Source organism: Furipterus horrens, unplaced genomic scaffold (genome assembly GCF_987537825.1).
Source record: "Furipterus horrens unplaced genomic scaffold, mFurHor1.1.pri manual_scaffold_17, whole genome shotgun sequence".
Lineage (NCBI taxonomy): Eukaryota > Metazoa > Chordata > Mammalia > Chiroptera > Furipteridae > Furipterus > Furipterus horrens.
In genome coordinates this window covers 82,957,430-83,082,662 of record NW_028327187.1, presented here as the reverse complement: position 1 = coordinate 83,082,662, position 125,233 = coordinate 82,957,430, and the positions used below count along the sequence as shown (strand labels likewise).

General features: G+C 39.9%; 2 protein-coding genes, 1 non-coding gene and 3 pseudogenes across 3 annotated transcripts; 3 read left to right on the top strand and 3 right to left on the bottom strand.

Annotated features, from left to right (window-relative positions):
• Nucleotides 1-18,256: 18,256 nt before the first annotated feature.
• LOC149991471 (CXXC-type zinc finger protein 1-like) lies at nt 18,257-46,182 on the top strand. Its single transcript, XM_090264101.1, has 13 exons — nt 18,257-18,391; nt 18,619-18,717; nt 18,825-18,988; nt 19,318-19,529; nt 19,650-19,735; nt 20,055-20,104; nt 20,317-20,413; nt 21,328-21,480; nt 21,557-21,691; nt 36,555-36,724; nt 36,809-36,944; nt 37,369-37,483; nt 45,938-46,182. The coding sequence occupies exons 1-13, from the start codon at nt 18,257-18,259 to the stop codon at nt 46,180-46,182; spliced, it is 1,797 nt and encodes a 598-aa protein (XP_090120227.1).
• A 281-nt stretch (nt 46,183-46,463) lies between these two features.
• Nucleotides 46,464-46,857, top strand: LOC149991470 (torsin-1A-interacting protein 2 pseudogene; annotated as a pseudogene).
• Nucleotides 46,858-51,291: 4,434 nt separating this feature from the next.
• ZNF81 (zinc finger protein 81) lies at nt 51,292-106,351 on the top strand. The gene is made up of 5 exons (XM_090263876.1): nt 51,292-51,352; nt 56,482-56,726; nt 91,823-91,949; nt 98,179-98,274; nt 103,523-106,351. Exons 2-5 carry the CDS (start codon nt 56,655-56,657, stop codon nt 105,217-105,219), a joined length of 1,992 nt encoding a protein of 663 aa, XP_090120002.1. The 5' UTR covers nt 51,292-51,352; nt 56,482-56,654; the 3' UTR covers nt 105,220-106,351.
• Nucleotides 74,367-74,510, bottom strand: LOC149991469 (small nucleolar RNA SNORA48; annotated as a pseudogene).
• On the bottom strand, nt 75,096-75,230 carry LOC149991468 (small nucleolar RNA SNORA48). Its single transcript, XR_016508819.1, has one exon. It is a non-coding gene; the product is annotated as a small nucleolar RNA SNORA48 (small nucleolar RNA).
• On the bottom strand, nt 76,931-77,305 carry LOC149991467 (microtubule-associated protein 1 light chain 3 beta pseudogene; annotated as a pseudogene).
• Nucleotides 106,352-125,233: the final 18,882 nt, after the last annotated feature.

The following is a 125,233-nucleotide window of genomic DNA, read 5'->3' as shown; positions in this document are numbered from 1 at the left end:
CTCATAAGTGCATTCTTTTATAATTTAGGGTCTGTACTTTGAATTTGGAAGAAATCTCTATTGGCCATACTGACTTATTTTTGTACCTTACATCCCTGATTTATTTTATAACTGGAAGCTTGTACCTTTTGACACTCATAATGACTTTTTAAATCTTTATTCTCGTATTTTTTTCTCCACATTTTAAATACCTATCAAGTTTTTTTCCATATGAGGAGTTTACTTAAACACCCATGGTCAACCTCTCAGCAGGACATATTTGGGGAACAGCTATGCAATTACCTGTGCATGGTAAAACTCACAGGGATGATTCTTTGTCATTTACATTGAAAAATATTGGAAAAGCCCTGAATTAGAAAAGCCATGGGTGGCAGGATGAATAATGGTCCCAACAATATCCAGGTTGTAATTTCTGGAGTCTGTGAATGTTCACTTACATGGCAAAAAGGAATTTTGCAGATGTGATTAAGTTAAGGATCTTGAGATGGGGACATTATGCTGGATTATCCACGTGGGGCCTAAATGTATTCACAAGTGTCCTTCTAAGAGGGGATCTGAGGGAGATTTGTTTACAAAAGTGGAGACAGTGATGTGATGACAGAAGCAGCTTTGAAGATGGAGGAAGGGCACATAGCCAATGAATACAGGCCTCTATTACAAACTGAAAAAGGTAAGGAAACAGATTCTCCCCTCAGAGCTTCCAGAAAGAACCAGCCCTGCCAACACCTTGACTTCAGCCCAGTGAAACTTATTTCAGACTTATGACCTCTAGAACTGTAAGATAAAAAAAATGTCTGTTGTTTTAAGCCACTAAGTTTGCGGTAACTTGTTAAAGAGGCAACAGGAAACTAATATACCATCTAAGAACTGGGAAAGTAATTTAGGTAAGTGGAATTTACTTAGGAGAAAGCAGTGTCTCTGTAAAGATACTATGAATATTATAATAGCTCAAAAACATGTTTTCTACTGGGGATTTATATATAAGTATTTCCATTAATTTGAATCAGATATTAAGTGTTTATAAAACAATTCAGCCTTAAAAATTACCAGAAAATCTCTGTATGAAAATAATGAGCATAATAGAGCCTTATTGAAGAAGAGTTACCCTTTCAACCTGAAAAAAACTTAAGGCAGGAACCATATGCATGCACAGGAAAAAAAATAAACAATATAATGTCTATCAGATATATAACAGAAGGGTAATGAATAGAAAATTTTGTCCAGTCATCACTCATCTCTTCATCAACAGGGGAGACTTTATTCTGGAGAGAAACCCAATGAATATAATATTTCTTTTGAAGTTTTCAACATGAGGGCTAACCTTACTCAGCACAAGAGAAGACACAAACAAGGTGAAGGCCTATGAATGTAATGACTTTTGGAAAGCCTTGGGGGATATCCTTTCTCTTAGGAATCACATGAAAACTCATACTGGAGAAAAATCCTTAGGGTGTGTGTATTCAATGTGTAAAGACCCTTAGTGTAAGCATATTCATAGGCATACATGAGAATTCACAATACAACAACATCTTATGAATGAAATTAATGTGAAAAAGCCTCCAGCAAAAACGTTTACCTTGAAAACCAGAAGAGAATATGTAATGGGGAGAAACTCTATACATTTTAGGCTGAAAATGCCTCTAGTTTTCCTACATCCCTCAGGAGTTGCATGAAGATGTACACTGGAAAAAAACCTCGTGAATATAAACAATGTGGAAAAGGACTCCAGTCTGAGGGTTCACGATAATACATACTGGGGGTGGGGGAAAACACTATCAATGTAAGATTTGTGAGAAAGCCTTTGGTGATTCCTTTTCCCTTAGGAAACATGGGAGAATTCATGCTGGAGGGAAACTATGGATGCTTTCGCTTACTGTGCACAAGGTAAGTTAAAGTGGCAGTGAGACCTTATAAATGTTATAAATACAGAATTACTTTTGTTGGTGTTTCATCGTCAAAGTGGATCCCTGACAGTATTTTCTGATAGGTTGGATATAACATATTAGAAAATAGGCCCTGGCTGCTGTGGCTCAGTGGATTGAGCATCGGCCTGTGAGCCAAGTGTTGCTGGTTCGATTCCCAGTCACAGCACATGCCGGGGTTGCAGGCCAGGTCCCCAGTTGGGGGCACGTGAGAGGCAGCCACACAGTGATGTTTCTCTCCCTCTCTTTCTCCCTCCCTTCCCCTCACTCTGAAAGTAAATAAATAAAATCTAAAAAATAATAATAATAAAAACTAACAATAGAAAATGTATTTTAAAAAAAGAAAAGAAAAGAAAAGCCGTCAAGAGTGGCACAAAAGAAGGAGCCAAGTGTTTCTGACATGAGTAAATCTGAATATCTTTTTCCCATTCTTTTTATTGTGGTAAAATATGTATAATATTAAATTTACCATTTTTACCATATTTAATTTTTCCGTTCTTTTATTTTCAATCTTTCTGGGAACTTAGGTCTTTGTTGTGCTTTTTGTAATGGTTGGATTTATTTTATTATATGGGCTATAATCCAATACTATCATTGTTTATTTTGTTGTCAAAATTTCCAAGAGGAACTCCTCTATCTTGACTATTGTAATCCTTTCTATCTTCCCCTGCCTCATATTCAGCCAGCCAGTCACTTACTTTCTGTCTTATGGATTAGTTTGCACTTTTAGAGATGTCTATAAATGGAATCACACAATATGTAGTCTTTTAAGTCTAACTTCTTGCACTTAGCATAATTATTTTAAGGTTCATCAATGTTGTTGTTATATTAATAATCCATTCTTTTTTATCACTGAATAGTATTTGATTGTGTAGATATACTACAGCTTATTTATCTGTTCACTTGTTGGGCATTTGAGTTGTTTCCGGTTTTTAGCTATTCCAACTAAAGCTGCTCTGAATATTTGTGTACATTTCTTTGTATGGATATATTTCCTTTCATCAAGAGTAAATACCAAGGAGTAGAATGGCTAGATGATGTGGTAGGTATATCTTAAATATTTTAAGAAATTGCCAAACTGTTTTCCAAAGTGTTTGTACCATTTCACATTCCGATTAGCAGTTCCAGATCCTCTACAACTTTGTCAACATTTAGTATAGTTCATCTTTTAAAGTTTAGCTATTTGAATAGGTGTGTAGTATTATCGCATTGTGGTTTTAAAAATTTTTTTAAATTTATTTTTAGAGGCAGGGTAAGGGAAAGAGAAAGAGTGGGAGAGAAACATTCATGTGAGAAAGAAACATCAATCAGTTGCCTCTCACATGCCCCCAGCTGGGGACCAGGCCTGCAACCCAGGCATGTGCCTTGACTGGAAATTGAACTGGTGACCTTTGGTTTTGAGAGGCAACCTCAACTAACTGAGCCATGCTGGCCAGGGTTCACTGTGGTTTTAATTTGCATTCTTCTAATGACTAATGTTGAACATCTTTTCATGTGCTTATTTGCCATCTGTATATTTTCTTTGGTGAAATATGTATTCAAATATTTTCCCCATATTTTAAATTGGCGTCACTTCCTGTGAGTTGCTGCTTCTATTCCCAGCTCATCTCACCATATATAGGTGTCACACCTCTTAACCTAGCTATCTCACTCCCTCTACCAGAAGAGGGAAAAGATCATGATCATTTAACTTTAACCAAAGAATTTTCTATGCTTCACTCTGATCTCCTTGACACTACTCTATAAGACCCAGACTTAGAATTTTTTTGTAGATGGGTCATATCTAAGATGGCACAAGAATATTTTCAAGCTGAGTAAGCTGTCACTACTTCTGAAGATATTATCTAATCTAATTCCTTTCCTGAAGTCAAGTCAGTAGAACTAATTAAACTTATAGGCAATGACTTAAGCCTGGCAGCTAGCAAGGGATAAAAGAATTAACATGTACACAGACTGCAGATATTACTTTGGTGTGGTTCATGATTTCCACATGGTATCAAAACAACAGAATTTCTTAACTACTGCTGGTATATTAAGTACAGTGAGCAAATTTGAGCTTTACTAGGTGTCTTGCTCCTTCTCATGGAATTGCTCTCACCCAAATACAGTTAGTTCAACAAATTAAAGATGATCTAGTCATGCCAGATCACTTCTGTGAAAACTTGTACAAACTGACATCACAAGCACCAAATTCTGAACATGTGGGAGAAAGCTGGGTATGCTCTCCAGTCAGATGGGTTGTGGGAACACCTAAATAGTTGCTTGATTTCTCCAGACTGTCTGAAATGAAATTATGTGGGAAAAGGTTCACACTATGACTTATCACGGCAAAAAAAAAAAAAAAACAAAAAAAAAAACCTTTAATTTTTCTGAGACAACATAGGTGAAGAATTTTAATCAGATAGTAGAGAAAGTTTCCAGTGAACATTCTACCTGCTAAACTCAGAGTTCTGGAAAAATTATGAAGATGGGACACAGCCAGGAACTAATCTCAGGGACCCTCAGAACATTTACAAATGGACTTCAAATAACATTACAGGGATTTGAATATGTAATTATTGTTTTCCACCTTTTCTTTGAGTGGTCAAAAGCATGCTCTTATTGAAAAGCAGAGGCTCTTATTGTGGCCTAAAACAGTAGATTTTTATCTTTGCTACTTGGGAAATCCCTACTGACAGAGGTACTCAACTTACTGGGACCATAATTAAGGAACTTGGTGAGGTGTTGCCTGTTAGCCAAAAATTACACTGTCCTCATCATCCTCAGTCCTCAGGGGAAAAAAACAGAAAGAAGTACTTAAAAATTAATTAAAACTTGCTAACTTATCTAAAGACTTACAATTATCTGGGTCTAAGTTACTCCAATTGGCCCTGATGTCCATCTGGTCTCTTTTGGCAAACATGGATTTCCATCTAGTGAACTTGTTACATCCCAGCAGGGCATGGCATCTCTTATTTTAGATTCCACTTTGTTACAAGATGTGGCTCAGTAGTGTAAAGCAGAGATTCTCAACCTTTTCTGTCTCATGGCACACATAAGCTAATTACTAAAATTCCGCAGCACAACAGAAATATTTTTTTTACTGAGCTGACAAAAAGTAGGTATGATTTTGATTGATTCACACTGGATGACCATTGTGTTGGCTGTTGTCATTTTAGAAAATTTGACAATCTAAGGGAAAAGAGATAGAGCCCCTGACTAGTCAGGTACTGCACGTTTTAAAAATTCTTGTGGCACACCAGTTGAAAACGTCTGCTGTAAAAGACTGATGGCATACACTAGGACTCATTACCAACAGATTCAAGTTGCTGTTTCAAAGGAATCGCCTTCTAATCTTCTACATGATTTACAAGAAAGAGACTTAATCTACTGGAAGAGACACCAATGAAAAACCACTCTGGAGTCCTAGTGGAAGTGCCTCTATCAGGTCTTCCTTTCTTTTTCTCCCAATAGAAGTATTCTTAATCAAATGCATTCTTTCATGTCTAATTAAGACCAGCAGTACTGTCCTGTACAAACGGATGATCCAAGCATGATTAAGGAACAAATTCAAACAACATACTACCCCTTCAACTCATTATGGGAGCCTTCTTTTTAAAAACTTTTTAATTTTTATGTTTCACAGTTGTTCCAATTATTTCCTCCTTCACCCCCTCCTCCCAACCTGTCCCTCACTTTCATAGTCAATCCCCCCCATTGTCCATGTTCATGGGTACTTCATATATGTTCATTGACTAATCCCTTCACCTGCTTTCAAACTGTCCCCCTCCCTTCCTTCTCCCCTCTTACCGCTGTCAGTCTATTCCGTGATTCTATGTCTCTGGTTCTATTTTGCTCATTAATTTATTTTGTTCATTAGAGTCCTCTTATAAGTGAGATCATACAGTATTTGTTTTTTACTACCTGGTTTATTTCACTTAGCATGATAGTCTCCAGTTCCAGCCATGCTCTCACAAAAGGTAGGAGTTCCTGCTTTTTTCTCTGCTGCGTAGTATTCCATAGTGTAAATGTATGACAATTTTTTTATTCCACTCATCAACTGATGGGCACTTAGGCTGTTTCCTACACTTCACTATTGTAAATAGCGCTGCTATGAACATAGGGGTGCATAAGTTCTTTCGAATTGGTGTTTCAGGCTTCTTAGGGTATATTCCCAGCAGTGGAATTGCTGGACCAAAAGGCAGTCCCACTTTTAGTTTTTTGAGGAAATTCCATACTGTTTTCCACAGTGGCTGCACCAGCCTGCATTCCCACCAACAGTGCACTGGGGTTCCCTTTTGTCCATATCCTCACCAGTACTTGTTTATTGATTTGTTAACAATGGCCATTCTGACCAGTGTGAGGAGATATCTCATTGTAGCTTTAATTTGCATCTCTCTGATAGCTAGTGATGTTGAATATCCTTTCATATACCTATGGGCCCTCTGCATGCCCTCCTTGGAGAAGTGTCTATTCAGGTCTTTTGCCCATTTTTAATTGAATTTTTTGTCTTCCTGGTGTTGAGTCATATAAGTTCTTTATATATTTTAGAGCTCAAACACTTGTTCGACATATGACTGGCAAATATGTTTTCCTGTTCAGTTGATTCCCTTTTCACTTTGCTGATGTTTTCTTTCACTGAGCAGAAACTTTTTAGTTTGATGTAGTCCCATTTGTTTGTTCTCTCCTTTATTTCCCTTGTGCTAGAAGATATATCTGTGAAAATATTGCTACGTGGGATATCTGAAATTTTACTGCCTGTATTTTCCCCTAGGACTTTTATGGTGTCACAGCTTACATTTAAGTCTTTTATCCATCTTAAGTTGATTCTGGTGTATGATGTAAGTTGGTGGTCTAGTTTCATTTTTTTGCATGTACCAGTCCAGTTCTCGTAACACCATTTATTGAAGAGACTGTCTTTACTCCATTGTATGTTCATGCCCCTTTTGTCAAATATTAATTAACCAAATAGATCTGGGTTTATTTCTGGGCTCTCTATTCTGTTCCATTGATCTATGTATCTGTTCTTATGCCAGTACCAGAGTGTTTTGATTACAGTGGCCTTGTAGTATAGTTTGATATCAAGTATTGTGATCCCTCCAATTTTGTTCTTCTTTCTCAAGATTGCTGTGGCTATTTGTGATATTTTTTTGGTTCCGTTAAATTTTTGGAGTATTTGTTCTAGATCTGTGAAGTATGCCATTGGTATTTTAATATAAATTGCGTTGAATCTGTAGATTGATTTGGGTAGAATGGACATTTTAATAATGTTAATTCTTCCAATCCATGAACATGGTATATGCTTCCATTTATTTGTATCTTCCTCAATTTCTTCTTTCAGTTTTCTGTAGTTTTCTAAGTACAGGTCTTTTACCTCCTTGGTTTAATTTATTCCTAGGTACTTTATTTATTTATTTTGTTGTTGTTGTTGCTATGGTAAATGGGATTTTTTCTTACTTTTTCTTTCTGATAATTCATTGTTGATGTACAAAAATGCCCTCTATTTCTGATATTGACTTTATATCTCACTACTTTGCTGAATTCACTCATTAGGTCGAGTAGTGTTTTGGTGGAGCCTATAGGGTTTTCTATGTATACTATCATGTCATCTGCAAATTATGACAGTTTTACTTCCTCCTTTCCAATCCGGATGCCTTTTATTCTTCTTCTTTCTGATTTCTGTGGCTAGGACTTTCAGTACTATATTGACAGTAGGTTTTTCATATATGGCCTTTATTATGTTGAGATATGCGCCCTCTATTTCCACTTTGCTGATCTTTTTTTTTTTAATCATAAATGTGTGCTGGGTTTAATCAAATGCTTTCTCAGCATCTATTGATATGATCATGTGATTTTTGTCTTTCATTTTGTTTATGCAATGTTTTATGTTTATTAATTTGAGAATATTGTACCATCCTTGCATGCCTATAATAAATTCCACTTGTTCGTGGTGTAAGATATTTTTAATGCATTGCTGGATCTGGTTTGCCAATATTTTGTTGAGGATTTTAGCATCTGTGTTCATCACAGATATTAGCCTGTAATTTTCTTTTTTTGTTATGTCTTTACCTGATTTTGGGATTAGGATAATACTGGCCTTGTAAAAAATTTGGGAGTCTTCTCTCTTGAATTTTTTGGGATAGTTTAAGAAGGATAGGTGTTAGTTCTTCTTTGAATGTTTGGTAAAATTCACCTGTGAAGCCATGTGGTCCAGGGCTTTTGTGTGTCAGTAGTTTTTTAATTACTGCTTAAACTTCACTAGTTGTTATCAGTCTATTGGTTTTCTGCTCCTTCCTGATTCAGTTTTGGAAGATTGCGTGTTTGTAGAGATTTATCCATTTTACCCATGTTGTCCAATTTCTTGGCATATAGTTGTTCATAGTAATTTCTTACAATCCTTTGTATTTCTGTGGTATCAGTTGTTACTTCTCTTTCATTTATGATTTTATTAATTTGAGTCCTCTTTCTTTTTTTCTTGATGAGTCTGGCTAAAGGTTTGTCAATTTTGTCTATCTTCTCAAAGACCCAGCTCCCAGATTCATTGATTTTTTTGAACTGTTTTCTTAGTCTCCATGTCATTTAATTCTGTTCTAATCTTGATTATTTCCTTCCTTCTATTTGTTCTGGGTTTTGTGTGCTGTTGTTCCTCTAGTTATTTTAGATGTAGGGTAAAGTTGTTTATTTGAGCTTTTTCTGTCTTCTTTAGATAGGCCTGTATTGCTATGAACTTCCCTCTCAGGACTGCCTGCACTGTATTCCATAGGTTTTGAGTTGCTGTGTTCATTTTCATTTGTTCCCAGGTATTTTGCTTTCTTCCTTTATCTCATTGTTAACCCACTCATTATTTAATAACATGTTATGCAGCCTCCATGTATTTGAATGTTTTTGAGTTTTTTTCTTGAAGTTGATTTCTAGTTTAAGCCGTTGTGATCCAAGAAGATGCTTGATGTGATTTTAAATTTCTTGAATTTGTTAAGGCTTGTTTTATGTCCTGTCATGTGTTCTGTCTTTGCAAATGATCCATGTGCATTTGAAAAGAATGTATACAAGGTCTGTCCAGAAGGTACCCAGTCATGTAATATGAAAAATAAAGACATTTATTGGGGAAGATACAAGTTAGAAGAAACATTGTACATAGGACAATGACACCTCAGTCCCCTTCAAAGTAGGCACCTTGGGACCTCACAGTTCTCCCAATCGCCATTAACTGCCCCATTTTATTTTCCCGAATCTCATGGATGGTCTGAAATCTCTTCCCTTTCAAGGGTGATTTTAGTTTTGGGAAAAGCCAGAAATTGCAGGTGCCCAATCTGGGCTGTAGGGGATGGGGCTGAGTCACCTGGGAAATTTGATTTTCACCAAAAAATTCGTCATAAGATGTGATGTATGAGTGAGCGTGTTGTTATGCTGAAGCTGCCAATCAGCAGTCCCCCATAACTGCAGCCTTCTGAATCAACTGAGTAGTTTCTGTGGAGGAGTGCTCAAGCTTCATGCAAAATCTGATGCAGATCTGTTGCTCTACTTGCTCAGTAATTTTGAATGCAATGGCCACACAGTATACATACTCACTCAAAAGCATCTACGACCCCCACTGACCAGTAAGTGAAGTCATCATTGTTCACACATGCACCTTCCAGTCCACTCTCCTTGGCTTCCAGGTAACATTGATGTCATGAAAACTGTTCTTGTTATTAACAATGGGTGGACTTTTTCTGGACAGACCTCATATTTTGTTTCCTTGGGGTGAAATATTCTGGAAACTTATTCATCCTGTACTTTTGCTTTCTTTCCCAATAGATTTGGCCAGTGAAGAAAGGAGTACAACTTAGCCAAGAGAACGAGCTCTAAAAGAATTAAAACAGACTTGTTTTTCTTGTTTAAATCTTTGCATTCTTTCCTTTTTCTTTTTCTTCCTCTACCACAATCTCTTTATCTCCAGAACCTTGAAAAACCTTAAGGATTACAAAAAAAAAAAAAAAAATAGCTCTCAAAGAACTGTCCTGAAAGCTGTAGTCATGAGATTGCACCAATGATCCTAAGAAAAAGGCATGAAAAAGTGAAACAGTCTCTCAACAGTTCCAAATTTTTAACAACCACAGATAAGGAAAACTGCAACCTGGCACAGACCACAGTCACATATTCCTTTTCTTGCCCCATTTAAACTAATTCTGTTTCAGCTCAGGGAGCTTATTGTTCTTAAGTTTCTAACTGATACACATCAGTTGAATAAAATCTTTAAACAGTATTTGAGTCACATTTTTTTTTCTTTTGACAAGTCATCCTATAATATTAAAGGGGTTTATTTATTAGAAGGGTATAATAATCCTAATGTTTAGGGACCTAATAGCATAGTTTCATAATATGTCAAGAAAAATTTGATAGAACTGCAAGGAAAAACAGACAAATCCATAATTACAGTAGAATATTTCAACACCCCTCTCTCAATCATCACTAGAATAAGTAGACAGAAAATAAGTAAGAATATAGAAGACTTGGGTAACACTATCAAACATCTTGCCCCCATTGACATTTATAGAACACTCCAATCATTGTAATTGAAATGCAGGTTCAGTAGCTTGCTCCAGTGAAAGCCAAATTCATGAGACAGATGCTGGTGCCAAAGGGCAGAGGTTTATTCAGGTGCCGTGACCTAGGAGAATGGTGGACTTCCGTCTCAAAGACCATGCCCCCTTCCTGCTCAAGCCCAGGGTTCTTATAGAAATAGGGAGGGGAGGGCTTTTTTTCCATCCAATTATCTTGCCAACTTTTGGCATCCTTGGGTCCTATCCATTCATCTTTCTAGCTTTTGGCATGCTCAGTGTAAGAACCTCTCTCTGTGCTATCTTGGCCAATAGGGGAGAATCCCCATTGTTCCCTGACTGTTTGTGGTAACACTATCAGCAGTATATACATTTTTTACAAGTATTAAAAAAGAATGTTCTGTGACTACAGTTAAATTAAATCAGACATCAATAACAGAAAGATGTCTGGAAAATCTCCAAATGTTTTAAAACTAAATTACATATGTCTAAATAATCTATAGATCATTAAGAAATAGATCTATATAGATCAAGTAAGAAATAAAAATTGTAATCAGAAGGTATTATGACCTAAATAAAAATGAAAGCACAACATATAAAAATTTGGGAAACAGTTAAAGAAGTACTTAAAGGTAAATTTATAGTACTAAAAACACTTATTTTAGAAAATCAGAATGCCCTTAAAACAATGATTTCAGTTTCCTTTTTAAGAAACTAGTGCCATAAGAGAAAATTAAACCTAAAATAATCACAAGAAAGAAACTAATAAAGATCAGAGCAGAAATTAATGAAATAGAAACCAATAGAGGAAATCAGTGAAACCAGAAGCTGGTTCTTTGAGATTAATAAAAGTGTGAAACCTCTAGCCAGAATGATCAGAAAAAAAAAAAAAAAGACACTAGTCACTAATATTAAATATGAAAGAGGAGAAATCACTGCAGATACTAAAGATGTTTAAAAGGATAAAAAGAGTGATATCAACAAAACTGGAGGAGTAAAGACCTCTGAAAGTTTGCCCCTTCATAAAAGTAATTTTAAAAACTTGGCAAATATTGTCAAAATCAACTTTTTTCACAGCTATGGATGTTAGCCAGAGGTTTGCAGCTACCTGGGAAACAGTTAATCAATAAAATCTCTGAAATTCAGTGAGAATAGTGAGCTGTGTGGCACTTTAACTTACCCTACTCTTACCCTCTGCTTCCCAGTTCAGTGGCAGACTTGAAAAGGCCACACTCCTGGTACTAGAAGAAGCAGAACAAAGTTATAGCTCTTTCAAAGAGCTACTGTGAACATGGGAATACAAATATCTCTTTGAGACCCTGCTTTCAATTCTTATGAGCATATATTCAAAAGTAGAATTGCTAGATATATATAGAATTGCTTGTTAATTTTATTTTTAATTTTTTGAGAAACTGCTATATTGTTTTCCATAGTGGGTGTACGTTTTACATTCCCATCAATGGTGCACAAGGGTTCCAATTTTTTCACATCATTGCCAATACTAGTTATTTATTATTTTTAAAATATTGTATTTACTTATTTTAGAGAGAAGGAAAATGAAGGAGAAAGAGAGGGAGAGAAACATCAATGTGAAAGAGAAACATTGATGCTGCCTCTCATACGCACCCCAACTGGGGACCAAGCCCCAACCCAGGCATATGCTCTGATGGGGAATCCAACTGGCAACCTTTTGCTTTGCAGGACAACACCCAGCCAACTGAGCCACACCTGTCAGGGCTATTGGTTTTCCTTTTTGATAGTAGCCATCCTAATGTGTATGAGGTGGTATTTCGTAGTAGTTTTGATTTGCATTTCTTTAGTGATTAGTGATGTTGAGCATATTGTCATGTGTTTATTAGCCATTTGTGTATCTTCTCCAGAAAAACATCTATTCAAGTCTTTTGTCTAGTTTTGAATCAAGTTTGTTTTGTTTTGTTTTGTTTTGCTGTTGTTGAGTTTTAGGAGTCCTCTATATATTCAGGATATTAATCCCTTATCAGATATTGGAACTTGCAAATATTTTCTCCAATTATGTGAATTGTCCTTTTTTTACTCTATTGATAGGGTTTTTTGATGCAAAAAAATTTTTTTCATTAAGTTTAATTTGTTAATTTTTTTTTTGCTTTTGTTTTTGGTATCATACCCAAGAAATCATCGATAATCCAACATTGTGAAGCATTTGCCCTGTGTTTTCTTCTTAAAGTTTTAGATCTTACATTTATGTGATGGATCCACTCTGAGTTAATTTATGTATATGTTGTTAGGTATATATCCAACTTTATTCCCTTTTTTAAATGGCTCCCATTTTTATTTTTAAATTACAGTTCATGTACAATATTATATATTAATTTTAGGTGTACAGCAGTGTGATTGGACATTTATATAACTTATGAAGTGATCACTGATAAACCTAGTACCCATCTGACACTATATATAGTTATTACAATATTATTGGTTGTATTCCTTGTAATGCAGTTTACATCCCTGTGACTACTCTGTAACTACTAATTTGTACTTCTAAATCTCTTCCCCTTTTTCATCCATCCCCAGCCCCTTTCCCATCTGACAACCATCACAATGTTCTTTGTTATCTATGAACCTGTTTCTGTTCTGCTTGTTTGTTTAGAATTCCACATATATTATAAAGGAAATTATCTGGCATTTGTGTTTTTCTGACTTATTTAGCTTGGCATAATAGCCTCTACATCCATCCATGTTGTTGCAGATGGCAAGATTTCATATTTTTATGGCTGAATCATATTTCATTGTTTATATGCACCACTTCTTTAGTCATTCTTCTACTTATGGACACTTAGGTTGCTTCCATATCTTAACTATTATAAATAATGCTGCAATAAACATGGATGTATAGATGCCTTTTTGATTTAGTGTTTTGGGTTTCTTCAAATTAATACCCAGAAGTAGAGTTTCAGGGTCCTTTTTTAATCTCTTGTTATAACCTTTGTCTTAAAGTCTATTTTTGTCTGGTGTAAGTATTGCTACTCCAGCTTTTTTGTTTTGTTTTGTTTTGTTTCCATTTTCATGAAATATCATTTCCATCTCTTTACTTTCAGTCTGTGTGTGTCTTTTGATCTGAAGTTTCTTGTAAACAACATATGTAAGGGTCTTGTTTTGTTATCCATTTAGTCATTGTATGACTTTTGATTGGAGCATTCAATGTGTTTGTATTTAAAGTAATTGTTGATAGATATATATTTATTACCATTTTACCCCTCATATCTTTTATCTTCTTTCATTTTTCTTCTTAAAGAAGACCCTTTAATATTTCTTACAATACAGATTTGGTGGTGATGAACTCCTTTAAATTTTTCTTATCTTTGAGGATCTGTACCTGTCCTTCAATTCTAAACAACAGCTTTGCTGTGTAGAGTAGTCTTGATTGTAGGTTCTCACTTTTCATCACTTTGTATATTTCATGTCAATTCCTTCTGGCCTGCAAAGTTTCTGTTGAGAAATCAGCTGACACTCTTAAGGGAGCTTCCTTGTAGGTAACTGTCTTTCTCTTGGTGCTTTTAAAGTTGTCTTTGACTTAACCTTTGGCATTTTGATTATGATGTGCCCTGATGCAGGCCTCTTTGGGTTCATCTTGTTTGGGACTCTCGTTCCTTCCTGGATTTGTGTGTCAATTTCCTTCATCAAGTTAGGAACCAACTTCATTCTTTTGCTTGTGGATATTTAGGTTTCCCAGAACACAAAAAAGACCGTTTGTGCCCCATTGAATGGTCTCTGCCACCTTCTCAAAAATCATTTGACCATATATACAAATTTATTTCTGGACTCTATTCTATTCAGTGGTATGTCCCCACTTTCATTTATGATCTTAATAATTTTTCTTCCATTTTTTTTTTTTTTTTAGTCCATCTAGCTAATGGTTTGTCAATTTTGTTGAAGCATTAGCTTGGTCAACACAAGTAGTACTTATAAACTTTCATGGCCGTAGAGAAGTAAAGCTTTCTTTAGAGCAACATAGACTGCTTCTGAGTTGAGCTTGGATTTCTCACCACCTGCCTCAATCCCAAAGCTGGGTTTGACATAAGCTGTGAAGTTTTATCTAGGAACACTGTCATTAGGTGTCAGGTTTGAATCAGGTAAAATAGTTTCCTAGCAGAAAGATCTTAACATTTTTTAACTTCGCTTTCCTCATCAATTATTAGTTAAATGTAATTCTAGTGTAAATTATAGCATATATTTACTTTTATTTTCAAGGAATAATATGGACTAATAAAGATTACTGTAAAAATTGCCATTTTGCAACAGCACCAGAGAGACAGGGTCCCTGATATATTCCTTTGCTCACTGATGTCTACTGGACACCCCTGTGTGCTGGGCAGTGAACTGGGCACTGGCAACTTCCAGTGACCAAGACCAGCATTGTCCCTGACCTAATTTCTAGTGAGTAAGACAGACACAAAACAGGTGTGATTTGTTCAGGCAATGTTCCCATTTCCTTCTAATTTCAAGATTAAAATTTTAAAAAATTCTTGCTATTGTAACTATGTTCATAAGTTTATTCAGAAGAGAGGCTAGTCATCCAGGTAGAAAGGAAGCAAAGAGGGCTTCCCAGATGATTGCAAAGCTGAGTCTTGAAGGGTGAGTGGGATTTAAAAGAGTAGTATGATTGTAATCTTCTATAATGAGAATGTTTTTTTTTAATTTTAGTTTTGTTCTAATATATTTTTCTTTATATTTATTTTATACAAGTTTATTGTGTAAGAATGAAATATTTACATATTCATGTTGAATCAAATCATTATGGAATGGCCCTTTCAATCTCAATTAATACTCTTTGTCTTAATATTTTAGTTTGATATTAATGTAACTCATCTTGCTTATTTTTATTAGCATGTGCCCAGCAAATTCTCTTCAATTCTTTTATTTTAAGTATTTCTGTATTTTTATGATTTGCTAGGTTTGGCATAAGCAGTATATGGCTAGATTTGCTAATTTTCATACAAAATGACTATCTTTGACTTTAACTGCAGAGTTTACTTCATTAACAATTTTTTATTACTAAGTAATACAATATGAACTTCAAGTATGAACTTATTTGTACCTTCTTACATTTTGCTTCCTATTTTTCCCGCCCTTTCTGTAATTTTTCTACTTTTTTGACTTTTAAAAATGGATTTATGTAGGGCTTTTTTCCTTGTTTTTCTCATTGCCTACCTCATGACTAAAATTGTAGCAGATAGTAAAATAGTAATAATATGAAATTACAGTATTCCCTCACTTATCATGGGTATTACATTCTAGACCCCCACCCATGATAGGTTAAAATCCATGAAGTAGGAACGTTACATTTATTTTAGTATTTATATATATTTTAAGGCTTTATAAACCTTTCCCACGCTTTTATAAACCATTCCCAGTCCCTTATTAACCTTTCCGACTCCCTTATTAACTTTTTCCACACTTTTATAAACACTACTTATGTTCTTAAACCTATTCTACACTCTTAAACCTACAGAACTTTAACAACATATGTATACAGTGCTGCAAAATCCTACGCTATAGTGAAAAATCTGTGATAACTGAACTGCGGTATAGCGAGGGACTACTGTATTCAGAATAATTGGAAATAAGGGGATCAATATTTCTGCCATTTACAATAATGCAATGATAGATCATTCCAATATGTAAAACAGTGAGGTGCTGGCATCAAAATAGACAAATATATCCATGTAGACCTGTGGTGTGGTGGAATGACCCATATTTGACCTCTGTGCTTTCTTTGTTGCCTCTATTTGGACTTTGGGAAGAATCTCAGCTTTGTGGAGGTTTTGAGCCTGCGCAAACGCAAGGCATTCATAAAGGGGCGGGGCTAAGGTTGCTGCCTGAGCGGGGAAGCAGCCTTCCTGAGGCGCCTGCCGCGAAGCTCTCCACGGTTTAGCGCCCGCTGAGGTAATTTGTAAGGGCTTTGACCAGGAATTTTTGATTTTGTGATGGGAGGGGTGGGTGAAGGGGATTTAGGGGTTGATAATGGGGGTTTTTGAAGTCAGGACAGGGACTTTTTCTAATTTGGCTGAATGTTCAGGTCAGTAATTTCCATCTTTCGTTTTTCCTCATATTCTCATCTTAAAGTCCCGTCTAAGACCACCGTTGGGTATACATTGTTTTCATTCTTGTTAAGTTATGTGTTTTTAAAATTTCAGTTATTTTTCTCTTTATCAAAAGTTATTTAGAAGTGCCTTTACAATTTTTAAAAGTTAAGTGTTTTATTAATTTCTAATGTAACTTATCTGTGCCCTGTGTAATACTTATTAACTGTCTTATGTTTAGACTTCCTTTAAGGCTACCAGGGGCGCATTTTATTAATATTATATCTCTAGCTCGAAAATAGTATCAGTCCACCAATTGATAATTGTCTTATTGAAAATGTGTGTATTCTTCCGATGTGTGTGCTTGCTCTAGTAATCACTGAGAGTAGAGATTTTTTTACCTGTGCGTGCATATACACACAAACTTTTTTAAAAATGTGTATATTTATATATTTTACTTGGTGTTAGTGGGTACAGATAGGCATACGTTTCAGAATAAATCTCGTCAAATTCTGTGTGAGTCAGGGCAGGCACAGTGTGGCAAGCATATGCAGGTGGGGAGGAGGCGGGGCTTGTCAGGGCTCAATATTCAGAAGTTAAGACAGAACCCAGTATGTTCAGGAATGGGGAGAGGCATATGAATTTGAGAGAATCTAGGAAGAGAGCAGCGCCTGGTATGGGCGGGGCTGAGTATGTCTTGGTGCAGTGTATTGGTCCCACAGGGCTGGAAGCCTCAGGCAAGCCAGAGTATGTCCAAGAGGGCGGGGCTAGGCAGTCAGGGCCTGGGGAGACTAGGTGGACTGGGCAGGAAATGTCCATATATGGAGTGTGTCTGAGGGGTGGGCCACGTGTGTTTGGGCAGGCTGGGCAGAGTAGCAGGTGTGTTCTGGATGATGGGGCAGGGCACACTGAGCTGAGCAAGTAAATGTAAGGAGGTGGAGTCTAGTTTTTCTGAACAGGTAGGCAGGGCCTTATACATTCAGATGCACAAGGTCTGGCCAGATGGGTTAGCCAGGTATGTCTAGATAAGGTGGGCAGGCTTGGCCAGGTAGTTCCAGTCATTCCCAGGCAGGCAAGACCTAGTGTATCCAGGCAGGTGCATTAGGCCCCCTCCTTCATTTTGGCCAGAAGGTAAGGCCAGGGGTGTTAGGGCAGGGAGAACCTGTCTCCAACTTCTTAGTGCTGACCCAGAGCCTTCCTCCTGTCAACAACGGAGCCCTATTTGTAATCCATGGTCTCTGGCGAGTCCAGGACACAGAGTGAATGGGGGAGTGGAGCTTGTGTGAGTGTCTACCCCTCAGCTCCTGCTTATAATACCCTCAGAGACCTTGCCATGGTCCTAATGGCAACTACTCACTCAACTGTAACTGCCTCAACTGCAGAAATACAGGCTATCCCAGAAGTACCAGATGGTGGCAGTGCCATGGGAAGTAAAAGAGGCATCTCAGACAACAGCTACACCCCAGCTGTTGACTGAAAAGGATCTGCCTCAGGACTGAAAACTATACCAGGACTTTTTCATAGAGGACTTTTGACAATCAAAATCTGATGAGTGTATGGCAGAGCTGCTGGGTAGGAGGATGGAAACAATGAAGGCAGAGAGGTTGAGCAATAAAGAGAGAGGAGGCAGGGAATCCAAAGATTGTTTAAGAAAGAAGTTGGGGAGATCTGTCAGCATTTTCCTGGCCTATAACCCTGGATTAGTGACATGTCCAATAGGGTGCTAGCAAACATGATGCATGCAAAAGCTTAAACTATGCTTAAACATTGGGGCTTCTGCTTCTTTGGGTCTTTTGGAACCCAGTCACCATGTGAAAAACACAGGCTAGCCTGCCAGTTGATAGAGATTCATGGCTCCATCACTTCTATTGACCCACCAACCTTCAAACATGTGAGCGAGGCCATCTAGGACCAAACAGCCACTAGCTGACTACAACTATAAGGAGAAACCCAGGCAAAACCAGGAGAACTGCCCAGCTGAGACTATCCCAGCTGTCAACCTACAGAATCTTGGATTAATAAATGACCGTTTCATCCATTGATTTAAAGGATGGGTTGTTGTACAGCAAAGTAATTGTATTTTGTTGTTGTTGATTGTTTGGTTGTTTGTTGTTTGAGGATTTCCCATTTCTAGATCCTGAACTGCAGAAGCAGGAAGTGAATATGAAGAAAATGGAGAAATTTAAGAAAAAGGTGGAGTGGAAGATGACAGAAATGGTGGAGTGGGGAGGGGCATGGAAGTAGAGGTTGGAAGTGGAATACAGGGTAGGGGTACAGGATTAGGGGACTCCCCTATTCCTGCCCTGACCACAGCCATCTCACAGAAGGAAAAGGAGCAGAAACTCATGGAAAAGTGTAATCATGCAGAGGAGATGGATGCCAACAACCTAGCCCCACTGCGGCAGTGCCTGGGACCTGGCTGTGTGAATCCCACCCGGCCAAATTCCAAGTACTGCTCAGATAACTGTGGCATGAAGCTGGCAGCTGAGTGAGTACACCTGGAGATTAAGCAACAGGGATTGGGGTAAGGCATGACCTATGCCACCTGTAAATCTATCTACCCCCTACCCATTCAGCCACCCACCCACTGAATGCCCATCTACATTCCATCCACCAACCCACTCATCCACCTTTACAGTTATTTACCCACCCAGACATGTACCCATCCACCCATTCATTCACCATTTACTCACCCATTCACCAATGTTCACTCATCTATTTATTATCCTATATATTCATCATTTGGTCACTCATCCACTTCCTCTTCTTTTATTGCCCCCACCTACCCATTCCATTTCTTGCTGTCTCCCCTTCTAGACGTATCTATGAGATCCTGCCGCAGCGCATCCAGCAGTGGAAAAACAGCCCTTGCGTTGCTGAGGAGCATAGCAAGAGAATGCTTGAGAGCATCCTCCGTGAGCAGCAGGACACTTGCGCTTACTTAAAGAGCATGGAGCATCAGTTCCATGAACTTGAGGCCCTCATTATGCGTGGCAAGCAGCAGACCGTGTGCAATGATGAGGAGGTGAGTAGGAATAGGTAGAATATAGCGGAAATGTACCTGATATCTTGCCCTGCCCATCCCCACTCTGCATTGCTTTACTGCCTCCTCCATTGTGCTGTGCAGATCATCAAACATATGAACAAAGCCCACCAGCAGATCTACTGTGTCATCTGTGGGAACTCTATCAGTATGCATGTCGCCCTGCGCCACATGGAGCACTGCTTTGCCAAGGTTGGGGCATTGGCTGGGGGCTCATGGGGCAAGGGTATTTTTAGCTGGGTGGGTTTCATGGGGAGGGGTACAGGTTTGGTGACTGGGTGTTTGCTGCAGAAGGGACTACAACATACATCCATGGTTCTATTCATTTGTGTTTTTCTTCCATCCCCAATATAAAGACAAATATGGGATCATCAGCCAGTGGAGAGGAGGGCTATTGGCTGGGCAGATAGGAGCATAGGGTGCACAGGGGACAAATGTATTATTTGGTGCTTTGTCATGGGAGGGCATGCAATGTACAAGAGTTCCTCCCATTTGTAATCTTTCTTCTCAGTATGAGTGCAAATCGTCCTTCGGGTCCTTGTACCCCACTTGCGTTGAAGGGTGAGTGTGGGTGCTGTTTGGGGTCAAAGATATATGGACAGGGTCAGGAACAGGGTGGGCAAGGTCACGGGCAAGATGTGGGGGGGCTCAGAGGCAGAGGTGGGTGGGTTCGGCATAGGGTATGGATGAGGTTGGGGACAAAGTGTGGACAGGGTTCAAGATGGGACCTCCCTCCTTCTGCCTTTAGTACCTCACTTTCAACCTCCCCCTAGGGCCACAAGGCTCTTCTGTGATGTTTACGACCCAAAGAGTAAGAGGTACTGTAAGCGGCTCCAGGTGCTATGCCCTGAGCACTCAAAGGACCCCAAGGTGAGACTTTCTTACCCTCCATTGAATGCATCCTCCCTGCCTGACCACCCTATTCATCCCTTTTTCTCTGCTTGATTGCCTCCTATTTCCTTCTTCCTTTTGCCTGACTGCCTTCATACCTCCTGACCAACCCCTATGTCCCCTCTTCTTCCTGACTACCCCACATTCCCCCCTCCTCACTGCCCAGTCACCTTCTATTCTTACTTTTCTCTCTGCCTAACTGCTGTTTATTCATACCCTCCTTGCCCAACGGTCACCCACATTTCTCTCTCTCTCTGCCTGGCCACCCTGTATTCCTCTGCTCTTCACTGCATAAGCATTCCCCATTCTCTTTTCCTTGCTTGACCGTCCTCCATTCCTTTCCCACCCCCTGTCTGACCGCCCCCCTTCCTTCCTTCCTCTCTGCATGGCTGCCCTCAATTCCTCTCTCACTTTCTGACTTCCCTCCATTCTAATGTTCCCTGCCTCACTGCCCCCAATCACCTTTTACCTGTCTGTCATCTCCTAAATCCTTTCTTTCCGCCTGTTTATCCAGCCTCCATTCCCACCTCCTCTGCCTCATTCCTCACCTCCTCCATCTACTCACCTTATTCATCTACTTCTTGTCAGATCTTCCTCCACTCTTCTTTCTGTTTTGTCTCTCTGTTTTTCTGTCCTTCCCGTCCGATCACCTCCATTCTTAAATCCATGCTTGTTAACTTCTTCTCCTATCCTCCATGCTTGATCATCCCCCCTTTCCCCCTCTTCTCTACCTGACCGCAGAATTCCTCTCTTCCCTTCTGGTGTGTCACTCCTCATTTCTCTCCTTTCTGCCCAACTGCCCTCCATTCCCCTATTCCTCTCATCATGCCTGCCTGATCACCCTCCATCGCTGCCCTCCCCCATACCTTATAATTCTTCATTCTTCTCCACAGGTATCAGATGATGAGGTGTGTGGTTGCCCACTAGTGCACAATGTCTTTGAACCCACTGGTAAATTCTGTCGCCTCCCCAAACGCCTGTGCAGCCACCACTACTCCTGGGAAAAGCTGAGGCGTGCCCAGGTGGACCTAGAGCGTGTGCGAGCGGTAAGCTACAATGCTGAGTGGAGCAGAGGGGTGGGATCGAATCCTGGAATCCCCCTCTCATGCCAACCTCCCACAGTTACACAAGCTGGAAATGCTGAATGAGCAGGAGCACAAGGTACGCACAGCTATGAAGAACCGGTCAGGTCTGCTGTCCTTGATGCTTCACCAGACAATCCAGCATGACCCACTTACCACTGACCTGCGCTCCAAAGTAGACAATTGAGCCCTGTTCAGCTGAGATCCTGTACCTAACATACTGTGCAAGGAAGACACTCCATGAATTCCTCACACACCTGTTTCTTTAACCACTTCTTTCTCAGGGTATCTCAGAATGTCTCTGTGTTTCTGTTTATCATTTGGTATCCTGTTTTTGTCTACCCATTTTTGGGAGAGGGTTCTCAAAATCCTCCCCTATTTCTGTTCATTCTTCCATCCCTGAATCTGGAATGGGCCAGGGGAATCTTCTCTGCTTTCATTTCCCACTGTCCAGAGTTTTGTTAATAAACTTCAGAAGAACAAAGGTTTTTCATACCTCTGTTGGCCCCTAATCCCAGTTCTGAAACTGATAGCAGTAATAGTGCAACTTATTTAGGAACAGGCTGCATTACCCATGCAGGGATAGCTATGAAGTGATGCCTACACAGTGTTCAATGGATCCTATTCTGTCAGGGTAGCTGGGACTTTATGAAGGATCCCTGATCCTTGTTTTCTGCCTCTTCCTACCTTGTCTATCCCTGACCATTACATGAGGTCCCAGCACTTTCTGCCAGCTTTGGCCCCTGCCAGTCCAGTTATGGTCTCTCCATCTCCCCCCAGCCCTGCTCATCACATCCTGCCCCCCAATACCCTGCTCTGTCTCTACCCTTTCCAGCCTGCCCTATCCATTGAGTCCCTGTCCAGTCATGCCCATTTCAAACCTATAGGGTTGCCAGAAGAGGGCTGGGACCTCTGCCACATTTCTCCTTGTTTTCTTTTCTTTATTATTTAATTATTTATTCATTCATTCATTCATTTGGGGGGGCGCTCTGTAACAATCCCCCCTCTCAGACTTAAAACCCTTCATAACCTTATAAAAGACAATGGGCGAAGGTCTCGTGCTCCTCTAGCTGCTTCAAGCTGGGCATGGTCGTCGTCCTACCTACCCTTGGGTCCAGGAATCCCTAATAAGTGTGGAGATGTGGAGGGGAGGGTGGCCTTCCCACACAGGGAAGGATCTTTCAGACTCCAGGTCAGTTGGCTGTCCCTGGGCAACGGCGTGCTCAGTTTAACAAGCTGGTTGCTACATCTGTCTTTACCAGCCCCCCCCCAAGCTTCCTGTGCCAGTGGAGGTATGTCTGGTAACGCTGCCTGTGAGCACTGGTCCCTTATTAATTTTTCAGTTTATTTTCACAATTAAATTTTCCCCAGGGACTCACATATTTCACCTAAATGTTTAAGTATGTTGCTTTAGACTTATACCTCACATTTCACTATAGCTAGTTCATATTACTAACGATCTGGTGCAATATCTCCTTTTTAATGAATATTGTACTTTTTCTTTTCAACTTGATCATATTTGTTAGGAACTGGTTTATATAATTAATTATTTGAAAGGACCCAGTTTTCTTTTATTTATACTCCTTATTTACACTCCTTAAGTTTATATTAGGAGAAGGTAAGATGGCGGAGGAGTGAGGAGAGGTTGCGGTTTTAGGCTCCGGAGACCCGTCTGCAGTTTGGGCTAATTGCAGACAGAACATCTCAGTGAGCAGCTGGACATTGGTGGGAGTTGAGCCAAGGCACTGCTGGATTAGAGAAAATCCATCTGGGAACAACCTGTTTAGTGAGGATAGCGGAGAAAAAGGGGACGAAACGGGATTCCTGACTGGGGCGGCTGCCCGAGCTGCGGCGGGAAGCACACAAAGGATTTTTGGCGACCACGGGCTGCCCGGAGAGGAGGCAGGCGGAAAGCGGATCTCTGCCCGCTGGCAGAGACGGGACTCGACCAAGTGGCATTGGCGCTGAAGGACAGGAGACAGCGTGCTGCCGGGCAAGTGAGAACATAATTCTCCTTTATATTTTTCTCTAGTGGACGGTGGAGAGGGGAGGAAAGTTTGGGGGTGGTAGGCCGTTCTGGAGGAGGCCAGGCGCAGAGGCGCGCTCATCCACTCCCCAACCCTACCCTTGGGTCGCAGGGCGCGCATAGGGAAGTGCTCTCACTCACTGGCCCAGGTGCGTGGGGCCGTGAGTCCAGGCGTCCCTCGGACACTCCCCAACGGACATAAGATCAGTGCCCCTACGGGCACAGGGAGGGCCCACTGAACAGGCAGAGAACTGTGCACAGACACCCCTAGACAGCTCCCGTGGGCGCAGGGCCCCAGGCCGGAAAGCAGACCACTAGCACAGGCTCTGTTTGTGCCCGCCCAGACGGGTGAGGGAAGGTGGGCGGCTGCAGCACGGGAACAGCGGGAGGAGGCGACCCACGGACGCTCGCTTCCACTGAGCACAAGTGTCCCCGGCCCTGCCCTAAGAGGCCAGAGACCAACTCCCAGTGCTCGACTCAGCCGGACTGAGGGCACGGGGCGGCGCGCGAGCGCGAAATCACCTCAGCCCGGGGTCAGGGGGCGCCAATCCCGGGGAAAGCTCTCGGGCCCCTCGCGAGTGCAGGGACGCGCGCAGGGATTCCTCGGCGCGAACGCGGAACTGCCGCAGCCCAGCAACAGCAGGAGCCAATCCCGGTGAAAGCTCTCGGGCCGCCAGCGAGTGCAGGGACGCGCGCAGGGATTCCTCAGTGCGAACGCGGAACTGCCGCAGCCCAGTGACAGCAGGAGCCAATCCCGGGGAAAGCGCTCGGGCCGCCCGCGCGGGCAGGGTCGCGCGCAGGGACACCTCGGCGAGAACGGAGAACCACCGCGGCCCGGCAGCAGTGGGCTCCAACCGCGGGGCAAACTCTTGGGCTGCCTGAGCGCGCAGGGGCTCGCACGCAAGGGCTCGAGCGCAAGGGCACCTCAACTGGCTCCAGCGGGCAGCAAGGGAGCGCGCCGTGCCGGCAACCGTGGGCGCGCACCATAGAGGCAACCGGGGGCGCACACCAGTCCTGCAAAAAACAAGAACCTCTGACCTGCCACACTAGACCAGATGCGGACCCAGAAAAAGAAGGCAACACACCAAGGCTAAAACGGAGTAAAAACATCGCTTTCTAAAAAAATTTTTTTTTCCAAATTTTTTCTCCCTTGTTCTTTCTTTCTTCTTAATCATTTCTTTTCTTTCCTTCTTTCTTTATTCTTTTCCTGGGGTTTTTTGGGGGGGGGTTTGGGGGGTATATATATATTTTTTTCAATATTTTTTTTCTCTCTCTTTTTTCTTTCTTTCTTTCTTCTTTATTCTTTCTTTTCTATCTTTCTTTGTTCCTTTCTTACCTTTTGGGGTTTTTTGGGGAAGTTTGTGGTAAATTTTTTATTTTCTTCTCTTTCTCTCTTTCTTCTTTTCTTCTATTTTCTTGGGGATTTTTTGGGGGGGTGTTTTTCCTTCACCTCTTCCAATAATAACAAACTTTATCTCTAACGTGTTGCATATAACCTCTCCTTCTCATCCTTTCTCTTTAATCGTTGTTTATTTGTTTGTGTGTCTAGCTTAGCCCCCCTATCACTCTAAATAATATAATATAATTACTATATAAACCCAAATACAATACAATCCCACTTTCTTACTATATTATGTATTTTTCTATCCTTTTCTTCTATTTTTATTAACATACAATGTAAATATTACTAACTGGCTTGCACAGTCTCAAATATTACTAATCTATCACCCCCTCTATCAAAAATTATATTTTTCCTCCCCAAAAACAACTCTTATCTATTCTTCTTATAGTATAAAAGCTCAAATCTCTTTACATTTATATTAATACGGGCTAGTTGGCTAACGATAGCAGGATAGAGTGGGGGATACTTTTTGAGGGTGTGGGTCTCCTGCCTGGGCTGTGTGTTTATGTCTTTAACAGCATATCCACAAAAGAACTCAAGACAAAGCGGATAGAGTGATTCTCAACCAACTAGCCAGAAGGAAGATCCTATAAAAGAACATCTGAAATATAACCAAACAGCATAAACAAACGACATAAAGGGTAACTCAAGAACATCAGGCTCAGGATATCAAAGAGACTGCACCACTGAAACTCCCAGACCTTCGATAAAGAATATTACACCACAAAGGAGGGAAGTCAAAGCAGACTACCCCCCCCCAAAAAAAATTAATAAATAAATAAAAACAAAAAGAATCCAACATGGTAAGACGCAAAAATAACCCCTCAATGAAAAGAAAAGAGGAATCCTCAGAAAGAGAGATAGATGAAATAGACATAGCCCAAATGTCAGACATGGAATTCAAAACAATGGTGGTAAAGAAGCTCAATATATTCGACATCCTTAAAATCAACTATGACAACCTTCAAGGAAGTTACCAACAGCTCCAAGAAAATTACAGGGAACTTGCAGAGAACTACACCAGCATAAAAAAAGACATAGAAATTGTTAACAAGAACCAGGAAGAACTTAAGAATACAATCTCTGAACTGAAAAACACAGTAGAATAAGTCAAAAGCAGACTAAATGAAGCAGAGGATTGGATTAGTGAGTTAGAAGATAATGTAGAGAAAAACTCCCAGACAATACAGCAAAATGAAAAACGATTGAAAAAATATGAACAAGATGTAAGGGAATTACAGGATAGCATTAGGAAAAATAACTTAAGGATCATCGGAATACAAGAAGAAGAAGAAAAGGAACATGGAATTGAAAATCTGATAGGAGAAATAGTGACAGAAAATTTTCCGAACCTGATGAGAGAAAAAGCTATGCAAGTCCAAGAAGCAATGAGAGTTCCAATCAAGAGGAACCCCCCAAAACCCACTCCAAGGCACATCATAGTTAAAATGGCAACATTCCAAGACAAAGAGAGAATCCTAAAAGCAGCAAGAGAAAAGCAGCAAATAACATACAAGGGAGCTCCGATAAGGCTATCAACTGATTTCTCAACAGAAACATTACAAGCCAGAAGGGAATGGTCAAAAATATTTCAAGCAATGAAAAACAAAGGCCAACAACCAAGAATACTCTACCCAGCAAGACTCTCATTCAAAATAGAAGGTGAAATAAGGAGTTTCTCAGACAAAGGAAGACTGAAAGAATACATCTCCACCAAACCAGCATTGCAAGAGATGCTATAGGGAGTGTTCTAAGAAAAAAGAAGGAAAAAACAAGAGAGGAGAGGAACAGAGGTACAAAGGGAAATGAATAAATACACGTCAATAATAACCTTAAATGTAAATGGATTAAATGCTCCAATTAAAAGACATAGGGTAACGGAATGGATAAGAAAACAGGATCCACATATTTGCTGTCTACAAGAAACACACCTGAAAACAAAAGATTTACACAGACTGAAAGTAAAGGGATATAAAAAAATATTCCAAGCAAACGGACCGGAAAAAAAAGCTGGGGTAGCAGTTCTCATATCAGACAAAATGGATTTCAAAGCAAGGACAATAAAAAGAGACAAAGAAGGACATTTCATAATACTTAAGGGAACAATCCATCAAGAAGATATGACTTTGATAAACATATATGCACCCAACATAGGAGCACCCAAATACATAAAGCAAATACTAGAAGACCACAAAAAGGATATCAACAACAACACACTCATAGTAGGGGACTTCAACACTCCATTATCAACAATAGACAGATCATCAAAGCAAAGAAATACCAAGGATATACAGGCATTGAACAACACACTAAACCACATGGATCTAACTGACATATATAGAACTTTTCACCCCAAAGAAGCAAAATATACATTCTTTTCAAGTGCACATGGGACATTTTCAAAGATAGACCACATGATAGGTCACAAAACAAGCCTCAACAAATTCAAGAAAATTGAAATCATATCAAGCATCTTTTCAGATCACAATGCCTTGAAACTAGAAATCAACCTCAGAAAAAAAAATCAAAGACACCCAAACTCATGGAGATTGAGTAACATGCTATTAAATAATGAATGGGTTAACAATGACATCAAAGAAGAAATCAAGAAATTTCTAGAAACTAATGATAATGAGCACACAACAACCCAAAACCTGTGGGACACAGCAAAAGCAGTCCTGAGAGGGAAGTTTATAGCAATACAGGCATATCTGAAAAGGCTAGAAGAATCTCAAATAAAAAACCTAACCACAATGCTACAAGAACTAGAACAACAACAACAAACAAAGCCTAGGGCAAGAAGAAGGAATGGAATCATCAAGATCAGAGCAGAACTAAATGACATAGAGACTAAACAAACAATCCAAAAGATCAACAAAACTAGGAGCTGGTTCTTCGAAAAAATCAACAAAATCGACAAGCCTCTAGCCAGTCTAATCAAGAAAAAAAGAGAGAAGACACAAATAAACAAAATCAGAAATGAAAGAGGAGAAATCACGACTGATACCTCAGAAATACAAATGATAGTTAGAAATTACTTCAGACAACTGTATGACAAGAAATTTGACAATCTAGAAGAAATGGACAAATTTCTAGAAACATACAACCTTCCAAAACTGAATCAAGAAGAAGTGGAAAGTCTCAACAGACCAATAACAAAGAAGGAAATTGAAACAGTAATCCAAAATCTCCCGGCACACAAAAGCCCTGGACCGGATGGCTTCACAGGCGAATTCTACAAAACATTCAGGGAAGAACTAACTCCTATCCTCCTCAAACTGTTCCAAAAAATCCAAGAAGAGGGGAAAATCCCAAACTCTTTCTATGAAGCCAGTATTATCCTAATCCCCAAACAAGGTCAAGACACAACAAAGAAAGAAAACTACAGGCCAATATCACTGATGAACATCGATGCTAAAATCCTCAATAAAATATTGGCAAACAGGATCCAGCAACACATCAAAAAGATCATACATCATGATCAAGTGGGCTTCATTCCAGGGCTGCAAGGATGGTTTAATATTCGCAAATCAATAAATATAATAGATCACCTAAACAGAATGAAAGACAAAAATCACATGATCATTTCAATAGATGCAGAAAAAGCATTTGATAAAGTACAACACCCATTTATGATGAAAACACTCAACAAAATGGGAATAAAGGGAGCATATCTTAACATAATTAAGGCTATATATGAGAAGCCTGAGGCCAACATCATACTCAATGGACAAAAACTGAAAGCATTCCCCCTGAACTCAGGAACTAGACAAGGTTGTCCACTCTCTCCACTCCTTTTCAACATAGTGTTGGAAGTCCTAGCCACAGCAATCAGACAAGAAAAAGAAATAAAAGGCATCCAAATTGGGAAAGAGGAAGTAAAACTTTCATTATATGCAGATGACATGATAGTATACCTAGAAAATCCTATAAACTCCACTAAAAGACTACTCGATATAATAAGTGAATTTGGCAAAATCGCAGGGTACAAAATAAATATACAGAAATCTAAGGCATTTCTGTACACCAACAATAAAATAGCAGAGACAGAGACAAAAAAGAAAATACCATTTACTATAGCAACAAGAAAAATAAAGTACCTAGGAGTAAACTTAACCAAAGAGATAAAAGACCTGTATTCTGAAAATTACATAACATTGAAGAAAGAAATTAAGGAAGAAACAAATAAATGGAAGCAAATACCATGTTCTTGGATGGGAAGAATCAACATCATCAAAATGGCCATACTACCCAAAGCAATTTACAGATTCAATGCAATCCCTATTAAAATACCAATGACATATTTCACAGACCTAGAACAAATACTCCATAAATTCATATGGAACCAAAAAAGACCCCGGATAGCAAAAGCAATCTTGAGACAGAAGAACACAGCAGGAGGAATCACAACACCAGATATCAAACAATACTACAAAGCCACTGTAATCAAAACAGTATGGTACTGGCATAAGAACAGACATATAGATCAGTGGAACAGAATAGAGAGTCCAGAAATAAACCCAGGCCTCTATGGTCAACTTATCTTTGATAAAGGAGGAAGGAACATAAAATGGAGTGAGAAGAGCCTTTTTAACAAATGGTGCTGGGAGAACTGGATAGGAACCTGCAAAAAAAATGAAACTAGACCACCAACTTACACCACACACAAGAATAAACTCAAGATGGATCAAAGACTTAAATGTAAGCCGTGACACCATAAAAGTCCTAGAGGAAAACATAGGCAAGAAAATATCAGATATCTCACGTAACAATCTCTTCACGGATACATCTCCTAAAGCAAGAGAAATAAAGGAAAAAATAAATAAATGGGATTACATCAAACTGAAGAGTTTCTGCTCAGCAAAAGAAAACATCAGCAAGATGAAAAGGAAACCAACCATATGGGAAAACATATTTGCCAATGACATCACAGACAGGGGACTGATTTCCAAAATATATAAAGAGCTGATACGACTAAACATCAAGAAAACAAACAACCCAATTAAAAAATGGGCAAGGGACCTGAACAAACACTTCTTCGAAGAGGACATACAGAAGGTCCATAGACACATGAAAAAATGCTCAACATCATTAGCCATCAGGGAGATGCAAATAAAAACCACAATGAGATACCATTTTACACCAGTCAGAATGGCCATCATCAACAAATCAACAAGCAACAAGTGCTGGCGAGGATGTGGAGAAACGGGAACCCTACTGCACTGTTGGTGGGAATGCAGACTGGTGCAGCCACTATGGAGAACAGTATGGAATTACCTCAAAAGATTAAAAATGGAACTGCCTTTTGAACCAGCGACTCCACTACTAGGATTATACCCGAAGAATCTTGAAACACCAGTTCAAAAGAACTTATGCACTCCTATGTTCATTGCAGCACTGTTTACAATAGCTAAGTGCTGGAAACAACCTAAGTGCCCATCTGTAGATGAGTGGATCAAAAAACTGTGGTACATTTACACAATGGAATACTATGCAGCAGAAAGAAAGAAGGAACTCCTGCCATTTGCAACAACATGGATGGAACTAGAGAGAATTGTGCTTAGTGAAATAAGCCAGGCAAAGAAAGAAAAATACCATATGATATCACCTAATACAGGAAACTAAAGAACAACACAAACAAAGGAACTAAATAGAACAAAGAGCAGAATAGCAGTCAATAGGGGGGAGGGGAGAGGGAGAGAAGGGGGATAAGTAAGGGAAGGGATTAGTCAAAGAACCCATATAAAAGACTCATGGACATGGACAACGGGGAGGGATATGATTGCGGGAGAGGGGGTGGGTTGGGTGGGGGAGAGAAATTAGGGGAAAAGGGGACAACTGTAATTGAAAAACCAAAATAAAAAACAAAAAAATTAAAAAAAAATAAATTATGTTTATAATCACTTAAAATGTTTTTTAATATGTCAAACTACTCAAAAGTAGAGGAAATAGTCAAATGAACACCCATGGACTAATACCCATATTCAATAGCTAACAAGATTTTGTTCATTTCTTTATTGATCTCTTTCTTTTCTGGAGTATTTTAAAAAATCAGACATCACTTTCTTTTACTCCTATGTACTTCCATGTGCATCTCAAAAAATTCGGTCATTTTCATATATAACCACAATGTCATTATTTCATCTGTATTGAAGTGCTATTCCTTGGTATCATATACTATCCAGTTTGTAATAAAATTCCCCAGATGATTTGAAACATGAAAAAAAAAAAGTTTATATTATTTATTTAAGCTTTAATTTTTGTGAATTGCCACTTCTTGAGTTTTTATTTTGTGTTTTATTTTTCACATTTTTGTGTAAGTTTGTTCTCTTTCTAATTTACTTTTCATTTTTGTTACATTTATTTGGGTAACATTGGTTAATAAATTATATAAGTTTAAGGTGTACAACATTATAATATGCCTGTATACTCTACTTGTATGCTCACCACCCAAAGTCTAGTCTACTTCTATCACCATATATTTGACCCTGTTTAGTCTCTTCATCCTCCCCAAACCCCCTTCCCCTCTGGTAGCCACCATATTGTTATCTGTGTTTATGAGTTTTCATTTGTTCAATTGTTGCTTTTTGTTTTATATCCCACATATGAAAGAAATCCAAATTCCTAATTCGATTACTCTTGGTTTTCCAGTTGTTTTTTTTTTTTATACTAATAAATTTGAGTCTACACACTTTCCTCTGAATATAGTTGTATCTCATAAACTCTGGAATCAAAAGTGCAATTTCAGAACTGATCTATCATTTTTACCCTTGCTATTGAGAAAAGTGTCTTACTTTTTAACTGATTAAGGTGGTTTTTCCTTTCTTTTTCTTTCTCTTTCTTTCTTTTCTTTTTGATAATATGGTTTTCCTGTGATGAGAGAATGTAGCCATTGAGTATGAATTTGTAAGCATTATTCAAGGTTTTCTTTGTGGCGTGGATACTCAACTGAATTTTGTAAAACTCATGGATGTAAAAGAAGAAACTATATTCTCTGTTAGGTACGAATTACTCATTACAATTTTTCTATCTAGTTTGATGACGAAAGATTCTTTATCCTGATATTTTTGCTTTTTGTCTACTTCAGCTGTTATATTATCAAAACAGAGAATAAAATTTATAATATTTTCAAACAAATTTCTTCTTGTTGTTCTGTGGGAATTTTTGAGAGGGGAGAGGAGAAAGGGAATGCTCAAGTGTATATCAGGTCGTTTTACACAATGCCATTAATGTAGTTTTCTTATTTTGCCTTAGTGTTTTTGACGTTAAATTTTACTTCGATAAGTAACTGTTGCTTTTTTAAAAAAAAATTTATTTATTCATTTTTAGGAAGAGGGGAAGGAGGTGGGCAGGGCATGGGAGAGCAATGGGGGGAAAATGGAACAACTGTAATATAACAACAATTTTTTAAAATGGAAAAAAAATAAAGAATGAGGGGAAGGAAGGGAGTGTAGGGGATAGATGGCACTGTCTCTGAAGATTGTGACCCCTGCACTATGCCCTGAAAACAGAGGCAGTAAAATCCAGGCTGAAGGCAGCCCCCAGAAGCTATAATCTTCTGAGTGAAAGCAGGCTAGCAGTAATAAAAGGAGATAGTAATTGTCTGGCGCCAGGCTGACCTTCACACCGGTTATTCTAAAGTCTGTACATGATTTACCCTCATCCTGTTTGACTTAGTAGATACATTACGTTTGTCAAAATTCCTGCACATATGCTACTAAATAAAACTGGACATGAGGAAAAGATCGAGCAGCATTCTGCCCTCAAAGAGTTGCTCACTCCCTTTTCTCCCCAGAACAGGAACAGTTTCTGGGTCATTTTCATCTGCGCTGTGAGTCCTGCTGGTCAAGGAACTCCTCAAAGGAGAAAGAGGGAGAGAAACATCAAAGTGTGAGAGAAATAATCGGTTGCCTCTCGCATGCCCCCAACCGGGGACCTGGCCTGCAACCCAGGCATGTGCCCTGGCTGGGAATGGAACCAGTGACCTTTCAGTTTGCAGGCTGACACTCGATCCACTAAGACACACCAGTCAGGACACAACTGCTGCTTTCATTTTGATGCCATTTACCTGGTGAATCGTTGGCTAAAACTTTGGTTTTTTTCTCTTTAAGATAGACTTCTTGTAACCATATATATGTACATTTTTGCCCTAATTCCACATTTGTGTCTTGAGATGCAGTCCATTTAAATTCATGTAATTATGATAATCTTCTATTTTGTATTGGATTATGCTTATTACCAATTTTACTATTTCCTAAGTAGAACTTTTATCCTTTTCTTTTTCCTAGTTTTTTTTAAATGTGTTTTATTGATTATAATGTTACAGATGTCCCAATTTCCCTTCCCTCTGCTCCCCTCCACCCAGTGACGCCCCTCCCTCCAATTGTCCCCACCTTTTAGACCATGTCCATTAGTTGTGCATATAGTTCTTCTCAACCTCTCTCTGTCTATTCCATTCCCTCCTACCATGATCCTTAATTCCTATATCATCTCCCTCCCTCTCCCCGTTCCCCCTCCCTGCTGACCTCCCCCCAATATGCTCCCCGTACCTATAGTTCTTTTTCCACTCTCGTTGCCTGTTTAGTTTGCCTTTGTTTCAATTCCCTAGCTTCTGTTGTTACTTGTGATGCAGTTTTCATTTTAGATTTCATAGTTTTGAATCTCCTTTTTCTAAATCAGTCCCTTTAACATCTCATATAACAGTGGTTTGGATCTAATGAACTCTTTCAGTTTTGTTTTGTCCTGTAAACACTTTCTCTGCCCTTCTATTCTGAATGACAATTTTGCTGGATAGAGTATTCGTGGTTGTAGGTTTTTGCTTTTCATTACTTTGAATATTTCTTGCCAGTCCCTTCTTGCCTGCAGGGTCTCCCTTGAGAAGTCAGCTGATAGTCTAATTGGGACCCCTTTGTACATGATTCTTTTCTTCTCTCTTGCTGCTTTTAAGATTCTCTCTTTATCTTTAACTTTTGACATTTTGATTATAATGTGTCTTGGAGTGGTTCTCCCTGGGTCCAGTTTTTTTGGAACTCTCTGTGCTTCCTGGACCTGTAAGTCTATTTCCTTCCCCAAGTTTGGGAAGTTCTGCTTTATTATATTTTCACTTATTTTTTCAATTTCTAGTTCATCTTCTTCACCTTCTGGCAAACCAATGATTCTTATGTTGGGCCTTTTATAGCTGTCCCAGAGGTTTCTGATCCTCTCATCCTTGCTTCCCATTTCCTCTCTCTGCACTGGTTGACTGTTTGCTCCTTCTCTATGTTCCGGTTTGTTGATTTGAACTCTGGATTTTTTTTTCCTCACCATCTGTCTCGTATGTGGTTTTGTTCCTTTCATTATTAGTGTTTTTCGATTCTTTCTCACCTTTTTCCAGATCTTTTGTTAATTCTGTAAGCCACCTGATAACAATGGCCCTGAACTGAGCCTCTGACAGGTTTCTTATATGTTCATCTGTCAGATTCCTCATCTGTTGCCTGGTGAGCTGCGCCACCGGGATTTCTATAGTTGTTTGCCTCATTTTGACAGATGTGTTTTGTTTTCTTGGGCCGGCTATAGGGGGGGGCAGTGCCTGTGTACTCGTCACAACCCAGTGACCCGGCGCCCTTCTGCAACCTTTTTCGCCGTGCTGTGGTGCTTTGTCGTCACAACCCAGCGACCAGCGCCTATCCGCAACCTATTTCGCAGTGCTGTGGCGCTTTGTGTGGGGGCGGGGGTCCAAGATGGATTCCCGCAGTTATTCCGCTAGGAGACCGGGATCCGTCCTCCCGCCCTCTGGGCCTCACTGTTCAAGGCGATGTGGTGGCTGCTTTCCCCAGCATTGGGGTTGCAAGCTGCCGGGGTTTGACTGCAGCCGGGATTGTCCTCCCTGCCGCTGGGATTGTTCTCCCCGCCGCTGTCCCTGGTGCGACCGCAAACAGCACCGCCCCCTTTCGCTCTTCCTACCTGCCCAAAGGGCGCCGCTGGTTTATAACTCCATACGTTGGGCTTCCGTGTAGTTTTATTTTCTGGAATTTCTAGTTATCTTTTGTTTTGAAGTAGTTGTATTCCTCTCTAGTTGTAGAGGGAGGCCGAGCATGTCCGTCTAAGCCTCCATCTTGGCCGGAAGTCCTTTTTCCTAGTAGTTTAATGAGGTTTCTGTTCATTTTTATCCCTCCCCTTTACCTCATTAGTTTGGAAATTTTTATTTTTATTAACTATCCAATTATATATTTTTCATTTCTTTTTCAATAAGTTTTATTCTTTTAAAAAATGAAAATATTTTAATTACAGTTTACATTCAATACTATTTTGTATTAGTTTCAGGTGTACAGCATGGTGGTTAGACAATCATATACTTCACGATGTGCTCCCCCTGGTACATACATAGTTATTACAATATTATTGACTATTTCCTATGCTGTACTTTATATCCCTGTGACTATTTTATAACTACCAATTTGTATTTCTTAACCCCTTCACCCAGCCCCCACTGCCCACAGCCATCAGTCTGTTCTCTGTGTCTTTGAGCCTGTCTCTATTTTCTTTGTTCATTTTTCTTTAGATTCGACATATAAGTGAAGACATATGGTATTTGTCTTTCTCTGACTGCCTTATTTCACTTAGCATAATACTCCCTGGGTCTATCAGTGCTGTTGCAAATGGTAAGATTTCACTTTTTAAAAAATTTACTTTTACAGAGAAGGGAAGGGAGGGAGAAAGAGAGGGAGAGAAATATCCATGTACAAGGAAAGATAGATAAGTTGCCTCTCACATGCCCCCAACTGGGAACCTGGCCCATAACCCAGGCATGAGCCCGGAATGGGAATTGAACCAGCGAATTTCAGCACTCAATCCACTGAGTCACACCAGCCAAAGCAGATATTCCTTTTTAAAAAAAAATTATTTATTTTTTTGGGAGGGGATCCCTGCTCTGTAACAATTTCTCCCTCTCAGACTTAAGACCCTTTATAATCTTCTAAAGGACAATGGGTGAAGGTCTCATGCTCCTCTAGCTGCTTTAATCTGTACATGGTCGTCATCCTGCCTACCCAGATTTTCCTTTTTTTTTTTTTTTTTTTTTACTTGTCTGAAGGTTACTGGCAGCAATGACTAAGATAAGTCATGCTGCTAATTTATTTCCACATGTTTGTTTAGCACATCAGAACAGATTTTCCTTTTTTAATGGCCAAGTAATATTCCATTGCATCTAGGTACCACTTCTTTTTTTAGCCACTGGTCTATTGATGGGCATTTGGGTTAAAGCAACAAACTTTTCAGCCTTAGAAACCCAGAAATAATCTCTACTTGAGAGACTCCCCATTGCCCTCATTTTGGTGAGCACCAGATTTCTGCATTAAAACACCCTACATTCTCAGCCAGGATAATGCCGGGTCCAGTAGTCTCAGAAGTTCCATCTCTCTTTACACTAATAATTTCCAAATTACCTAGAATTAGCCCCAAATCCTTTCATAGTAGGATTCCTCATCCCCACATCCCTTTGCCTCAATACCCAAACCATATGATCTCTGAGACTTACCTCCCCTGGCCTTTTTGACACAAAACACCCCCTCAGTAACACAGCACCCACACTTCACTGCTTCTCCAACAAGGGCCTTTCTATCTTCCCTTCAGGATAAGCCACACTCCAGGAAAACTACTAACAACAGTGGTCAAACCCCCTCGAAGACTCAAAGCTCCTTTGGTTATGCCCACAGAAAACCTGTCCCCCTATCTATCCTTCTCCTAGAGACCTTCGACCTCTGTTCTAAGCTGGACTCCCCCGGGTACTTTCTCGTTGACAAGTGAGCCAAGGATGGAGGAAAGTAAAACCTTATTCCTGGTGACAGTCTGAGGATGGCTTTCCCTCAGTGCTTTCTCCTCCTCAGGACATTTGGCCTTGCGACTGGAGAGACTCAGGCTGTGTCCCTTAGAGATCAGAGTGTTTCCAGCACCATGAACACAGACAGCTTCTTTGCAAAGAGCCCCAGGGAAGATTCCCAGAATTCAGAGAGTAAATGCAAGGTGAGGTGATCCAGAAGGGGAAGAGTGGTGGCCTGGGGACACAGTAGGGTGACTAGATTTCTGAGAACGTAAGGTCAGAGGCAATGAGGACAGGGAACAGGGCATCACCCTCACTCAGAACTTGCCCAGCATCCCTGGAGACAACAAGGCCTGTGACCTTGCACTGCACATGGTGACTCAGTCCATTCTGGAAGGTGAGGGCAGAGCCCACCACCCACATGAAGCACCTGCATCATGCCAGGGAGAGGCTAAGGACTGTTACCCTTGTTCTCTCAGTGAGCGGTGACATCAACTAGGAGGAGTTATTAGCCCCAGGTTACAGGTCCAACACTGAGGTCCTGCAGTGGAGGAAGAGGCCAGGCTAAATGTCAGATATTTTTACCTGAAATGCTGCTGCTGGGATTTATTTTTCTTTCCTTTTTAGGTCTTCGTGAATATTTGCAAATACTTCTCTGAGGAAGAGTGGGCAAAGCTGGGAAACTCAGAGAAAACCACCTATCTGTGCATGAAGAGAGACAACGACACTATGACTCGTCTAGGTAACAGGAAGTTTTGGGTTCAGACAGGCCTGGGAACACAAAACTGTCCCTCTTTCCCTCTACATACTATGGTTTTGTCTTAGGCTGCAACAAGTGTCCCCCTCTTTCTTATTGTGTGGGGATAAATCCCAGGGAAACTCCAGAATGTTCTGCTGTATTGTATCCTGAACAGGACTCAGGGCCAGGAGTGGCCACAGAGAAACTCAGAACTGGGTCACCCATGCTTCACTTGCACTGGTCCTTGTTCAGATTCCCCCAAGTGATGACCTTTACTGTCCCTGCTGCACCCCCAGCATCTGCACTCCTCTCAGACTGTCTCTTAAGGACAAATATTTTCTTCTCTTAGGTCTCAGGACCAACCTCCACATTTCATGCATCCTAAGAAACAGAGCACAAAATCTCCTGAGCATGATTCTGATGAAGATCGAAACCCCAGGAATCAGGGTGACAGGAAGGGCCTGGAAAGTGTCTCCTAAAGCCCAACTGTTTTGGGGTTCAGCTTCTCAGGAAAGATTCTCAGGGGGTTCTTTCCTGAAAGGATCACTGCTGAGTGAAGAAAGTTAGATGCAAAAAGTTAAGTACAGTCACAGGCCATCAATACAAAATCCTAAAACATGCAAAATAACAATAATGTTTTTATAGATAATGAATTAAAAGTAAACGTATAAAGACCTCAATGAGAATAAAATACATCAAATTCAGGAGTTGAGAAGTGTGGGAGAAGGGATGACAGGGATCGGTGAGGGCTGAGCGGGTTGTGTCAGCTGTGACTTGTTCGGAGCGCTTTGATCTATTTTGAATAAAGGAGCTCAGAGAGACCTGAAGCAGTTGTGCAATAATGTTGAGATCTGACTAGACCCCTGGCAGATATGCACATGTTTCTCATATTATCCTTCATATTTTTCTGGAGTTTGAAACATTTCTTTATTTAAAGGAGTCATTGTTCTTGCTGAACACCCTCATGAACCACATGAAAATTAAGAAAAAATTGATTAAAGTGTAAATCCTCCAAAAACACCCAGAGTCAACTTTAGAATAGCAAATAGGTAGCTTAAGATAAATATTGTAAAAGACAAAATGATTAAGGTATTTTGTAATGACTTTCACCTGTTTTCCTGGGTTGTACCAACCTGGATGTTCTTCTCACTCTTAACTGAACCTGACTCTATTGATACATATCGACTTTGGGAGAGGGTTCAAGAGAGCAATGCCACACATACACTGAGCTTTCCTACTTGTCAGTGAGCAGAGGCCATGTGGGTGAAAGAAGCCACATATTCAAGAAGTCTCTGCATGGGAGCAGTGTGTTTACTCATTATAAAGGGGACAGAGTGTTCACTTGCTATTCTGCTCTGACAGCACAGCTGCAAGAAGACAGGGTCAGAATACTCAAACTGTCTCTGGTAGACCTGACTCCCAGCTCAACAGGACCTATTCTATAAGCTCCCAAAATCAATGTCAGGGGGCTGAAAATCCAGTGCAAAGTTTTTGAGATTTGATGAGTGCCTTTACATTGGAAACCTTCCAGGACTGATGGACCAAATCATCCCTGTATCAACATATAGTTAACAACTTCATTTATCCACTTGTTTACTGATTGACACTTGAGTTGCTTCCAAACCTTGGCTACTGTAAATAATGCTGCAATGAACATTGGGGTGCATATATTCTTTTGAATTAGTGTTTTGGTTTTCTTCACATATGGTACTCAGAAATGGAATTGCTGGGTCATAAGGTGGTTCTATTCAAAATTTTCCTGTAACCAATACATTGCCATTATGCTGTTTTATATGCTGGAAAGAGATATGGTCTGATTTTTAAAAACAGCTTTATTAAGTTACAATTGACATAATAAACTGAACATATTTGAAATATACAATTTGATAAATTTTGACACGTGTATACAACCACAAAATCATAATAATGAACATATCCATTACCTCTCAAGATTTCCTCTGACCGTTTGCAATCCCCTGTCCTATCCAACCTGCTCCCCACCCCAAGGCAGCCACTGATCTTTCTGTCATTATAGATTAGTTTGCATTTTAAAAGAATTTTAATAAATGGAATCATAAAGTATATAATTTGGGGGTTTTGTTTCTTTCACTTAGCATAATTATTTTGAGTTTGAGTCATATGCTGTATATCAAGAGTTCATTCCTTTTTTATTGCTGAGAGTATGCCATTTTCCATCGAATGATATAATTTACTAACTCCGTGTTGATTGATATTTGGGTTGTTTCCAGTTTTTAGCTATTCCAAATAAAGCTGCTATGAATATTCATATATAAGTAGTTATGAGAACATATACTACCATTTCTCTTAGAAATATACCTGAGAGTGTAATGATTGGGTAATATGGTTAGTATATGTTTAACGTAAGAAACTGCCAAAAATGGTTGTGTATTTTATATTCCCACTAGCAATGTATGAGTTTTCTAGTTTACCCTGCAACATTGTCAACACCTGGTATGGTTGATCTTTTTTTTCCCCTTTTTTAAAACAGTTGATTTTACATACAGAGAAAGAAGGGAGAGAGAAACATTGATTTATTGTTCCATTTATTTATGCATTTATTGGTTAATTCTTGTATGTGCCCTGACCAGGGATCGAACCTGCAACCTTGGCATAGCAGGATGATGCGCTAACCAACTGAGCTACCTGGCCAGGTGGTTGATCTTTTTAACTTTACATATTTGAATAAATATTGGGTGGTATTCCATTGTGTTTTTAAGATTTTTCCTAATGACTAATGATGTTGAGCATTTTTTTCATGCATTTATTTGCTATCTATAGATATTCTTTGGTAAAGTTTCTGTGCATACATTTTAAAAATTGAGTTCTTAATTTTCTTGTTTATTGAGTTTTGAGAGTTTTTCATATACAAGTCCTTCATAACAAAAGCAATTTGCAAATAGCTTCTCCCAGTCTGTGGTTTGTCTTCCGAAGAACAAAAGTTGTTAATTTTGATGAAGCAGAATCTATCAATTTGTTCTTTTATGGACCATACATTTTTGGGGTATCATATCTAACAAATCTTTGCTTGACTCAGGTCGCAAGTAATTTCCCTTATGTTTGCCTGTATAAGTTTTATAATTTTAGGTTTTACACTTAGATCCATGATCCATTTTGAACTAATTTTAGTACGAAGTACAGATCCAAGTTCATATATACTTTTTGCACATGCATGTCCAATTTTTGGAAAGAATTAATTTTTCTACAAAAATAGTATAAAATGTACAAAAAATATAACAAATACACTTTTGTATCTTTGTCAAAAATTCACACATATATGTGGGGCTATGTTAAAGAGTGATGACAAGTACATGAGATGATACTTGTAAAGGTAAGCACTGAATAAATATTAGCAATTACTGTTATTAAAAGACACATAGGCACCTCATTTAATTTTTGCAGCTCTAACAATTAGTTGTTACCATTACTATCCTACCCATTTTACAAATGAGAAAATAGAGGCTTAAAGATTTTAGGTCCTGTGCACTAAGGTTACAAAGCTAGCAAATGGCAAGACAGAATTAACCCAGATCTATTGGTTCAAAACTTCATTCTCTCAGGCACCATGTCTATTACATGTAGTGCCATCATGACATTTCTACCCTTTCCTCCAGTGGTATCTCCCGAACGTGATTGACTGAGAGGAACACCTCACCAATGTAGATTTCTTCCCTAAGCTGTTTGACATGGATCTATTAATGAGACAGCAATAAGAGATGCACAGCCAACTACAACACAATTGGCATAAGCTCTTCAAAAATATCAAGGTCATGAACACAAAACTGGCCAGGGAAAATACTTTTATAGACTAAAGGGAAATTAGAGACTTAGGCATGATGGCTGATGCAATGCATGAAACCTGTTTGGATTTGGGACATTTTTTTTTTTAAGTTAAAAAATATTTGGGAATAGGGACTTCCGGTCAAGATGGAGGCCTAGACTGACATGCTCTGTCTCCCTCCACAACTAAGAATGAATACAATTACCGCAAAACCAGAAATAACCAGAAGTTCCAGAAAATAAAGCTAAATGGAAGTCCAACATATGAAGTTATAAACAAGTGGTGCTCGTCTGGATGGGTAGAAGGGGTGAAGCCAGGGCAGAGAGGTCAAGCTGTGCTGGTGGCGGCAGCTGTGGCGATGGCGGCGGGACAGCGGTAGGCACAGACACCCGTATTTAAGGGGAGGCGAGAAGCACCTGGGGAGCACCCCAGCTGCAGACCAAACCCGTCAGCTTGCGATTCCAATGCTGGGGAAAGGAGACCCCCGTTGCCTTGGACTGTGAGGGCCGGAGGGTGTGGGGATGCAGGAGGAGGGTCCCAGTCTCTCAATGGAGAGTGAATGGCAGGAATCCATCTTGGACCCCCACCCCCACACAAAGCGCCACAGTGTGGTGAGAAGGGTTGCCCGGTGGTGACGAGTGCACGGGGCTCCGTCCCTTATAGCATAGGAGGTGTGACAGCCCCGCCCAGGAAGCAAAGGTAAACACAAAACTGTCAGGATGGCAGAGATCATGATAGAGATCCTGGTGACACAGCTGACCAGCCAGAAAATATCTAATCTAATGGCTCAGCAGATAGGAAATCTTTCTGAGGCACAGTTCAGAGCTTTGGTTATATGAATGTTTACAGGCATGACAGCAGATCTTAAACAAGACAGGGAAGGAATGAAGGCTAGTCATGCTGAAATGAATGAAAACACATACGAAACTAGTGGTGAGGGAAATAAAACCAGGGATCAAATCAACAAATTGGAACATAAGGAAGGAACAAACAGTCAACCAGTGCAGAAAGAGGAAACAAAAAGTGAGGAAAATGAGGAGAGGCTCAGAAACCTATGGCACAGCTATAAGCAGGCCAACATCTGAATTGTAGGGTTGCCAGAAGGTGAAGAAGAACTAGAAATGGAAAAATTATGTGAAAAAATAATGAAGCAGAACTTCCCTAACTTGGGAAAGGAAATAGACTTATAGGTCCAGGAAGCACAGGGAGTTCCAAAAAAACTGGACCCAGGGAGAACCACACCAAGACACATTATAATCAAAATGTCAAGAATTAAGAATAAAGAGAGAATCTTAAAAGCAGCAAGAGAGAATAAGGGAGTTACATACAAAGGTGTCCCAATAAGACTATCAACTGATTTCTCGAAAGAAACTCTGCAGGCAAGAAAGGACTGGCAAGAAATAATCAAAGTAATGAAAGCAAAAACCTACAACCACGATAACTATCCAGCGAAGCTGTCATTCAGAATAGAAGGGCAGAGAAAGTGCTTCCAGGACAAAGTAAAACTGAAGGAGTTCATCAGATCCAAACCACTGTTATATGAAATGTTGGAGGGACTTGTTTAGGAGAAGGAGGATCAAAACTACGAACATTAAAATGAAAACTGTATCACAACAACCAACAACAGAAGCTAGGGAATCAAAACAAAGGCAGACTAGGTAGGCAACGAGAGTGGGAAAAGAATTATAGGTATGGGGAACATTGTGGGGGGAGGTCAGCAAGGAGGGGGAAGGGGGGAAAGGGAGGGAGATGGTACAGGAATTAAGAAGCATAGTAGGAGGGAGTGGAGTAGACAGGAAGATGTTGAGAAGAACTATATGCACAAACAATGGGCATGGACTAAGGGGGTGGTGAACAACTGGAGGGAGGGGGGCCTGTGGGTGGAGAGGAACAAAGGGAAAAGAAATTGGGACAACTGTAGCACCATAATCAGTAAAGCATATTTTAAAAAAGAATTCAAAAAATATTTGGGGATAATTAGAAAAATTTGAATTTGAACTGCATATTATTTTGTATGTTAAATTTCTCAGGTGTGAGGAGAACTGATTTTTGTGGGAGAGGTGATGGAACTGTTCTATATCCTTATGGTGGATATACAAATCTATATATATATTTAAATTAACAGAACTGTACACCAAAAAGTTAATATTACTATATGATAATTTTAAAATAAAATTTAAAATCATAACTCAAATTCTTACATCTGAGAATGGGCTTCTGGCTGTGCAAGAAAATGTCATTGCTCTTCGGAGTATAGCAATATATGAGGGATGACCTCCAAAAAACCGGAATTATCTTCTGAAGGGCAGGCTCCTTGTAGTACAGGCTCCCCCAGCTAGGTGAGTGTCCTAGGAATCCGTCTGTATCAGTGTAGCTGCTGGTATTGTTGTGAGAGGCTGCATTCAGCTTCAGTGAATTTTTTTTGAAGACTCTTTCAACATGTTTGCCCATTTCATGATGGGTGATTTACAAGCACACCTGCCCACACCACGCTGAGTGCTCAGCACTGTCTGACCAAAAATGAAATGACTCCCATGCCCCACCCTCCCTATTCACCTGATCTCACCCCAAGACTTTTTGTTGTTGTTTCCCCAGATGCAAAAAGTCCTCAAAGGGAAACATTTTGTTATTTTGCTGATGTGAAAGACTTGAAACAAAAAACTGGCAGAAGCACTAAATGGCATCCAAATCGATGAGTTCAAAAACTGTTTTGATAGGTGTATTGCATCAAATGGAGAGTGCTTTGAAGGTGACTGAGGTTTAAACATGTAAGAATACACAATTTTTAATAAATAAATTCCATTATTTTGCTCCCACCCCACCAATACAAAGATGACCCAAACTGGGACAGAGACTACTTAAGAGATTTTTACAGCAATGGTGTCAGCTACTATTGCTTGTGTTTAGCAGAGATTCAAAGGTAGGTGGGGGATGGGGGTGGGAAAGCTTTATAGTGAAAAATAGGAAGGCTTCAGGTGTGCTCTGATTGGAGGCTGCTGGGAGGGGGAAGCTGGAGGTGGGCTAAATAGAAACGGGGCAATCTATGTGATTGGTTAAGGGAAGAGATTTGGCTTTTTTTTCCAGTGGGAACTGAATTGGATGTGGGGAGTAGGGACAAAAAGTGAGGAGGCTGGCTGTCATTGACCAAGTCCTGACTATTAAGACCAATTGCTGTCAGAAATTGAAGGCATTTCTTTACACCAACAATAAAACATCAGAAATAGAAACTAGAAAAAAAACCCATTTACCATAGCAACAAGAAAAATAAAGTACCTAGGAATAAACTTAACCAAAGAGATAAAAGACCTGTACTCAGAAAACTACAGAACACTGAAGAAAGAAATTAAGGAAGATACAAGAAAAAAAAAAAAAAAAAAAAAAAAAGGAAGCATATACCATGTTCATGGATGGGAAGAATCAACATCATTAAAATGTCCATACTACCCAAAGCAATTTATAGATTCAGTGCAATCCCTATTAAAATACCAGTGACATAGTTCACAGACCTAGAACAAATACTTCAAAAATTTATATGGAACCAAAAAAGAGCTCGAATAGCCACAGCAATCTTGAGGAAGAAGAACATAGTAGGAGGAATCACAATACCTGATATCAAACAATACTACAAAGCCACTGTGATCAAAACAGTCTGGTACTGGCATAAGAACAGACATATAGATCAATGGAACAGAATAGAGAGCCCAGAAATAAACCCAGGTCTATATGGTCAACTAATATTTGACAAAGGGGGGAGGAACATAAAATGGAGTGAAAAAAAAAAAAAAGACCAATTGCTGTAGAGGCTTATAAAACAATTCTTGGAAAATACTGTACTGATGGTATGAGGCTCCCATCCAGCGAGAGGCACAAAAATAGGATTGACCCCCACCTCAACTATGAGTTTCCCTTAAAGCATAAAAAAACTGTTACCTAAGCCAAAACTGCAAGGACATATACTCAACTGTCCCCTATAAAAACTCTAACCCAGGATCAGTTGGGGAGTTACTTGATGCACACCAACTGAATAAAGCCTTTAAGTGCTATTGTAGTCACTTAAATAATTTTCTCTAGACATTATTACTCCTTACATCTACTGTATGATGCAGAGGTGTTCTCCATTCTGTCCTTACCTACAAATATAAAAATATTCTGATTTTGCATTCTTCCTTGTTTTTAACTGGATACCAAAACAAATGTGAAGATTTGAGACTGGTTTGCTCCGGGATACAGGAATTCAGTGGTAGAGTTTAAAAGGAAACTCAGATCCTCTTTAAAAATAATTTATCTATTTATTTTTAGAGAGAGGGGAAGGGAGGGAGAAAGAGAGGGAGAGAAAGGTCAATGTGTGGTCGCCTGTTGCATGCCCCCAGCTGGGTACTTGGCCTGCAACCCAGGCATGTGCCCTGACCAGGAATAGAACCGGTGATTCCCTGGTCCACAGACCAGCACTCAATCCATTGAGCCACACCAACCAGGGCTGATCCTCCTTTTTAAAGTGGCAGTCCCGGAGGGGGTGCAGCCTGATGTTGTGGACCAGATCGCTGGAAGTGCTCTCCTGACGTTGACCGTAGAGGATTTAAAACTCCGCTGGGATTTGTATGTGAAGCATTCCCAACCAACTTAGCATTAGCTACTTCTCTGATGGGGTCCTGATAAAGGTCCTCCCAAGAAAGACTTCGCTGGACCCACGTTCAAGAAGATTCTCCCAGGTTTTCCTGACCCCCCTACATCGCTGTACAGTGCCAAGACCTTAAGATTTGGGTACGTGTATCACAGCTGCAGGAGTGCCAGCACCTACAAAGATCCATTGGACCTGTCAGTTCCTCTCTTTGACCAAGCAGGCACAACAGCTAACTGGCAAAGCAGAGTAAGCTGCGTGCCTCTGTGTGAGATTGTCAACTGATTAACACACAAGAAAAAATAACTAATTTAGCTGGGATTAGAAGGAGCTCTTCTGAGATCTGTGCTCCTAGCAAGTGAGTTGCAATTGAGTGAAAAATAGATAATGAAATCTTGAAGAATTGCACGGATGTGCAAGCCAAATTTAACTCTCTCCAAGTCGTATAGGTCGGACTGAGAAATTGCGAGCCATGCCTGTGATAGACCTGGTTATTTGCGTGTCTCTCTCTGTCACTGTTTTCTATTACTGTTGTATTACTTTCTGTGTTACAACTGGAGGCCCAGATGGTCTCAGATAATTCACACTGTCCCGACTGGGAAGCAATGGTTCCCTAGTTTAGAGCTAGGCCATTGGTTGTACCAAACTGAACTTATTGAAAATGAATGTTACCAGGTATTCTTGGATCATATTAACAGGGCTGATTATTGCCCTGAGTGTTATCCCAATAATCCTGCTAATAGAAGCCTTGTTCTTCCTTGGTCTTTCCCACTTGAGTGGGCTCCCCAAAATCTTACCAGGTGGACCTTTGAAAAAGCTTGCCTCCTGTTCCTTCTGGGTCTTCCACTGGTTAGAAAAAGGATACATGACTCGAGACTAGCTGGTTTTCACCCTGCATTACAGTTAATCTTGACCAGAACAGACACAGCCTTAAACAAGAAACTTGGCCAAAGCAAGTAACTTCTTAAACGATCAAAATCATGGCAAGTCTAGAGGGTTTTGTACTAGTAACCCAAGGAAGATGGAGAAATGATTCCTTTTGTATCTGATCCAGACTGTCATTACTTTGGGGAACTGTTGAAATTGTTGGCTCTGCTACCATGCTCTATACCTATTTTGTTTAGCATGAATTTAATCAGTATTGCAGCCACACTGTTCATCTAGAACCAGATTATTTCATGTTCCCTGTGTTTTGGAACTAGCTTACCCCTCCTAGAGAGCTCCACAGCCTAGTTATTGACATATGACCATATGACCAGGTAGTGCTGGAGGATGTGACCCATACTATGTACACCATAGTGACATTTCCAGTGATAACTTCTGTGGCAAAGCATCTTCATTGTAGCTGGATTCCAGATTATTTTGGTAAAAGAACTAAACATTTTAATAGACACTACATTATTCTAAACCCCACCTCTTATACATTAATCAGTTATATATATTAATATAATATATATTATATAAATATATATATATATATATATATAAATGTATTCATATATAATCATTTATTCATCATTGGCTCTATTTGGCCTCAGCGTGGCTTTGACATTATCGATAACTGGTCACTCAGAGAAGTCACATTCTATCAGGCAATACCTACACAGGATACACAAGAACATGCAAAAATGCCACTGTCTACACTTACTTGGCTCTACATAAACAAAGACTATCCTGTCTTTGTGGTGAGTGAACTCAGAACGTCCTACCCAGGAAACAGAAAAGTACCTGTATGAGATAGGTAACAAAAGGAGTTACCAAGCGTGACTCCATATACATTATGAACAGTCTAAGGGAAGCATCTTTCTTAAAACTGAGATCTTGCTGGACATTAGCCACATTCTGGCCTTCACTTATTTGTGAGAACCATGGAACCAGAGTTTGGGTTAAGAAACTTAGCAAAAACTGTTGAAAACATTTCAGAGGCCACCGAACAAGTTTAGAATTCCATTGAAGATGCTAGATAATGCAGTACTTGTGTAGCAACTCAACAATGTTCTCAAGGTCCCAGGCCCTTTCTGTTTTCCCCTTTGGTATTCTTATCTCATTGCCTATCAGGTGTCTTCAGTGATTACAGTGCGGCTTGTTGCTGCTTCAGGCATTTCAGTTCCAAAGTCTGAAAGTAGGAAGCACAAAGCTTTCTCCTTTCAAGGCTCAGTCTTATTTGGTAAGAAAACCTTTCTCAAAAGTCCCTCACCGATTTCTTCTTACATCTCATTGGAAGGTACTTGTTCACAACGGAGCCTGGGAAGACAGGCAAAGGGGATCGGGGCTGCCACTGCCTCCCTTAATAAAATGAGGGCTGCCTTAGGAAGGATGAGGTGAGGAATAAATGGCTGTTTTTGTGTAATAAATCATGCCTGCCACCTGTTGTGAAATCTGAAGTTATTTGTTAGTTTGTATAAAGAATGCACCCCAGAGATCTACCCTGTTTCTGTCTTATGTCTATCCTGGTGGAAGTTCTCTCCTGTTATATTGCTGAATAAACTGTGTGGACTCCTGAAAAAAAAAAGTGGCAGTCCCCCAAAATTTCCAACTCTGCCCTATCCACCCCCCTTTAGCAGTTATTGCCTTTTAATAAACAATGTTTATTAGCTCTCTTCCCCACTAGGATGCCAGGTCCATGAAGCTAGGGATTTGGGGACTCTTCTGTTTTACCAAACATCAAATAGTAAGGGCAGTGACTGGTGATAAATAAATATTTGATGAACAAAGAGACTCATATACTTATTAGTTCTCCATCTCTTTATTATTTCCTGCATTACTCATACAAAATCAATTTTATAATTAGTCATGTCATCCAGAGATGCCTGCAGTCTTTTAGATGGAACAATTAACCTTTTAAGAAAATTAATCCAGTGCGTGTGTGTGTTTTGCTGCTCTCTGCATGTGTGGTCAAGATACCAAAAATAAGTAGTTGATTATTCCACATATGTGAAAAGTAGAACTCATCACAGTATCAGCATGGACAAATAAATGGGCAAACAGTAAATGAGTAAGATACTTTCTGATAAAAAGGAAGCTATGAAGAAAACTAAAGCATTGCAAGGAGCTATAGAGTGGTGGGGTAGATCAGGGAAGAAAGACATCTGAAGAAAAGACATTTGAACAGACACGAGTCGCGTGATGGGGTGACCCATGGAGCCAGAGCATATATGGCAGGGGCCTCAGTAAGTGTCAAAGGTGTGGAACTCCTGCCTCCTTGCTCATCCTACCACTGGGTGGCATCTCTTGTCTGGGGACAAAGATTTTCTTGCCCCATTCAAGGAAGGGGCAGCACTTTTCTCCATGCAGACTTTCTCTTCTTACATGTAGATATTGACCAAACAATTAAAATTTCCCAATTAATTGAAATATTTAGTTTTAATAATACAATTAGCATTTATGCACCTGCCACCTAAAAAAAAAAGTAAGGCTTGACAATAACCTCCATCTATTCATGTGTCATCCCAAGTCATTGCCTCCAACTGAGGTAAACATCATCCTGAATCCCAAGTTCATCAATTTTTTATTTCCTTTTTAAATAATTTATTACAACTACACAAAATCCCAAATAGTTCATGTTCTTTATATTAGGAACTTTTAGTTTTATAAAAGTATGTTATGCTTTATACAATCTTTTGGGAATTATAGGATTTTTTCACTTAATATTCATCCATATTGTTGGGTACTATTCTAATTCATTCATTTTGACTCCTGTTGATGAGCATCCATTTTTTTTTGTTTCTAGGTTTTTGCTGTTGTGAACTGGATGCCATGTATATCCTAGGTTTTATGTGCAAGTGTTTCTCCTGGATATATCCCTAAGGACTGTCTGGATTGTGAGGTATATAAGTCTTCACTGTAGGAGGGAATGTCAACTATTTTCTAAATTGGTTTCACTTATTTACATTCCTTCAACAGGGCAGAAAGATCCTGTGGGGGCACATCCTCTCCAACACTTGGTATTGTCAGACAATTATTAACAAATTGAATTAATGTAAAATGTCATCTCAGCATGCCTTGATTTGTATTTCCCTGAACATTAATGACTTTGAACATCTCTTCATATGTTTATTGGCTCTATCTTTCCTTCTTCTCTGAAATGGTCTAACAGACCTATTTTTTAACATAACCTAATACTATTATGACACTCAAGAATATTAACAATGATTCCTGGCACACTATTAGAAGTGTATGCATGCCAAATGGGCTTCTACTGATTCCATTTCTTCTTCCATTTATTTATTCAACAAACACCTAGACCAGGGACATAGGGGTGCCCCTCAAAACATTTTCCTCACCTGAGGATTCAGGAAGGCCTTCAGCAGGGCACAGAGCCTTCTACCTCTGTCCGGATGATTCCCTGGAGAAGGTATTTGAACTTGGTTTTCAAGTGTAAGTAGGCAGTCCCAGATGAAGGGCAGCAGGACTTCTTCCCCTTTTGCCGCAGTGACATCTCCCAGAAGGGCAGGGCATCTCCAGAATTTCCTTATTGGAGATGATAAGGGCAAACTGTTTGAAAGGCAGAATCAGCCTTTTCTTAAAGCTACACTTGCCAAGTAAGGGTATAATCACTACGTAGGTTTTATTTTATGAAGAAATAACATAATAGTTTCCTAAAGATGTTTTTATCGACCTATTGCATTAGTTAAGGAAAAATTTAAAAAAAAATTATTGGTACATGCTTTTATTTTAGCTTGGGTAGATGGAGTGAAAGATAATGTAGATTATGGGAAAATTCAAATCCCACAGTCAACCTTTACAAGCACAGCAGAGGGGAAGATAACACTGACTTCTCTTTTTCTCCAGGGCTGTATCCTAGGGAGAGCCTGCACATCCCTGATTTCTTTCCCTTCTCCCCTCGTGGTCTGTTCCGGGACAGCCTGTAACCAGTCTGACTTCTCCCCACTTCTCATCATTTGGTATCTGCCAGGAGATGGCAGCCACTGGCACTTCTGCGTCTTTCCAGAAGCCCCTCGGCTTCTTTGAATATTGTTACACAGATACATAGAGTACAGATCCAAAGATCCCCTCCTTCAGAAAGCCCGCTCAGAGAAATGTCCCTAACCCTTCTCCTCACCACCTGTGATTTCCATCGCTCGGCTCTCTTGACTTTAGAGACTTCTTCTTCCTCAGTACGGAATAAGCACTCCTTCAATATAGTGTACCCTACAAAGAAGGGCGGACTGGGTGCGGCCATGTTCCCCACTGCTGCCGAGGGACACCGAATGCCCCAAAGTACCGACTGCGTAACCTCTCCACGTCGACTCTCGGCTGACAACAGCTTCAGGTGTGGTTTTGCGCATGTGCAGAATCTCTCCCTTCCTGCGGAGCCCAAATCCCGAGAAGGGGCGGTGCTAGGGGTGGTGAACGGAAGCCGCTGGGGTTCTCGGCCTTGGTTCAACGGTTGTTGTTGGGCGGATCTCAATCCTCTCTGCCTGAGGCGTTACGTGGTGATGCGGCCCTGGGGCGGGTGAGTGTCCGGGACTTTTGGGTGGTGAGTGATGTACGCGATTGTCTAACTGTAAATGGATGGTTAGTTCATTGTTTTGCAGTATTTTCTCTTCTCAAATCGATGTTAAGGTCTTAAAGTTCAATCTAAAACCCACAAGGTTTGGTGCATTATGTTGTAATTATTTTCTAAGAGGTGATAATGTTTCTTTTGCCCCTGAGTTATTTACAAGTGCATTTTCAGTTTCCAAAGTTTATCAGTTTAATAGTTTTCTAACCTTAGAAAAATGCGGTCTAAAAAATGCCTACCTGGAGCTCATTCCTTGAAATAAGAGGGGATGCATGGCCTAGTACGTGGTGAATTTTTATAAATGTTCCATATGTAACTCGACAATAATATTTAATTATTTAGTTCGCAGTTGTGTTGTACTACATTTGTACACTTTTTTGTCTGCTCCTTTTATCCTGGGAGAGCAGAGAGAAATTTTCTACTGTGATGCTGATTTGTCCATTTTTCCTTCCTGTTGTCCATGATCCATTTGAGTTAAGTTTTGTATGAAGTGAGACTTAGATTGAAGTTCATTTATTTGAATGTCCGATTACGCAAGCACCATTTATCGAAGACTCTCCTTCCTCTGTTTACGTTTTGCACCTTTGTCAAAAATAAATTTGCCGTACTTGTGTGGGGCTATTTCAAAGTTCTCTATCATGAATAGGTGTGTTGAATTTTGTCTTACTGTATGAATTTATATGATCTCGTGATTTTTATCTTTAGTCTGTTAATATGGGGGAATATACTGATTGATTTTTTATTATTGAACCAGCCTTACATTCCTGGAATAAACCTCACCTGATTGTGGTGTATAATTCTTTTTATGTATTACAAGAATTGATTAGCTGACACTTTTTTGAGGATTTTTGCATCTAAGTTCATGAGAAATGTTGGTCTACAATTTTCCTTTTTTATACTGTCTTTGTCTGGTTTTAGTATTAGGGTATCAGAGAATGAATTGGGAAGTGTTCTATTTTCTGGAAGAGATTGTGTAGCATTATGCTAATTTTTCTTTAAATGTTTGGTAGAATTCTTTAGTGAAACCATCTGGGCCTGGAAGTTTTCTTTTGGAAGCTTTTTGATTATATCTTCAATTTCTGTAGGAGTTATATTACTATTCAGATTACCTGGTTAATATCTTTTCAGAATAACTATTTAATTGTTTGTGAGTTGTAGGAGTTTGTGTTTTGTGAGGAATTGGACCATTTCATCCAAGTTGTTGAATTAATGTGCATAAAATTTTTATGGCTGCAGGATCTGTAGTTATACCCCCTTTCATTTATGATACTGGTTAATTTGTGTCTTCTTTTTATCTTTGTCAATCTTGCTAGAGGATTACCAATTTTCTCAACATTTTCAAAGAACCAGTTTTTGCTTTCATTGATTTTCTCTATTTTTCTTTTTTCAATTTGATTATTTTTGCTCTTATGTTTATTACTTCCTTCCTTCTGCTTGTTTTGAATTTACTTTGATCTTTTTCTAGTTTCTTGAGGTGGGAGCTTAGATTATTGATTTAAAAGCTTAATTATTTTCTAATATAAACATTTAAATTTATAAATTTCTCTTTCAACACTGCTTTACATACACCCCACAAATTTTATTTGTATTTTCATTTTCATTCATTACTTTTTTATTTCCTTTGGAACTTCCTCTTTGATCCATGGATTATATAGAAATGTATTGTTTAATTCCCAAGTGTTTGGAGACTTTCCTGTTATGTTTTTGTTATTGATTTCTAGTTCAATGCTATTATAATCAAAGGACATATGCTTTATGACTTCAATTTGTTGAGGTTTGTTTTATGACTCTGGATATGCTGTCTTGGAGATTGTTGCATGGGTGCTTGAAGAGAGTGTGTATTCTATTAGTGTTTAGCCGGAGTGGGATGGGTATGTTTAATTAGTCCACACTTTTCTTGGTCTTTTGATTAAGGGGAGTAGGCTTTTCTTACAACTATTTTTTCTCTGTGCCTGTTGACAGTTTTGAGTTATAGGCTTCTCCAGTGCCTTATTTGTGATATATAAGTGGGGAAATGATACACAGGGAACTCACCACTGTGCTGTTCTCCAAGCCCTCAGGTCTGTGGGCTGACTCTCTGCCTTTCCTTTCTACCTTCAAGCCTTTGTATTTGTTGTATTGTCATTTTTGTTCTGGTCTCTTCTACATTCATTGTTGTCTTCCGTGTTTTTTCTCTATTAACTTCATTAATTTATATTTTGCTAGGGAAGCACTTATTTCACATCAATATTAGAGTATGTTGCTGTACATTTTTTCCTAGTATCCCAGAATAACTACTTTGAACCACTGCCCTATCTGGGAAAGATTTTCCCTCTCTCATTGTATCTATGTAATATTTAAACTTTTCTCCTTTGTCTGGTTTGTTAGAGGGTTATCCCCTGATGTTGAATCTCAAAGATCCAACTCTTTGTTTGATTTAAACTTCCTATTGTTCTATTTATTTGGTTTACTTAAGATTTTATTTTTAAGTACTACTTTCTTTTTTTGCGAGGTTTGCTTAAAATTTTTTTTCTACTTCTAATGTTTTCTACTTCTAACATAGCTCCTTTGGTTATATTTATTTTAAAAATAAAGCCATTTAAAGATATAAATTTCACTCTGTATATAACTTTAGTGTGTTCCATGACTTCTGGTAAAGATTGTGTAGCTTCTGTATTGATTTCTCAGTTTGGGCCTGGGTTATTTAGGAAAGTGTTTCTTTTCTTTTAAAAAATACTTTTTCAGCCCTGGCTGGGTAGCTCAGTTGATTGAAGCAACCAAAAAAGTTGCGGGTTCGATCCCTGGTCAGGGCACCACACCCAGGTCACATGTTTGATCCCCGATTGGGGTGCATATAGGAGGCAACTGATCAATGTTTTTCTCTCACATCGATGTTTCTCTCTCTCCCACCACCCCTTCTTCTCTCTCTAAAAATCAATAAACATAGCCTTGGGCGAGGATTTTAAAAAACAGACTTATTTGGATATATAAAACAGATATATTTAGGTATATTCCAATACCATAAAATTCACCCATTTAAAGTATACAATTCAGTGGTTTTAACTACATTCACAGAATTATGCAGCCATCAGCACAATCTAATTTTAGAATATTTTCAACCTTGTACACATTAGCAGATAGTCACCATTCATGCCACCCCCAACCCCACCTCAGCCTTAGGAAATCTCTAATCAATTTTCTGTCTTTATGAATTTGCCCATTTTAGACATTTCACAAAAATAGAATCATAAAATATGTGGTTCTGTGACTAGCATTTTTCACATAAGATAGTGATTTTGAGGCTCATTTAAGTTGTAGCATGTATCAGTACTTTTTATTGTCAAATAATATTGTATTGTATAGATATACCACACTTGTTTTTCCATTCAACGGTTGATGTGATATTTAAGTGGTTTCCTTCTTTGGCTACTATAAATGATACTGTTGTAAATATTTGTGTACAAGTTTTGGAGTAGACATGTGTTTTCATTTTTCTTGGGTAGCTGGGAGTGGAACTGCTGGATCATATGGTGACTCTGTGGGTAACATTTTGCCGAACTTTTTCAGAATGGCTGCATTATTTTACAATTCTACCAGCAATGTGTGAGAGTTCAAGTTCATTCATACCTTACCAACACCAGTTATTGTCTTTTTTTCATATTTTTGCTATTCTCACAGATACGAATGGAAAATTTTACTTTTGTTTTGCATTTCACTTAATTCCCAACATTAAAACATCTACCAGATATTCTTTATGGACAAGTTATCTCATGGAATTTTGTAGAAGTTCCATGGGCATAAGAAAAGAAAGCCTATTCTCTCTTTCTTTGGTACAACACCGTCTTTATGTTTTTAAAATTTAACCCGTGCACGCCTTTTATTTTATTTTATTGCTATTTAATCTTTATTGTATTTTTTCCATTACCATTTAGTCCCCTTATAGCCCCGTCTGCACCCCCATGTTTATTTTCTTTTACTCCCTTGTTTTCTCTACATCCTCTCTCTTACTTTTGTTGTCTTAAGTTCCTCTTTAGTTTATGTGGATTTTTTCCCTTTCCTAAAAAAAATGACTAAATCTGTAGTGTCTCTTTTGGACAGAGAGACACCCACCCTCTCCTCATTCAACAAGAGAAACTATTTTACCTTTGGATATATTTTTTAAAGATTTTATTTATTTATTTTTAGAGAGATGGGAAGGGAGGGAGAAAGAGAGGGAGAGATACATCGAGGGGTTGCCTCTCACATGCTCCCAACTAGGGACCCAGCCCACAACCCAGACACGTGCCCTGACTGGGAACCAAACCCACAACCCTTTGGTTTGCAGGCCAGTGCCCAACCCACTGAGCCACACCAGCCAGGGCAGGATATTTTACCTTTGGATATTAAAATTGGACAATTTAATCCCTCTCAGGCTATTAGTATTTTTCTTGTGACCTGTCTCTTCCAATTTAAGACTTTTGTTAATGTTTTTATTCCAAATCACAGTCATATTTTCAACATCTATTAAACAGAACTATGTTAATTTTGAGTCTACCACATACATAACAAGTACCATGTGGTATATAGTATTGAGAATGTGAACTTTGAAGCCAGGTAGACTGGATTTTACTTAACATCACTAACCTTCTGTTTCTGTATGCATAAAATGAAATAATAATTAAGAAACACATAGATGACAGGACTGCTGTGCAAATTAAATTCAGTACCTGCTTCTGTCATTATATAATTTCTTGCAATAACAATATTTACTAATATGAATTAAAAGTTTACTTGGGCTGGTCTGGTCTGGTGCTAGTTACCTTACAAACATCATCTCATTTAATTTTCACAATCCCTTGGGATAAATAGTTCTGACTCATTTTGAAAAAAAATTCATATTCTTATAGCTAAAAGTTGGGAAAGCTAGACTTTAAACCTTTATTAGTTTTAGTCTAAATCTGTGGTCTTGCTCATATTCCATTTTGATAAATAGCTACAATAGGTGTTGACCAGACATTGTTTACCCCCACAGCATCCAGTGCTATGAACTCTACTTTGGTGCCCCCAAGTAATGTTTGTGGGGTGAATGCTGTATGACTGACCATGTGGACACTGTCTTCCAGGTTTCTTGGCGTTTCTGTGGAGCCCCTGGACCAGACTCCATAGTAAAGGCTGCAGGATCTCCCTTCTGGCCCCAGCAGCTCTGGTTGCGTCCACAGACCCTGCCTGGCCTTATGCTCCTGGGAAGAGCTGAGTTGTCAACAAGAGAGCCCCAGGGCTGAGGCCCAGAGTAAACATGCCAGCCAATCGGAACTCTCCCCAGTGCTCCTTGGCCCTGACTGCAGGAGGAAGAGACAACTCCTATGAGGTAAGGAGAAGGAAGAGGTGCCCAGGGGCAGAAATTCATTCAGAATGAAAGGTAGTATCTTATTATTTTAATATGTATGACTTTTTTAAAAATCAGGTACATAATCAGGATTTTTATTGGTAATTTATTTCCTTTGTGTGAATTTTCTTCTCCTCTCTATTGCTTGCTTGCTTATTTATTTATTTAAAGAGATTTTTAAAAATATTAAGGTCAATAACTCATTATCATTGTCATATATTTTTGTGAATATTTTTACTACCTTGTAATTTAAATTTAGTTCTTAGTTTTATTTACAAATGTTAAAAGGTCAAGTAGTTCTCTAAGTCTTCTTTAAAAAATGGCTTTTCACAGAAAAACAATAAAAATTAAAATTAAAAAATGGCTTTTCCCTGCTTTGTTTCTCCCAGATTCCAGCTCCCTAGAGGGAAGCACTCTTATTAATTTTTTAACAGACTTTTTAATTTTTAGTTTTGGACATTATCTATTGACTTTCCACTATAGAAGGTGGAGATTTAGCCTTTCTGTACAGCCCCACTCACATACACATTAGCTTATAAATATTGTTTTGATCAGATCCACAGTCAATGTTTATTACTGTGAATGTTTATAGTTGAGTCATATGATATCCATGCTGTGGTTACTATTTCTACACAACTTTTTCTTTCCCATGGAGTTAACAGTTTTCTGGTCTTAGTCATTTCTTTGCTTTACTATATATATATCAATAATTCAACTCCAAATTCTTCCCAGTTGTTTAAATCTCTCTGTATATTCAAACATATTAGATAATAACCATAGTGACAATCATTGTAAACACTAATATAATGTTTATTATGTGCCCAGCACTGTTACATACACAATATATATACTAATTCATCTTCATAACAAACTCAAGAAGTAGGTGCCGTTGTTATTCTCATTTTATAGAGAGGGAAACTGGGGCATAGAGAAAAACTAGCCCAAGTTCACACAGCTGGTAGTAGGTGGGGCTGTTCTCAAATCTGGGCATCAATGCCTTCTATTTGAAGAAATTTTTCTGGAACCTATTGACTTGCTGAAGGCTGGTCTGGTTGCATTCTCAGCTTAACACACAACTATTATCTTAGTCTCTTACCTTTGCCACCCCCCAGGAAATCCTTTTCACCTCTGTCTTGTTGCACATCCCCTTTCCTGGGAATCCTATATCTTCCTTCTTGTTTACTGGATCCACTATCTTCCTCTTTCTTGGTTTACTGTCTCATCTTGTGGGAGCACATCCTCCAATCTGTCCTTGAAAATGGATACATGACAGGTGGATTTTATGAAACTTTGCATGTCTGAAAATGTCATACAAAAGTATTTATTTAATATATATAACTATAGAAATAAAAAAGCAATAAATGCCTTGGAAATATATTTATTTAACTCTGACACTAAATTTATCTTTTCTGCTGGATATAGAATTATAGATTGGAACTCATTTTTGTGCAGAATTCTAAAAGCCTGTTTCTACTCACACATACATTTTCAAAAAACTGTTCTTACTTGATTGTTGAGCTGCCTTTTTTAAAGTTTTTGTTCTACTGATTTCTATTTCTTTTGCTGTCCTTTCTAGTAGTTTTTTTAAACTTTATCTTCCACATCTTCTTTTGTGTCTTTCATTAATGCTATTACATATTTTTATTTTAAATAGTTCTTTTTACTTTCAGAAAATTTACTTTTAGTAGCATGCTATTTTTGTTTGGTGCATGCAGCGTCTTATCACTCTAAAAATACTAGTAATGTTTTTTAAACTTAATTTTTTGAAAAAAAATGGACACAGCTCAAAAATGAAACTATATAAAAATTTAAAATATAAAAATATACATACTCTAAATTCTCTTACCCATCTTTCTCCCAGCTTCTCACATGTATTTAATACATATAACCAGGTGAGTTTTCTCTGCATTATTAGGGTTTCTTTATACAAATAAAAGCAGCTGAGAACACATTCTTACTTTCTAACTTTTACTTCACAAAAGGTAGCCTACTGAACAAAGTTTTATCAATTTTTGTTAATTTTAAGTGTTTTGATGAAATATAATGTGAATTATAAACAATGCTGCAATAAACAAAAATGTTTTGTTCATTTCTTCTCGTGTACATGTGTTTACCCTTCTCTTAACTATATACATGGGGGTGGAGTTAATGGGTCGTGGATTAAGCTTATCTTTTAATGTTTTTATTGTGAAATATAACATACACGCAGAAAAGTGATTTTTCAGTATGTCAGTCTAGAAAGTGTCCATGGTCAGCATTTCAGAATCCCCCTACTCCCAAAAATAATTACTATCCTGACATTTATGATAATCACTTCCATTAAGAAGAAAATTACAAGCCACAGAGTAGAAGAGATAAACAAGCAGAGGCAGAATATATAACGAACAACAAAACAGTAAGAAAAAGCAGGCTTCACAGCAGTCAGAGGCCTTTTTTGAATGTGTAACAAAAGAAGATACCCAAATTGCTCACAAATACTGGAGGTGGTACCCAATCTCATTAGTCATCAGAAAAGTGCAAAATTTAAACCACGATATAATACCACTACACTCCCATGAGGATGGCCGAAATTAAGAAGACTAGCAATGACAATTGGTAGCAAGGATGAGGAGCCGTATCAGCAGCTCATAGGCTCATGTCAGCACATACAGCTGCTGATATATTTGCTCTTATCAGCAGCTCATATGCTGCTTATGGGAGTATAAATTGGTACAGTCTCTTTGGAAAACATCTTAGTCTTCTTAATCAAAGCATATGTAGACCATATGAGGAAACAATTCTCCTAGGAAAATACCAACAGAAATCCTTGGCTGATGTACCAGGACACATGTATAAATGCTCACTGTAGCATTACTTATAAGATACCCGTGGAGAATCATCTCCCAATAACATCTGCCCTTCATTTTTGCACTGTCGCCTTCTGCTTGTTTTCCCGTAAGTATATCTGTCAGTCACTCTAACTAATATGACTGACAGATGTGAGGGCCAAAATTGTTCAGTTGGTCTTATGCAACACTTAATCAACAGGACTCCAAACAGCAGAATGAGGGCCAATCCTCATTATTTTGCTCAACCATGATATCCAGGGTTCTGAACTCGATCAGGTGAACAAATTCTTTAAAGCCATCAAGGTTTACCTTACAAAGCCAGGTGCCTTTCTGCCTAAGTAGAAAGTTTCTATATTGACCTTTCCACTTGGTGTGAGACACTAGTCCAGGTACAGAAGGATGTATTAACTTATGCACAGACTCTGCTTTGACCCAAGCGAACAAGTTCAGCTTCCGAAACAACACTGGACAGTAAGCTGAGCTTGACCCAGAATGCCTTCCAGGGTCAAAATAGTATGTTAATCACTCCAGATAAAATCAGGGACAAATGTCCTACTACCTTTTCTAATTGGATGACTCCTACCATGGGAATACTTGTCCTCGGGGTACACGTAAATAACAAGCCATTTACCCTTATAGGAAGCTCCTTGTAGCAACCAAGTAGGTAGCCTCCTTTTGGAGAGATCCCCAGAATCATTTAAGAGCTATTTGAACTACCGGTCACCGCCTTAAACACTTGCAAGTCACATATGACCACCCTTAAGGTACAGATCATCGTATTTTTGGGAGGAGGGCAAGTTAATGTCTAGTTTGTGCACAAGAAGTACAATCCCAGGGTGCCTCCAGAAGAAAGTATTGTTTATGATTGGTGGGACCCCCTAAGTAGGATCTCCAGTTGTCAGGAGACATAGGTTGAAAATTCCTCCAATGAGGTTGCTGTTAGGTGAAAGGAAGAAGATTGATTATACCCAAGAATGTTTGAGACAGGATCCCAAAATATCAAAATACATTCATGTAACCCCTAACACCTTTTATTCTGATCATTACATAGGGAGTGGCTGAAAGGGCATGATTCCTTTGTGGGGACAGCCATATTCATGGACTAAATTGCCTTACTAGAGAGCATGTATGGAGTAAGAGGAGGTGAGGGAGGTAGAGTCTGGAATCCTTCTGAGTTCTTTTTTATTTTTAAAGATTTTTATCCATTCATTTCTAGAGAGAGGGGAAAGGAGGGAGAAAGAAGGAAACATCAATATGTGGTTGCCTCTCATGCGGCCCCTAGTGGGGACTTGGGCCCTAACCCAGACATGTGCCCTGACTGGGAATCGAACCAGCGACCCCCTGGTTCACAGGTCAGCACTCAATCCACTGAGCCACACCAGCCAGGGCTCCAGTTTTCTTTTTTTAATCCTCACCTGAGGATTTTTTTTGTGTTTTTTTTTTTTCATTGTTTTTAGAGAGGAAAGGGAAGAGAAACATTGATGTGAGAGAGAAATATTGATTAGTTGCCTCCTGTATGCACCCATACCGAGTATCATACGAACTTGGACCAGATCAAACCTGCAACCTAGGTATGTGTCCTGACTGGAATTCAAACCTGCAACCCTTTGGTTGTGGGACAACTCTCTAACCAACTGAGCCACACTGGGCAGGACTTGAGTTTCTTTTTGACGAGGCCATTGCAATGCTGAACAATACCAGAGCCAGTGGATGGTAGGGAGTGTGGAAAGTCCATCAAATACCTTGACTATCAGCCCCTTGTTACATGACTTTTGCAGAAAAGATGTTCCATTTTTAGGCTGCAAATAATGTGGAAAGCTAAAACCTGACACAGGTTAATTCTAAGAGCTACAATTATGTCACTGGAGTGGGCTGAGCAGACTGAAACAAATGTTTTGACCAGGAAAAGTATCAACAGTGATGCAACATCAGTGAAAACTCTGAGGGGGGGCTTGAGGTGGTGATGCAGTCAGTTGGCCTGGAGCAGGTGGGGCCATACTTCGTGCTCTGTGCCCTTCGTCGTCACAACAGGTCATCTTTTGAAAGGAGTCACAAATTTGGTACACAGTGGTAGCTTCTGTATCAGAAAGGCAGTGTTGTTATTTGTATCCAGTCTGTGATGATAGATGTATTGCCATGTCCAATGTGATGATGGATCCAGAAAGCAGTGGCAGTAATCTGGGCAGTGAAGACTCAGTCAGCAGCTTGATTCCAGCTAGTGTCATCAAAGAATGAACCCTTACCATGGACATCTACTTGAGTGACCAAGACCATTCAATTAGTAGCTGAGATTTGTTTCCACAGCCCATGATACCAAAGAGGGCTGGCTGTTCAGGCTCTCAGTCTACAATCGTCCAAGTGGGAGACTGAACAGCTGGACATCGACAATAGCTCAAGAATAAATAAATGTAAACAGGAATATTGTCTAGAGTTATGAGAATGGCCTTCAGTTCTGCCTACTAAGTGGAGTGCTCACATCCATTCTTAGTTCTGCAGAGGTGGAACAATCACACAGCCTAGTGGAAACCATTAGATTCCAACTTAGCCAAACCATTAGTGGATCAAGTTCAGGCATTGGGGAGGCTTCAGTGAATAGAAGGCCCCATTAAGCTCAGCATCCTTGCTCCGATTGGCAGAGTGGGAAATAATTTTTTCCCCAAAGGGATAGTTGTCCCATTTTTATGTAAAGCCAGGATGCTGCTGTAGTCTTGAATATACTCTTTACTTTTGACAAGTTAGGCTTGTTGGGCCCTCCCCACCTCGTTAGTCATTGAGTCTGAATTGACCTACCTCAAAATGGGACTCTCAGGCTAGAGAGGTGCAAGGCCATCATGGATCAAGTGTTCACTTTTGACAAAGGCCCAGTAGCAAGGTAATAGCTGCTTTTGTTAAGGGGTGTAGGTGGTAGCTGTGTAAGAGAGATGACAAGTCCAAAACCCCAAGGGGCTTTTCTGGGAACAGACTGCCTCCCTTTGCTAGAACAATAGGCAAAATCATCACTGGTAGCTCAACAGGGTCATTTAGGCTTTTTGGACCCTGAAGGTAGGAAGCTAAGAACGTGCCACAGCTTTCTGGACAGAATCCTACACTGTTTGTTTGTGTCCCATTGAAAGGACACTGGTTTGCAGTTTATGATCAAGTAGAATGCCCAGGTGAGGCACATACAGTCTCCCATATCTAGAGAGTTCAGTATGGCGCTGGGCTTCCTTTTTGCTGTGGGGTTCAAAGAGATAGAAATTTTTCCTTGATTGCAGGGAAGACAGAGCATTGTGAATCCACTTAGTGGTCCTAGGCACTTTACTTGGTGACCTGGCCCCTGAATTTTGTCAGGGTTTACCAGTCACCTCTGATGGAAAAGGCGTGATAATACCACAGGAAGAGCCATTGAAACTGAGGATTCTGACTGGCTGACCAAGAAGACTTCATCTAGATAGTGAAAAGTTTGGACAGCAGAGGATAGAGGCTGTCACCCTAAAGCCTGATGTGAGGCACCAAAGTACTCTCATTAATCCCCTGGGACAGTATCGCAAATACTGTGTGTATTGAAGGCCTTGCCACATGAATGCAACTTGGGCTCAGTTCTTGGTGTCAAGAACTGGGAAAGATATGAGATTTTACCCTACTTGGAAGCTCACAGGTGGGCTTGCCACAGTTCCAAGTATGTTGACAGAAGTCATGAGACTCCCGAGTCAATGATGAAAGACTATTTAACTCACAGAAAAAAAAAAAATGTAGCCAGAGTGTCTTGGTTGCGTGTTAAGGAAAAAAATTAAAATAAACTTTCCTGTAAGCCCAGGAAATCCTCTCCACAAATGTAGAAAAGAAAGGAAACCATTTTGTTACTAAATAAGCATTAAACCAGACTGCAATGCACATCACAAGCAATTGGCTAAGGAGATTGCAAAGACAGAGATCTTACCTTTTTGTATAGATGAGCGAATACATCCATCATATACATGATTTTTTTCTTTCAATTTTTTTATAGTTGTTCTATTACAGTTGTCCCATTTTTCCCCCATTGCTCTCCCCTTCCCTGCCCACCTCCCTTCTCCCACAGTCAGTCCTCACCCGTTGTCCATGTCCATGGGTCATTTACATTAGTTCCTTGACTAGACCCTTCCCCTTCTTTCCCCACTTTCCCCCCTCTCCCCTCCCCTCTGGTCACTGTCAGTCTGTCCCTTGTTTACTTGCCTCTGGTTCTATTTTCCTCATTTGTTTGTTTTCTTCATCAGGTTCCTGTATTAGGGGAGATCATGTGGTATTTGTCTTTCGCCGCCTGCATGTTCTTGAGATAAATGATAACTTGTCCTCATGCAAGAGGACTTGACATTGTCGTTTTCTCAGCATTCTTTTATAGTTCACCCTAGTTTCACCTGGTATTTGGAGTGGCCATCTGTGCTAGTTAATTGACTTTATCCAAAGGCAAAATCAAACTTCTCATCTCTATGACAAGCAAGTGGTTAGAGTTTGGAGACAGATGCCTAGGTTTAGCTCCCAAGGTGACTGGTAGATAGGGGCTCTGTTGTCCTTGATGTTTGTATTTCAAAGAGATGGCTTCCAGACTTTTAAGGAAAAAAAATTCCTGGGTTGTAATTCTGACAAAAGGCTTATTTAGCATTTTAAAAGATTTACATACATATAAAAAGGGCAGAGGAAGGATTTACAGATACCAGTATTCTCTAAGAAATGCTCTAATAAAGGAAAGGACATCTATTTCCCTTTTGGCAGCAGGGAAAATTCATTTCTTTCTATGCCAAACAACAGTGGAAATAAATTGACTTCCTCTGTCTGATTCATTATGCTCTGGTATCCTCAAAATGGAAATTATGTTTATTAAGAGAACCTATACCAATGCCAAAGCATCAATTTTTTGAAGAGAGGAAAACTTCAAGCCATCCCAACATCATACACACCATGATTAGACAAAATTTCTTACCTTCTGCAAGCATTGATTCTATGAAACCCAACTGCCACCAGATCCTGGTAAAGTTGGTTGGGGAAAACTTGTGCTGCTTACCTTGAGAGTAGCCGGTAAAGAATTCTGCTGACAAATAGCACATCTCTTTAATATGTTTGGAATAAGTTCATCTTTTTGGTAGGTGTAGTGAGAGTCTAATGCCTTTGAAATCCCTCTCTTAATTGATTTTTTTAAGTATATTTTATTGATTATTTGTTAGAGTGGTTTCAATTTTTTCCCCTTTGTTGCCGCTGCCCAGTACCCCCGCTTCCCTCCAGCAATCCCACCCCCCCCTTAGTTCATGTCAATGGGTCGTGCATAAACGTTCTTTTGCTTCATTCACCCCTTTTTATATTATTCTTAACTTCTTCCTGTCTATTTTGTATTTACCAATTATGCTTCTTAATCCCTGCACCATATCCCCATTTCTCACCCTTCCCCCTCCCAGCTGATAACCCTCCAAATAATCCCCATACCTATGATTCTGTTGGTATTCTCATTTGTTTAGATGGATTTTGTTTCTACTTTTTAGATTCAGTTGTTGATAGTTGTGAGTTTGTTGTCATTTTAGTGTTCATAGTTTTGATCTTTTTCTTCAGTAAGTCCCTTCGACATTTCATATAATAATAGCTTGGTGATGATGAGCTCCTTTCGGTTTACCTTGTCTGGGGAGAACTTCATCTGCCCTTCCATTCTAAATGATAGCCTTGCTGGATAGAGTAGTCCTGGTTGCAGGTTGCCTTTCATCACATTGAATACTGCTTGCCAGCCCCTTCCTGCCTTCAAAGTGTCCTCTGAGAAATCAGCTGGTAGTCCTATCGGCACCCCCCTGTAGGCAACTCTCCACCTCTCTCTTCCTGTCCCCAGGACTCTGTCTTTTACTTTCACCTTTGGCATCTCAATCATGGTGCGTCCTGGTGTGGTCCCCTCTGGATCCAGCTAGCCTGGGACCCTCCGTGCTTCCCGGACCTGTATGTCCATCTCCTTCGCAAAATTTGGGAAGTTTTCCTCATTTTTTTCAATTCTTGCTTCCTCATTCTGCACTGGTTGACTGTTTTTTTCTTCCTTATGTTCCAAATCATTGATCTGAACTTCGGTTTCCTTTCCTTCACCATTGGTTTTGTGTGGATTTTTCTTCGTTTCACTTAGCATAGCCTTCACTTCTTCCCTTATACGTTTGCCATACTCAAGCATATCTGTCAAGCCTATGAGCGTCCTTATCACCAGTATTTTGAACTCTACATCTGTTAGGTTGGCTATCTCCTCATTTATTAGGTTGGTTATCTCCTCGTCGCTTAGTTCTCCCACTGGAACCGTGATCTGTTCCCCCTTTTGGGCCATACTTCTCTGTCTCCTCATTCCGACAGGCTCCTGTGTGTGTTTGCCTCTGTGTCGGAGGTGGAACTGTCATTCCTGTTACATTGTAAGGGGCGGAGCCTTAGGGACTTGTCAGTACAGGGTGACCTGTTTCACCATGTTGTGGTGCTGTATGGGGGGGAGGGGTCTGAGAGGGAACAATGCCATCTGCCTAGCACTCGCCCCTTTTCCAGGCAACTCTCCCACTTCCTGTGTGGGACTGGCACCCCTCTAGCTGTTGCTCTGGTTGTCATTCCCAGAGTTGGTGGGTCTGCAGATGTTCTAGGACCATGGGGACCATTTAAACAAGAGGAGGCAGAAACTGGTGTCAAAGATGCTCACGGGCTTGACAAATATGCTTAAGTATGGCAAACGCAGAAGGGAAGAAGTGAAGACTATGCTAAATGAAATGAAGGAAAAATCCACACAAAACCAATGGTGAAGGGAAGGAAACCAGCGTTCAAATAAATGATTTGGAACATAAGGAATAAAAATACAGTCAACCAGTGCAGAATGAGGAAACAAGAATTTTAAGGGTTGGGGAGAGGCTTGGGAACCTCTGGGACAACTTTGAATGTGCCAACCTCCAGGTCATGGGGGTGCCAGTGCAGGGGGGAGAGCGGGAAATTGAAAGCTTACGTGAAAAAGTGGTAAGGGAGGGCTTCACAGATTTGGCGAGGAAAGTAGACATGCAGGTCCGGGAAGCGCAGAGTCCCGGGCAGGCTGGACCCAGAGGGGACCACACCAAGACACAACATAATTAAAATCCCAAAGGTTCAAGATAAAAAAAAAAAAAAAAAACCCAACCCCCACTGGTTTGCACAGTCAGAAGCAATGAGGCTTGATTTTCCCCAGTGCTGGGACTGTGAACTGCTAGATCCGGTGAGGAGCTGGGAATGCTCCCCAGGTGTCCCTCCTGACCTTTTTTTTTTTTAAATTATAATTTATTGGTTATATTGTTACAATAATTCCAATTTTTTCCCCTTTGCTCCCCTCCACCCAGCACCCTCCTCCCCCAGCAATCCCCCACCAAATCCATGCCCATGGTTTGTACAGACAAGCTCTCCCGCTTCACCCTTTCATATATTCTTCTTCTTTTAAATAAATAAATGATTAATTATTTTAACAATAAAAAATAACAATCGGCCCCTCTCAGATATTAAGACCCTTTATAATCTTATAAAGGACAGTGGGCGAAGGTCTCAAGCTGCTCTAACTGCTTCAAGCTGGACATGGTTATCGTCCTACCTACCCTTGGGTCCAGAAATCCCTAATAAGAGTGGGGGATGTGGAGGGGAGGGTGGCCTTTCCACATGGGAAAGGATCGTGCAGACTCCAGATCAGTTGGCTGTCCCCGGACAATGGCGTGCTTGGTTTAACAGGCTGGCATCCTTGTTGTATTCTGGGGGCAACAGATTTGGCAAAAGTGTTAAGAGACATCATTCAATCCATAACTACTAGATGACAAAAGGCAGGGATTAATTTTTCAGTGTCCCACATTAGGGGGGGGGGAAGGAGCTTCTTTGGAGGAAGGTGTGCCAGGCATATCTCACCTGTCCAAAACCCTTTTGCCCATTATACTTAGTTTGGGCTGAGGGAAATATTTTAGGTTTCCCCCCTCTCAGACCTCTGGGCCCTTTTGATCCAAGCCATTAGGATAGAAAAGAGGAACCAGTTTTAAAGTGAAGCCCACAGACCACCCCATTCTTCACCAACCCAGCCACTTAGTTCAGCCAAACCGTTGAGTCTCAGGAGGCAGTGCTGCAGACAGGATTAAGTGAGGCCTATACGTACAGATAATCACTCAAGTAATGAGATCATAGGCTTATGCCCTTTGAAAACAGAAAACACATGTTAATTTATGTAACATAACCCACAAACAAGTCTCTAAATCTGTAAGACTGTCTTATTGGAAAGACACCCAGTTGCAAGGCATTTGACATTCTTCTTGCCTGTAAATTAAATATCTTTGATGATACTACAGACATAGTTTAACTTTCAAGTGAAAACATTTTAAATGAAAAGAAACTTTAAAGACGGTTAGCTGCACTACTTTATAGTCTACCACTGATCATTGTGATTTTCCTTGAATAATGATTTTTCTCCCTAAGATTACCCTCCTTGTCATTAAAGGAACTGCATTAAGTCCATTTTTAATTTATCCTGTTCATTTGCATAAACACAACAAGAGCAGCAAATGATCACTTATGATCTTTAGTTCTGCTTTGCTGGAACTTACGCAAGGAACATTTAGGGTGACCTTCAGTCTGTCATTCGGGGCACAGAAGCTGAGCCACATACCTGGCATTCAGCCTTGCCTGTACACACCTGTCTTTTCCAAATCCTTCTGGTTTTCCATTGTGCCTTAAGGTCCCTTTTAGCCATCTTTCAGGAAAACAACCTTCATTCCTTCCCTGGAAAGATTGCTGTGGACCGCACAACCAACCACGGTACCAGGCCTTTTATCTCGTGGGCTTTTATTACCTTCGAAAGTCATTCCCAGTTCCTCAGGGCTTTTTGGTAACAACCAGAGACCAAGCATGTCTCCTTTAGGCATGACATTCCAGTCAAAGTCTTGGTAAAAAAAAAAGAAAAAACCTCTATTAACAACTGGTCTTACTAGTTTTATGTGAAGAAACTTATGTCATTACTTACTTCTTTAGAATGCCAAACTCTGGAGGGATCAGATAGGGAGAAAAATATACAGTGTGAAGGAAAATTCTTGTCCTAATATTCACTGAACTGGCATTTCCATTCTTCATATTTTCATTTTTCCCCTACCAAAAATTTTTTGTTTGTTTTTCCATTAGACTTGTCCCACTTTTTTTCCCCTTGTACCCTGTCCCCTCCTTCTCCAACATTTAGTCCCCACTCAGTTGTCCATGTTTGTGGGTCATTTATACATGTTCTTTGACTACACCCTTCCTCTTCTTACCCCCTTCTCTCCCTTCTGCCTCCCGCCTTTTTACTGTTAGTCTACTACTTGTTTACATACCTCTGGTTCAATTTTGCTCATTTGTTTGTGTTGTTCATTAGCTTCCTGTAATAGGTGACAGCATAAGGTATTTTTCTTTTGTTGCCTGGCTTATTTCGCTCAGCATAATTCCCTCTAGTTCCATCCATGTTGTTGCAAATGGTAGAAGTTCCTTCTTTCTTTCTGCTACATAGTATTTCATTGTGTAAATGTACCACAGTTTTTTGATCCACTCATCTACAGATGGGCACTTATGTTGTTTCCAGCACTTGGCTATTGTATATAGTGCTGCTATGAACACAGGGGTGCATAGGTTCTTTTGAATTGGTGTTTCAGGATTTTTCGGATATAATCCTAGCAATGGAATTGCTGGTTCAAAAGGTAGTTCCATTTTTAGTTTTTTGAGGAAATTCCAAACTTTTCCACAGTGGCTGCACCAGTCTGCATTCCCACCACAGTGCACCAGGGTTCCCATTTCTCCGCATCCTCTCCAGCACAAGCTGTTTGTTGATTTGTTGATGATGGCCATTCTGACTGGTGTGAGGTGGTATCTCATTGTGGTTTTTACTTGCATCTCTCTGATGGCTAGTGATGTTGAGCGTACTTTCATATGTCTATGGACCCTCTGTCTATCCTCTTTGGAGAAGTGTTTGTTCAGGTCCTTTGCCCATTTTTTAATTGGGTTGTCTGTCTTCTTGGTGTTGAGTCGTATGAGTTCTTTATATATTTTGGAGATCCCTTGTCTGAGATGTCATTGGTGAATATATTTTCCCATGTGGTTGGTTTCCTTTTCATCTTGCTGATGTTTTCTTTAGCTGAGCAGAAACTTTTTAGTTTGATGTAGTCCCATTTGTTTATTCTTTCCTTTATTTCCCTTGCCTTAGGAGATATATCAGTGAAAATGTTGCTATGTGGGATATCTGAGATTTTCCTGCCTATTTTTTCCTGTAGGACTTTTATGGTGTCACGGCTTACATTTAAGTCTTTGATCCATTTTGAGTTTCTTCTGGTGTATGGTATAAGTTGGTGGTCTAGTGTCATTCTTTTGCATGTCCCTGTCCAGTCTCCTAACACCATTTGTTGAAGAGGCTGTTTTCACTCCATTTGATGTTTCTTCCCCCTTTGTCAAATATTAGTTGACCATATAGACCTGGGTTTATTTCTGGGCTCTCTATTCTGTTCCATTGATCTGTATGTCTGTTCTTATGCCAGTACCAGACTGTTTTGATTACCGTGGCCTTGTAGTATAGTTTCATATCAGGTATTGATTCCTCCGACTGTGTTCTTCCTCAAAATTGCTGTAGCTATTCGGGCTCTTTTTTGGTTCCATGTAAATTTTTGAAGTATTTGTTCTAGGTCTGTGAAAAATGTCATTGGTATTTTAATAGGGATTGCATTGAGTCTATAAATTGCTTTGGGTAGTATGGACATTTTAATGATGTAGATTCTTCCCATCCATGAACATGGTATATGCTTACATTTATTTGTATCTTCCTTAATTTCTTTCTTCAGTGTTATGTAGTTTTCTGAGTACAGGTGTTTTACCTCCTTGGTTAAGTTTATTTCTAGGGACTTTATTTTTCTTGTTGCTATGGTAAATAGGATTTTTCTTTCAGTTTTTATCTCTGAGATTTTATTGTTGGTGTACAGAAATGCCTTCGATTTCTGAATATTGACTTTATACCCTGCTATTTTTCTGAATTCACTTATTAGTTCAAGTAGTTTTTTTGTGGAGTCTATTGGGTTTTCTATGTACACTATCATGTCATCTGCAAATAATGACAGTTTTACTTCCTCTTTTCCAATTTGGATGCCTTTTATTTCTCTTTCTTGTCTGATTGCTGTGGCTAGAACTTCCAAGACTACGTTGAATAGGAGTGGAGAGAGTGGACATCCTTGTCTTGTTCCTGATCTCAGGGGGAATGCTCTCAGGTTTTGTGCATTGAGTATGACATGGGCTTCAAGTTTCTCATATATGACCTTTATTATGTTGAGGTATGCTCCCTCTATTCCATTTTTGCTGAGAGTTTTCATCTTAAATGGGTGTTATATTTTATCAAATGCTTTTTCTGCATCTATTGATATCCTCATGTGGTTTTTGTCTTTCATTTTGTTTATGTGGTGTATTACGTTTATTGATTTGCGAATATTAAACCATCCTTGCATCCCTGGGATGAATCCCACTTGATCATGGTTTATGATCTTTCTAATGTGTTGCTGGATCCGGTTTGCCAATATTTTGTTGAGGGTTTTAACATCTATGTTCCTCAGCGATATTGGCCTGTAGTTTTCTTTCTTTGTTGTGTCTTGACCTCATTTTGGAATTAGGATAACACTGGCTTCATAAAACGAGTTTGGGATTCTTCCCTCTTCTCGGATCTTTTGGAATAGTCTGAGGAGGGTAGGAGTTAGTCCTTTCCTAAATATTTTGTAGAATTCACCCGTGAAGCCATCCAGTCCAGGGCTTTTGTGTGCCGGGACATTTTTGATTACTGCTTCAATTTCACTATTTGTTATTGGTCTATTCAGGCTTTCTGCTTCTTCTTGATTCAGTTTTGGAAGACTATATGTTTCCGGGAATTTGTCCATTTCCTTTAGGTTGTCAAATTTCTTGCCATACAGTTGTTCATAATAATTTCTTACAATCCTTTGTATTTCTGTGGTATCGGTTGTGGTTTCTCCTCTTTCATTTCTGATTTTATTTATTTGGGTCCTCTCTCTTTTTTTCTTGATGAGCCTGGTTAAAGGCTTGTCAATTTTGTTTATCTTTTCAAAGAACCAGCTCCTACTTTTGTTGATGTTTTGAATTGTTAGTTTAGTCTCTATGTCATTTAATTGTGCTCTGATCTTGATGATTTCCTTCCTTCTACTTGATCTGGGCTTTGCTTGTTGTTCTTCTTCTAGTTCTTGTAGCAGTCAAGTTGTGATATAGCGGCCTTTTCTGTCTCTCTGTGGTTATAAGACTTCTTCCCAGCTAGTGTTCGGTTGGTTATTCCAGATGATTTTTCCAAAATTAAGTTGTAAATCCAGACTGGTCCTGGGAGGAGGTTAGTGTAGCTTCCACTTACTCCTCCGCCATCTTGGATCCCCCCTCCTGACCTTTTAAAACATGTGACTGCGCTTTCCGCTGGCCTGCCGCTGCTGCCGCCGCCACCACACAACATCCTGTCCGCCCCGGCCCCACCCCTCCTACCTGTCTGGATGAGTATTTCTTCTCTATAGCTTTGTTTGCTGGACTTCCATGCAGTTTGATTTTCTGGAACTTCTGGTTGTTTCTAGTTTTGAGGTAGTTATATTTCTTCTTAGTTGTGGAGGGAGATGCAGCGTGGCTGTCTATGCCTCCATCCTGGCCGGAAGTCTCCATTTTTATTTTTTTGAAGTAACTCCATACTGCTTTCCACAGTGGCTGCACTAATCTGCATTCCCACAAACAGTGCATGAGGGAACAATCCCATATTTTTTCCAATTGGTCCCATTGCATAACATATGCCAAACATATATTTACCACCAGGATATAGATTTACTTTTAAGTCTCGAACCAAGAATTGTAGCCCTAGAGCTGCTATTAACTTGGCTGCTTGAAGTGTTGAATATGGTCGGGGATGCTGAGATAATTCCAGCAAGCAGGATGAGTGGCCAGCAACGAACGGAGGGCTGTGGCTCGCTCAGGTCATCAGCAGAGAGTGAGAAGCCTCACCGTCCTTTTATTAGGATTTCAGAAGTTACTAAAAATAGAACAGGGGGTGTGAGCTTTACAGCCAACAATAAAAGAATTTTTTCAAGTGAAAGAATTCTTACAATGTATCATTAATGTGTAAAATACAGCCAGGATAACTTATGGTTTAGATAGCACCTATCGGGGATACAAAGCAGACCCACTAATCCTCAAGGCCAGCTCCAATTTAAGACTTTATTTACAAGGAGGCAGATGGAGTACTTAACAGACCTCTTTGTTCTCAGGATTCCATGACCCAGTGGCCTGAACAGCCTAAAGCTACAGACAGAGACAAGATTAGCTCATCTCCTGAGTCACAGGACACCTGGGTGGAGGGGCATGGAAAAATGCCCCTACCCAGAGATCTGTGTTCATGCAACAGCTGCTAGGGCTGATTTAATACCAGGCACAATATAAGCCTCCAGGATTTCCTGAGCAGTCACCGTAGCATATGCAGCCTCAAGATGGCCCTTTTCATCCTAGGTGCATGACTCATCAGTAAACATTATCAAATATACTTTTTAATCATAAATATCAGAAAACTGAGGTTGCTGCTTAATGTTTTCTTCTATTACCATTATACACTTAAGATAATCCATTTGGTCAGGATCTGGTAAAAGCCTAATAGGGTTTAGGAGCTTGCATCTTTCAAGCACAAAATTAGGATTGGATGATAATGTTTGCTCATGGTTAGTCAGATGGCACACTGATAAATGCTGAGTTTTATGTACTTTTAAGATAGCTATCACAGCATGCAGGACATGCAAATAAGTGACTGAAGGTAAGGACTTGAGCCTTTTCACAAAGTGTGGTGGCTGCTGCCACCACTCAGAGGTACCCAGGCACTCCCAGTGCCATAGCATCCAGAAGAAGTGAGAGTTGTGCCATTGATTGATCTATAGTTTAGTCCCACCTTTTGAATTAAAATTCCACTAGTACTGCTTTTATTTTCATGTCAGAAACAAGGTTTTCTGAAATTTGTAACCGTCAAAGGTAGGGGAGAGACTATAGCTAGTTTCAGTTGTTCACAAGCCTCTCAGATTCTAGGGACCACACAAAAGCTCTGGAAAATCATTGAGTGAGTGCTCCACCGGAGGCTTTGCCCTCTCTGCAGAAGCTGGGCCCTGCTGTCTGCAGTATCCTACTAGTCCCCCAGATTGTCTAAGTTGTATTTATCATAGTAGGCTCTTTCATCTGCTAAACTGCAGCCTTCACTTGACAATGGACACCCTAAATATTTTACTTAAGTTTGGCAATATTAAAATTGGTCTAGAGAGCACTCATGCCCCAGTGAAGCAGAGTTATAAGAAAGCCTTGCATTGCTCTTTAGTTTCCAAAGCTACCAGAAAATCATCCACATGTGGAATAATTATAGAACCTTCCAATGAGACAAATTTCCCTATGTTTTCCTGTGAATAACTAGAGGAAATAATGGGAGAGTCCTGAAACCCTTAGGGGATCCTTTGCCATGAATACTAGAGTCCTTAGTAAATAAAATCAAACAAGAATTTAGATTCATTAGCTAGAGGAACAGAAAAAAACAAGCAGAACACAGGCAAGACAAGCTACAGAGAAAAACTTAGCAGACTGTGGTACCAAAATCAGAATAATTGCAAGGTTAAGAACTACAGGAGTTAATGGAACAACAAATGTATTTACTTCTCTAACATCCTATATGAATTGTTATAGTGGTTGTCCATTTTCATCAAATCTACTTCCTTCTTTATTAGAAGTATGGAAATATTTACAGGGTGAATTCCTCTTTAAATTAGCTCTGTTCTGTCTGATGTTTTAATGTGCTCTAGGCATAAAACAGCTCTGACCACCAACACAGGCATCAAGCTAGGGTGAACTAAGGACTGTACATCTGCTTTGCCCCTGGCTGATATAAGAGCAACATTACCAGTCAGGCATTTTCTTGCCCATTGCAGGGATTTTGTGCATAAAACAGCCACTAAGCTTGCTCAGCCGGTATGGCTCAACCCAACAGCCTTCTCATTTGACTTAGGAAATGGGTGGAGGAAGTAATGCTTATTGTGTTTGGGTAGATACCTCAGTTCTTCCGAGGTGGTGGTGGTTGTGAAGCATACTCTGATTTTTGGATTTTGCTAATTATTTCTAAAGCAGTCCTTCAGGGGAGGAGAAATAAGCTACACTCTCACCTGCTGTGCCAATTCTTTAGTGGGTACCGGGGCCAATGCCTGGGTAGCCTTTAGATCCAGTTCAATAAGTGGCCATTTTTCCCGTCCCAGATTGGGCTTGAGTGATTACATCATAACCTAGACAAATCAGGAGAAAATCTTGATATGGTAGAGGGCATACACTTACGGATCAGGGAACATTCAAGGCCTTCCAAAATGAGAAAAATAAGCACCCAATGGAACTACATGCCAAGCATAAAGTGCTTCACTGGCTTACACTCCACCACATAGTATCCCAATGGGAACAGATCTGGAAGCCAGATCTAGTTATTAACTTATTTAGTAGTGCATGAAGTAGGCTAGAAATACAGCTGTAAAGAGCATATTTCCAGGCCATGAACCAGGTATGGGCACAGACGAATAGCCAAGTGGGATAAACAAGGAGTTACTTTATCTCTGGCTGATATGAGACAAGCATTACCAAACCTGATGCAACTCTGCCCAAGTTAGAGACAGTCTAATTCTTTTATAACTGATCGTGTTCCCTCTCAACAAAGAGCTCTTAACGAAGGATATTGTTTTATAGGTAGCCATAGCTTATCAATTCAATGTCGTGAATTAAACCAGTATCATAATTCTGTAGGGCCCAAAGTGATGCACTGTTTTGTTTCAGTTTGGGGTACTTGTCCAGCACAGTGGGAGACTGCCACTCTCTCTCATACTCCTTTTCTTTCTGAAGGCACATAGTAACCACATCAGGTGCCTTTTCTCTAAGGAGCGCCACAAGCGCTCCATCCAGAGTACAGAATATGGTAGCCTTTATTTTCCACAGCAAATTTATAAGCAGATTTCTAGCCAATACGTTTACAGGAGAAAGTAAGAAAGCATGTTCTTCATTAGAGGAATGTCAACAACCTGTATTGACCTACCACTAGATGTGAAGGGACAAACTTCTGAGGAAATTGCAGAATAAGTAGTGCCAGTGTTTACTAGAAAAGGCAATCATAGATTAGCCTGATGGAAAGTTATTGAAACTTATGGTTCACAGTTTGCATCTCCAAGAGTCCCTCCATCTATTGATTTTGAGCCATTTGCCTCTTATTCCCTAGCTGAGGGTTTGTCCTGGGCCTTCCTAAATCCCTTGTTCCTGCAATATCTGTGTCTCCTGGAGCCTTTTTAGCAGCCCTTTTCCAGTGTATTGGCTTCTTGAATAATGACCTACAGCCTTTGCCTCTACCTTGGCTCTCCTTATATGTTGTCCAGAGTAGGGGCTTTTCTGTTAAAAAATAGTCATAACTGAGCAGCCAGTACAGTGGTTTTTAATTGCTTCTTTTCTTCTTCACCTTTATATTGCCCCAAACCTGAGCAGCTGCTGCAAAGATTTGAGTAATAGTCTGTCCTAGGCTGACACACATAGATACCAGAGAGTGATTTTGATCTGCCACTCGATCCATGCTAGTAAATTTTAAGAAAGTCTCAACAAACTGAGGATGGAAATTAATAGGTAACTCACTTGTATTCTGTTTTAATTTCTCCCAACTCACTTTTAGAAGAAAGAATTCAAGAAGTGCCATCTGCAGCGCCTCTCAGTGGGTAACTAAAGCCCTCAATTCTTCCATGGTTGTTGCGGGCAGCAGATAGAGTCTTTTAGCCATAAAACCCCTGATGCAGTGGGTCATCTGGTCCTGATGTGTCTGCTCCATCAAACAAGCAAAGCCTGCTGGTTGCAGAATTCTGTGCAGCAACCAGTGCACATCACATGAAACCACACAGCCAAGTACTTGTACAAACTTCTGTGAGTCTTCCCTGGGCATAGGAAAAGAAGCCCTTAAGTGAGTAATATTTGTGGAGTTAAAAGGCATGTAGACTTTTGCTGTTTCAACTCCTTTCCCCCTAACCCCAGGGAGATCTGGGTAGCTTCTTTTTTTTTTATCAGTAACTCAGAATACAAAATATTTTATTTTTAAACTTCTAAATTTAAAAACAAGACAGCCTGGGTTAAATGTATAGTTTCCAAAGCTAAATGTGTTCATTTGGAGCTCAGTGTTTCTGCTTGAAGTACAAAAACAACTTTCTAAAACTCCTAGGCAGGAACTCTACTGTTTTGATGATCTGTACTTATCATAGATGAACTGATCAATCTCAGTTGGTAACATCCCTTATTTCCTGTTGGTAAGAGTTTAAAAAATTCTAGAACAGATGCATTTTTCTAGTCTTACACCAACAATTTCATTCCAAATGCCTCCTGAGAGACATATACTATATACAGGAATCCATCTTCATCCTTCTCACTTTCATGCACTTCCGAAATTGGTGTGGATACGCTCACCATGCTGTGCCCATTCACTAACAGGAAGAAGGCTTGATTAGTGTTGAGCTATAAGCACCTTCTAATGATCTTGTTGAGTTCACTCATGTTGACATGATTAGGTACAAGAAACTTAGTTTTATCCAGGACAGGAAGCTGCTTCTCACCCTTGTATCATTCTGTTATAACCATGATTTTGGACAGATACTGCTCTCGGATAAGCCTGACATCTACTCTTTGTTCGAAGGTGTGACACTGCTTGAAGGTCTTCTCTGACAACATGGCATGAGATTGTTGGAGGGGACAGCAAGGCTGAGGGTCCTGGTAGCTTCAGGTGGCAGCAGATGTGACTGGGTAGCTTTATGAGCCATGTGGCTAGGAAGGGCTGACTGTCTTTTCATTGAGTCAAGAAATATGTAATTAGATGGCATTTTAGTGTCCTTTTCCATGTTGGCACTTTTCAGCCTAGTACCGTTTTTTGTTTTTCATTTCCAAGTGACAACTACAGCTGCTTTCCATTCTGTCATCTCCATATAGGATCAGAGACTCTTACCCAAGTTCTCAATTATTCTCTGATAGTGTTGCTTTATCATCTCTGCTTTCCTAATTAGGTGATATGTGGATGTGGATGAGAAGGGACTCTTGGAGGTGAAATCTAGGCTAAGCAGGAAATGGAATCACAGTGTGGGAGTCAAAAAATATCTTTCTTCCCACTTTCTAAGTTCTAGCTGGGATAAAAATCAAATTAACATGAGGCAGATTAATAGGAGCAAATGTTTAATGTTTATTATGGATGTACACATGGGGGTACCATAAAAATGTGAGACCAAAGGAGAGATTGGGCAATTGAGGCTTATAGGCCTTTTTGGACTAAGGACAGGTAGACAGGGGTCTGGTATTTCCTTTTTTAAAATCTCTCTGGTGTGATCATTCCAGAAGCTACTGCATGCAAGTATAACCATATGTATGTCGTCGTCGTCAGCAGCCGTCCGTCTCGAGAGACGATGGTGTAGCTTCTTAAGAGTCTATCTGCACCGCCGAGAATGGTTGTGCAGTCCGACTCGGGAGTGACACGGTATCTGTCTCCTCCCGTGTTGAATCGACATCTTGCGATGACGCTGGAGTGTCCTCTCCAGTGAAGCTGAAGCTACAGAGCCTGGGCAGGGTGATATGGAGGGTCTGCTGTTGCCCATGCAGCAGACCCCCCCCTCTCTTCACAGCTGAAGGGTCCAAGGGAAAGACGGAGTCAATACAGCTTGGCTTCAGGTGCGCCGCAGGAGTTGCCGGTGTTGACTACAACGTCAAACCGCCTTAGGGACTCCGGCTCCGGATTTTCTGTCGGGGTTTACTCCCTTAGCCTTTCCCCTGAAGAGGTATGCCGCAAGGCAGCGGAGGTTTTTTGGAGTCAGAGTTTTCCTTCTCTGATGTGCCCTGACTGGAAGATCGAACCAGCGACACTTAGCTCGCAGGCCGACGCTCAATCCACTGAGCCAAACCAGCCAGGGTTAACCATATGTATGTATATGTACAAATATAGAGTGGTGTTTTGTGGTTGTTCTTTACATAAATGAGATCACACTAATTCTTGTTCTGCAACTTGCATTTGTCACTTACCAGTCCATCTGGGAGAACTTTTTTTTTTTAATTTAAATTATATTTTATTGTTTATACTATTACAGTAATTTTCCCACTTTGCACCCCTCCACCCAGAACCTCCAGTCCCTCAGGCAATCCCCACACCATTGTTCATGTCCATGGGCATGCGATAAATTCTTTGACTACTCCATTTCCTGTACTGTACTTTACTTCCCTATGGCTATTCTGTAACTACCTATTTGTATTTCTTAATCCCCTCACGTCTTCACTCATTCCCCCACACCCCCTCCCATCTGGCAACCATCAAACTATTCTCTGTATTCATGATTCTGTCTCTGTTCATCTTGTTTGCTTAGTTTATCTTTTATATTTAATTGTTGATAGATATGCATTTATTGCCATTTTATTGTTCATATTTTAAATTTTCTTCTTCTTAAAGAAGACCCTTTAATATTTCATATAATACTGGTTTGGTGGTGATGAAGATAAAGAACTTTAGTTTTTTCTTGTCTGGGAAGTTCTTTATCTGTCCTTTGCTTCTAAATGATAGCTTTGCTCGGTAGAGCAATCTTGGTTGTAGGTCCCCACTTTTTATGACTTTGAATATTTCTTGCCAATCCCTTCTAACCTGCAAAGTTTCTTTTGAGCAAGCAGTTGACAGTCTTATGGGAACTTCCCTGTAGGTAGCTCACTTCTTTTCTCTTCCTGCTTTTAAGTTTCTCTCTTTATTTTAACCTTTGGCATTTTAATTATGATGTGTCTTGAAGTGGGCGTCTTTGCATCTATCTTGTTTGGGACTCTCTGTGCTTCTTGGACTTGCACCAAATTAAGGAAGGGTTCTTTCACTATTTTTTTTCAAATAGGTTTCCAATTTCTTTCTCTTTCTCTTCTCCTTCTGGCTCCCCCATGATGCGAAGGTTGGGCCTCTTGAAGTTGTCCCAGATGCTGCTTATACTACCCTCATTTATTTTTTGGATTTTTTTTTCTTGTTGTTCTGCTTGGTTGTTTTTTGCTTCCTTATGTTCCAATCATTGATTTGATTATCAGCTTCATCCACTCTACTGTGGTTTCCCTGTAAATTGTTCTTTATTTCAATTAGTGTATCCTTCATTTCTAACTGGATCTTTTTTATGCTGTTGAGGTCCTCACTAAGTTCCTTGAGCATCCTTGTAAGCAGTGTTTTGAACTCTGCATCTGATAGATTGCTTATCTCCATTTTGTTTAGTTCTTTTTCTGGAGTTTTGATCTGTTCTTTCATTTGGGACATGTTTCATTATCTCCTCATTTTGGCACCCTCTCTGTGTTCGTTGCTATGTATTGGTAAGGATACTATGACTCCCTGTCTTGGTAGTGTGGCCTAATGTAGTAGGTGTCCTGTCGGGTCCAGTGGCACAGCCTCCCTTATCACCTAAGCTGGGTATTTGAGGTGCATCCTTCATGTGAGCTGACTACACCCTCCTCTTGTAGTTGAGCCTTGGTTGCTGTTGGCAAACCAATGAGAGGGATTTACCCAATCACCGTGGAGGATGAACTGTGCAGGGGCCCCCTCCACAGAGCACGATTTACTTCAGCAAAGCCCTGGTGCCCACTGAGTCCACACCTTGAGTGTGTCACGTGTGGAGGTGGTTGGGTGGTGGTGCTCCAACATGGTATGTAGCTGTCCAGTAGGTGGGCAGGCTCTGGGGCATCATAGGAGTTGCGGGCCAAGGTCAGCCACTGCCTGTGCTCTGTCTGTGTCTACCCAGCGTAGGTTACAAAGCAATTTTAGAATGATACTCATCCCATGAACACAAATAATTCGTTTGCTGAGCATGAGAGTCTTCTAAAACCCACCACAGATAAGTTAACTCACTCAAATTAAAAGCATCTTCCTCAGGCCACTGTAAGACTATTTCATTTCAAATGTTATAGAGAGGGACTGTACAGGGTTGGGCAAAAATATGTTTACAGTTGTTCAAATGGAAAATAATAAAATAGTTAATCGATAATAATACAAACATAAACTCTGTGTTTTGCCTACTCAAAACTAAACTTATTTTTACCCTGCCCTGTTTATTAGCCCTTTAAGAGACAGACCTGCAGGCAAAATTTTTGTCTTCCCTATTTCCCCACAATCACAGCTGATGCTGATCCTGATGGATTTTAGGTCTTGTCTAACACATGCTTACTCAAGAATAAAATCTGGAATTTGGAGAGCATGGTTCATTTGGGCTAGTATTTGGAAAGAGCACAGAGCTAGGAGGAAGGCATTTTATAATTCACTAATCCTCAGCTGGTCTGCTCAGTTGAGAAACTTTCAGACCATCTCATCTTCATCAGCAGATTGTTGGGGGAAATTTTTTTTTTTAATTTCCTAACCCTGGCTGGTATGGCTCAGTGGATTGAGCATCGGCCTGCAAACCAAGTGTCGCTGGTTCGATTCCCAGCCAGGGCACATGACTAGGTTGCATGTCAGGTCCCCAGTTCGGGGTGCGAGTGAGAGGCAACCACACAGTGGTGTTTCTCTCCCTCTCCTTCTCCTTTCCCCTCTCTCTAAAAATAAAACAAACAAACAAATTAATTAATTAATTTAAAAAAATTACCTGGCAACCCAGGAAATCATGTCTATTCTAATGTAAAAAAGAAAGAATAAAATTTTATTACTGAATATTACACCAAACTGTGATTTGCATCGTGGACAATCTGCTAATGAGACTGTAAAGATAAAAAAGAATATCACCCTTTTATGTAGCTGAGCAGATACAACTCATCACATACATGTTCTCAAGATAAACGGTAACTTATCTTCATGCAAAAGGACTTAGGTGTTGTTTTTCTCGGCATTCTTTCATAGTTTACCCTAGGTTCACCTGGTATTTGGAGTGGTCATCTGTGCTAGTTAATTGGCTTTATCCAAAGGCAAAAATCAAAATTCCCCTGTCTCTATGACAAGCAGGTGGTTTACAACTTGGAGCCAGACACCTTGGCTAAGCTCCCAGGGTGACAGGTAGATAGGGGCTCATTGTCCTTGATGTTTGTATTTCAAAGAGATGGATCCCAGGCTGTAATTCTGACTAAAAGCTTACTTAGTTTTTCCAAAGATTAACATAGATATCAAATGGGCAGAGGAAAGATACACAAATACTAGTTTTCTCAAGTAAATGTTCTAAGAAAAGGGAAGGGATGGGGACAGATTTTTCCCCTTTGGCCACAGGGAAAATTTCATTTAAAAAAACCAAAAACCTTTGGCTGTAGGTTCCCTAAGCCCCAGTTCCCACGGGGGCAGCTCTGATTTTACTTGACTGCAGCCAGTGTGTGCTGTGAGTTGCATTACAGGAAGTGAACACTGAACCTGGGGAACCTGTTGCTTAATAGCATCATGGAAGCCAGCCTCAAAGTTGCTTGCTGCCATCACAAACCTGCAGAATGCCAGGAAAAGAACATTTCCCTGCTTTTTTTGTCATACCCAGCAAGATGTATAGGAGCACAAGAGATCCATGGGAAGTTTCTTCCAAGTTCACTGGGATTTTTAAAAAGAAAGAAAGAAAGAAAGAAAACCCAGGAAGCATCAAACCCAGCATCCTATGTGACACTGTCAATCTGTGCAGTGTGTTACAGTCACAATGTCTGTAACAGCCAGGGCAATGGGAGTGATAGATGAATTCCATTGGTAATAAATAATCCACAATGACTCTTCAGCCCTTGATGGGTTATTTCACTGGCCATACAGGGCTGTTGTATTGACACATTACACTGGGGAACACAATTTTCATTGAGTTAGATCTGACACTTGTTTTTGACTAACTATTTGCATTTGAATCCAAAAATGACCCCAGTTTTTCTCTGTCACGTCAACTTTTTAAGGTACAGGATACCATCTCTTTGTCCCAAAAATCATACAAAATGTATATACAAAGGAAAATAAAGAAAAAATTACCTGCATATACTGTTTATAGAGTTATTTTATTCATATAAAGGCTATATATTGTTACTGTAAGTTAAATTGTGTACAAGTAGTCAAGTTCTGCTAATAAACATACGTATTAAGGTATTTTATCTTTTCAAACAATAGGCTAGGAAATGCCATAATTAGATACTTGAAGCAGTCTCCTTCAGTTGGCAAAGCTTGAACATATTGCTTCATGAGACCCAGTTTTATGTGCAGAGGTGGGAATAAAATGTTCTTTCTATCAACAAGTGGCTCATGTAGAATGTTTGGATCACCAGGTTTGAGGTCAGATCTTGGAGGCCAATTCGACTTCACCCAATGCTTCTCACGAGCTCTGCTGTCCCACATACACAGACAATAGGAATAGTTGGTGTATCCACGTTGCTGACCAAGAAGGAAGCAGACCATGTGAAGGTCAACACAGATGATCCAATTGTGCTTCTGATATTGCATCAGATCAATGACTCTCTTGATGTATTCATATATTCTTCACAAAAACAAACTGGCCAATTGGGGCTGCACCAAATAAATTGCCATTGTGGAGGAGGACACACTTCAAGCTACACTTTGAGCAATCGATGAACAGTCACCATTCAGTTGTGTTATATAGATTGGAATTCCCAATTCCTCCATTAAACCATGTATGTTATGGCAAATACACAAAGCCGCTGTCACTTCGAAAGTACTGCAGAAATACACTTTCTCTTGATCAAAAGTAGGATATCTTCACTCCTTTTTCAAGCAAGTTTTTCTTGTGCAGTCTTTTTTATTTTTTTGCTTATTATAGTGCATTTTTTATTTAATTGAAATCATAGTACATAAAAGAATTTACCCACATTATTAGAATTTCAAATGAAATGGGATTTAAAAACAGAATTTCAAAAGAAATAGAATTTTCATCTGTGGATATGGCGTAATTTACCCACTGTCTTTGTATATTTATTTCTCCTTTCTTTATTATAAATAGCACTTCAGTGATCAGCTTGACACTGTGATTGCTTTCATATTTTATGACAGTTTTTTTTCTTTTTAAAAAATATGCTTTATTGATTATGCTGTTAACAGTTGTCCCAATTTCTTTTCCGTTTGTTCCCCTCTACCCAGTGACCCCTCTCCTTCCAGTTGTTCCCCCCCACTTAGTCTATGCCCATTGGTTGTGCATATAGTTCTTCTCAGCATCTTCCTGTCTACTCCACTCCCTCCTACTATGCTTCTTAATTCCTGTACCATCTTCCTCCCTTTTCCCCCTTCCCCCTCCCAGCTGACCTCCCTGCAAAATGCTCCCTATACCTATAATTCTATTCCCACTGTCGTTGCCTACTTAGTTTGCCTTTGTTTTGATTCCCTAGCTTCTGCTGTTGGTTGTTGTGATACAGTTTTCATTTTAATGTTCACAGTTTCGATCCTCCTTCTCCTAAACAAGTCCCTTTAACATTTCATATTATAGTGGTTTGGATCTGATGAACTCCTTCAGTTTTACTTTGTCCTGGAAGCCCTTTCTCTGCCCTTCTATTCTGAATGACAGCCTCGCTGGATAGAGTAATCGTGGTTGTAGGTTTTTGCTTTTCATTACTTTGAATATTTCTTGCCAGTCCCTTCTTGCCTGCAGAGTTTCTTTCGAGAAATCAGCTGATAGTCTTACTGGGACCCCTTTGTACGTAATTCTCTTCTTCTCTCTTGCAGCTTTTAAGATTCTCTCTTTATCCTTAATTCTTGACATTCTGATTATAATGTGTCTTGGTGTGGTTCTCCCTGGGTCCAGTTGTTTTGGAACTCTCTGTGCTTCCTGGACCTGTAAGTCTATTTTCTTCCCCAAGTTAGGAAAGTTCTGCTTCATTATTTTTTCACATAATTTTTCCATTTCTAGTTCTTCTTCACCTTCTGGTAACCCTATGATATGGCTGTTGTCCTGCTTATAGCTGTCCCATAGGTTTCTGAGCCTCTCCGCATTTTTCCTTACTTTTCATTTCCTCTTTCTGAACTGGTTGACTGTTTGTTCCTTCCCTATGTTCCAACTTGTTGATTTGATCCCTTGTTTCCTTTCCCTCACCACTTGTTTCGTATGTGTTTTGTTAGTTTCAGCATTACTAGCCTTCATTCCTTCCCCGTCTTGTTTAAGGTCTGCTGTCAGGTCTATAAGCATTCTTATAACCAAAGCTCTGAACTCTACCTCAGAAAGATTTCCTATCTGCTGATCCATTAGACCAGATATTTGCTGGCTGGTCAGCTGCATCACCAGGATCTCTATCATGGTCTCTGCCATCCTGACAGTTTTGTGTTTACCTTTGCTTCCTGGACAGGGCTGTCACACCTCCTACACTATAGGGGGCAGAGCTCCATGCACTCGTCACTACTGGGCGACCCTTCTCACCACACTGTTGCATTTTGTGTGGGGGCAGGGGTCAAAGATTGATTCTTGCCATTTTTCTCTCCACTGAGAGACCAGGAGCTTCTTCCTCCATCCCCACCCCCTCCGGCCTTCACAGTCCGAGACAATGGGTGTCTGCCTTTCCTGGTGTTGTAATTACGAGCTGACGGGTCTGGTCTGCAGCTGGGGGTGCTCTGCAGGTGTTTCTCGCCTCCCCTTAAATGTGGGTGTCTGTGCTTATGGCCATCCCGCCGCCGTTGCCGCAGATGCTGCCAGCACATCTTGACCTCTCCACCTCCGCTTTGCCCCTCCTACCCGTCCGGACGAGCACCACCTGTTTATAACTTCATACGTTGGACTTCCATGTAGCTTTGTTTTCTGGAACTTCTGGTTATTTCTGGTTTTGTGGTAGGTGTATACCTTCTTAGTTGTGGAGGTAGAAGGAGCGTGTCAGTGTAGTCCGTCATCTTGGCCGGAAGTCTCTCTCGTGCAGTCTTGATACTAGGAGTTCTGAAGCCTTTTTGAATAGTCCCAAATCTTGTGCCAAATCGTTCAACTCATGCTGATCAAATCCGTTACAAGTTAAATCATCTTCAATTTCAAAAGCTTCATCGTTGCTGTCACTTAGTTCTAGACCATACACCTGTTTTTTCGAAAGAGGGTAGTTCAATATAAACTGGCACTGGGATTTCAGCTGAATGAGGCACTGGGCGTATGGCTTATGGTAGACTAGGATACTGTATTTTACATTTATTTTTCTTATTATATCCTGACGTTTTCACTATACAAAAGTAACAGTCGCTTGAATGATCTCTGGGCTCTCGCCAAACCATAGGTATACCGAATGGCAATTTATCACATGTTCCCTTTGTCCACATCCATAAACTCTCAACACACTGCTTGCACACCTTGTGAGGGGCCCAAGACTTATCTTGATCACCAAGCTTTACTTTAAAATATGCAAAATAGGCTTGCCTGACAAATGCGCTGATGTTTGCCCTTGACTGGGAATGGTGCAACTGCCAAGATATATAACAAAACGAATCAGGGTTGTTTAGATACTTATGATGAGAAATAGTGGAGGCAGACATGATCTGAAGGAAAGGAAATAAGTACATATGTAAATAAAATAATAAATTCTTCTAACTCCTTGTATACAGACAAGAACTCGGACTACACTTGGAATATGATTCACTATACAGAGCAGCACACAACCTCTCACCACACTGTCACATGTGTAACTGAACAGCCTAGACAAGTATGAACCTGTCGCTGGTCTCCAAGGTCGTCCCCCACCCCTCCCCACTCGAGGAAGGTTTGTTCTCAGCCAATAGGAGAGCACTAGTGCTTTCCTCGATCAGGGCTTGATTTAGCCTAGAGTGGTTGCATTAAGATAAGCTGTACAGATTTAGCCTAGAGTGGTCGCATTAAGATAAGCTGTACAAGAAGAAGAAAAAAGAAAAACTGTACAGAAAAAAACAATGTGATAGAAGAAAACTAACTGCAGTTTTGAAATCAGCATGTCTATTTAAGTCTAAAACAGCTGAAAAATTGAACTCAACAGGAATTATGTAAAAGAAATGTTCCCCTGTGTTATATATCTTATTATACCTTCTCCCTTTTAGTCTTAATCAAGATGAGACTTTATTTGCCTTTTGGGAATTCTCTGTTGTTACTGTTGGACCACCTGGGAGAAGACACAAGATGGGTTGGGAAGTGATTTGCATGCCCTGCTACCATATCTCCACATACATCAGTCCTGGAACAGAAGAACCCCCTTTGGACTTTATTAGCATTCATACAAGCATTTAAAACACGATACCAGAGACACATTCAACAGCTGTGAAAGGTGAAAGCTGCAATGACGGTACATTGAATTGGCCCAACCCCTCCCTACTCCCTCAAAAGTGGCTTAGGTGTCTGTCTTCATTGATCCTTGCTGAAACCCTATCAGTTGGATTTGAGTGCTCCCTCACTTCCATGACATTAGGTAGGATGGGCACTCATTAGGGACCTGTATCCAACAGAGCCTTAAAAGTCTGACGTTGTCCCTTCCCTGAAGTTCTCCAGCATACTCAGAGGGTGTGTGTATGGCCTTTGGTCCCTCTTGGGAACAGGGAACCCTCTGTCCCACCCCTAATCATTTATTCAAAGAAGCTGATTTCAGGGTAGAGGAGGAGGGAGGGATGAAGCATGGAGTGAGAGAGTGGCACTATGCCAGCAAGAAAATCTTTACATTGGTTTTTGGTTTTGAACAATACAGCCAGCTGCTCAGGGTTCAACCAAATGAACATCTCATGTTTTTAGTATGCCCAGAACTCTGTATCAGGCAGCAAGATTCTCATGAATGACACCATCTATTTCAACTTTAGGGATGCCTCGATTCTGCAGTCCCAGCCACATTGCTTTCCAGTCATGTCCATTGGCTAACTCAGGCTTTACAGCACAGTAGCAACTTTTTCTTTTTGGGATGTTCACTTAAATTTGGAGGGATTGAGCAAAAATGAAAGAAGAGAAAAAGACTCATGGACATGGAAAAAGAAAAAGAAAAAGAAATCACACAGAATATATTTTCTGACCATTATGGAATTAAATTAGAAATGAGCAATAAAAAGTCATCAAAAGAAAATGGCCTCCTTGACTGGTGGAGCTCAGTGGGTTAGGCATCATTCCACAAACCAAAAGGTCATTGGTTTGATTCCTGGTCAGGGCACATGTCTGGGTTGCTGGCCAGGTACCCGGTTGAGGGCATGCAAGAGGCAACCAAACAATGTTTCTCTCGCACATCAATGTTTCTCTCCCTCTCTTTCTCTCTCCCATCCCCTCTCTAAAAATAACTAAATTAAATATTTTTTAAATAAGAGAGAGAGAATGACCATGTTTTTTAAAGTAAATGAAAACAACAGTAGAGGGAGCTACGTTAAGTTTCTTTTTAAGTATATACATGCTTCTTCCTAAAAGTTATAGAACAGAAATTTTTAATTAAAATGAGCAACAAAATAGGATCAAGGTCAACTTCTGTACAAAATTATTCTTTTTAGAAATGAAAGACTGGGGGAGATCCAAGATGGCGGAGGAGTAAGTGGAAGCTACACTAACCTCCTCCCAGGACCAGTCTGGATTTACAACTTAATTTTGGAGAAATCATCTGGAATAACCAATGGAACACTAGCTGGAAAGAAGTCTTATAACCACGGAGAGACAGAGAAGGCCGCTACATCACAACGTGACCGGTGGGGAGTGCGGAGACGCGGAAGGGCTGGCTGGGCTCACACGGGTGGCTGCTGAAGGGACTGAGAAACAGCTCAGCAGCCGGGGATTCCCCCTGAGAAGGGCAGGGTCTAGACCCCCAGCTGGGCTTCCCAGCCTGCAGCGACAGAGTGGAAAGTAAAGTGGTGTCAGCTGTGAAAAGCGAGGGGCCACAGGCTTTCTTGCTAGCTGGAGAGAAACAGCAGGAGAGAAAGAGCTCTTAAGTGGATCACATACGAAAATATTTTGGCCACCACTTACCCTGGGCTCAAGCAGAGGGAAGGCAGAGAGGACTGGAGACACTTGGGGAGAATTTGGCACGGTGGCTTTGAGGGGAGAACTGGAGGAGCGGCTGACTGGGTCCCAGTGCTGACTCATCCCCAGTACTGCGGGTAGACCATTCCCCTCCAAGTGGCGTCAGCCTGAGGGGAAGCAAAAGCCCTGCCTACAGGAATTAAGCTGCCACACCCACAGTCCTTAAGCCTGACAGCTAATCACAGATTGAATAGATTAACAATCAAAGAAGACAGACAACAGCAGTAGATCCCTGGAAGTCTCCAACAGGCTGCCTAGGGCCAGACTGGTACATGATCTGACGCCACCAGAGGCAGATCCAGGAAGTGCAGATCATTCCAAGAAGCACCAACAAAAAATAGGAGTCAAAAAAATGGGGAGACAGAGAAACAACCTCCCATCAAAAGGAAAGGTAGAATCCCCAGAAAGAGTGCTAAATGAAATAGAGGGGAGCGAACTATCAGATATGGAATTCAAAACATGGATTATGGAGAAGCTGAATGAGCTCAGCGGAAACTTCAAAGAACTCCAGAAAAACTACAAGGAACTCACAGAAAATTACGTGAGCATGAAAAAGGACATAGAAGCTATCAATAAGAACCAGGAGGAAATGAAAAATACGATCTCTGAATTGAAGAACACAATAGAAGGAATTAAAAGCAGGCTAGAGGAAGCAGAAGATCGGATCAGCGAGTTGGAGGACAACCTACACAAAAACTCCCAGACAATGCAACAAAATGAAAAAAGACTGAACAAGACTGAAGAGGTTCTAAGACAGCTGCAGGACAACATGAAACATAATAATATCCGTATCATAGGAATTCCAGAAGGAGAAGAAGAAGAGCAAGGGATAGAAAACCTCTTTGAAAAACTAATGACAGAAAACTTTCCTAACATGACGAGAAAAAGAGTCACGCAAGTCCAGGAAGCACAGAGGGTCCCAATGAAGATGAACCCCAACAGGCCCACCTCAAGACACATCATAATTAAAATGGCAACATTCAAAGACAAAGAGAGGATCCTAAAAGCAGCAAGAGAAAAACAACTAATAACATACAAGGGTACTCCAATAAGGCTATCATCAGATTTCTCAGCAGAAACACTACAAGCCAGAAGGGAATGGCAAAAAGTATTCCAAGCAATGAAAAACAAAGGCCTACAACCTAGAATACTATACCCAGCAAAGCTCTCATTCAAAATGGAGGGTGAAATAAGGAGCTTCCAAGACAAAAGAAGGCTAAAAGAATACATCTCCACCAAACCAGCAATGCAAGAGATGCTAAAAGGTCTGCTCTAAGAAGATAAAGAAACAGAGAGAGACAGAGAAGAACACGAGTACAAAGGGGAAAAATGACAATGAATAAGTACTTATCGGTAATAACCTTAAATGTAAATGGATTAAACGCTCCAATTAAAAGACATAGGGTAGCTGAATGGATTAGAAAGAATGACCCACATATATGCTGTCTACAAGAGACCCACCTTAGAACAAAAGATCTACACAGACTGAAAGTAAAGGGATGGAAAAATGTATTCCAAGCAAATGGACATGAAAAAAAAGCTGGGGTAGCAATACTTATATCAGACAAAACAGATTTCACAGCAAAGTCCATAAAAAGAGACAAAGAAGGGCATTTCATAATACTTAAGGGAAAAATCCATCAAGAAGATATAACCCTTATAAATATATATGCACCAAACTTAGGAGCACCCAAATATGTAAGGAAACTTTTGAAAGACTCCAAGAAAGATATAGACAACAACACACTCATAGTAGGGGACTTTAACACCCCATTGTCAACAATGGACAGATCTTCGAAGCAAAGAAACACCAAAGATATGGAGGCACTGAACAACACTCTAGATCAAATGGACTTAGTCGATATATATAGAAGTTTTCACCCCAAAGAAGCAAAATATACATACTTCTCAAGAATTATGCTTAGCAAAATAAGCCAGGCAACGAAAGAAAAATACGTTATGCTGTCACCTATTACAGGAAACTAATGAACAACACAAACAAATGAGCAAAATTGAACCAGAGGGCATAAGCCTATGACCGCATTACCTGAGTGATTGTCTGTACGCATAAGCCTCACTTAATCCTCTCTGCAGCGCTGCCTCCGGAGACTCAACAGTTTGGCTGAACTAAATGGCTGAGTTGGTGAAGAATGGGGTGGTCTGTGGGCTTCACTTTAAAACTGAATTCTCTTTTCTATCCTAATGGCTTGGACAGAAAGGGCCCAGAGGTCTGAGAGGGGGAAACATAAACTATTTCCCTCAGCCCAAACTAAATAAAATGGGCAAAAGGGTTTTGGACAGGAGAGATGTGCCTAGCACACCTTCCTCCAAAGAAGCCCTTTTTTTTTTTTTTTTTTTTTCTCCTAATGTGGAACATTGAAAAATTAATCCCTGCCTTTTGCCACCTAGTAGTTATGGATTGAATGATGCTTTTTAACCCTTTTTGCCAAATCTGTTGCCCCCAGAACACAACAAGGATGCCAGCCTGCTAAACCAAGCACGCCGTTGTCCGGAGATAGCCAACTGACCTGGAGTCTGCACAATCCTTCCCCATGTGGGAAGGCCACCCTCCCCTCCACACTCCCACTGTTATTAGGGATTTCTGGACCCAAGGGTAGGTAGGACGACGACCATGTCCAGCTTGAAGCAGCTAGAGGAGCTTGAGACCTTCGCCCATTGTCCTTTACAAGATTACAAAGGGTCTTAATATCTGAGAGGGAGGGATAGTTATTTTTTACGAACCATGGGTATGGACTTGGGGGCGGATGCTGGGGGAGGGAGATACTGGGTGGAGGGGAGTAAAGGGGAAAAAAAAATTGGAACTACTGTAACAACATAATCAATAAAATATACTTTAAAAAAAAAAAAAAAAGAAAAGCAATAAAGAAACATTGGACTTAGCAAAAAGCCAAGTGCATCTTTGCCAAAAATTGCAAAAAATAAATATTGGATTAGAAAAAAAAAAAAAAAAAAAAAAAAAAGAAAAATTTGGAGAACTGTGTGAGGTCCCAAGGTGCCTACTTGGAAGGGGATTGAGGCCTCATTGTCTTATGTACAATGTTTCTTGTGTCTTGTATCTTCTTCAATAAACGTCTCTGTTCTCATTAAAAAAAAAAAAAAAAAAAAAAAAGAAATGAAAGACTAAATGTACACAATGAATAGAAAAAAATTTATGATTTGATGTTTGTGCTTTACACATTATGTATATATAACTAGGTATTTAATAAACATGCTGTATGGTATATTGTGGTGAAAAGAAATCATTAAAATCTATTTCCTGTCTATCTTCTCCCCACCCCCCAGTGCTGACCATGGCACCTTGAACAGGATTGTGTTGTTACAGGTCTCAGTGTCATTTGAGGATGTGACTGTGGACTTCAGCTGGGAGGAGTGGCAGCACTTGGACACTGCTCAAAGGCGCCTGTACCATGAGGTGACACTGGAGAACTACAGTCACCTGCTCTCAGTGGGTAAGCACAGTCACCCTATACATCTGTGAGAAGTCTGTTATAAGTAAAATTGTGTCCCCAAAATAAAATATGTTGAAGTCCTGTCTCCCAGTACCTCAGAATGTGACCTTATTTGGAAATAGGGTCTTTACAGAAGTAATCAAGCTAAAATGAGGTTATTAGGGCAGGTCCTAATCCAGTGTCACTGGTGTCTTTGTGAAAAAGGAAAATCTAAACACAGAGACAGACATACACAGAGGGAAGACAATGTGAAGACACACAAGGAAAAGATAGCCTTGTCACTGGAGCAATGTATCTATAAGCCAAGAAGTGTCTGAGACCACCAGAAGCCAGGAGAATAGCATGAAAATAGTTCTTTCCCTAACAGCTTCAAAAAGAGTATGGCCCTGTTGACACTTTGATTTTGGACTCCTGGTCTCCAGAACTGTGAGACAATAAATTTCTGTTGTTTTAAACCACCCAGTTTGTGGCACTTTGTTAGAGCCCTCCTAAAAAACAAAGACAGATTTTTGTTCTGGGAAGAGCGGTACTGCTATAACAGATATCTAAAAACAAAACAAAACATGGAAGTGACTTTGGAATTGGGCAATGGGCAGAAAGTGGAAAGGTTTTGAGGTGCTTGATAGAAAAAGCCTAGATTACCCTGAAGAGACTGTTGATAGAAATATGAATGTTAAAGGTGGTTTTGGTGAGATCTAGGATGGAAATGAGGAACATGTTATTGGGAACTGAAGAAAAGGCAATCCTTATTTTAAAGTAGCAGATAATATGGCTAAATTGTGTTCTCTTGGGTGGAGAGTAGAACTTGTAAGTGATGAACTTGGATATTTTGCTGAGGATATTTCTAAGCAAAGTATAAAGTCATGGCCTGGTTTCTCCTTGCAACTTCGAGCAAAATGCTAGAAGAGAGAGAAACTGAAGAAGGAATTCTTAGTAAAAAGGAACTAGAACATGAAGATTTGGAAAGTTCTCAGCCTATTCATGTAGCAGAAAATGAAAAGGTGTACTCTGGAAAGAACACAAAGAGTGTGGCTTGACAAACAGTTGCTAAAGAGATTGGTGTATGACTTGTGGATCCAGTCTGAAGAGGACAGACAGGAAAAATGAAGGAAGGCTGTTGGATTTCTGAGATCCTAGAGACAGGAAACAGGCTGGTAAATCTGTTTGGCTGTGAATATGTGTTTAACGTCAAGAAAAGGGATGAATGCCCCCAAGAATGGTTCAGAAGCCCACAGGGCTACCACTGCCACCACAGGCACAGAGGGCACACAGGCCAGAAAGATGCGAGGAGATAGGCTGTCACCTATTTGGTTCCAGAGGGCGAGTCACCCACTTGGTTCCAGGACTAAGGGGCAGCACTACCACCTAGGGCTGACGGTGTAAGCTCACCACATCTGATTTGAAGTCACACCTCTCAACAGTTACATGCTTTCTTCAAAGTTCTTTTCAACTTTCCCTTATGGTAGTTGTTGACTATTGATTTCATGCTGATATTTAGCCTTACATGGAGTTTATCACTCACTTTAGGCTATATTCTCGAGCAACACAGCTCTGAGAAGACTCAGGCTCAGTGCTCCAGGGGCTGCTACTGGCCTCATACCATCCACAGGTTAGGCCTCGATCAAAGGACCTGGATTCCCTATGAGTGACACAGGGAAGTGGGTCTTCCATATGCCACATTTTCTGTGTCCTACCACAGAGCAAGGATTCAATTCAGTCAGTACTGAGTTCTTTCATGTTCACTCACTGTTACTGAGGGAATTCTTGGTAAGTTTCATTTCTTCCATTGGCTAATATGCTTAAATACAGTGAGCAAATACATTGAGACTCAGTAGCAAGCCAAAAGCAGTTTCTTAAAAGGAGACAAGTTATCCACAGAGGATGGCAGGGCTCTGCTCCAGTACCTCTGAGGTAGGACAGTAAAGATGTATAGTTGGACTTTCTTATATATACCTTGTTTATAGCACAGTCACCCTAGTAAAGGGCAAACTGCTTCTAGTGATCTTTACTAACAGGTATGACAAAAAAAAAAAAAAAAAGCATTTGCCAGATCAATAGCTGCATACCAGGTACTAAGGGATGTGTTAGTTTGCTCACAATGAAACCACATCTGGTACAAAACCTACAATTGGAATCACCACCTGGTTAAGCTTCTTACGATCCACTCTCATTCTCCAAGATCCATTTATCCTTTGCACAGGCCAAATAAACTAGTTGAATGGGGAAGTTGTGGGAATCATCACCCCAGCTTCCTTCAAGTCCTTGATGGTGGCACATTCTCTGCAATTCCACTCGGCCTGTCTTACCATAGTAGCCCTCACTCAACAGATCAGAGAACCAGTTTGAGGATTCTGCCAGTTGCTGAGTATGTCTATTCCAATTATGCATTCCTGAACTGAGGAAATAACCACAGGGTGGATTCGGGGACCCACTTGGCCCACTGTGAGACAGACCTGAGCTAAAACTCCAGTATAACTTCACTTTCATAAGCCCCTACTCTGTCTGGTGGACCACAGTGACCTTTTGGGTCTCCTGGAATCAGTGTCAGTTCAGAGCCAGTGTCTAGTAATTCCTGAAAAGTATCATAATTTCCTTTTCTTCAATGCACAGTCACCCTGGTAAAGGGCTGTAGGTTGCTTCAAGGAAGGCTTGGAGAAAGATTAGTAGTATAACTTTTTGGCAGTATAGTGGGGTCCTTCCTCAAGGGACTTGGTCTTCCCTTCATTCCAAGGTTTCTGGGTCTATAAACTGGCTTAAGTCTGAGTGAGGAGTTAGGGCTCTGTTTTTATGTTTCAAATTAGATTTCTGTTCACTTGACCTAGAACACTTCTTATACAGATCAAGTAAGGACTTAGTAAATTGCCCATCTGTCTTTTTTCTAGGGACATCATGATTAAGTAGCCAACAATAGGTCAGCAAATCAGACTATGCTGAACACTGGTTTGACCCTGCTGTCCATTACAGTAATCACATCGACCTTGCATTTGGCAATTAAGTGCCTCCACTTGGCCTCTGACACCCCTGGATCCAATTACCCGCATTGCATTTAGGTTTCCCAATTCAGTGGCCGTAGTTCCTACTATAATTTCTGACCTACAGAGAAGAGCATTTACAGTGCTCTTCAAGGATATGGGGGCTCCCCTCACAAATTTATTTCTTACAGTTGTAATAACATGTGTATTTTTTGGACACTCCCAGTGTGGATGAGTAGATCTTATATGATAAATCCACTTCAACTTTCCAACTTCCCTGAGCCTTTGGATATCTTTCTCTACAGTATACCAAAGCTGTTCTGGTATTTCAGCTGCATTTAGAAATAACAATTTTTTTGGTCTGTGTTTCAGTCAACCAAACAAACAAACTGTTCAAGCCCTGTCTAACCCTTCAAGTGGCAATATTAAATTCCAAATCTGCTTTGTGTGCCTATATCAATAAATTAAGCCTGATCCAAGTTTATGTTTCTTCCATTACTCCACATGCTTAATATCCATTTCCACACATATTTCCCAGATTTGTGTCTGTATAAATTGGACAAATTATGCAGTTCATTTGGTGTGTAGTACACCTCCTCATGGGTCACGCTTCTTGGGGGCTGATGGGACTTGAGTCTAGTTACAGGTCTAGAAGTAAAGAGGGGTTTAAAGGTGGATTATGAGGGAAATCAGCAGTGCTTTGCAAAGCAAGTATCTCAGGGGAAGCCATTGCAAGCTCCTCAGGCAAAGTGGGGGTAATCTGTTCAGTTGGGGTGGAAAGGCTTCTTCTGCTGACAAAGAAGACTCATCAGAATTTAGAGGTTCCGTGTCCTCATATGGTCACATTCAGTTTTCAGGATCCCATTCCTTCTCAATCAATGCCTTCACTTTAATAGCGGACACCTGCCAAGTTGGGAATTCAATTTGGGTTGTAATTTAGCCCCTCTCAGGATGCCACTCTGCGTTTGGTTTTCAGAAAACTCATCTCTGAAGCTACAGAAGCTAAAATTTTCTTTTGGGACAGACAAAAATTTTTAGGTCATTTATGCAGTGCTTGAGCTGGGAAATCAAATCCCTGACCTTGTCCTTTTCTTTTCCCACTTTGTCCAGAGACATTAGGAGCAAAGAGCAAATATTATTATACTTGTTTGACAGAAATTTCTAAGGTATTAAAGACATGGTCATCCAGAATCTTGCCTTTTATAAGCACTTATTTAGGAGTATTCAATGGTGATATTTTTGCATATCTCTATTGTTGCATCATGGCACAGACTGTTAGTGCCCTCTCTACTTCAGGAAATAGTCATTAGTGCCTTGAAATATAGTCAGAATAGGAAACCAATTTTAGAAACCCTGTAGCAAATTCAGAAAATGCATTCTTAAGATTCAAGATTCTGTTCCTCTAAAAGGACTCTTGGCACCAAAATCTGTATTAGGGTTCTCCAGAGAAATGAAACCAATAGTGTCTGTGTGTGTGTGTGTGTGTGTACATGCACACATATAAATATTAGACACTTTCATGTATTGGGGGGGGTTATTTTAAGGAATTGGCTCACCCAATTGTGGGGAATGTAAGTTGAAATTTATAGGGCAGGCCAGCAGGCTGGAAATTCAGGTAAGAGTTGATTGCAGTCTTGAGTTGGAAAACTTCAGAGCAGGCCAGCAGACTACAAACAGGTGAGGTTTTTATGTTGTGGCCTTGAAGCCGAATTCCTTATTCCTTTTGCCCTCAGCAAGCACCCCAGCTTGTTGTGGTTCTTTACCTGGTGGAGTCACAAAGCCTTCATTTGTAAAGGGGTCTGGGCCATTCATAGTCCTTTCTGGATTGGATTGTTGTAATTTTTCATTCACTTTAATCACAGGGCATAGTAGTATGGCCTAAGGGCTTGCCTGTATTCCAGACATATACTTGCTTACCTCCATTGTGCAGTAGCAGTCCAGTTTCTCCTAGGTAGACCGGTCCAGTCACCCCAGCCATCCTTCATTGTCTGTTGATTAAGAGGCATGAGGAGCCCAAAATGCCCTTAACTTTCAGTTTTGTGGAATCATTGTTGTATCTCCTGGTCGATGGAAGCATTCTTCCCTTTGGAACAAAGATCTCTAGGTCAGCAGAGCGTAAGGTCATGGACAGGAAGCAAACATTTTGCTAGTGAACCACTAGGGGTAATGGTGAATGCTGCCATTCCTGGCCCAGGGCCAAGGCAGTGGTACCACCACCTCAGTGGACTGAAAGGACAGAGCACTGAGCCAATGAGGATTATTCTCAAGCCTTTAAAGTTGAATGGAATTTTCCCTGCTAGGTTTCAAACTTGCTTGGGACCTGCAATCCCTTTGTTCATTTCAATTTCTCCCTTTAGAAAGGGAGTATCTATCCTATGCCTGACCCACCATTGTATTTTGGAAGCAGATAATTTGTCGGGCTTCCATGGAGAGTAATTTTGTCGCAAGATGACTCATATTCAAATCTCACCCATAACTGATTTGGGTGTTTAGATAATATTTGAGAGATTGAGTTGATGATCTTTAGATATAATTTTGGACTTAAGACTTTTGGGGATATCAGGATGGGGTTAGCATATTTTGAACATGGGAAGGATATTTAATTTCAAGGGTCAGAGCGCAAGCTCTAATGGGTTGTGTCCCCAAAAAGATGTATAGAAATCTTAACTCCCAATACCTCAGAACGTGACCTTATTTGGAAATAGGGTCTTTATTGAGGTAATCAGGTTAAAATAAGGTCATGGGGATGGGCTCTAATCTAATATGACTGGTGTCCTTATAAAAAAGAGAAATCTGGGCACCAAAATAGGCACACATAGAGAGAAGATGATAAGGAAACACACAAGGAGAAGACAACCATCTGATGGCTAGTGATGCATTTACAACCCAAGGAACACCAAAGATTGCCAGTAAACACCAGAAGTTAGAAGATGCAAGGAAAGATTCAGAATTCTAGCCTCTAGAAATATGAGACAATAAATTTGTGTGGTTTTACGTCATCCACTTATTGTTACTTTGTTATAGCAGCCCTAGGAAACTAAGACAGAACATCAATGAGGGTATTTCCATTCTCAGCTGCCAAGTGCTCTGGGACATCTTAAGTGTGTAATGATATTATCCTTGATTGGTCTGAGATTCTTCAGTCCCTTTCACCTCTGTGATTATTACTCTTTTCCCAGTGAAACGTGGTTACTTTTCTAAAGAACAAATGGAAGGCAACTATCTGGACCCAATTCTCTATTATGTCCTATTAACAGGGTATGAAGTTCCCAAACCAGAGGTCATCTTCAAGTTGGAGCAAGGAGAGGAGCCATGGATGTTGGAGGGACAAGCCCCACATCAAAGCTGTTCAGGTGAGTGTGGCCCAGGCAAAGGGGAGACGTGGAAATACTTTTTTTTCCTAAGAGAGGCTGGTACCTTTAAAATGCTATTATTCCTGCTTTTCTTGACAGTTTAGACTTTAAAAACTGCTTGAGAATAAATAACATTGGCCTCCCAGGTACCAAATTGCTCTCTCCCTTTATTTTCTTTACTGTTATCAACTGTCTTCTTTGCTTAGATTTCCTCTAGAATTACTGCAATTCCTATTCTCTGGATCATATTCCAGCCCTCTTCACTATGGATGTTGCTTTCTTGGATATTCTCTTCTTCCATCGCATTTTTATGCTTTGTTACTTAACTCCAACCCCAGGGTCTTAGAGTTTTATATATTGTACATTCAGGTTTTAATGGATTTGCCTTCTTTGAAAATCAGTTGGTTGCCTTGTTCCTGTTTTTCTTAGTATCCTTTCACTTTTGGCTTCTAAGATGCCAATAAACTGTCACCTGTAACCAGCCTCACCTCCTCTCTTTGTACATATCACCTTCAGATTCCTCACTTCTTTCCATCTCCCCTATCCCCATGCCATTTTCCCGTCTTCTGACTTTGTAATCAGTGTCAAGTAGCATTTTTTTTTCTTTTAAAATAAACTTTATTGCCCTGGCTGGCATGGCTCAGTGGACTGAGCTCTGGCCTGTGAACTGAAAGGTCACCAGTTCTATTCCTGGTCAGGGCACATGCCTGGATTGCAGGCTGAGTTTCCAGTTGGGGGCCTGTGAGAAGCAACTGATCGATTGATGTATCTTTCACACATGGATGTTTCTCTCCCTCTCTTTCTCCCTCCCTCTCTCTAAAAATAAATAAAAATAAATAAAATCTTTTAAAAAAAATAAAGCTACTTTTGACCTATTGAGTTCCAGTACAAAAAACATAATCACTTTAAAAAGTAAATAAATAAAATCAACTTTTTAAAGGTATAATTTACACACAGTAAAGTGTATCCATTTCAAGTATACAGTTTGACAAGGTACACACTGGTATAACTACCACCCCAACCATGATATATAACATTTCATCACACAGAAATGCTTCCTCATGCCCCTTGTAGTCAATGCCTACCACCACTTTGGCCCCAGGCAACTATTGACATTTTTTTGTCACTATAGATTATATTGGTCTTTATTAATGTTTTATATCTGTGGAATCATACTGTCTGTACTCCTTTCATTCAACATAATTTTGTGATTTATCCATGTTATTGAGTATATCACTAATTTGTTCCTTTTAGATGCTGGATGCTAGTCCATGGTAGGAATATATGGTAATTTGTTGATATACCTGTTGATGACAGGTGGTTATTATGAGCTGCAGTGAACATTTTAGTATGTATTTGTGTGAACATCTGTTTATATTTCTCTTGGGTAAATACCTAGGAATGGATTTACCACATCATATAATAAGTATGTGCTTACCTTTATAAGAAATCACCAAACTGTCTTCCAAAGTGGCTGTGCCATTTTACATTTCCAACAGCAATACATGAGAATTCCTGTTTCCCACATCCTCACCAACACTTCCTATCATCAGTCTCTTTACTTTTAGCTATTATAGTATTAATAAACATGTAAATAGTATCTTATTATGATTTTAAGTTGCATTCCTCTGGTGAGTAATGATGTTAAGTATCTTTTCATGTGCTTATTGACCATTTGTAGAGTTTTTTTCTTGTGAAGTGTCAAACATCTTTCTCATTTTATTGAGTTGTCTTCTTGTTATTGAAGAGTTGTTTATATTTACTGGATACAGTTCCTTTACCAGATCTATGTATTGACAATATTTTGTTTCAATCTGTGGCTTGCAGTTTAATTTTCTCACTGGTGCCTATCAGAGACCAAACATTTTAATTTTGGTGGAGTTTATCATCTCTTAATATTTTTAATTGATTTGAGAGAGAGGGAACCTTCAGTTTATCATTCCACTTATTTATGCAGTCTTTGGTTGCTTCTTTTTTTTTTAATTAATTTATTTGTTTGTTTATTTATTTTTAGAGAGGGGGAAAGGAGAAGGAGGGAGAGAAATATTACTGTGTGGTTGCCTCTCACTCGCACCCCCAACTGGGGACCTGATGTACAACCTAGTCATGTGCCCTGACTGGGAATCGAACCAGCGACACTTGGCTCGCAGGCTGACGCTCAATCCACTGAGCCACAGCATTTCGTTGCTTTTTGTATGTGCCTTGACCAGGGACTGAACTCACAACCTTGGGGTATCAGGATGATGCTTTAACCAACTGAGCTACCTGGCCAGAACCTAATTCATCATCTTTTAAAAACTTGTTAGTATTTTTTGTGATCTATTTAACAAATCTTTGCCTACCATAAGATCACAAAGATTTTCTCATATTTCCTTCTATAAATTTTACCATTTTAGCTTTTCAATTTAGGTCTATGAACCATTTTGTGTGTTTGATGTAAAGATTGATGCTCATTTTTTCAATTTGATATCCAGTTGTTCCAGAACCATTTGTTGAAGAGACTTTTCTTTTCTCCCATTGAATTTCCAAGGCATGTTCATCAAACCTATTGATTTTACATATGTGAACCTATTTCTGGACTCTGTATTCCATTCCACTGGTTGATACATCTTTCTGTTTTAAAATATTGGTTTTATTATTATTTAGGTATAGTGAAGTCAACAGATCCAGAGATTATTGCCATTGAACTCATAATTCCCAAGAGGAGGGACCATGCCTCACCAGGCAAGGCTACAAGAGAAAGCACTAGGGTCAGCCAGGAGGCAGAAGTTATGAGAAGAAAGCATGGGCAAGAGCCTTTATTGTGATTTCCTTGGGAAAGAATGGGTGAGGCAGAGTAAGCAGACTGGAAAAGTTTAGGATTGGCTAGTTTGAGAAATTCATTAGGCTCTGTGGTGCAGATACTGTCCCTAGTTGCCTGGTACCTGGCCCTGAGGTGATTAGGGCAGGGAGGTGGTGACTCAAACTGAGAAAGCTTGATAAAAGAGTTACTTGGTGGATGTGGGCTCTGGATTGGTTGGTTTGCGTAAGAAAGGTATGCTCACAGAGAACCCATTTGCTGTCTCTAGGAATTAACTAGCCCTGGGAGGGACAATCTCTCCAGGATCAGCTAGGCAACAGGTGCAGAGCATTAAGAGTACAGAAAATAAGAGAATATAGTTAATACACAGTCCTTTTGGCAAACCCATACATGCTTTTATTATGAGTCTTGAAATCAGGTAGGATAAATTCTCCAACTTTGCTTGTTTTTATTACTTTGGTTTTTCTAGATAATTTGCATTTCCATATGATTTTAGAATTAGTTTATAATTTTTTTAAAAATCCCTGCTGAGATTTTGTTTGGAGTTGAGTTGACTCTGTAGATCAGTTTTAGGAGAATTGATAGCACAACAAGTTGAGCCTTCTAATCCATGAGCGTTGATATTTTTGTATTTATTTAGATCTTTGATTTCATTCAGTGATATTTCATAGTTTTAAGTGTAGAAGTTTTATGCATCCTTCATTAAATTTATTTCTAAATACTTAATGTTTTTGACACTATTGTAAATGGCATTGTTTTTTTTAAATTTTATTTTCAGATTGTTCATTGCTAGTATAGTTCACTAGTGATTGATTTTTGTACATTGACTGTGTATCCTGAGGCATAACTAAATCCACCTATTAGTTTTCTTGTAGGTTCCTTGAAATTTTTCATGTAAGTAATGATTATCACTTTAGGGACACTTACTTCTTCCTGTCCAATCTCTTGCTTTTTACTTCCTTTCCTTTCTTTATTTCACTTTTGATGTTGAATTGAAGTGTGAGTGTGGGTATGCTTCCCTTGTTCCCAACATTAGGGGAAAAAATTATATCATTAAATATGATGTTAGCTCTAGGTTTTTTGAAGATTCCCTTTATGAGGTTATGTAAGCTCTTCTCTAATCTTAGCTGGTTAAAGAGGTTTTTTTAAAAATCATAGTTAAGTGTTGAATTTTGTCAGATGCTTTTTTTTTTTGCAATGTCTTTGTCAGGTTTTGGTATTAGGGTAATGCTTGACCACATAATATGAATTGTGAATGAGTTCCTTTCTCTATTTTCTGAAATAGTTTGTGTAAGATTGTTATTTATTCTTATGCCATTTTACAGAATTCATCAGTCAGTCTGTCTGGGACTGGGGTTTTCTCAATGGGAAAGTTTTAAAAACAAATTCAATTTCTTTAATATACATAAGTTGTATTTTTCAAGGAATTTGTCTATTTCCTTTATGTTGTCTAATTATGTTGTTGTCTGAGAATACACTGTATGATTTCAGCAAATGATCTAGGGGAGTGTTTCATGTGTCTCTGAAAAGAATGTATATTCAGCTCTCGATAGGTGTTGTGTTTAATAGAAAACAATTACACGTGATGAGGAGTTGGAGCATACCAATCCATTTATTGTTTGTATAGGTCAATATGGCTATCACCACAATATTTTTCCTAGAGGCATGAATACATTTTTTCAGTTTTATTTTAGATATAATTGACACACAGCAGTGTATAAGTTTAAGGTGTACTGCATAATGACTTAAATACATTATGAAGTGACAACCACAATAAGTTTAGTTAACACCCATCTCATATAGATATAAAAAATATAAATGTTCTCCTTGTGATGAGAACTTTTAGGATATACTCCCCTAGCAAATTAATTTTTTTTCATGTGAATTTGATGTTTTGCTAATACACAGGAGGCAACAAGATTAGTGAGGCTTTATAATCTAAAGCTAATGAGAACTTAGATTCTGAGTCACCCCATCCAAGATTAGGCTCTCCATTGATATTTTCCCTGAAAACCCTTGTCTTTTTAATCTTCAGTCCATCCTACTTGATATTCAAGCATCCTGCCAAAATTGAGCTAAATTGCTTATGTTGAATTCCGATCTCCAACACTTAATAACCACATTTTAGGACAAATTATATAGATAACCATTCTGAGCTTTGCTTTCCTTGTCTACAATAGGTGAATAATAATAGAAAATACCTCATAGAACTTTGGAAAGGATTAAATGAGTTCATATGTATATATGTCTTAGAATAATGCCTGGAACATTGTAAGTGTCATAAAGAGCTTGGCACATAATAAGCGCTATATATGTATTTCCTGTTATTGTTGCCATCATCAGATTTGCTGGTTTCCCTGTGCTCTATTTGGAGTAGCTTATATGTACCTTTTAATTTTCTGCTATCTATTCTTTGTGTCAATTTTACTTTTTTCCCCCTCTTTTTAGATGGGAAGCTTGGGATTAATACCTCACAAAAAAGAATTTCTGGGAAAGCTTCATTTCATAGTGAAATGGAGGATGAAGATATAAGAAATGATTCATTGTATTCACTTTTAGAGCTGTGGCAAGATGCTGAACACATAAAAAGATATCAGGAAAAACAGAACAAACCTGCGAGTCATGCTACTTTCGTCAATAAGAAAGCATTGAATACAGAGTGGCATTATGAATATAAAGACAGTGGAAAATTTGTTCATCCAAGGCCAAATCATATTATTTCTTCACGGAAAAGACCCCATAAATGTGACTCATTTGAGAAGAGTTTTAAGCATAATTTAGACTTACATATTCATACTAAAAACAAAACAACGAAGAACTTTGATAAAATTATTGGACACAGTCAAGTTTTTACCCAGAGTTCTTCTTATACTAACCATGAAAATATGCATATAGGACTGAAATTTTGTGAAAGTAATCAGTGTGGAAAAGTCCTCAACCTCAGTAACGATCTGAAATTTCCTGTTGGGGAAAAAGCAAATATGTGTACTGAATTTGGGAAGATATTCACCCAGAAGTCTCACCTCTTTGCGTCTCAGAGAATTCATACTATGAAAAAACCTCATGAACTTACCAAATGTGTAAATGTTTTTACACAGAAGCCACTACTCAGTATATATCTGAGAGTTCATAGAGATGAAAAACTATATGTATGTACTGAATGTGGGAAGGCATTCATCCAGAATTCAGAATTAATTATGCATGAGAAAACTCACACTAGAGAAAAACCCTATAAGTGCAGTGAATGTGGAAAATCATTTTTCCAGGCATCATCTCTCCTTAGGCATCAAACGACTCATACTGGAGAAAAACTTTATGAATGCAGTGAATGTGGGAAAGGCTTCTCCCTGAACTCAGCCCTCAATGTACATCAGAAAATTCATACTGGAGAAAGACACCATAAATGCAGTGAGTGTGGAAAAGCCTTTACCCAAAAATCAACACTCAGGATGCATCAGAAAATTCACACAGGAGAGAGATCCTATATATGTACTGAATGTGGGCAGGCCTTCATTCAAAAGGCACATTTGATTGCACATCAAAGAATTCATACTGGAGAGAAGCCCTATGAATGCAGTGACTGTGAGAAATCTTTCCCTTCTAAGTCACAACTCCAGATGCACACGCGAATTCACACAGGAGAGAAACCCTATATATGCACTGAATGTGGGAAGGCCTTCACCAACAGGTCAAATCTCAATACTCACCAGAAGTCGCATACTGGAGAGAAGTCTTACATATGTGCTGAATGTGGGAAGGCCTTCACTGACAGGTCAAATTTCAATAAGCACCAGACGATTCATACTGGAGAGAAACCCTATGTTTGTGCTGACTGTGGGAGGGCCTTTATCCAGAAGTCAGAGTTAATTACACATCAGAGAATTCATACTACAGAGAAGCCTTATAAATGTCCTGACTGTGAGAAATCCTTTTCCAAGAAACCACATCTCAAAGTACATCAACGAATTCACACAGGAGAGAAACCATATATATGTTCAGAATGTGGGAAAGCCTTCACCGACAGGTCAAATTTCAATAAACACCAGACAATTCATACTGGAGATAAACCCTATAAATGCAGTGACTGTGGAAAGGGCTTCACTCAGAAATCAGTTCTGAGTATGCATCGCAATATTCATACATGAAAGTAACCCTGTTTCTTGAAAATGAGAAAGTCTTATCACAGAAGTCAGGTTCACGTATATATAATAAAATTCATCCAAGACAGAACCTAAATGAATATATTACTTATTAAAAACCATTTGTCAGGTTCTTTCACCTGAGATGAAAAAAAATTATTTAGAAGAGATACTCTAAGAATGCATTGAATGAAGGAGAATTTTCATATTTGTACAACTTCATGAAATATAATAGACTTCATACTAGGAAAAGTGCTGTCAACTTGATGCATTAGGAAAAAAGCCTTCCTATTATAAAGAAAGTATTATAAAGCAGATTGTTATGAAATTATTTATAATGGAGTGTGAAAAGTTATGTCAGTCATGTTTACTGTGTTATATTAATCAATTTAAGTGACAACAAAATGAAAGGTAGGACAACAAAACATATTTGATGTGTAGGCCTACTGTCAGTTCTGTAGGTTGTTTGTGGCAGAAAACATTGCACAACAGGAGGAATAATTGAAGTTCATTTTTTGAATTTAATATAATTGTGTCTATCAGATATGTTTTCTATTGAATTTCCTCTCACGTGAATTCAGTTTTAAAGTCGTTGTGGTTTTATATATACACACTTCTGCAGATATAATTTTACATGAACACATACATGTAATCCTATCATTCATACTGGTTTCCAAGACTTTGTATTTTTATCCTCTTTCATTCTGGTACAATGCAAAATAGCCACAGATCTCTCCCCTCCTTTTATGCATGCTCCTTCGCAATGTTGCTCTGTTGTTTCTCTGATTAAGAGGTAGAGCTCTCTCTCTCCACCTTGAATCTGAGCTTGGCCATTTATGTGACTTGCTTTGGCCACTGTACATTAGCAAAGAGATTCAAGAAGCAGCTGGAGAAGTGTGAAAAAGCCTCTCTTGATGCTTACTCTCTTGCTACTCTTTGGAATTCTAAGACCTTCATATGAAGAAACTGAGATTACTGAGGAATTAGAAACCAGTTGAAGCAGAGATGAGCCAACCCACCTGAGGCCCCTTCGGCCAACTGCCAGATAGGGAGTGTGGCATTTCTTGACCTCCAGCCCCAGCGAACCCAGCCCATACCAGAAGAAGCCATATCAGTTATCCCAGCCAACCTGGAGAATTGTGAGTTAAATAAAATAATTATTGTTTTAAACTTCTAAGTTTTGAGGTACTTCATTGCACAGCAAATGCTAATAATACTTAAAAGTGTATGCATGGGGGGATATTATACCAAAACATAAGACATGTGGCATTGGCTTTTGGCCTGGGAAGCAGGTGGAGACTGGAAAAACAATGAGGAAATCTGTTTTAAAAGGCTGGAAAAGATGACATCCCATTATTTAGTAAGGAAAAATATAGCAAAACAGTCCCCACACTCTGTGGGAAGATAGAGAATGTACCAAATGAATTTGGGGATCTGGCTAAGGAGATTTTCAACCGAATGTTGGAAGTATTAGTTTGCTTCTATTAACTGCATATGATAAGGTACAGAAAGACAGGTACGAACTAAGAGAATGACTGTTCCACTCACAAGCACAATTCAGAAGAAATACAAAAAAATTCAGGACTTGCTGGGTTAGAAAATAACTGTTTCACATCTCCTGTCTCTCCAGCCATCAAAATATTTTCAAGGTGAAAAAGGACCTCAGGGTACAGATCAAGTATCTGGCAGACCCAGTCAGCTAAGCTAAATGGGTTCTGTAAACTTCATGGCCTTGTTCTCATTACACTGACACACTTCTCAAAGTAGAGAGGAGCCTGCCTTAATAAGAATTGTCAGTGTTGTGGCGGGGTAGGGTTTCTTCAAGATGGCTGTGGAGTAGGTGGAAGCTACACTCACCTCCTTCTGGTGCCAAACCAGATTTACAGCTAAATTATAGAGCAATCAACCTGAATGACCAACTGAAGGACAACTGAACAGAAGTATTATATCTAAGGATTTATAGAAGAAGCTACATATAGGCTGGTAAGAAGGGTAGAGACACAGAGAGGGCTGGCCCCTGCACCCATATGCAGCAGCTGAGAAGACAGAGGGATATATCTTAACTGCAAATGTACCCCCTGAGGATCATGGGGTCTCAACCCCACACAGGACCCCCAATCTGGAGTACCAAGGGTCAGGAAGTGGAGCCTGCATAGCATCTGGCAGTTATAATCAGTGGAGACCCAGTCTGCTGAGAACGAGAGAGTCTACTAAAATACCAGGTGCTCCCCTAAAGAGCCAACTCTCAGGAGCTTGCTCTCAGGCACTCACCTGGGGCTCCAGTAGAAGGCAACACGGGGTATACGAGAGTCATAAGGAGAAAACCTGAGTGGTATGGCCCTGAAGAGAGATCTGGTGGGTCAGCTACTGAGGTCCAGGTCCTGAGTCAATATCCCACACTGCCCTCAGGTGTCATCTTCCCGGGGTCAGGCATTTCTATTCTTACAGCACCAGTCTGCGGAGTGCACTGACTGGTTCTCCAAATACTGGCTATTCCACCCTGCCAAGCTTTAGGTCAACAGAAACGACTGTTAGCTACACCCAACAGGGACCTCTGGTGTGCTCTTTCTCTGCAGAAATTATAAGCAGACATTCAGACAGACACGGAAGTGTAAGGCTTTGGAACAGGGGCTAGTCTTCTTCTCTACCTGCAGGCTCAGCCAGTACCGCCTCCCCCCCGCCAAGAGACTGTTTTGTTCTATCTTCCCAAGTCCTGGTGGGCCTGTCCTGCTGAGCTCCAATCTACAGGGGGAAGGAGGGAATGTCACTCAGAGTTGGAACTTTCAGAGCACATCCCTCTTAAAGACTAGTCTGGGGCTCAAGCAGGCACAGCTACACAGCTAAGGGGAGGTGTAGAGCTCGTCCCCTCACACAGCCTCAGCCAGTGCCACCCTCAATGGAGGACTGTCTTGATCTGTTTTCCCAAGTCCCGGTGGCCCCACCCTACTGAGCTCAGGTCCTGCAGGAAGACAGGAATGGCACTCAGAGCTGGGATTTTCAAAGTGCATCTCCCTCAGAGGCTCCAGTCTGGTACTCAGCTGGCACCACCAAAAGAAGACGGAAGATGGTCTTGATCTATTTTCCTAAATCCCAGTGGCTCCACCCTGCTGTGCTTGCTTCTGCAATAGGGACAGCTGGCTGCACCCAACATGAACTGGTGGTGCATTCCCTCTAGGGCAGTAGTCCCCAACCAGGAACTGGCTTCATGGAAGACAATTTTTCCACGGGCCAGAGTTGGGGTGCAGGACAGGAGGCAGAGCTCAGGCGGTAATGCAAGCAAAGCTTCGCTTGCTTGCCTGCTGATCACCTCCTGCTGTGCGGCTTGGTTCCTAACAGGCTACAGACCAGTACCAGTCCTCAGCCTAGGGGTTGGGGACCCCTGCTCTAGGGGAGCTAAAGTTGAAGACTCTCTCTCTAGCAGAGACTGAGTTTTATGGCTCTGGAGTAGAGGCCACATTCTCCCCATTGTGTACTTGATCACGCTGTCCTCAAGTAAGAGATCTACTAACCCTGTCCTTCTGACCCGGTTGCCCTGCCCTACCAAGCTTGCACCATGTGGAAGGGGAACTGGGGCATGGCCAGCTGGGGCCCACTCCTCAGTATTTCTTCAAACAGCTCCAGAGGAAGTCTAGGCAACTTCAGCGAGTGGTGGAATAGCCAACAGGTGGATGCTGACCTCAGAGAGCCTTGGACCTTTAATTGATCTACCCCCCAGCTCAGAGCTGTAGGAAACTGACCCTGTACACAGCTTGACCCCTCCCATGCATGCCCAGGCCCCTACCATGTACACCCAGGCCCAATAGGCACAGCCACAATCAGAGAATAGTGTGGTAGCTCCAGACAGGTAGCCCAAGGCAAGTTATACACATCTGACACTGACCTGCACCAGAACCCTGTTCAAGCAGGCCCAGAACCAACACAACCAGTGGTGGGCTTTGAACCTCACCAAAGCTACATCCAACTAGCCAACAGATGGCACAGCCAAAGGGGAACTCTGGCAGGCACTAGAACTTTCTAGGAACAGCTCTGCCTTGGGGGAAACCCCTGAATAGCAATTCATACACAGAGAGCTAGGTTTATCCTTATAGTCATTCAGTCTGAGGGTTAACTATAGCTACAAATGGGCCAACAACATTCACGACTCAACTACAACAGGAAGGGGCACACAAGCCACACAAGAAACATTTCTGGAGCATCTAGCTCGGGTGATGTAGAAGACTGACTGAGCTATTGAGACCCACAGGGCACCTACATCAGAAAGCCCTTATAACAAGCTTGGGAATCATAGCAGCTCTACCTAATACAGAGTCAAACACAAAGAGGAAGACAAAACAGAGAGGCAACAAAATGTGCCCCAAACTAAAGAACAAGACAAATCCCCAGAAAAAAAAAAAAAAAAAAAAAAAAAGGAAGCAATCAAGGTACCAGATGCAGTTTAACCCTATGGAGGTTGCAGTCAAAATTATATCTCTTATAAACAATTTACTATTGAATATCACACACCTTTATGAAACATGTGTTATAACCAAACTGGCAGCTTAAACGTTATGGCTTAGCTGTAGTCACATACAAATGCACAGCTAGTCATGACCTTCAACCTATCCACCCGATATACCAGGGTATGTAACAATATTTAAGTTAGTTTGTATCTCAGTTTGTATCTCTCAGGTAAGCTGAGACCTCTGCAGAACTAAAACAGTGGTTGTAAAGATGCTCAAGGATCCGAGGGGAAGAATAGATGATCTCAGTGAGAACTTAAAGAGATAGATAGTAAACATTAAAAAGGGCATAGAAACCATTTAAAATAACCAGTCAGAAACAGTACACTAGAAGGAATCAATAGCAAGTTAGATGAAGCAGAGGATCGAATCAGTGATTTAGAGGACAAGATAACAATAAGCACCCAAGTAGAGCAATAAAAAGAAAAGAGAATTTTAAAAAATGAATGTCTGAGGGCCCTCTGGGACAACATCAAGAGTAACAACATCTGCATCATAGGGGTACTAGAAGAAGCGTGTAGGCAAGGGCTCAAGAAATTGTTTGAAGAAATAATGTCTGAAAACTTCCCTAACCTGATGAAGGGAAAAGTCACACAAGTTCAAGAAGCACAAAGAGTCCCTATCAAGAGGAACCCAAAAAGGCCCACACCAAGACATATTAAAATGCCAGAACTTAAAGACAAAGAATAACTCTTAAAAGCAACAAGAGAAAGACAGTTACTTATCTACAAGGACGCTCCCATAAAACTGTCAGCTGATTGTTCAATAGAAATATTTCAGGCCAGAGGGACAGATACATGCAAAAAAAATTGGGGGGGGGGCAAAAGAAAAAAAGAAACTAGACCACCAACTTACACCATACACAAGAATAAACTCAAAATAGATTAAAGACTTAAATGATAGACTTGAAACCATAAAAATCCTAGAATAAAACATAGGCAGTAAAATCACAGACATTTCTTATAGCAATATTTTTGCTGATATATCCTCCTAGGGCAAGGGAAACAAAGGAAAAATAAACAGTTGGGACTACATCAAATTAAAAAACCTTTATAGAGAAAAAAATCAACAAAATGGAAATGAAACCCAGTGAATGGGAGAAGATATTCACCAGTAATATACCTAATAAGAGATTAATATCCAAAATATATAAAGAACTTAATACAACTCCACACCAAGAAAACAAACTATCCAATTAAAAAATGGGCAAAGAAACTGAAGAGATATTTCTCCAAAAAGGACATACAGATGTCCAATAGACATATGAAAAGATGCTCAATGTCACTAATCATCAGAGAAGTACATGTTAAAACCACAATGAGATATCACCTCACACCGATCAGAATGTCTATCATCAATAAATCAACAAAGAATAAGTGCTGGTGAGGATGAGGAGAAATGGGAACCCTAGTGCACTGTTGGTGGGAATGCAGACTAGTGCAGCCACTGTGGAAAGCAGTATGGAATTTCCTCAAAGAAATTACACAATGTATGAGACTGTGGCTGGTTTAACACAAAATACTGTTTTACAGCAAACTGTTTTCTAAGAAAGACTATACTCTAATGATAAAAAATATAGCATAGTAAGTATATAAACCAGCAACAGTCACTTATTATCAAGTGTTACATACTATAAATAATTGCATGTGCTCTAATTTAATACAAATGGCAGCACAGTAGGTTTGTTTACACCACAAAAATGTTGTGCTATGATGTTACCACATCACTAAGTGACAGCTCCATTATAATTTTATAGGACCACTGTCGTATGTGTGGTCCATTGTTGAACAAAACGTTGTTATTTGGTGCATGACTGTACACATATGTTACCATGCTTATAATCACATAAACGCTATTAAGGATTGCTTCTTTGATTTGCAAATGTAGGATTGTGTTATACAACCATATCTGCATCTTGCTTTATTATTCACCAATAACTCTTGAATAGTTGCATGAGAGTTCATGGGGTGGATATGCAATAATTTATTCAACATTTTCATATTAAGACTTATTCACACCTCCCCTGTTCAACTTTTTTTCACTGGGAGAAATGCTATTAAAAATATTAAGAGGCAGTTTGCATAGTAATTAGATAGATAGGCTTAGGAATCAGTCTGTCATGGTTTCAATCCTGGATCTACTAGTTACTAGCTATGTGATCTTGGACAGGTTAGTTAAACTCTATCTTGATTCCTTCATGATTTCACACTAGTACCTATCACAGATTTGACATGAGAAGTGCATTAGCTTCCTAGGGCTGCTGTAACAAGAGTACCACAAACTGAGTGGCTTATAACAACAGAAATTGTTGTCTCACGACCATGTCCAGCTTGAAGCAACTAGAGGAGCACGAGACCTTTGCCCATTGTCCTTTATAAGATTATAAAGGGTCTTAAGTCTGAGAGGGGGGAATTGTTATTTTTCGTTGTTAAAAAATATTAATTAATTTTTTAAAAAAGAATAGTATAGGAAATGGAAAAGCCAAAGAACTTAGAAAGCATGACCCATGGACATGAACTAAGGGGGGAGAGGTTGCTGGAGGGAAGGGGGGTACTGGGTGGAGGGGGGCCAATGGGGAAAAATTGGGACAACTGTAACAACATAATCAATAAAATATATTTTAAAAAATAAAAACGAAAAAGAAAAAATAAATTGTTGTCCCACAGTTCTGGAGGCCAGAAGTCTGAAATCAAGGTATTAGGAACCATTCCCTGCATTTCTTCTATTTTTCAGCAGCCTCAGAAATTCCTTGGCTTATAGATGCATTACTCCAGTCACATGGCCATTTTCTCCCTGTGAGTCTTCACATCATCTTCCTTCTCTGTATCTGTCTGTGCCTGATCTTCCCCTTTTTATAAGGACACCAATCATGTTGGATTAGGCCCACCCTAATGGTCTTACTTTAATTTGATTACTTTTGTAAAGACTCTATTTCCAAATAAGGTAACATTCTGAGGTACTGAGGGTTAAAACTTAACATATCTTTTGGGGGGGGGCACAATTCAACCCATTACAAGAAGTTAATGCAGTTATCTATATAAAGTACTTAAAACTAAAGAAGTTTTTGGTGAATTTTAGATACATTCCCACTTCTTGAGCCTGCCTACGTCCCCCTACAACTCTCTGTACTTGGGCAGGATTTGAGAGCTTTGTCTGTGGTACCTTAATCTCATCCAACCACCTAAAGAAAATGTATGGAGTAACAGGGAAAGCAGGCCTAGGATCAAGGCTTGTGCTACTAACGTTTGATGACTAGATCAAGAAGACTTTATTTATAGAGTATAATGGGAAGGAGCAGCCAGAGAGGTAAAAAGATACCAGGTGAGCAAGATGCTCACAGATGGCAGGGTTTTTAAGGAGAATTTCAGTGAGGAATTGTCCATTCTGGAGGTTAACCAGTATGAGGATGAAAAACTGATTCTTGTATTTTGTTACGAGGAGGTCATTGTCAACTTTGGTGACCATTATTTTGGAAGTGAATTTAACTAAAGAAAACAGCAAACTTGAAGAGATTTCTGAAATTGGGTAATGTTAATTCACCATGAAACTTCTGATAGAAAAAATGTTAGGTCATTGAGCTGTGTTGTTCTATTGTTGTCTGGGTTATATGTTTTCAAGAATCTTGTTTGATTCCAGTTTAGAAATGTTTTCTAGAATCCTGTTTGACTCCAGGTTAGAGTTGTCCAAAATTAGAAACTGCAAGAGATTTGGGACATCAAAGTGAAGGAACAAACCATTACTCTAAAATTTGAGATTTGATTCAGTGAAGGAAAGACATAGAGGTGCCCAGGAGGTTTTAATTCTTCCTCACTCTCTCCCACTCTATATTCAGCCTTTCTTTGCATCTCCCAGTCCTACTGGCCAACAGTGGTCCAGGCCTACCACCAGATTATTGGCTGCAGACCCACAAAGGCAAAGGTTTTTCATAGACTTCTCCATGAGCCACCACCCCCACCTTCACTGTCTCACTTCAGCAACTGGATATCCCTGGCTTCTCAGATTTTCCTGCAATCTCTGACTTACCCATCCATGCCAATATTTTAAAGGTCTGGTTTATTGACTTATCTAATCTTCCAGCTCCCCCTTCCATACCTTTACTTCCTCAGCTACTCCCATAATTGTGCATGGTCTAATTCGTATTAAAAATTCCTTATTCCATAATACTCATAGCGAATCCATTTGATTGGATCCCAAGTGTTAATATTATACTTACTTTTCCTGAGAACTTGGTAAATGTTTCTCTTCTAAAATTGAGTGATACCATTGAGAAATATTAAACTAACCTCTCTTTTTTTCTTGTACCTTTATGCATATGATTCTTTCTGCATTCTTGAAGTTAGGGATCTTTAGAAGCATATGTTTTGTTCTTCATTTTTGTTAATGTGATTTTACCTGGGTTATAGTAAGCTGTTCCAATCATGTTTCAAGCCTTTTATTTTTAGGAAGGTTTTATTTTGCTTAACATTTTTTTCTGATCTACTTCTTTTACTCTTCAGAGACATCAATTGTGCATATGTGATATGTTTTTGTCACTTTCTTCATCCATTTAATACCACTCAATATTTGTTCCATATCATTATTTTTGGTTGTATGTGATTGTCTCTAGCCTCCAATTCAGAGATAATTCTCCATGAATCCCCCTCATGGTTCTTATTGTCTAGACATTAACAGCCAATGTACTCAGACTTAGTTACATCCCAGGACAGTACAGATAATGTCTCTCTCTGAAAAGGAGGATGGGCAAACAAACAAACAAACATAATATTGTGTTTTCCCCACATTTTAATTATGTAAATTTTCAATCATGTAGAAATATTGAAAGAATGGTTCAATGGCCCTGGCCAGTGTGGCTCAGTTGGTTGGAGCATCGTCCAGTAAACCAAAAGGTCAAGGGTTCAATTCCCGGTCAGGGCACATGTCTAGGTTGCGGTTTCAGTCCCTGGTTGAGGCACGTACAGGAGGCAATAGATTAATAATCCTCTCCTCTCTTCTATTTTCCCCTCCTCTCCTCTCCACTCCTCTCGTCTTCTCTCCTCCCTCTCTTCCCCACCTCTTCCCCTCCCCTTCCCTTCCCCTCCTCTCCCCCTCCCCCACCCTCTTCCTCTCTTTGGAATAAAATTTTTTTTGTAAAATAATTTATTTATTTATTTGTCTGTTTATTTTTAGAGAGAGGGGAAAGGAGAAAGAGAGGGAGGGAAATATCACTGTGTGGTTGCCTCTCACTCGCGCCCCCAACTGGGGACCTGATGTCCAACCTAGTCATGTGCCCTGACTTGGAATCAAACCAGCGACACTTGGCTCGCAGGCTGACGCTCAATCCACTGAGCCACAGCAGCCAGGACTTGGAATAAAAATGTTTTTAAAGAATGGTACAATGAGACTTGTGGCCAAGATGGAGGCCTAGACAGACACACTGGTCTCCCTCCACAACTAAGAATGAATACAACTACCTCAAAACTAGAGACAACCAGAAGTTCCAGAAAATTGAGCTGCATGGAAGTCCAACAAACAAAGATGTAAAGAAGAAATACTCATCCAGACATATGGGGGTGCGGAGTCAGGGCAGAGAGGATGCGTTGTGGTGGCAGCAGCAGTGGCAGGCCAGCAGAAAACTCAGTCACATGTTTTAAAAAGTCAGGAGGAACACCTGGGGAGCATTCCCAGCCCCAGACCAGGCCACACAGCTCACGGTCCCAGCGCCAGGGACAATAAAGCCTCATTGCCTCTGACTGAGCAAACCAGTGGGGTTTGGGGTGAAGGAAGAAACTGCAGAGTCCACTTTCTTAAAGGGCCCCCATAGTCCTAGAACGTCGGCAGACCCACCCACTCTGGGAACAACGGCTGGGGCAACATCTAGAGAGACACCAGTCCCATACAAATGTGGCAGAGGTGCCTGGAAGAGGGGCGAGTGCTGAGCAGGCAGCATTGTTCCCTCTTGGACCCCTCCAACCCACACAGCGCCACCACGTGGTGAAATGGGCCTCCCTGTACTGACGAATCCCTAAGGCTCCGCCCCTCACAACATAACAGGTGCCAACAGCTCTACCTAAGACACAGAGGCAAATAAACACAGGAGCCTGTCAAGATAAGAGACCGAGAAGTATGGCCCAAAAGAGGGAACAGATCAAGGTTCCAGTGGGAGAACTAAGTGACGAGGAGATAGCCAATCTAACAGACGCAGAATCCAAAACCTTAGTGATAAAGATGCTCACAGGTTTAACGGATATGTTTGAGTATGCCAAACACATAAGGGAAGAAGTGAAGGCTATGCTAAATGAAACGAAGGAAAATCCACACAAAACTAAAAGCGATAGGAAGGAAACCAGGGTTCAAATCAATGATTTGGAACATAAGGAAGAAATAAACAGTCAACCAGTACAGAATAAGGAAACAAGAATTGATAAAAATGAGGAAAGGCTTAGGAACCTGTGGGACAATTTTAAATGTGCCAATATCCAAATCATGTGAGTGCCAGAAGGAAAAGAAGAGCAAGAAACTGAAAGCTTATGTGAAAAAATAATGAAGGAAAACTTCTCAAATTTGGTGAAGGAAATAGACATACAAGTCCAGGAAGCACAGAGAGTCCCAAACAAGCTAGACCCGAAGAGGACCACACCAAGACACATCATAATTAAAATGCCAAAGGTGAAAGATAGAGAATCTTAAAAGCAGCAAGAGAAAAGCAGAATTACCTACAAAGTGGTGGCTATAAGATTATTAGCTGATTTCTCAAAAGAAGCATTGCAGGCAAGAAGAGAGTGGCAAGAAGTATTCAATGTGATGAAAAGCAAGGACCTACAACCAAGACTACTCTATCCAGCAAAGCTATCATTTAGAATGGAAGGGCAGATGAAGTGCTTCCCAGACAAGGTAAAGTTAAGAGTTCATCAACACCAAGCCATTATTATATGAAATGTTAAAGGAACTTATTTAAGAAAAAGAAGATAAAAACTATGAACACTAAAATGACAACAAACTCACAACTATCAACAATTGAATCTAAAAAATAAAAACAAAATCCAACTAAGCAAATCAGAATCATAGGTATGGGGATCATTTAGAGGGTTATCAGCTGGGAGGAGGAAGGGGGAGAAATGGGGAAGTGGTGCAGGGATTAAGAAGCATAATTGGGTAGGCACAAAATAGGAGGAAGTTAAGAATAATATAGGAAAGGGTGAAGGCAAAGAACTTATATGCACAACCCATGGACATGAACTAAGGTGGGTGGGATTCCTGGAGGGAAGGGGGTACTGGGAAGAGGGGAGCAAAGGGAGAAGAAACTGGGACTACTGTAACAACATAATAAAATATACTTTAAAAAACGGTACAATGAACACATATAATTTTCATCTAGATTCAACAATGTAAATTTTTTTCTGAAATATTCATGGTAAATTATAGACATTATAATCTTACATATAAATACTTGAGCATTTATCTCCTAAAAATAAGAACATTCTCCCAAATAACTGGATTATCATTATCAAACTAATTCCATGATATCCATGTTCAGTCCACTTTCTTTCTTTTTATTTATTATATTCCCCTTCACCTTTTTCACCCATTTCCGACCCCCACCAATTGATCTTCAAATTTTTCCCATTGTCCCCAAAATATACTTTACAGCTTTATTGAAGTATAATTAGCATATAATAAATAGAACTTGTTTAGTGTACAAATTGATGACTTTTGGCATATATGTGTACCTTTAAAACCATCACTACAGTGCCCTGGCTCAGTGGATTGAGTACCAGTCTGCAAGCCAAAGCGTTGCTGGTTTGATTCCCAGTCAAGGCACATGCCTGGGTTGCAGGCCAGATCCCTGGTTGGGGGATCATGAGATGCGGCAACCACACATTCATGTTTCTCCTCCCTCTCTTTCTCTCTTCCTTTCCCTCTTTATAAAAATAAGTAAAATCTTTGAAAAAACATTACTACAGCAAAAATAATGAACATTTAAAAAAGTTATCCATTGAAAAAATTAAAATGTAAAATAAATTTACCCATCACCCCAAAAGTTTCCTTATGCCCGTGTCATCTAGCCATCTCTCCCCACACACTCCCCTCAGTCCACAGGCAACCACTGATCTGTTTTGTGTTGTAAATTAGTTTGCATTTTCTACAATTTTATATAAATGGAATCATACCATAAACATTCTTGTTTGGTTTGGCTTATATCATTCAGCATAATTATTTTCTGATTCATTCGTGTTTTTACGTATATCTATATTCCTTTTTAATGCCAAATAGTATTTCATTGTAGTGATATACCAAATTTATTTATCCATTCATGTGTTCATAAAAATCTGTGATATTTCTCATTTTTGACTGTTACAAATAAAACTGATATGACCATTTGTATACACGTCTTTGTGTGGACATAGTTTCATTTCTCCTGTGCAGATACATAAAAATGAATGGTTTAGTCATATGGTGTGTATTTAACCATTTAAGAAAATGCCAAAGTGGTATACCATTTTACATTCCCACCAGCAGTATATAAGTGTTCCATTTGCTTCATAACTTTGCTTTTTAATTTTTAATTATATTTTATTGATTGTTTTATTACAGTTGTCCTGATTTCTCCCCCCCCTTGTCCCCTTCTTCCCAGCAACCCCTACTCCCTCAGGCAACCCCCCACCATTTGTTCATGTCCATGGATCATGTGTATAAGTTCTTTGGCTACTCCATTTCCTATAATGTACTTTACATCCCCATGGGTATTCTGTAACTACCTATTTGTACCTCCTAATCCCCTCACCTCTTCACCTATTCCCCCACATCTCCTCCTATCTGGCAACCATCAAAATTCTCTCTGTATCCATGATTCTGTCTCTGTTCTTGTTTGTTTAGTTTGATTTTTACATTCAATTGATGATTTATTTGTAATTTTTGTCATTTTACCATTCATAGTTTTGATCTTCTTTTTCTTAAGTAAGTCCCTTTAACATTTCATATAATAATGATTTGGTGATAATGAACTCCATTAGTTTTTTCTTGTCCGGGAAGCTCTTTATTTGCCCTTCGATTCTAAATGATAGCTTTGTTGGGTAGAGCAATCTTGGCTGTAGGCCCCCACTTCTCATGACTTTGAATATTTCTTACCAATACCTTCTAGCCTGCAAAGTTTCTATTGAAAAACCAGCTGACAGTCTTATGGGAGCTCCCCTGCAGGTAACTCACTTCTTTTCTCTTGCTGCTTTTAAGATTCTCTCTTTACCTTGAACCTTTGGCATTTTAATTATGATGTATCTTGGAGTGGGCTTCTTTGGATCCATCTTGTTTGGGACTTTCTGTGCTTCCTGGACTTGCATGTCTGTTTCCTTCACCAAATCAGGGAAGTTCTCTTTCATTATTTTTTCAAATAGATTTCCAATTTCTTTCTCTTTTTCTTCCTCTTCTCCTTCTGGTACCCCTATGATGCAAATGTTGGACCTCTTGAAGTTGTCCCAAAGGCTGCTTATACTATTCTTTTTTTGGATTCTTTTTTCTTCTTGGTGTTCTAATTGGTTGCTTTTTGCTTCCTTGTGTTCCAAATCATTGATTTGATTCTCAGCTTCATCCATTCTTCTGTGATTTTCCTGTAAATTGTTCTTTATTTCAATTAGTGTACCCTTCATTTCTGACTGGAACTTTTTTATGCACTTGGGATCCTAAGTTCCTTGAGCATCCTGATAACCAGTGTTTTCAACTCTGCATCTGATAGATTGCTATCTCCATTTCATTTAGCTCTTTTTCTGGAGTTTTGATCTGTTCTTTCATTTAGGACATGTTTCTTTGTTCCCTCATTTTGGTAGCCTCCCTGTGTTTGTTTCTATGTATTAGGTACAGCTGCTATTACTCCCTGTCTTGTTAGCATGGCCTAATGTAGTAGGTGTCCTGTCGGGTCCAGTGGCACAACTATCACCCAAGCTGGGTATCTCAAGGTGGACCTTTCATGTGGGCTGAGTACACCCTCCTTTTCTAGTTGAATCTTGGTTGCTGTTGGCAGACCAATGGGAGGGATTTACCTAGGCCAGTCAGCTGCAAGGATTGGCTGTGACCACCAACCTCCAGACTCTGTGGGGGATTAGCTGTGCAGAGGCAGGGTGGTAGTGCTCCGATGTGGTATGTAGCTGTCCACTGGGTGCACAGGCTCAGGGGATTCCTGGGTGGCCCAGGCCAGTCAGTCCCCTACCTGTGATTTGCCTGGGGCCATCCTGCCTGAGCTATAAAGCAATCTGAAATGGCTGCTACTTGTGCCAGGCTTAAAGATTCCCAGGGGATGCCAAGCTGTGAATCTAGACTGGCTGCTGCTAGTGTCATGCCTGAGGTTCACTGAGGGCAGCTGTTGCCTGTTTGCTAGGATTTAGGAAGTTGTGAAGCATCAGCCAAGATCAGCCATTCATAAGGGAAAGCAGTTTGGGAGGGCCCAAAAGTTGGGTGGGGCAGAATCTCTGGGAATCTCCAAGGTGGGTCAAACAGTGTTAGCCAGGTTGATGGAATCTCAGATATGGCACCAGCTTGCTGGCTCTGTAGGGGCATGGTTTAGAAAAGGGAAAATGGTCTCTGCTCACCTTTATGCCAAACACTTCAGTTTCTCCTTGTATATCACTGGTGCCTTTCAAGCTGCTACCCCTGTGCTGGAGCTCAGAGAGCGTGAGTCTGAGTAGAGGAATCAGTGTATGGGTTATTTACGAGGAACTGCTTGAGGCTTCAGCAGTTTCTTCCACCGACTCAACCCCTGCTGATTTTTACAGCCAGAAGTTGTGGGGACTTATCTTCCTGGCACTGGAACCCTGGACTAGGGGGCCTGGTGTAGGGCTGGGACTCCTCACTCCGGAGATATTCCTTCTGAATTTTGATCCACCACACATGGGTAAGGGATCAGCCCATTCTACGTCTGTGCCCCTCCTTCCAGTCTGGATGGATGTGGTTTCTTTAAGTCTGGTTCTCAGACTTCCATTCAACTTGATTTCTGATGGTTCTGAGTGATGTTTGTTCTATATTTTAATTGTAATTTTGATGTGGTTGTGTGAAGGGGCAAGCCATTTCTGGCTATGTTGCCATCTTGACTGGAACTCTCATATCTTTGTCCTTTATAAAAAGATTTTATTTATTATTTTGAAGGGAGGGAGGGAGGGAAACACTGATGTGCATATTGGTTGCTTGCCTGCCCCCAACTGGGGACCTGGCCTGCAACTCAGGCATATATCCTTACTGGGAATTGAACCAGCAATCTTTTGGTTTGCAGGCCAGCACTCAATCCACTGATCCACACCAGCCAGGGCTGCCCTTTTAATTTTAGCCATATCAGTGGGAATGAAGTGGTATCCCATTGTGGTGTTAATTTATGCTTTCATAATAACTAATGTTATTGCATATCTTGTGTTTACTTGCTATCTATGTATCATCTTGGTTGATAAATCTTTTTTAAATTTTTTGCCCATTTTTAAACTGGACTGGTTGTCTTACTGAGTTGAAAGAGTTCTTTTTATGTTATAAAGTCTTTATTGGATATATCTTTTGCATTTTCTCCGAGATTTGCCTTTACATTTGAGTAACAGAAAAGCAAGTTTTTAATTTTAATAAGCCAATTTATTTATACCTCCTTTTTAACCCATGCTTCTTGAGTCAGGGTTAAGAAACTTCTGCAAAACTCAAGGTCACTAAGATTTTATACTATGCTTGCTTCTAGACATTTTAAAATATTATCCCTTACATTTAGTTCTGTGGTCCATTTTGATTTAATTTTATATATGGTCTTAGGAAAGGGGTTAGGTACATTTTGTTTTGCATATGATTGTCCATTTGATCTGCATTTGTTGAAAAAGATTTCCTTTCTCCATTGAACCTGCCTTGTCATATCTGTAAAAAATAAATTGGTTGGGTTATTTCTGGAAGTACTTCAGTTCTGTTTTTGTTTGTCAGTCAATGCCAGTACCACTACTGGCATTGCTGTAGTTTCTCTATTACAGTAGTATTATTGATTATTGTAGCTTCATAATAAGTCTTGAAGTCAGACAGTATAAATCCTCCAATTTTATTCTTTTCCACAGTTGTAATGGCTATTCTAGGTCCTTTGAATTTTCATATGAATTTTAGAATGAGCTTCTTAGATATTATAAAAAGCCTGGGCTTGGGTTTTGACTGGGATTGAATTGAACCTATAGATCTATTTGGAAAGAATTGACATTCAAGTTTTCAGATCCATGAATAGGGTATATTTCTCCGTGTATTTAGGTCTTATTTAATTTCTCTCAAAAGTGTTCTGTAGTTCTCTAGTGTACAAATTTTACACATATTATGTCCAATTTATCCCTAAATATTTCATGTATTATAAGTTGTATGTTACTTTTAAATTTCAATTTCCAATAGTTATCTGCTAGTATATAGAAATACAATGGGTTTTGTATATTAATCTTGTATCCCATAATCTTGCTAAGCACAGTTATTGATATGATCACGATTGTTATCCTTCATTTTGTTTATGTGGTGTAGCATATTAATTGATTTGCAGATATTATACCAACCTTGCATCCCCAGAATAAATCACATGTGATCATGCTGTATGATCTTCTTAATTTATTGCTGGATCCAGTTTGCTAATATTTTGTTTAGGATTATAGCATCTATGTTCATCAGGGATACTGCATAATTTTCTTTCTTTGCAGTGCCTTTACTAGGCTTTGGAATTAGAATAACTCTGGCCTCATAAAATGAGCTTGGGAGTCTTCCCTCCTCTTAAATGTTTTGCAATAGTTTGAGAAGGATATGTGTTAGTTCTTTGAACACTTGGTAAAATTAACTTATGAAGCCATCCAGTAAAGGTCTTTTTTTGTTGGGAATTTTATTTATTACTACCTCAACTAGTGAGTTGTAATCTGTATATTCAGATTCTTATTCTTCCTGATTCCATTTTGGAAGATTTATGTTTCTAGGAATTTATCCATTACTTCCAGGTCATTCAATTTGTTGTCATACAGAGATTCGTAATATTTTCTTATAATCTTTTGTATTTCTGTGTTGTCAGTTGTTACTTCTCTTTCATTTCTGATTTTATTTGAGTCCTATCTCTTTTTTCTTGGTGATTCTGGTTAAAGGTTCATCAATATTGTTTTTCTTTTCAAAGAACCAGCTGTTGGTTTCATTGATGTTTTGTACTGTTTTATTAAGACTATTTTGTTTATTTCTGTTCTGATCTTTATTACAATAGTTCCCTCCTCCTACTCACACTGGGCTTTGTATTTTGTTCTTTTACAAGTTCCTTTAAGCATAAGTCAGATTGTTTATTTGAGATTTTTCTTTCTTCTGCAAATTTAAGCATAAAGTTAGATTATTTTGAGATTTTTCTTGTTTCTGGAGATAGGCCTATAATGCTATGAATTTCCCACTTAGGACTGTTTTCACTGTGTCCCATAGATTTTGGTTGTTGTTTTTATTAAGTATATTTTATTATGTTGTTACAGTAGTCCCAATTTTTACCCTTTGCTCCCCTCCATGCAGTACCCACTTCTGTCCAGCAATCCCACCCCCTAGTTCATATCCATAGGTCGTGCATATAAGTTCTTGGCTTCACCCTTTCCTATATTATTCTTAATGTCCCATTTTGTACCAACCAATTATGCTTCTTAATCCCCGCATCATTTCCCCATTTCTCCCCCTTCCTCCTCCCAGCTGATAACCCTCCAAATGATCCCCATACCTATGATTCTGATTTGCTTAGTTGGATTTTGTTTTTATTTTTTAGATTCAATTGTTGATAGTTGTGAGTTTGTTGTCATTTTAGTGTTCAGAGTTTTTATCTTCTTTTTCTTAAATAAGTCCCTTTAACATTTCATACAATAATGGCTTGGTGATGATGAACTCCGTTAGGTTTACCTTGTCTGGGAAGCACTTCATCTGCCCTTCCATTCTAAATGATAGCTTTGCTGGATAGAGTAATCTTGGTTGTAGGTCCTCGCTTTTCATCACATTGAATACTTCTTGCCAGTCCCTTCTTGCCTGCAAAGTTTCTTTTGAGAAATTAGCTGAGAGTCTTATAGGCCTTTGTAGGTAACTCTCTGCTTTTCTCTTGCTGCTTTTAAGATTCTCTCTTTATCTTTCACCTTTGGCATTTTAATTATGATATGTCTTGGTGTGGTCCTCTTTGGGTCTAGCTTGTTTGGGACTCTCTGTGCTTCCTGGACTTGTATGTCTATTTCCTTCACCACATTTGGGAAGTTTTCCTTCATTATTTTTTCACATAAGCTTTCAATTTCTTGTTCTTCTTCTTCTGGCACCCCTGTGATTCGGATATTGGCACGTTTAAAGTTGTCCCAGAGGTTCCTAAGCCTCTCCTCATTTTTTTCAGTTCTTGTTTCCTCATTCTGTACTGGTTGACTGTTTATTTCTTCCTTATGTTCCAAATCATTGATTTGAACCCCAGTTTCCTTCTCTTCACCATTGGTTTTGTGTGGATTTTCCTTCATTTCACTTAGCATAGCCTTCACTTCTTCCCTTATACATTTGCTGTACTCAAGCATATATGTCAAGCCTGTGGGCATCTTTAGCACCAGTGTTTTGAATCCTGCATCTGTTACGTTGGCTATCTCTTTGTCACTTAGTTCTCCCACTGGAACCTTGATCCGTTCCCCCTTTTGGGCCATACTTTTCTGTCTCCTCATCTTGACAGGCTCCTGTGTTTATTTGCCTCTGTGGCTTAGGTAGAGCTGTTGCTCCTGTTACGTTGTGAGGGGCGGAGCCTTAGGTATTCATCAGTAATGGGTGATCCATTTCACCACATTGTGGTGCTGTATGTGGGGGAGGTGTCAGAAAGGGAACAATGCCGCTTGCTCAGCACTTGCCCCTTTTCCAGGCACTTCTCCCACTTTTGTATGGGACTGGCACCTCTCTAGCTGTTGCCCTGGCCGTTGTTCCCAGAGTGGGTGGGTCTGCGGATGTTCTAGGACTGTGAGGGCCTTTTAAACAGGTGGACTCTGCTGAGAGACTGGCAGTTTCTTCCTCTGCCCCAACCCCCACTGGTTTGAACAGTCAGAAGCAATGAAGTTTGATTTTCCCAGGCGCTGGGACCATGAGCTTTGCAGTCCGGTCAGGAGCTAGGAACGCTCCCCAGGTGTCCCTCCCCACTTTTTAAAACGTGTGACTGTGCTTTCCACCAGCCTGCCGCTGCCGCCGCTTCCACGCCTACACACCACATCCTTTCCACCCGGCTCTGTTCCTCCTACCTGTCTGGATATTTCTTCTTTATATCTTTGTTTGTTGGACTTCCATGCAGCTTGATTTTCTGGAACTTCTGGTTGTCTCTAGTTTTCAGGTAGTTGTATTCATTCTTAGTTGTGGAGGGAGACCCAGTGTGTCTGTCTAGGCCTCCATCTTGGCCGGAAGTCATCTATGTCTCTTTTTAAAAGCACACACACAAATGAAGTAGCTTAAATCACTTTGTTAAGATATGAAAAGCCACTGGTAGGCTCAAGTACAGGGTATCTCTATAGATGTCACTGTGTATACTAAATAAGAAATGTATATCAGTATCAATTATT

Coding starts and splice junctions, on each gene's coding strand:
- LOC149991471 (XM_090264101.1), top strand. CDS start 18,257: ATGCTTAAACATTGGGGCTTCTGCTTCTTTGGGTCTTTTGGAACCCAG. Junction 19,736..20,054: donor TGGAGCACTGCTTTGCCAAG/GTTGGGGCATTG, acceptor CTTTCTTCTCAG/TATGAGTGCAAATCGTCCTT. Junction 21,692..36,554: donor CCACTGACCTGCGCTCCAAA/GTAGACAATTGA, acceptor TCTTCCCTTCAG/GATAAGCCACACTCCAGGAA.
- ZNF81 (XM_090263876.1), top strand. CDS start 56,655: ATGCCAGCCAATCGGAACTCTCCCCAGTGCTCCTTGGCCCTGACTGCA. Junction 56,727..91,822: donor GAAGAGACAACTCCTATGAG/GTAAGGAGAAGG, acceptor GTGTTGTTACAG/GTCTCAGTGTCATTTGAGGA. Junction 98,275..103,522: donor CCCACATCAAAGCTGTTCAG/GTGAGTGTGGCC, acceptor CCCTCTTTTTAG/ATGGGAAGCTTGGGATTAAT.